Raw genomic sequence first — 139,569 nt, 5'->3', positions numbered from 1 at the left:
ATGTCAAATCCATTTCGAAAGCTTGACTTGATTCATCGAATTGAAACAGAGTAAAAAGAAGCATTCCAAGTGAAAATCATTTAGATTGAATAACAGTAGGTTATGAAGCATTTGAATTTTTGTTCTCCCAAACCCGTGTTCTCCAAACCCAATAAATCCTGCGAAAAGGACAACAAATTATGCGTGGTAAGTGTGGTAAGTCTAATTTTTGAGTGGTAGATATCATTTTGGAGTTTTACCTTTCTTCTTTGCATTTCTGATTAGTTTATACTTCCCTGCAAAGATATCTATATATTTTTGCATTTCTTAATTAAGATTGAGAAATACCAGTGAGAATGACAATGAGAAAATAGAGAAAAGAATTATGGCCAAAATTCAATATAGAAAAATGCACCCAAATTTTGTGTGGTAAGGTTTAATTTTTGAGTGGTAGATATCGGTGTATTTTTTAGGGAGAAGGGGACACATGAAAAGGAAAAAGCTTGAGAAAGGAAGAAAGAAAAAAACACTTAGAAAGGAAAAGAGAGAAGACCATCGGATGAAAGGAAAGTATAATAAAAATAGTGTATTTTAACTTTAAGGCCCTGTTTGGATCAAGAAACCATCTCAACTCATCTCATCTCATCTCATCATTATAAATTTTTTAAATTTTCACACAAAATACAATAAATAATTAAATTTTTTTAAAATTATAATTCAATTTTTTAAAATCTCAAAACAATAATAATATTAAAAAATAATATTTTATTTAATTTTTAACATTTATCTAAAATCATCTCATCTCATCTCACTATCTAAACAAGATTTAAATGAAACACACGTTTAATTAAAGGAAAAGACCATCGCGTCCTTCATCTCATCGCCTGCTGTTCAATTAAAACATACCATTTTATTTAAATGATGTGAACATTACCCCACGGGAATGGTATAAGAAAAAAATACTACATGACATAATTATTGTTCACTATTTGTGTTAATGAAAAATTATATTCAACAGTTGGTCTAATTTTTCTACACCGTACACTATGATGTGGCGAATCCGTTTTGGACGTCACATCCCAATTCGCAACCCCCAGCTTTCTTCTGGTTGCGCTCCTCTCTCTATGGAAAAGAAAAAAAAAGGAAAAAAAAAAAAAAAAACTTCACCCAACTTGAATATCAAGGGGAGAGAGAGAGAGAGAGATAGAGAGGGAGAGATAGCCCCGATTAGATTAAGAGATGAGATGAGTTAAAATAGTTTGTGAATAATAGTAAGATTTGTGAATTGAAATTTATGAATAGTAGATCAAAGATAACTCATCTTTCAATCCAAACCGGCTAAGAGAGTGGAGAGCTTTCAAGGATAGAGAGACATGGATGGAGAAATGGAATTCTCGAGAAATGAGAAAATGACCAAAGAAAAGAAATAGGAGTGCAATGTAGGGCTGCTGCATAGCAGTACTCCTGTGTTTATAGTGTACAATGCATAAACAATAACTCTCTATTTCTTATATTTATATATATATATATATATAAATATTCTATAATAAAAAGCATCTATCGCTTATCTGATGACCAATAATTCTTGTTCATCCATTTTTTTCCTTTTTTTTTTTGTTATGTCGTTTTTATCCTTTTCTTAAGTGCTTATCGTGTATTTCATCTGTGTATTATAAGGACATAATGGTCTTTTTGTTTGAATCTTGGAAAAAGGAATTGGTTGATGGATTTATTTGTGTGAATGTGCTGAGTGTTTGAAAATGGATGGTTTGAGTTTCTATCAGTCCGTTTCAATAAACGTTATACCTAGGTAAATTTCAGACCACACACACAGATCCTTTGTTTTATTCCCTTGTTCTCTCTCTCAACTCAAACCCTCTCTCTTTTCTCTCTTCCCCCCCCCCCCCCCCCCCTCTCTCTCTCTCGATCCAAAACACCGCCCCACATCTCCCCTCCAACTTGCGCCATCATCCAGCTTCGGTAAAGGTAGGGGTGTCAAATCATGTTACAAGGTCATGTTTGTGTCATGTCAAGAACTGTAAATTATACTTAATGGGTCAACCCGAACACGACCCGTTAAGGATTTCGTGTCAAAACCTCAAACCCTAATATGACTCATTAAGATAACGGGTGGACACGACACGACCCGTTTTGACCCATTACTCAATACGAAATAAATTGACACGATACGACTCAACCCGACCCGTTTCAACCCATATACGTTAATGGGTTGAACAGACCCGTTTCAAACTATTTGACCTGATTGATTTTATATAAATATTAAAATATAAACAATATCTATAAAAAATAAAAACTAACTACAATATTAAAGTTACAATCCCAAATATGATAACACATATTATAAATCATTAATGTTACAATCTTAAGTCTAAGGGTATAAATGTAAATTCAACTTTCTTAATCGGTTATAACTGGTTGACCCGTTAGTGACCCGTTAAACAATCATGTCTTAACAGGTCAACTCGTTTTGACTCGAACCCGTTAAGGCTAAACTCAAATCCGCTTTATCGTGTCGTGTTTGTTTTCGGCTAACGGATCATGTCACATATTGCCACCCCTAGTTAGGGGTAGATCTCTCTCCCCCCTTCTCTCCCTGTTGTCTTCTTACCCTCCATTCTCCCCATCGCCGTTTGCACTTTTGTTTTGTTTTGCTCCATCACGCGGTGCACGACCACCGCAACCCCCCTTATCATCACCTTGGAAGCGCTAAACCCTTGTCGTAGTCAAGCCGACCCAAGCACGGTTGTCGCACGATGACCTGCACCACCAAGCCGATTGGCCACCGTTTTGGCCCTTCAGTTCCTCCATCAATCACGCCCAGCCCCGTTGCACTTCTCACGGCAACACCACCGTGAGCCTCACCACTAGAACAACCCCAACGTTGAGAAATACCACCACAGCCACTGATTTCGGCTCAACCACCCCTTAAGCAAAAAATTTGGTTTTTCCTGTCTCTCTCTCATTGCTTTTGAAGAAAAGGCCTTTTTTTTTTTTTTTTTTGCATGCTTGTTTTCTGAAAAAAAAATGTATGGATTTCTTTTTCCTTTTTGGGTAGCCTATTGTAGAAAAAAAGTTACAAGTTTTAAAGGAAGAGACATTTTGAACTATTGAGCATATTCTGAAGTTCTGCTGAAGGAGATCTTATGAGCATATTATGAAGTTGTTTCAGTTGTTTGACATTTGGTCCTGTATTTAATATTGTCATTGTGATCAGCAGGCTAAAGGCAACGAGAATTAGGTGTCTAGTTCTTTTGAGACTTCATGTTCTGGTCATGGAATTCATAGGTATTGTGGAGGTCTGTCCATATCTTTTTAGTCCTTGTGCTTATGCGGGAAAAGTAGCTTAGGCTGCATCTCGTCTTAAGGATGTTGTTTTATCTCCTGACAAGTTACGTGAAGTTTATGTGGAGATGCGTCCATATCTTTTTAGTCCTTCTTTGAGAATTCTTAATTGTGTGAAGTGAATTTTTTGTGGTTCCTTTTCACTTGCCAAAAGAAAGTCATAATAGAAGCATTTGCTCAATCATCCCATACTGCTATTGTTAGGATACTTTTGTTGTAAGGGGATTTTCCTCACTGGGATTCGACCTAAAAATCCAGTCCAAAGGTTTCCAGACCCGCGTAGGGAATAGAGGGTCTATCTTGAAGGGGTGCCGAATGGATGACAAGACCGATCAGCCTAACAACCCACAGTCTTCTTCAAAACCCAGGGACCTGCATAGAGCACAACGAAAAATATGGAGGGCACTCGATCTATCGGCACCAGACCATCTATGGCTCATATGGTCTAGACGTAAAGTCAGGGAACTACACCACATTAATGACACTACTGCTAAGTTACACACCATATTTATGGAGCCGACGCAGAGCCACACTGCATTAAAAAGGGTATGACAACGGATACAGAAAATAAGGCACAGACTTTGTGGAGAAAAAGACTATTTGCACCCTCCCCAGACCACGGTATAAATAGCCAGCCCTAGGTACCGAAATGGCTTTCTAATCCCTAGACTCTTTAACTTATTTACAAACTTCCAAGAATATTTACTAACTTTGGCATTGTAAGTTACTCAACCCCTGAGCCGCCCTTTCCAAGTTGCACTTCTTTCCATCTTTTGTAGGCCCGTTATTAAAGACCTGAGTTTTCGAAACTTGGCTCAAATGCGTGTGAAACGCAACGTTAACAATGGCGTTGTTTGTGGGATCCATTATAGATCTTGCGTGTCTTTTGTGCACCCGAGATAACCCGTTCCAGGCAACTCAGAGACTTGCCGAAGCTACCAGAGCCATGGAAATAGGCCAGTAGAGAACCAAGTACGAGGGTGTAGGAAGGTCGTAGTGGAAGAAAACCTTACATACGAAGATAGAGCGATGCATCCAACGGAGGATACCGACGCTCAACCGCCAGCTCCAGATCGGACGGAGGTCATAAGAGAAGTTCAAAATTAGCAGGAGCTCTGGAAGGCTAAACTAATCGAACCACTGGAGCTTGTTATTCTTCACCCGGATCGACCAAAAGCTACAGTGACAATTAGCAATGAAATGATGTCTGAAGCTCAAGATGCCATGCGGTAACTTCTCACCAAGCATCTAGATGTGTTCGCATAGAGCCATAGGGATATGCCTGAGATAGCGCTTGAAATCATATAGCATTGTTGGAGTATGGCCCCGAAAGCCAACAGAGTGTGGCAGAAGCAGCAAAGCATCAGTGTAGAGAAGAATGCCGCCATAGCCTAGGAGGTGGACTAATTGCTGGGTGTGGGGTTTATTCGAGAAACTCACTACCTAGGGTGGTTGTCTAAAGTAGTGCTCGTGAAGAAGCCGAGCGGCAAATGGAGGATGTGCGTCGACTTCACTGACCTCAACAAAACTTGCCCAAAAGACAACTTCCCGTTTCCTCACATCGACCTCATTGTCAACTCGACGGTGGGTCATCGCATGCTCAGCTGCATGGATGTCTACTCTAGGTATAACCAGATCTGTATGAACCTCGAAGAAGAAGAGAAAACTTGGTTCATCACGGACCGAGGCCTGTACTTCTATACGGCGATGCCCTTCGGTCTTAAGAATGCGAGGGCCACCTACTTACGGCTGGTTAACCGTATGTTCAAAAACCATATAGGAAGGAACATGGAGGTCTACATGGACAACCTATGACCTCCATGTTCCTTCCTATTGGTCAAAATTAGAACCTTAGATCAACACTTAGATGACTTAAAGGAGGCTTTTGAGATACTACGTCAATACCAAATGAAGCTGAATCCGGCAAAATGCACTTTTGGTGTCGGATTAGGGAAGTTCTTGATGTTCATGGTGTTCGAGAAGGGTATCGAGGCCAATCGTGAGAAGGTGGAGGCCATCCTCGACATGGCTCCTAATAAACGAGCAATTATGTTGTTATTAATACTCTCAGTACACTGGTTAAGTAAGCTTTATTTGTTAAAAAGAGTATTAATCAAACACAATATAGTACCGGGACCAAGGGCATGTGAAATGACTATTTACTCCTTAAAGGAATGAACATGGGCTCATGTTATTGGGCTTGAATAAAATCTAAACTAAGGGTATACACTGCAGGAGTAAGGCCCATGTAAGTTGACCCAAGAAAAAGAAAATGAAAAAGAAAAAGAAAGCTTCGGACAGAACCAATGAGAAGAAAGAAAGAAAGGAAATGGGTGAAACAGTTACGGGAGCATGCTGGAGGAAGGAGAATTGGTGGCACAGAGAGAGAAAGAGAAGCTGGAAATGGTATAAAAAGGGGCAGAAATACCAAAGAGGGTGGTGTGTCGATTTGGAGCAAAAATTTGTTTCTCTGTTTTTACATTCCGTAGCAAATCATCAAAATATTTTAGGGTTTTCCTCAATATTTTGAATACTGTACTGGTGACCGTTTCGATTGAGGCATTGAAACGAAATATTTCGGTACCAGTATCATTTCAGAATAGTCTATATATAAATAAATTATATATATAAATTATATTTCAAAACAATAGTATATATAAAAATTATAAATAGTCTAGTCTGAATTGAGGGATCAAAAAATGAGGTCGAATATCGACCGTTACGGGCTGAAAGACCGGCTAATCTGAAGCTTGGGTTGCGATAAAAACTTCATTTTGTCCTCAATTTTTTCTAGATTTTTGTAAACATTCTATGATTCCTATTGTTGAAAATCAGATTCTAAAAATTAAGAGTTTGAAAGATTTGCTTGCTTTTGTTTTGTTGTTGACATAGGGTACAACAGAACCTTGAATTAATCAAGGTTTCTTTCAACCGAATGTTAAAGTGAAATCTGGTTGTAACTAAAGTGAGGAATTTTCTAAGTTTTTGTATAAAGAACTCTAAACGTGTATTTCCAAATTTTCAAGTTATTAACATCTTGATTGAGTTAGTAATTGATGAGTGTACCCAGAATTCTTGTGAAATGTCGAATCAGAGAAAGGTAATACCCCGCAACCCAAGTGTTTGTTAAATTGTTTCTATATTAATTGTTTTTTAAATCTCCAATATTTTTCTGACCTGAAGTCGATAAAATAAGAATTACAATTCTTTTATTTTAATTGCTTTACTTTCTTGAGCACTGATTTTTACTAGTTACTTCAATTTCCCAATGATTGTGAAATTGAAATCCTCCATGCTCAACCAAACATTCCATTGACAGTAAATAGTTCATTGTGTAATAACCACTTTCATATCAAAACAAATTCTCCACTTGTCTTATTTTAACCTTTTATTTTTCTATACTTTGATTAATAAATTCACCAGGCATTGAAATGTTTGAAACACCATTGTCCCTGTGGAAATGACCTTCGGATTTTCCTATTATTACAATTGATCCACTTCTAAACTTGTGAGTGATAATTTAGAGTCCATCAGCTCCACCACGAAGTATAAACGAAGTACAAAAGCTGGTTGGGCGAGTAGCCGCCCTCAACAGATTCGTCTCGAGATCAACCAATAAATGCCTATCTTTCTTCAAAGTCTTGCGGAGAGCGAAGACATGAGATGACGAGTGCGACCAGGCGTTCGAAGCCCTTAAGAAATACCTCACGAGCCCACCGCTCCTCAGACAAAACATTGTCCCTGTACTTGGCTATCTCCCCCCAGGCAGCTTCTTCAGCATTGGTATGTGAGGAGGGGGGTCCAAAAGCCGGTTTACTACACATATCAGACATATCGGGGAGCCGAGGCCCGATACCCCCGTATAGAGAAGTTAGCTTTTGCATTAGTGGTAATTACGTGAAAGTTACGCTCATACTTTCAAGCTCACCCAGTACGAGTCCTCACAGAGACTCCTCTAAAGAAAATATTGCAACGACCAAATGCCTCAGGCTGACTTATGAATTGGGCAGTGGAGCTGACCGAGTTCGATATTGATTACACACCATAGAACACCATAAAGGGGCAGGTATTAGCGGATTTTGTTGCTGAATTCAATGGTTTCCAAACAGAGAATGATAATGCATGTCCTGTAAAGCCTTGGCAAGTATTGATAGCTCGCCTTGCCTAGCTGGAGGAGGAGTGGGAGTGCATATTGTGGCATTCGAGAGAGAGGAGCACAATTATGCCATTAAGTTGGCATTCAAAACAACGAAAAACAAAGTAGGGTATGAAGCGCTACTTCCAGGATTACAGGTGGCCAGACCTCCAGGAGCCAACGAAATCGAAGTTCGGGCTGATTCTCAAGTGGTGGTAAATCAAGTGCGAGGAGAGTTTGTTGCAAAGAGCGAGAAGTTGAAGAGATATCTGGCATTGGTAGAAGTTGAGCGCCCTCACTTCAAATAATTCCAGATTCAGTAAGTGTCGAGAACAGAATATCAAAAAGCGGACAAGTTGGTACGAGTCGAGTTCGGACAAGAGAACTCCCCCTGCCAAAAATTACTGTGACTGGGATAGTGGAAGTACCCACTGTCGGAATCGAAGTAATTGAGATACGACCCGGAGCCCCAGATTGGGCAGGGAACATAATTAGGTACTTGGGAACCAACAAGGTATCCGAAGACTAACAAGAGGTGAGGAAGATCAGAAATATTGTGGCATGCTACTCAAAGATCGAGGAAGTCCTATACCGGCGAGGTCACTCGACGCCTCTTTTAAGGTGCATCTCCCTAGAAGAAGCGCAGTACGTGTTAGCAAAAATACATGAGGGAATTTGCGGGAATCATTCGGGTGGACAAGCGCTAGCCGAAAAGGTGATGAGAGCAGGTTATTACTGGCCTCAAGCCCTGTGAGACGCCAAGGATTATGCGCGGAAGTGTCGGAAGTCCCAGGAATACACCAGAATTCCCCATTGCCAACCTGAGAAGCTGATGTCGATCACATCGTCTTGGCCGTTTGCCCAGTGGGAAATCGATTTGGTTGGACCACTTCCCTCGGGCAAAAGGGGAGTCAAGTTCGTGGTAGTAGTTATGGACTACTTCACCAAGTAGGTCGAAGCTCAGGCCCTAGCTACTATCACCACGAGCAATATCACGTGATTCTTGTGGAGGTCAGTAGTTTGCAAGTTCAGCATCCCACACACCATTAGCTCGAAAGTTCAATTCTGACCATTACTGAAATTGGTGCCTCTTTTATGGTGCATCTCCCCAGAAGAAGCGCAGTATGTGTTAGCAGAAACACACGAGGGAATTTTCAGGAATCATTCAGGTGGACAAGCACTAGTCAAAAAGGTGATGAGATAAGGACAGCAACCAACAAAAGAAGGGTCGAGAGGTGCTTTAACAAGCATGGGCGGCCGAGAACATTCAAAGTCGTAAACCTGGTACTCAAAGAAACAGGAACTACAACGCACAACGAAGGAAAGCTAGGCCCCCAGGCTCCTATCACCTCAAAGACTCCCAAGGGAACGAGCTGCTACACCCATGGAATGCCAAGCACCTATGGAAATATTATTACTATGACTCTCCTCCGTCAATAGAAATGTCTTAGTAATATTATTTCCATAGGTGCTTGGCATTCACCCAAGCTAGAAACCTTGCCCGAAGAAACCTCACTCGGATGCACCTTTACCCAGGCTCACACGATCCCGAGCCTCAACTTCTCCTCAAAGGTCGATTCGAGGCGACTGCTTGTGTTGCCGTCTACAGTACCCTAATTGGCGCACATACAAAACAGGCGTTTAAGGGTCTGCCTGGCTGGGAACTCCAATCCATCACCCGACAAGAAGAAGAATCTGCGGGTATATCCCTTCACAACCGTATGTCGCGCCTCCACTCATGCCAGTTCTTGAACGGTCTGGAAACTATAAATGTACCAGCCCTTCCGCACATTGTTGTGAGTAATGAAGAACTCATGGGCCGTGAGATCAGGGAAGTCTAACACGGCCTCTTCCAAAGCGCCGCGCCAGATGACGCAGCAAGATACTAAAATCCTCCATGCAAGATGAGGAAGCTGAGCGGGCACCAACTCAAAGACGCCCAGCACTTGTCACACTGGCCAGCAAAAGGGCAACCTAAGGCCGCAAGAAAACATGGTGGGTACACTACCACCTTGGTGCCGTAGCCTTCAGAATCCACTGCTCCATCAGTGGGGGAAGGCACCACGAGCTCCACCTTCAAGGGGATCCTGTAAGTCATCCTCAACTCATCCAGTTCGGCAGAGGTCACCACCAATCGCCACGAATACCCAACCAAATCATCTAGGATGGAATTGCCACAACCAACAGCATCACAAGCACCGTCAAAAGACCCCACTCGTCCCGCAGAACGTGAAGATTTCTTCGAAGCCATAAAAGATGGAAGGAAATGCAAAGGAACTGCAAAATAAAAGCGAAGAAAGGACTACAAATTCAAGGAGCAAGAGTCACGAAATAACAGAAGAAAGAACAAAGAAAGGCAGAGTGATTGTAATGGGTTTTTTGACATGGAAAATGGTCCTTATATAGACAAGGTTGACATTTGACCTCCCAAGGTGCCATAACTCCACATATCACCAAGTTTCCATCCCAAGTACCAGAATCCCTCGATTATTGCTACCGTTGTAAAGTATATCTGCTAATATAATGTGTAAAATTAATGGCTGCATAAAACGAGGTCATGGTGTAGAAATTGAAGGGGGGCCATTCAATGCAAAAACGTAACTTACGCCGTATTGCCACGTGGGTGAAATGCGGATGGTCGCACAGCACGCGGCAAAGAGGACTAGGGGATTTAGCATAATAAAGGGTTAAAAGAATAAAAAGAAATTCCCCTCTAACACGTCCGAGAGGAATTGGCGGTGTAACTGTAAGGGAATTTTCCCCACTGGGCTATTATATGTTTAATTCACGGCTCTTTACATGGTGAGTCCAAACTGGGGGCAGCTCAATATAAATTGAGGCTTAAGGCAAAATTTAAGTGAGTCACACCGCATTAAAAAGGGTCTAACAGCGGATACAGAATAAAAGGCACAGACTTTATGGAGAAAAAGACTATTTGCACCCTTCCCAGACCAAGGTATAAATAGCCAGCCCCAAGTATCGAAAAGGCTCTCTGATCCCTAGACTCATTTACTTATTTACAAACTTTCAAAAATATTTACTAACTTTGGCATCGGAGGTTACTCGGCTCCTAGGCTGCCCTCTCCAAGTTGCACTTCTCTCCATCTTTTGTAGGCCCATTATTGAAGACCTGAGTTGTCAGAATTTGGCTCACAAACATGCAAAACACGACATTAACACTTGTGATATCCGAAATTTGTGTTTTGGAAACATTAATCATGTCTTGACTACCTAAACAACCAGACACTTATGCCTGATATTTTATGAAAGTAATCATTTAACTATTTTTGTGGGCAGCCCTCCATATTATGTAAAGTTAACTTCTTCGCATTGATTTTTGTGTGTGCACTGCAAATTCTAAATGTACCGTCACTAAATTTGGACTTCTTTCCCCTTTTTTTCATTTTGCTGGATGAACAATTTTTTCAGTTGTTTTTTTGGCATTGACAATCAGGGATCCATCATTGAAGCAGTACTTCTCGTTTGATCTCAAAACGGGTATTTCTTACGTCTTGTTTAAAACAAGGGTATCCTCTTTTAATCTCAAAACGTATTGGTTAATTAGAAGAAATCAATGTGCTTTATTGGTTGGTGCTTATTGAGCCTTCAAACGTCTAAAACCAAGGTAATGAGGACTTAGATGGAATTTGCACATTATTCTTTGATTGAAGTTGAGCTACTCTTAAATTGAGCTACTCTATCTTAGTTGATAAGATTGTTGGAAGAGTCAAGAACTGGACTTCTAAAGCCCTTTCCTATGTTGGCAGGCTTCAACTGGTAAACTCTATCCTATCTTCTATCCAAGTTTATTGGTCTTCTCTCTTCGTTCTTCCTATAGGGGTTATCAGGCAAGTGATACATGATTTTGGAGGGTGGGGTCGTGCATTCGAGCTTCACTCGCTAAGCGTGAGTCTGAAAGGCCTTGCCTTGGTGATATTTCACATCATCAAAAAAATCTCTATATGGATTGAAGAAAGTGCAAAACTATACATGGGGTTTTTTAATAGTGAACTTTTGCAACATTTTCCTTACCACTAGAGTTGTTGAAGTAATTTCTACTGGCTATTTCTAAGTATATATTAACAGTATGTTGTGTCATTAGCTGTTTGTGCACATCTTCTAAGGCTGAACATCCATAAAAAAATGCTTTAGAGTCTTTCAATATAATGTTATTTAGAGTCTCTGGACAAAGCTGGATTAAATTTATCCCTCTCTCATAGCATATTTAGTGATGATTACAATGCAAGCATTCTGTGTTTCTAGGTACGTAATTTGAGCTTCTCATTATTTATGGACATATGTATACGCAAAGTCTTTTTTTATTATTATTTTTGTGCTTTAGGGTTTCTGTTTGATTTTGTGTTTTTGCTCATTTTGTGTTGCAGGTATTTAGGCCTATTCTGAATATCTCCGTGGAATTCTCTACGGAGGAGTTTGATGAGACGGCTTTGATTACACTGAATGATACTTTGAGTGACATGTATATACCTTTTTTTTCAGAGTTTAAACTTCTCCAAAGCTTTTTTTTTTAGGCTTTTCTGTTAATAAATGTGCACTTCAGTTTAAATGTATTCTCATGGTGCTTGTACATTGTGCAATGCTTGGCTATTAAAATCCCAGTTATGCATTCTTTGAGTGTGGTGGTAGTATTTATATATTGTGGTGCCAATGATGCTATTTTAATTTGTCTATGTTATTTTAATGTATCTTGACTTTAATTTTGAATTAATCTTTTTATTTTCTACTTCACTGACCAATCATTATCTAAAGATATTTTCTAGAATTTGTTTTTTTTATATTTGCTAAAGTTTGCTTTTTTGTCTCTATGTATTAAATTATTCATTAATCAAGTTTTGTAAAAAAAAAACGATATTATTTTTGTGAAAAACCTTGTTAACCCAACTAGGTAAACGTGCTCCTGATCTAGTATGTGTATATAACTCTATGTTTCCTTTTTGTTGTGTTTTGTGCACTATTATATGTTTAATTCACGGCTCTTTATATGGTGAGTCCAAATAAACAGCTGAAAAAAGCCAATAAATAAATTCAACTATTTTCAAAATATATAAACTATGCAGCTAAAATATATTATTTTAAAGTATGACTCACACTTTTTATCCTTACGAGTTGGCTTAACTTAACTAGTAGGATTTTTTTTTTATCTTGATAGTATGCTCATTTCAGTTATATGATTCGAATTATTTTTAGTGGAGTCATCAGATTAGAGAATTTTCTTAAATTATTTAAAGGCACTTACAAAAAAATAAAAAATAAACTCTTTACCAATGAGTACCGCACCCTTAGAATTAATGGAGATTTTCTTTCTAAATATCTAGTTCTATTAAAAAAAAAAAAAAAGTAGGACTCACACTTTGGGGTGAAGAAGTTTCCCTCCGAATTGGACCAGATCGAAACTATGAGTTGTCAATTTCGATCCTACAGATGGGGGACCGATTCGGTTTGGGTCCGGTCTCGAGGTATATGATTTTTGCATCAGACTAAACCGAAACCGACCGAATGGTATATAAATTTTTAAAATATTTAGATATTTTATTTTATTTTATATAGTAGTTGTATAAGTTAACTATGTAATTTTCATCTAATTTATTATCATTGACCATATAAAATGTTAAATAATCTATGTTATCAATTAATAATATATCATAAATCATATGATAATATATGTAGATACATAATATATTCATACATACTTTACTATTTACACCGTCTTGTTTGGATTGAGAGATGAGATTTGTGAATAGTAGTGAGATTTGTGAGTTGAAATTTGTGAATAGTAATGAGGTGAGTAATCTCTCAAACCAAAACGGCTAAATTAAAGTAATTAGGTATTTATTTTTAAATATTTAAGTTGCAAGCAAGTAAGAATAATTTATATACAATAAAATTATTGAATATTCATTAACCATATATAAAATGTAGGCCATTGTTAATAAGTTTTATTTGCAAAATACATCTAGTTTTAGTTTTAAATTGGGGCCCCGAATGGAGTGCCCTTGTCCCTCTCCCCGCCCTCACATGGGGGAGGGATAGTTTGGGCCCCATCCATTAGCGCCCCCCACCCCCACCCTGGGCGGTCAGGTGCCCCCTTCAGAATGTTGGGGAGTGGATTGATCCCCACGATCGTTTGCCTTATCTTGTCCACCCATGGTGAAAAACAAATAGAAAAAGTCAAGTGGTTTAGATTCAGAGATAAGTTGAGATGGATTGAGATGGTTTGTGAATAGTAAAATAAAATTTGAATTATTTATTATATTTTGTGTGAGAATTTAGAAAAGTTGTTTTGGAATTTGAAAAAATTTGAATTCTTTATTATATTTTGTTTGAGAATTTGAAAAAATTGTAATGATAAGATGAGATGAATTGAGTTGAGGTGAGTTTTGAATACAAACGAGGCCTAAAAGCATTCAACAAAATTCAAAACATCAACAAATCCACAAACCATCCCTAAAATCAACAGATTTATCATCCAATAACAAATCCAAAGAATTACAAACAGTCAAACACACACTAAGACCGAGGCACAATCAAAAGGAGATGAGAGAGAGGAAAATTAGGATTTTTTTATTTAAATACACTCATTCGTGAGTATAAAATGACGTTATTTTATACTTATGAATTTGGGCCAGGCGAATGGAGTAAACTCAGGGTGGGTTTGCCCAGCCCGAGCCTTGTATCCTGACAACTAAAAGCGTCGGGTATCCATTCGCACACCCCCGTAAGTACATGTTTGAAATGATGGTAAGAAATGACGTTTTTTTATGTTAGAGCTTTTTTTTAATATATATTAGAGCTTTTAATAGTATAACTTTATTAAAAAATTATATTATTTAAAAACTATTTGTTATTTTATAAACATATGTTTAAAGAAAAATGATGGTATGATTATTAAATATGCTCACCAAATATACACACTCATATTTTTTTATTTTTTCTTAATGGTTAAGAATATAACTATTAGTAAATTTCTATTTATTTTTTTATTTATTTTAACTGTTAAGGATGTTTAAAAAATACTTAAAAGAGTTTCTTTTTTTAAAAATAAGAAACTCATTTGTACTGGTGTACACTTTTGGTAGGCACACTTGATAGTCACCTTACATTGTCCATGTTTAAAACCCTTTTAAACTTTATTACTATAGTTTAAAATATATATATATATATATATATATATATAATGTTATCTCTTTTTTTATACAGGTAAAAAAGATAGCGTTAACACAAACTTTAATTTGGTATTTTTTAAAAAATAAAATTTAATTTTTTAAGTGTATAAATTACATCTTATATATTTATCAAACATATTATTTTTTAAGAAATATTTTAATTATTTAAAACACCTTAAAAAGTTATAAACTCAAATCGAGAGATTCGATGCGGCCTCTTTTGGGAATCCATATTATTTCATTCTATCTCATCTCATTTTTAAATATCACTTAAATACAAACACTTTTTAATTTCAAATTTTTAACTTTTTAATCTAATCATTACATAATCATTACAATTTTTTCAAAATTTCATATAAAATATAAAAGCTAATTCAACTTTTTCAAATTTTAAAACAAAAATAATATTATAACTTTATAATATTTTATTCAACTATTTCTCTCTCTTTTCCACAATCAAATAAAATATCGTAATTCAAACAATTTTATTATTATTCATAAATTATATTATTTTTATTGACGAATTTTTCATATCTATCTTTGTCACCTAATGAGGATTTCATTTGGATGCTAAGAATATCTCTTATAATTTGTAAATAATAGCAATAATAGTAATAAAGTAGTAGTAAATTATTTATGAATATTAATAAATAATTTATAAATAATAATAAAACAATTTAAAAATATCTAAAAACAATTATACTACAAGAATATTGACAATGGTGTAGCCAAATGCAAATGCAAAATCACATGTTTTGGAGGTTGTCTTTGCCATTTAAGAAAGACTCACACATTAGATTATGTATTTTTTAGCAAAACTAATAATAAATTTATATTTTTATTATTATTAATTTTTTCCTAAAATTAATTTTTTATTTATTTTACAATTAAAACCCACTATTAATTTTTTTATATATATTTTGCAATTAAAATCGTTGGGTGAGAGAGAGAGCAAGTGGCAAGAGAGAGAAAAAAGTAATAAAATAAAGGAAGGGTGAACAATATATCTGTAAATATGCAGAAATACTGTTCATATTAAGAAAAATTTTGCATATGATTAATCCAATGCAATAGAAAAAATGAGATTGTTAACTAAATATGTATTTACATTGAGAGAAACTCAGAATTCGTCGGGTGACAAGTAGAATTTCAACATATATGAGTTATATGTCTACTGAAAGTTTTTTTTTTTTTTTTTTTTTTTTTTTTTTTTTTTTTTTTTTTTTTTTTTTTTTTTTTATTATGCATTCTCTTCTGCATATCAAGTATTAAGGGCATATATGATCTGGTTTGCAATTTTTACATGTTCGATTTCCTTTCTTCCTTCCAGGGTCCCGAAATTATAATTTTCTTATCTAAATACAGATTTTTCTGTAGTTCTTTGCACGTTTATAATTGTAGGTAATAAAAGTTAAAAGAACCAAGAATATGGGTTTTTACTTTTCCATTGATTTTATATATATGTATGTTTTTTTCCTTCAAACGATATTCCAATCCCTTTCAAGCTTGCTTTTGAGCATAACAAGTTGATTTTTAGGTAAAACCATGGTCATTGTCACTCCATTTGCAACTGCACCAAGATGACCACCTTCCCCTTTGCCATTTGTTGGTCCTGGAAGCATCAAAACAACACCTACATCTCCAACCTCATCGATGGTATAATTGGCAAAGACAGGCCAATGTCCCTTCAACTCCAATCCATAAATATTAGTTTCTTCCAAATTCACAAATGTCAAGTTGGCTACAAATATTATTATTATTGATATCCACTATTTTTTAAGATATTAGTTCTACCACTGCAGAAACATCCACAAGAACTAAATCCACAAGAAGTCTAGAAGTCCAAACTTCAAATGCGTAAAACCATTCCAAACACAAAGTACGCAGTCAACCAAAAATAGTTTAAAACCAGATCATTAGCAAATCTAGCCAAAAACATCAAGTTTAAAACCAAGGAATAATATAATACACCATAGTAATAAACTGAATGTTCCAATTCTTCTGGCAACAAAACCGAGTTTTCTTTTTGTTCCATAGTGATAAACTGAATGTTCTAAAAATGTTTAGTGAGGGTCAAGTTCCAATTAATGATCTTGTGACATATGAAAATTTCACGATGTTCCGAAATTTTCATTTTGTGACATGTTGGGTCTTGCATATTCCTGCAAACAAACAAACAAACAAACAAATAAAATAAAAACCTTATCACTTCTTTTAGACTAACAAAACCTATTCGGATTTACATAAGTCTTATCGCTTGGTTCAATCAAGCAAAAATAAATAAATAAATAAACTCATTCAATAACACTGCAGCTCACACCGTGGGATATATGTACATTCCATTAAATATTATTCACATTCAAGGTGACTCAGGTTGAGCCACATTGTAGATAAAAATCATGACAGACATGAACCTCCTCTGACTAAGTAATATTCCTGTTAATGTTCAAATGTAAAGAGCTAAAAACATTTTGATAGAAAGTGTTTGATGCTTCTTGTTAGTATAAAACTATGACCAAGGATTCAAACCAAAAGCAATGAGAGAAATATTTTCCAAAAGTTTTTCTATCATTCCACAAATTTCTGTTAGGTTGAAGAAGGAAAGTTGAACTATACTAAAATCTTCATTAATAATCCAGCAAAGTAGGCTTTTGCAAGTTAACAACAGAAGATTTACCTTCACTTTAAAAATATGTCCACAATGGCCAAACAGGTACCTCGCAGGATTGCAATCAGAAATTGCAATAAGTTTCAACTGAGTTACATGTCACTAGGTCATTAATTACATATGTATATAATTTTGCAAGCCAAAAATCCACATCAAATACATTTTTATGAAAAACCAAAAAGCAAAAGAGCAAAACTGTAATTTGGAGCTTCTTGATAAACTTGATAAAGTATAATCACTAATGAATTTTAGTATAGTTTCTTGGGCAAACATGGGCTTTTATCAAACTCAAACTAATATAAGGGGAGGCACCACTACTAGCCTTTTCTCAATAGAAATTGAACTCAAACAGCATGTCAAACTCAAACAGCCTTGATCAAACTCAAACTAATATAAGGGGAGGCGCCACATCAAACCTAAATAAAAATCGATCCCACATTTTCTTAGCAGCCAAGCAGAAATCCCTCCCACATTTTCTTAGCATCCAAACAGAAATTAAAACGTAACAAAATCAGAGTAAAAAAGGTCAAGTTTTAACCTCAAAGAGAGCTAAATGTTCATGGTTAAAGACGAAAATGTAGCTCTTAGCGTCAACAAATCTCTTGGAGATGTCCTCCTTGAGGTTGAGGGGGGCAACAATCGGAAGAGAGGAAGGAGGGTTCAAATGAGAGATTATTTGCTTGGAGAGAGAGAGAGAGCGCAACAGGTAGAACTATTCATTCGGGCCGGGTTTTTTCCCGGCCCAATCTGGAACCTGGAAAACAGGATTCCCACTCCGAGTTCTGGCCAGAAAGGTCTGGGTACTGGTTTTAAACCCAGTATTCGATTTTTTTTTTCCATTCCAAACACAAAGTACGCAATCAACCAAAAATAGTTTAAAACCAAATCATTAAAACCAGATCATTAGCAAATCTAGCCAAAAACATCAAGTTTAAAACCAAGTAATAATATAATACACCATAGTGATAAACTGAATGTTCCAATTCTTCTGGCAACAAAACCGAGTTTTCTTTTTTTCCATAGTGATAAACTGAATGTTCTAAAAATGTTTAATGAGGGTCAAGTTCCAATTAATGATCTTGTGACATATGAAAATTCCACGATGTTCCGAAATTTTCATTTTGTGACATGTTGGGTCTTGCATATTCCTACAAACAAACAAACAAATAAAATAAAAACCTTATCACTTCTTTTAGACTAACAAACCTATTCGGATTTACATAAGTCTTATCATTTGGTTCAATCAAGCCAAAAAAAAATCAACTCATTCAATAACACTGCAGTTCACACCGTGGGATATATGTACATTCCATTAAATATTATTCACATTCAAGGTGACTCAGGTTGAGCCACATTGTAGATAAAAATCATGACAGACATGAACCTCCTCTGACTAAGTAATATTCCTGTTAATGTTCTAATGTAAAGAGCTAAAAACATTTTGATAGAAAGTGTTTGATGCTTCTTGTTAGTATAAAACTATGACCAAGGATTCAAACCAAAAGCAATGAGAGAAATATTTTCCAAAAGTTTTTCTATCATTCCACAAATTTCTGTTAGGTTGAAGAAGGAAAGTTGAACTATACTAAAATCTTCATCATTAATCCAGCAAAGTAGGTTTTTGAAAGTTAACAACAGAAGATTTACCTCCACTTTAAAAATATGTCCACAATGGCCAAACAGGTACCTCGCAGGATTGCAATCAGAAATTGCAATAAGCTTCAACTGAGTTACATGTCACTAGGTCATTAATTACATATGTATATAATTTTGCAAGCCAAAAATTCACATCAAATACATTTTTGTGAAAACTCAAAAAGCAAAAGAGCAAAACTGTAATTTGGAGCTTCTTGATAAAGTATAATCACTAATGAATTTTATTATAGTTTCTTGGGCAAACAGGGGCCTTTATCAAACTCAAACTAATATAAGGGGAGGCACCACTACTGGCCTTTTCTCAATAGAAATTAAACTCAAATAGCATGTCAAACTCAAACAGCCTTGATCAAACTCAAACTAATATAAGGGCAGGTGCCACATCAAACCCAAATAAAAATCGATCCCACATTTTCTTAGCAGCCAAACAGAAATTCCTCCCACATTTTCTTAGCATCCAAACAGAAATTAAAACGTAACAAAATCAGAGTAAAAAAAGTCGAGTTTTAACCTCAAAGAGAGCTAAATGTTCATGGTTGAAGACGAAAATGTAGCTCTCGGCATCCACAAATCTCTCGGAGATGTCCTCCTTGAGGTTGAGGGGGGCAACAATCGGAGGAGAGGAAGGAGGGTTCAAATGAGAGATTATTTGCTTGGAGAGAGAGAGTGCAACGGGTAGAACTATTCATTCGGGCCGGGTTTTTTCCCGGCCCAATCTGGAACCTGGAAAACAGGATTCCCACTCCAAGTTCTGGCCAAAAAGGTCTGGGTACTGGTTTTAAACCCAGTATTCGATTTTTTTTTCCTTTCTTTGTGGGGCATTGTCGGCTTATCTATCTTCACATAACAGAATAGATCTCTCATTACTATCCACATATACTTTAATACTTGTCATCATCTCTGAAATACATGTCTACCTGAAGAACAGGAGTCTCTATGCTCTTAGGAGATGTCAACTTTGGCGGAGTGCCATCAAATAAACGAGAGCAGTCCATGTATGCAGATCCAAAAAACTTGTTATCATAAAGAGAATTGTTATCAATGAAATCGGACTTTGCAAACTCAAAAGTAAGAATACCTTCTATCTTCATTAGAAAAAACTTGGGGGAGGCCCAACTTTTTACTGCTTTAGTGAAAGAGACCATAGTTCCATAGGCTCTAAACAAAGCTATTACAGGCAATTTGTAAGTTTGAACCCAAATGCCCTAATTGGCAATGCTATGCACCAAAAGCAACAAATGCCCAGCGAGTAACAGGAGTCCTTACAAATCAGAATATGAATTGAAAGGAACAAAAATAAATAAATAAATAAGGTTCAACCCGGAATCCGGGTTTTAAAAAAGCAAATTTTATCCGGGTTCTAGCCCGGGTTTAAACTGGGGTTTCAGTTCGGGTATACTTGGGTTCCAGTCCAAGTTTGAACCAGGGTTCCCGTCCGGGTATACCCGGATTCTCGAGTCAGAACCTTGATAAATAGTCCTAATAATAGGGGAGCAGCCGACGAGAGTAGGGGGAAGGGGAGGGGGAGGGGGAGAGAGATCACAAAAAGTAAAAAAAAAAAAAAAAGTAATCACCTACGCGTGCAGCTATAAACTCTATTTTACTGCAACGACTACAAACTCCCCAATCGCAAGTGTAAAAGAAGATTACACAACCAACCTCCTGAAAGCCTCGTCCATTTACATTTGAATTTGGGTACACCAATGCCATGCTCAAAAGGAGAGGTTAAATTTGGATAATGAGTTTGGATGAAATGAATTGAGATAAAAAATAAAAAATAAATAAAATCTTGTTAAAAAATATTTTTTTAATATTATTATTATTTTGAGATTTGAAAAAGTTGAATTTTTATTGTATTTTATGTGAAAATTATAATGATGAAATGAGAAGGGTTGATAATGTTTCTCAATCTACACTAGGTTAGTTTGGATACTGAGAATTATTCTCATAATAGTTCACTACTATTTATTAATTTTTTATTATTATTTTTCTACTTTTCAGTATTATTATTTAATATTATATTATTAATTATTATTATTATTTATAAAATATTTGAGAATATTTTATTATCTAAATATAATAATAATATAATAAAAAGTAGAGAGATATTATGAGAAAATATGTATCCAATCCTGCCCTTAGATCAGCAAGCAAACAGCTCACAAACGTGGACGGTGGGGCATTGTCTTGGATTGGATTTCGGATCTAGTGCAGGCTTCTTCTCGTACTTAACAAAGCAGTAAAGGGTCAAACTCAAGACTGCTCTTGAGCAGTGCTACTGCTACACTCGGGGGTGTACGAGACGGGTTCCGATTAGAGTGAAAACAAAACAAAAAAAAAAAATTATTTTTTTATATTTTTATAAAAAAACTCATAATATTATTAAAAAATATTTTTTTAATTATTAAATTAAAAAAAATATTAGTCGAGATCCGATAGGACCCAACTGTCGGTCACCAGCATTTTTGCGTGCATTTAAGATCATATCCCACCCGACGTCACTCTCGAGCAGAAACAAACACGTAGCATCAATTGGATTGAGCAGCAGATACTGAATGACATTGACGAGCCTTTCCAAGTTTCCTCCCGGGATTCCCACATCTAACTGACTGTCACTGACACACTCCCCCAATCTGCGGTGAACAATTTTCCCACCGAACAGTGCCACCGCCACCCTCCGTCACATCACATTCTCTCGTTTTCTTCTTTTGCAAAGGAGGCTTATCAGCGTTTTAACGACTCCTAACCAGCTTCAATGGCCGAGTCTCTTGTGGTTTCCTATCGTAGTCGGGCACCGGTTGGTCTTCAACGTCGCTTTTTGCACCAAAACAACTGCCATTCACTTCCATTGCCGAAGCCACTCCTCTCTTTGACCCTCAAAAGCCCTCTCTCTTTGAAATGCAACTCTGTTTCTACTTTGCTTCATCGCCGAGTCATCAGTTGCCCGGCTCCTGCCGCTCTTGACTCGGACGTCCCACATACTCTTCACGAGGTACTTCCACATCCGAGCTCTTTATGTTATGTTATTATTTATTGTTTACTACAAGTGTGACTGATCCTGTGTTTGCCAATTGAGAAAATAGACTGTCTTTACCCAAACAAGAAAGAAAACCCATGAACAGTTTCTGGGTCTGCCATTTTTCGTTCTCTAGTTCGTAATTTCAATGAAGATGAATAGCTAATAAGATTTTCTTTCCGATGGTTGTGAGGGATAGATAGGTTACAGAATACGGAACTTAACTAAGTTCAGCTGATAACCATCGCACACTTGGTTGACTTGGATCCACTTTTCCGAAAGGTTCGATTTCTTGTATTTTGGCCCTTTTATAGCTAATGGGGCGAAGCGCAAAAGCCATTTCTCGTTCTCTGATTGTTTATTTCAAGGATGGAATACCTTAGAAAATTTCTGATTAAGATTTTCTTTTTGATGGGTGAGGGAGAGAGAAGCGTCATCAAACTTGCTTATCTGAGCTAAATAATTGTTGGACACATAGTTGAGTTGGATCTCGCGTTTCCAAAAGGTTCAATTTCACGAATGGGTTCTAATGATAGAGCTATCGAGACGATAGCGAATAATTAAAGCTTTGGTTATAGGGATTTCGGTTCCTTGGGGCTTTGATAATTGAGATACAACTCTTTGGTTTGATTCTATGCTCTCCTCTCGGTAATATAAGTTGTTCAAGATGTCTCTGTAGCACTAATCATCAGTCCTGTCTTTTGTAGAAAATGATCTTGAGGCCTTACATGTGGACTCTTTTGTTCTCTGGCTCAAGAAACTCTCGACTTCTTATTAATATGTACATAAGCTCATTATTGGTCACATTTTTTAGAACCCAAAAATTTGCACTCGTATAATGTTGCAATATTTATTTTTTCCCTCTTACCTTGTATTATATATCTGAATTATAAGCCCTTGATCTGAATTCAATGTACTATGGATTCTGTTTGGGAGTTTTGAAAGGGATCAGTGAAACATGGGAGTAGTAAGAGCTTTGAGCAATGGGATTCATTAACAGCGAAGTTCTCGGGAGCAGCAAGTATCCCATTTCTGTTACTGCAACTTCCTCAGATCATCCTTAATGCAAGTAATCTTTTGGCAGGAAACAAAACGGCCCTTTTGGCGGTCCCATGGCTGGTAAAGCATTGCAGAAGTTCCTTGATTCTTTATAGTATTTTTTTCTTTACACTTTCGGTTAATATTAGTTAATCAAACCTTTCTTAGGTTCTTAGAGAACATTCAGAGAAAAGCCAAATTACTTAGTAGCATGGTCTTCTTATTTTGTTTTGTTTTCGTTTCGATACTCATTACTAGATATTTACGTAGTTTTGTCACTTTCATGACTTATCTGCATGATGTTTGAATCCTCTTCCATTACTATGTCATGAAGGATATAAGATTAAAAAACTTTCAACTAATTTTTTCACTAGTTTTTATTATCAACCAGATAGGGCATTGCCCTGGAACCTAAGGGACACAATGTTGCAAATGCAGGGGATGTGTACTGGTTTGCTTGGAAACCTTTCACTGCTCTCATACTTCACAAAAAAGAGGGAGAATGAAGTGATTATTGTGCAAACATTGGGCGTGTTATCACAATTTGTGGTATTTGCGCAGCTTGCACTGGCAGAAGCCATGCCTCTGCCTTATTTTGTGGCGACTTCAATTGTTGTTGCTGCTGGGCTTGTATTGAATTTCATGAATTATTTCCACTGCCTCAATTCTGCAATCTGGCGCCTTTGGGAAGATTTTATTACCGTTGGCGGGCTATCTGTACTTCCCCAAGTAATAGCCCCACTGTCTCTTTCTGCATGCCCAAACACACAGAAACATCTATATTCTAGTATTTACTTTGTTATTCAGATAATGGTGGTATTTCTTATTTTTAGGTTCAATCTTGATGAGTGAAAATATCTTTTAGTTCATTCTCTGATCCTTCTGAATATATTTGAATACAGATTATGTGGTCCACTTTTGTCCCTTATATACCAAATAGTATCTTTCCAGGGGCAGTAGCTTTTGTTATAGCTATGGTGGCCGTTATTATGGTAAGTTTCCACCATCTGTGAGCTGTTAGTTGCTTTTATTGAAGTTAGTCTGATGAGTTTTGAGTCATGAATACAAGAGGAAAGTGTTAGCATGCATCTCCATTTAACTCTAGGTGCATAAAGTTTCGTTTAGTTTCTTTGTGCTGTTGGTAAACTAATATCCTTACTCATTAAGGTTATTGAAAACATCGATAAGAAACAATGTATTTAGAGATGATAGGAGCAACTGTGCCAAGTTTTTAAATATGGTTAAAGTTTTTGTGCCGAGTGAATCTCTCCATTCAAAGAATCAGGACACTTGATAATTCTTTCTTATAAGATGCCTTTTGAATTAAGTAGTTTAGGGTCTGAAAGTCTACTTTGATTGTTGCATTGCTGAACCTAATTGAATAAATTTCCAAACTACAGTAACTCTCTCTCTCTCTCTCATTTTTGGATACTGTGCCCATACCACACATGCATATATAATCACTAGAAAATAGGTTTGTCTTGTTGTTCTCAAGTACTTATCTCATGGCAGAGATGACTCAAGGAAAATGCATAGCATGATTAAAAGAAAGTTGTTCAATGTCATTGGTCAAATTATATTACAAACAAGGAATTAATTAATACAATAATTGTAAAAATATTTTCATGTTCTTTTTAACTTTCCTTAGTGAGACTAATCAGCCCATGCTCATGTGACCTGACCTCATCCGGTGCAGCTGAGCATATCATGTAGGTGCATGATTTGATCTTAACATTTGTGTTTTGGTGCACTAAAAGTGATCTTTGGGGTCTTTCCCCCTGGTGTTTGACTGAGCCACCCAAAGGTTTCCATAACTGCTATGTGCCTATGTCTGAGTATTGTGGATCAAACAATGGAATTGCCATGCTCTCAAGCGATGTTATAATGGCAATGTGCTGATGTAAAGGACAGTTGACACTATATCCCTACAGTTGGAACATTTGGGTGGTACCGTAACACACTGATGCTTTTTTTTTAAATCATTGTCCTTTGTTTTGATGATTCTGCCTTGAAATTAACCTTGAACAGCAACATCAGTCATAGATATCAAACTTCATGTGTTTTATGTAACTCAGTGTGTTTGGATTGGGAGAAATGGAAGGAAGAGGAGTTAAGTGCATCCAAAATTTAATCACATTTAGATATTTAGGAGTGAAGTGAAGAGATATGGAGGGGAAATGCCCATCATATTTCTGTTCAAAGATTTGGTAAGAAGTGGAAGCAATGATGTAAACATTTTGAAAAATATATTGGTCTCATCAAGTGACAAGTGTAAAACACCTTTAGTTGACCCTATTTTTTACAGTTATTTTCGCTTATCTTCTTTCCATTAAAAGTTAATACCATAAACGCATCTTCTATAAATGTTCCTTTTTGTGACTTCTCTCTCAAAAATTTCCAAATGGAAGTCAAAGGGTTTGGTTTGGTTCCATTTTCATCCAGACAAATTCATCTTAAATTTATTGCAGGATTAGTTTATTGTCACTAAAATGAAAATGAATAGCTCAGGGTTTATCATCTGAATAAATGTTATTTTTTTATATGCTTTAACATCTTCTATTCTTTAAACTAAGATTCCCCTTTTTTAACATGTAGCTGCTAAGCTTTGCAGGCACGAACAGGCAAACTTTCTGAGAAAGGTGTGAAGTTTGTTGGAGCAATATCTGGGTGGACAGCTACCCTTCTCTTCATGTGGATGCCAGTTGCACAGATGGTAAAATAGGCTTGTCATGATATTCTATAATTGCAACATATTTAAGTGGGCAACTCTCTTTTTTATTTACACTGACAACTTTTACACCTGTTCAGTGGACAAATTTCCTAAATCCTGACAACATCAAAGGCTTATCAACTTTCTCAATGTTGCTTGCTATGATGGGAAATGGACTTATGATCCCGCGGGCTCTCTTTATGCGTGATTTTATGTGGTAACACTCTTGTACATCCTGGCTCTTTGTGATCTCAATTAGTCACAGATCTGTTTAACTTGCTAATGTTCTGAAGATTAACCCTCTTCACTTGAAATCTTTAAGCATACGTTTGTACTGCTTCCTTCAAACAGCTCGTTTCTAATTATGTCCGTCATCTACCTCGGTAATGCTTATGATAATGCCTACTATTATATATATATATATATATATATATATATAGGATAATGCTTAATATTATTGCAAAGACTATATCATCTACTTCAACACTTGGGTTGAGTTCTCTCTCTCACATTTTTGGGGAGAATGGAAGAGGGGTGTTGCAGTGGATTGCCTCTAATCTATGGTCCTTGTCAAAATTGCATTTCTTGTTTTATCATGTTTAGATAGAAATGGGAAGCATGACGGAATTCCTTTACTATATATATTGACATTTTCTGACAATGCCTGCACATTACCTAAAACAATAAATTTTTTGAGGACTGCTTCTCAACCTGGTTTGATATGCCTTTTATTGTTGAATCTATTCTTTGATGCTTTGGTCAATTGTGCATGTATACACTTGTAGAAATTTGTTTGTCTATGATTACAGGTTCCTTGGTTCAACTTGGGCTACTTTGTTTTATGGATATGGGAACATTTTATGCTTGTACTGGTAAGAAATCTCAAATTCTGTGGCCTGTCTCTACTAGTTTTTTTAATGCTGAGCAGCAATTTTGATCTCAACTGGAAACACTTTATTGTATTGTGATTACAGTTTCAACGCTATTAGTAGGGAATGCTTCTTCGCAGCAACAACTGGTTTGTTTTTGTGGATAGGTTGTCCCTCTTCCTCCGCAGTGCTGCGAGGCAATTACTTTGAGAGTTATTTATATAATATATACTAATAACCTTCACCTCCTGCTACCCTTCATATTTTTCGGGTGGGCGGGCAGGGAGGAGGAAAAAAATATGACTATCAAGTTTTTCTTGCTGGAAACTGGATTACGGTGGACATGGAAACATATCTGATATAATTCTAATTATAACAGGAATGGCTCTGTGGAAAGATACCGTAGTATATGGTTATGACTCACCTTTCACATCTCTAAAGGAGCTGGTTTTCGGTTCTTAACACAAGGTGATACTGCAAATGGAGCTCAATTAATGCAGAAGTGACATGGGCAAATACTTCCTGAGCTTGAAATTTTACAACTTCTCCTCTGCTGCCAAGTGCTTGATTAACAAATGTGACAGAAGTATGCCAAGAGTTAGATTATAATGCATGTCGTATCATAATTACTATTGGGTTTTATCTCCACAGTTTTGCTGGAATAATAACGTTGTAACTTCTAAAGAGATATATGCAAGGCTTGCTAATCAAATATCAAACCACACTGAACTTGTGAAAACATGAATAATTCTTCTCATTAGAAGCATTAGAAGCTCTTATACATTTTTCAGATGTTTTATGTAGTAAATCGGCCCATTCTTAAAACCATTAAATTACCAATTTACTGTGTTTTTAGCAATCTCCAAACTGAGTTCATACAAAAAAAAAAAAAAAAATTGGTTTAGTAGGCATGGTGCCTTGCTCCCGTGAATTGAGAGGCAGGGTATACTTAAACAACAGAGAATAAATTGAAAGTGCAACATGTGGTACACTGGAAAGAGTTTTGTTACAAATCAGCAACTGATTACATCACACCATATACCTATAGGTTTTCATAGGGTGTGGGGGTATTTTTTATGAGGTGTACGAGTGTTTTTTATAAGATGTGGGATGTGAGATAATGAATAGTGACTGATGAGAAGAATTTAAAATATTGCAAATATTTTAAATGAGTTCCAAACTAAACAAGAAAGCTCAAAACGTATTAACCAAGCAATCAGGAGCAAGAAATCTCAAAACTGAATTCAGGTAACTTTGATTGTTTATTGATTGGGATTGTAACAGTACCAAAAAAGAGGAATTGCTGAAAAGTGAAAAAAACAGTCTTACAAAACAAGTTATTTTTCTCCTTTTCAATACAGTACGATTAGAGAATTATTTTATCCACAAAGAGAATTATCATAATGTGGTGTGGTTTGATACGGTATGTTAGATTGTTAAGTATATTTTATTGGAAAGTAGATTTATCGTATCATATCAAATTACATTAGTTTGTGAATTTATTTTTATGAAATCTCTTTATAGATTTAGTACTTTTAATATAATTATGAACAAAACAAAACCGTCCAATTCGGTTACTTCTTACCCCGAGGGAAGGTTTTTTGTTCAGTTTCCATCTCATCTCTTGAAATTATTTGCTAGTTTGGATGTTCTAAAAGTTCTTTAAGCACTGCATTTTTTCATGCAGATGCTCGTGTTAAGTTTATATTAATGGAGTTCATACTTGGATCTGCTTCAGCTGCTATACCTTAGATGCTACACTTCTGTCTACTTTCTTAATTCTTTCACCAATTTCAATTGCTGCAGTTGAAATTCTCTCTCTTAGTTGCAACACAGTTGTCATTTGGTTAGTAATTCCATGTGCACAGTCGGCAACTTCTGTTTGGGAACATAACTGTTGTCTCGTATATTTTCAGACTATTTTATTATTATTTCACAAACTATTTCATTACTATTTATAAACTATTTTACTATTATTCACAAATTATATTCTCTTAAGCTATGTTTAGACAGTGAGGTAATATAAGATGATCTATAAATAGTAATAAAAAAATAATAAAAAATTAATGATAAAATATTAAATAATAGTAAACAATAGTAAAAAATAGTGAAATTGAGTGATCTCATATCACTTTATTACCCAAACACATCATATCCAAACAGAGCTTAGTCCACACTGCTGCTCATATGTTTTTTTGGAAGCTCCTTAATTTAAAAATGTTACATGTCCTTAAATTCTTGGAAGGGTTAGTTTTATCTAATCATTTTCTAATATAACAGTCATCATGCATTTAGCTGTCTTCTTTATCTAACTGCATTTACTGATAATTTTTATCTAACTCAAATCATTGTACAATTTAAAATAGAAAAATTATACACATCATTTCTATACTAGACACCTATTTTAATTTTTATCTTTTAATTTTTTATTTTTAGTAGCTATGTGATGTAAGAACAATGAGTAGAATTTTTTTTTAAAATATAATAACATTTGGAGAATTATTAGTATAATAATAATTTAAAATATTAGAAAACCAATATAATATTTTTTAGCTGAATGAACAGTATTTTATATATTTATTTGAGTACAGTAAATTCAACCATTATTTGATTAATTTATGCAAGAATATTTTCATCTAATTTGGCTGACTGAGGTGGCTTTTAAAAAAAAAAAAAAAAAAAAAAAGATAAGAAAAGAAGAAAAATCCTTAAACCCTAACCCCCTTAATTCAGAAGTCAGAATTCTCTTATTTTCAAATCTCAGGCATTTCTTTTCACTCCCAGTCCGATGAGCCAATAAAGACAGCAATGGCCTCCAAATCACAACCTTTCTCATGGTCGCGCCTCCTCCTCAACTACCAGGTACTGAAAAGACCTCTCAATTCCCCACTCCACTTTTCCCGCAAAATCTCCAGTTGCCCACAGTTTCCCACCTCCCAAACGCAGACTTTCTCGTTTTTAACTAAGACCCATTATTCCACTTCCACATCTAGGGTGGTTCAGGACCTTCTGGCCGAGGTTGAGAGAGAGAGGCAGAGAGAAAGGGATCAGAGGAAAAGGGCTGGCTTGGACACCAAAGATATTGACGCCGAGGATGAGGAGGACTACATGGGGGTTATGCCATTGATAGAGAAGCTTGAAAAGGAGAAGCTCAAGGAAACCGGGGACTTGAACCAGTACGAAGAGCCTACGGACTCCGATAGCGATGACGACGACGAGCGTTTTAGCGCTGAGGCCGTGAAGAAGAGGTGGGATCAATTCGAGAGGAAGTTCAAGCGGCACGAGGAGCTGCTTAAGTACTTCACTGAGGCGGGTATGAAATGCATCGGCCTTGATTCTTTTTGTTTGTTTAGGCTGTTTAGCTTTGCTTGTTCTTTGTTTTGGTTTGTATTGTTGAATGGAAAAGTTTAGGACGATGTGTTTGGGCGCTTGGAAAGTACGGGAGAAGTATAGAAAATGGAAATTGAATGGTGGGCGTGTGTGCTCTATTTCGATGATCCCCTTTCATAGTGTTTTATTTCCAGCTTGTTTTGACTGATACCTTGACTTTTATGTCTGTAATGTTGAGTGGATGTTGTACTTACCAAAATGTTGAGTAGATATCGTTGGTTTATGTGTTTGGTTACTTCGAAAGTGGAAAAAAGAAAGGAATGAAAATGAAAGTTGAATGTTTAAAACCTTTTTTTTTTTTTTATGAATAAATGTTTAAAACCTATTATATTAGATATATAGTGAGCACTGTGTTTTATATGCTAGCACTGGAGGTTGGAAATTTTAGGGAACAAAATAAGCCTGATCCTACAATTTCAATGGTGCAGTAAGCTGTTTCTTTGTAACTAGGTAAAAAAAAAAAAAATCTGAGAAACTAAATTGGATTTTATTTGAACCATTCTGAACGTTCGTAAATTATTTAAAATTTTCTGCTCTTTCATGATATGCATTTTCTCAACACTTAAACTAAAGTTAATATTCAATATTCAATTATGGTGGTTTACTTTTCTTTCACCTTTCTTTCATATGTTTAAGTAAATATAAACTTTGAAAATGTGAAAAAAAAAATCTTTGAATACTGGTATATGTGCCTATCAAAATATTGATATATGTGTTTTAAATATTTTCTTTTCCTTTTCCTCAGTTTTCCAAGCAGCACAAAGTACATGTTGCATATATTTTCTTTATTTGGTGTAATCAGTTGTTATGCCCTTTGGGCGAAACAGCAGTTCCACTCCCCCCATATGAATGGATAATGGATTAGGTTATGGGTTTGAGTTACATGGACTTCATGAGTACTTACCATAATTTGTGTATATCTATGCATAATTTGTTTGGTCTTTTATATGGACTGGTTTTTTATATTTTTGGTGTTCTTTAACAGAAACACTTGATGATGCCTTCAAATGGATGAGTAAAATAGACAAGTTTGAGCAAAAACATTTCCAACTCCGCCCTGAATATCGGGTGATTGGTGAGTTGATGAACCGTTTGAAAGTAGCTGAGGGAAAGGATAAATTCATTCTTCAGCAAAAACTGAATAGAGCTATGAGGCTGATAGAATGGAAGGAAGCTTATGATCCTAACAATCCTGCCAATTTTGGGGTTATTCAGCATGAACAAGTTGGGCCCTCTGCTGATCTTTTGGAGCATGCTGGATTTGAGAAGGAGAAGCAAATGATACTGGGTGATGATGATGATGAGGAAGAGTTTGATGACATGAAAGAGAGGGATGACATACTTTTGGAGAAGCTTAATGCCATTGACAAAAAACTTGAAGAGAAGCTAGCAGAGTTGGATCATACGTTTGGAAAGAAGGGTAAGATTCTAGAGGAAGAGATTAGAGATCTTGCCGAGGAGAGAAATGAGTTGACAGAGAAGAAAAGAAGACCTCTTTACAGGAAAGTAAGTCATGCATCATCCTGTTTGTTTTTTCTTGTTAATAGGAAAATTCATTTTAATACATGGTTAAGGATAAACTATGTACTTATAAACTGCAGAAATGTGTTGTGTCAATGTGATGTTCCTTTTTTCTTTTCTTCTCCATCTTGCTAATAGTATCATGCAATTACTTCCATCTTGTAATGGTATCATGCAATTACTGGATGAATTCTTTTGGTTGTAGCTTTTGTTCTCGTATTTTCACTCTCGCAATTTTTTGGGAGCTATAAGTATTGCACAATTTCATTTGGATGAAGTTTATTTAATCTTGCTTTCCTTGGTTGTTCATTCCACAGGATTAAATGTTACCGTACTTAGTTGCATTTGGAATGATGAAAAGTGATTTAATTAACAAGAACTATTAACATACTTGACGTGTACATATGATGTGTGTGGGGAAAAAATAAAAACGAGTTGCCAATTATATGGTCGTGCTTGCCATCTTGATTTTTGACAGTTCATTCTTTATATGTGTACAATTTGAATCACCTTGAGTCAAATTTGAATCTTTCGTTAGTTTTTTTCTTATAGATAGCTATAAATGCATAGCTGTCCCTATACTTGCTTTAATAGATTCTTTGAAACTTCATTATGTCCTTGAATCTGTAGCCTACAACAATTAGATTGATATTTTTAAAATGGACCATTACTTTTACTTTACTATAAAGAGATGAAAGAAGTTTTTAGTTGACTACATTGCCTCAATGTCAGTGTCTCATCCAAGTGAATAAACCATTGGTTGATGAGGAAATCAATGAGGGGTCGAATGGTAAAAAATTGTTTGAAACTCCTACACCGACCTGAAAATTAAAGTTATATGTATGTATAATATGCATAATGATTTCCTTGACCTGTAATTTCTATACTGATTTTCCTGGGAGTATTTTTTTCTGCATGTTACTAGGAACATATTTTTTTTACAGTTTGACTATGTTTACCATTGTCTTCATTGTAGATAGTGTGCATTGTTTTCTCTCCTTTCTTTTCAATTAGTTTTGAGCTTTCCCTCATCTAGATATTTTAATTACTTATGTTTTTTTTCTATATTTTTCTGCATAAGCTCAAGCGGTTACATTTAATGGCAGGGCTTTGATGTGAAATTGATTGATGTGAATCGAACCTGTAAAGTTACAAAGGTATTGAAGACCCCTTCAATGTCACTTTATTGACAATAATGTTTCTGTTATCATTGTTTATATCTTAATCTAAAATGTTCTAGGGTGGACAAGTGGTCAAATACACTGCTATTTTAGCTTGTGGAAACTATCATGGTGTTGTTGGCTTTGCTAAGGCCAAAGGCCCTGCAATTCCTGTTGCTCTTCAAAAGGTATCTATTTTGGTGCTATACTTTTTTAAATGAATTCTTTTGGATTCTGTTTGTTTTATCTGCTGTTTTATAACTTGTTTTTGTTTCAAGTTGCATAATTTGATTACCTTTTTATTATTAGATTCAATCTCTTTTTATTTCGAAGTAGGTGATCTTTTTCTATTTCCAGCTAGGTGTTTCTTTTGTATACGTCCTATCTAAGCTATGTCTTTTGAGTTCAATAAAATTCTCAGTTTCTTGTAAAAAAATATGACATAAAAAAAAATTACCTATAAAAATATATATTATCAGATTCAGAACTCAGATACAGGTTATAATGCAGACAATATGCAATTTTTGTTGTGCAATTCGTAACATGCTCAGGACCTCGTATCGTAGGTATGAGAAATATGATATATGTGAGCATAAGGATAATTTGACTTAAAAAACAATTGTGCATATGGAGTTTTTAGGAAATTATACATTCAAGTGTAAGGATGTTTAATTCTAGTTAGATTTGCATTCAAATTCTAACTTTTACAGGCTGCCAGGTTATGTAATTGGAAGCTGATTTGAATGAAGTTTGGGCAAACTAAAATCTTGACCGTCTAACTTTAGGATCATTTTCTATTTGGTCCTTGAACTTAAAAATTAGCATCATCAAGCCTGAACTTTATAAACTGTTTCAATATCATCAAAATTCTGTAAATTTTGCGAATGGTGTTGTTAACACATAACAAATGATGCGCTCAGTTTTATTCCATGTGGCTGATCCCATAGCACTTTCTATCTAAATTGGTTATTATTTGTACCAAAATGGACAACATAAGCTCTCCTTCCCCCTACCCATCCCTGTCTATCTCATTTAGGGGTGTAATCAGTCCTGTCTGGTCCGGTCCAAGGGAGGCCACAGACCAAAAATTTCGGTTCACCCTTTTTGCTGGACCGGACCGATTATCCCTATAGACCAGACCGGTCCGGTCGGTCCAATCAGTTTGATTTGGTCCTTGAACATTTTTTTCCTCTTTTATTCTTTTGGCAAATAAATTAATACAAAAAATTAATTAAATTAGTAAAATTAAAATTAAGTGAGATCTTTAATATTGATTATGCAACTAACTCATTAAAAAAATAATTAATTATAACTATATTTATGATGTTTATAGTACTTAGTACTTTAGTATTCATAATGGCCTATATTAAAATTGTAACATTTTATACATGGTTAATGAATATTAAATAATTTCATTGTCCATAGATTATTCATGCTTACTTGCAACTTAGGTATCTTAAAAAAAATTATCTAATTACTTTAATTTGATGAAATAGTAGAGTATGTATTTACATATAATAACATATATTATCATATTTATCATATGATATATTAGTTAATTGATAGCATATATTATTTTACATTTTATATGATCAATGAGTGATAGATTAGATGAAAATTTTTGGTCCAGTCCAAAAAAACCACACTTGGGACAGGACCGAAAATCGAGTTTTTCATACACTATGGACAAAGACCTACCAACATGATTTCTGGTCCGGAGCGAAAATCTTTCACCCCTAATCTCATTGCAATTCTGGGATTACGGATCCTCAAATGGAGGCACCAAACAAAGTCCAAACTCAAATTGCGCCCCCCCCCCCCCCCCCCCCCCCCCCCCCCCCCCCCCCCCCCCCCCCCCCCCCCCCAAAAAAAAAAAAAAGCAGAAAAGAACAACCACAAAAATCCTTTGGATCTGCACAATCTTATTTAAGCCCTAAAATGTAAGCCTCACCACGCTCACTAATTCAAATTTTCATACATCAAAAGCGTAGTCATTGGCATTGAAGCCAGAAGTGCCTAATCTGGTGTGCTTGCTCAATAAAGTCCAAGGCATGGCTGATACCCTCAATCATCCCATGGAATTTGCACCTGTTGAGCCCTAATCGCCATTCTCTGCATATTTCTCGCCGCCCTTCTGCTCACGCTCTTTTAATGTGGACCATAGATGCTTAATCCAAACATATGGCAGAGAAACAAAACTTGTGAAAAAGTAAGAGAATTTGAGAGACTGAGCTTACCCCTCAGTATAGTGAGCTAGGATGGCTGTGTTGTTTGAGTGGGAAGGATATACTCATGGACACTTTGGAAAAAGGCATCAGGTTATAGATCATGTGCTAACGTCATTTATTAAATATAAGAGGTTTGAGATGTAAGGTTGATATCAAAACTATTTGCAAAGCTCTTGCTACGTTTCATAGTTTAGTGATGAGACCGTAGAGCATTTGTCACTTTATTGTGCTATAGCAAGTTCTCTATAAAGTTTGATTGTTGGCATCTTTGGGCTAGCATGGGTTATGCCTTGTCAGGTGGTGGATTTATTTGTGTGTTGAAAAGGTAAGTTTAATAGTCTGCAGAGCAATATTTGTGGAAAATATTTTTTTTTTATAGGTAATCAAGAAGTTTTATTCATAGGCAAAGCCCAAGTACATAGTGAGTATACATGAGAATAACCTAATTAGAGTTTACAATCGAAAGTAGAAAATCATGGACATTTAGCCCATTAAAAACAATAGCCCCCGCCCATAGGAACAAAATTTTAAAAAATAAAACTTTAAGCTCATCCGTTGTTCTTTCATGATCTTCGAAGCTTCTATCCTTTCTTTCCCGCCAAATGCACCAACACATACATATAGGAACCATTCTCCAGATTGCTGCCACATGTGAGTTGCCTCGAAGGCCTCTCTAACTTGCAAGGAAATCCACCAGTCTAAGAGGCATGACCCATAACAATCAAATTCTAACGAAAAAATCATCCCACATGGTCCTGGTCACCTCGCAGTGTAAAAACAAATGATCCATTGATTCACCAGTTCAACACCATTATACGATGTTTCTGTAAATTATCTGTGGTGAGGATCTTGTCCAGAGATGCTGTCCATTCGAAAAAAGCTGCTTTTGAAGGAGCATTTGTCTGCCATATGCTCTTCCATGGAAACATGGTCATTCCAGGGCTCGTTAGATCTTGGTAAAACAATCTGATCGTGAATTTACCTTTCTTGGAGGGGCTCTAGCTCATCTTATCTATGGTACCCTCTGCCATGCTTATAAAATGCAATGCCTCATAGAACTCTGTGATAGTCTCCATCTCCCAGTCTTGGGTTGCCCTAATGATTCTACATTCTATTGAGGGCAGCCACTAGAAAAGACCAAGAGATCGGCTATCGCTGCATCCTTTTATAGTGTGATCCCAAAAATGGCAAGGAAGGTGTTTGGAGGCTACATTCAACCCCACCATTTGTCATACCAAAATCTGACACGAGAGTCATCACCCACCACAATATGTTCATGTCTTCAAAAGATATCTCAATGTCTCCTAATGTATTTCCACAAACCCACCCCATATGTGCCATGTACCTCATTCGAGATATTTGTGGAAAATGATTCCACCTTGTTTAATGTGGTATATTTGAAGAGAAAGGAACAACCACAGTTTCAAAGACAGTGAGAAGTCGATGTTGGATCTTAAGGTTTTCTGTTTTAATGCTTTTTGCCAGTGGATATGTGCCATCATTTCTCGTATACCCTTTTTGTACTTGGCTAATCACCTTTAGCTTGTTAATAAAAGTTTCCTTGTCAAAAAAAAAAAAAAAAAAAAAAATTCGGTGGACCATATATGGATATTCTGATCTGAAAAAATTACCAGGTCTAGGCTTTGGTAAACTATGGAATCGTTTATGTTGGTTTTATTCACCCCAAGTTCAATCAGTGCAATGTCTGGGTGGTTAAGTGTTTCTCTTGTATACTTCCAATGTACTTGGGTTGTGCTTTTTGTGCTTATTAATTAATATTTTTGACTTATCAAAAAAGAAAAAGGCTCTCTTTTGGTTCACTTGTATTGCATACAGCTCCCACAGTTTTACCATTTCAGCTATGTTCTTTCGTGTCCTCGGTTCTTCCTGCAAGACTTGAAATTATTGGGAAATGCATTAGTTTATAATATATTTCTTAAGTTGCCATTTGCATTCTTTGTTTCTATTCCTACTAAGTCCACTTCATCAGCATTGTGTCTTGACTGCCCCCTTTCTGTATGAAGTGCAGTTAGTTTCTTAGTCTCTTATTTAAGAAGGCAAAGCAACTAATCAATCCTGTGAGGATATTTGTTTTCGAAAAGTTTTAAATTTTCTTCTAGTGTGCAAAATCGGAGTTGACTGTTAGAACCTTAAAGTATATGAAGATTTTTTATTTCAATCCCATGAGGCAATATGGGTTGTAGGTCCCTTATGTTATTAAAATGATGTTACCAGGCATATGAGAAATGCTTTCAGAATCTCCACTATGTGGAACGGCATGAGGAGCATACAATTGCACATGCAATACAAACATCCTATAAAAAGACAAAGGTATTCACCTGCTTTCCATGCATTTATGTATTTGGAATGAATTTCTTTTCCTTCCCCTCATTTCTTGGATTCTTTGTGCAATTACGGCTTCTTTGATTCCTGCATATTGTTTTAGGTGTATCTCTGGCCTGCACCCACTAGGACAGGTATGAAAGCAGGGAAAACTGTCCAAACAATATTGCATTTAGCTGGTTTTAAAAATATCAAGTCTAAGGTAATTAACTACAAAACCGAATCCATGTTAGAAGGATGTTTTCCGCAATCTAGGTATTTGTTCTGACCACGATGACTCTTGATAGGTCATTGGCTCAAGAAATCCTCACAACACTGTGAAGGCTCTCTTCAAAGCTCTCAACGCGGTGAGTAGTCCAGCCCATCTTTATAATATTATGGATGCTCTTGAATTGATTTTTTCACTGAAGTTTTATGCTGAACTATTCATATCTGTGAACTTTTTCAGGTTGAAACTCCAAAGGATGTCCAAGAAAAGTTTGGGCGGACTGTTGTTGAGAAGTACTTGCTTTGACAGGTTTTAGATCCACTGCAATGGATCCAGTTACCTCCAAGTATATTTCCTTGAATGTGAAAGACCTTAACTTATTAGATGATGAGTATACAGGTTTTGGTATTCGTCTTATTGTTTTTTACCCATGTGATCTTTGATGATTCTCTTGACAATTTTGTCGTAAAGAGAGGGAAGAAATTAGAATCCTGAACTTAACAGGCTTTTAATATTGCCAAATGCCAATAAGTAATTGTGAGATTTATGGCTAGTTTGGGTAGTGTTGATTATTTTATTATTATTATTCACCTAGTTTTCGTTACTATTCAATATTCTATCTTTACTTTTTCATTATTTTTTTATTATTATTTACAGAATATTTGACATCACTTCACTATCCAAAAGCAACTTTAATCAGATGGGTACTCTTATCTCTTATGTGGGAAGGCATGGTGTCAGCTAATGTACAGGTGAGCCAATTGGAATCAACCATCTGTCCCCCTTTTCTTGAAGTTCTTTATTTGCTTCACATGGAAGAGAGAACAAAAAGAAAAAGAAAAAGAAAAAAGAAACTTGGGTGTGGTGTGGTGTAAAGGGTTATGCGATATAGCATTAAGTTAGAGCCATAATTAAATGTTGAAAATCACCAGGGATTGCCACCACTTTTGAAGGGGCACATTTCCTACGTTTTCGATGTATTTAACAGTATATTCTGATCCATACCATTTAGATCCCCCGCACATTCATATGTGGGTTTACTATCATTGAATCATTTCTGTAAAAGCATTCGCCCAAAACAAGAATCTTTGAAGAAATTTAAGACACCCCCCAAATCCTAGAAGTCTAGATAATATCGTTATTAAAAAAAAAAAAATGAAAAGCCTAGATAATATCATTGAAGAAAGAAAACAAAAAATTAAGACTAGAAGTTCATTTTTAATATAAAAGTTGCTTGTATAAGTAGTGTTACGTATAAGTTATTTATGCGTACTCTTTACGTATTTTATTAATATGATTAGTCAAAATAATTATTTTTTATTAAAAAAATAATGTAATTAATAACATTAGTGGAATACGTAAAGAATATGAAAAATGACTGCTCATAAAATTTTTTATTAGGCCTCATTTTGGATTTAAATATGAGTTGAAATGTGAATAAAATATTATTATAATATAATTTTTTAATATTATTATTATTATGAGATTTGAAAAAATTAAATTATCTATTATATTTTATGTAAAAATTTAAAAAAATTATAATAGTGGTTTGAGATAAATTTACAATCTAAAAATGGGCTAAACAAGTAAATAAATAGAAGCCACGTTCATAAAATAAAATAAAAAGTAAGCCCCGTCATCACGGGCACGTGTCATTCGATGACACCGCTGACATAAAAAAGTAAGCCACGTCATCGCTGGCACGTGTCATTCGATGACACTGCCGACACACATTCCCTTGCCTCCTGATATTATTATCACTACGTTTGAGAAAAAGAAAAGAAATAAAACAACAGAAAATACAGAGACTCTCTCTCTCTGCTCTTAGAAGAAGAAACGAATTGGACTCTTTGACGGAAAATGGTGTCGTCTTCAGAGGGTGGGGATCCGAACCCGATCCGAAAGCTTCTGGGGCTCGGGTTCTGGGTTCAGGGCTTCAGGTGCTTCCCATTGATGGCTTTGAACTTCTTTCTCAAGGACGGCCTCAATGTGGACTCCTCCGCGCTCCAGCTCCTCCTCAACTCCTCCAACTTCCCCATGGTCGCCAAGCCTCTCTACGGCATCGTTTCTGACGCTGTCTACATCAATGGCCAGCATCGCATTCCCTACATCGCCGTCGGAGGTAAGTGAACTCGCCGCCTTTGCCTTTCTTTGCCTTACTTTAGGTAATGCCTCTCTCTCTCTCTCTCTCTCTCTCTCTCTCTCTGTGGATTGTACTGATTGCTAAATCTTGATCGATGAGAGTACATAACGACTTCTGTTTTTATTTGGAAATGTTGAGAATTCAGTTTCTTTTGTAATCTGAATCGTCTGATATGACTATGAAAATTTGGTTCTGAAACCCAAAGCTAAAGGCTTTTTTTAAGAAAATGGAAGTAATGTTAATATTTTGGATTCAAAAGTGAATATTGATAGTCTGTGAAGTTTAATTTTCATGCCTTAAAGAGAGGGCTGTTTAAATTACAATACTAACAGGTAGTAGTATTGTAATACTAACAGGTTTTCTGTAAATAAATTTCATTTTCGGGAATATTTTTGTTTTTGATCAAGTTGATATTTACTGACCAAAGCCCCAATATAAAGTTTGTATATTCTGCTCTGAGCTAAAGCGAAAGTAGCGGAGATTCCATTCCTGAAACCCTTCTTCTTTCTTTTTAGAAAGCAAATTCTTCTTTTTCTTTCCTTTTTTAGCAGGTAAATTTCAAGCATTTATGTATATTGTTTACTACGCCTCTAACTTCATTTTTCTCCCCTAAAGTCCATTATCATATATTAATTATTCTAATCAATGTCTTATTTTTGCACCTTTTACCCTTATTAAGCACAGCCAAGAATATCTATTATTTTGGTTAATCCATTATGTTGACAAGGAAGATGCGGGGTTATTTGTAGGAGTTCATGAACTTGGTAAAATCGAAGGTTTTAGAAGCATGTATTTTCTTAATAATTTCCTATCAAAATGTTCTATATGTTATTACCTGTATATTTACCGAAGGTTGTTTAAGTGGAGCAAGGCTGACCACTGATCTTGTTTTTATAAGTATCTCGAAACACAAATCATCGCTTGAAGTTCAATCGTGTCTGTGGACCAACAAGTATGATAAAGTTGCTTCTGGAAGCTTAAACATATTTATTGATGATTATGGCTAGTATTCTCATCGGGAGCTGAAGCCACAATTTTTTACACCTTTAACTTTGAGTTCCCCCACTCCCCACTCCCCCCCCCCCCCCCCCCCCCCCCCAGTTATTAAGATAAGACATTTTTTGTTCACAAAGATTTGAAAGCAAAAGTTGCCCAAACCACTCCATGGTGCTGTTTTGACTGGGAAACATTCTAAGACTCTTAGGTATTGAAGGAGCTGATACAAAGTTACAAAGGTTGCAATGTTCATGATGTTTTGATATTAAATAATTTTCACGGTAATCACATTCAGATGAGCAACTCTGTTACTTCTTTCCATCGTGATCAGCATATACATCTGTGCATTATTCAGATCTTCGCACCAAGTCTTCAAGATAGTTTATCCTGTGCTATTTGCTCCAAAATTTATGTTCAATATCACTACGTCTCTAGGTTTCAGAAGTACTGGCTGACTAGAGTGAGACTCAGAAGTTATTTTGGAATTGAATGGCTGGAAATCTTTCTTTTTAAAGGAAGATGAGAACTGGGTTATTCTAGAGAGATCTCATTCAGTTAAATTCTGACCCACTCAAAGCTAGTTTGGACTTGAGCTTTGAGAAAATATGATTCTGCTCAGCTTGGAGCCGAACTTGGTGAGTTTGGAGCTGCTTTGCATCTTCATGAATTTTATTTACTGCTTGAAATTAGATATTGGGAGAAAGAGTTTTTGCAAGAGAAAAAGCTTGATACCTTGGAAAGTGATTATCTAAACTTAAAATTTTGTGCCCTTTTTCTTGTGCCTGTAGAAGAAAGGATTGATTTATACCGTGATTACTTATAATTCTGAAATAATGACTTCTAGACTTCTAGATGAAGGCCCCTTATATTTTTTTTGTTCTGCTTCTAGTATTTATAATTTTGTCTTAGCCATGCAATATAATATAATTTTATTTTTCTCTAATTAATCTCTCAAATTTATTGGTGCAGCTTTACTACAAGCACTGTCATGGCTAGCTATAGCAATAATCTCCCCGTCAAGCATCTCAATCTTCACCATTACTGTATATCTCCTCCTCAGTAACCTTGGCGCTTCAATAGCGGAAGTTGCGAATGACGCCATTGTTGCAGAGGTAGGAAAACAGCCAACTTCCTCTTCTAAAATTTCTCAACCGTCTTCCTCAGGAGAGCTCCAATCATATGTTTGGATGGCTTCCTCTGCTGGTGGAGTCCTTGGAAACCTCTTAGGTGGTATTGTGATTGATCGATTCTCTCCCCAAACTATGTTCCTGTTTTTTTGCCTGCTCCTTGCTCTCCAGTTTTTCATCACCGTTACTGTTCTCGAAAGCTCTCTTAACCTTCCCAAGAGCAAAGTCAATGCTGGGATTAGAAAACAACTTTCACAGCTCTCAGCCGCATTAAGAAAACCTGAGATTGCTTACTCAATAACATGGTTTGCAGCATCTTACGCCATAATTCCAGCACTAACTGGCACGATGTTCTTTTACCAGACACAATATTTGAAGATTGATTCATCAGTATTGGGTCTCTCTAAGGTGTTTGGTCAGGCAGCGATGCTTCTATGGAGCTTTGTCTATAATCGTCACTTGAAGACAGTCCCACCAAGGAAACTGATTTCAGCTATTCAGGCATTGATGGCCGTATTTATGATATCGGACGTGTTGTTCGTGAAGGGGTTCTACAAAATGATGGGTGTGCCGGATGCTGTCTATGTTGTGATTTTCTCAGGCTTATTGGAGGTTCTCTTCTTTTTCAAGATTCTGCCGTTCAGTGTTCTGATCGCACGGTTCTGTCCTCCAGGATGTGAAGGATCCCTAATGGCATTTGTCATGTCTGCTATAGCCCTCGCATTCATAGTGAGTGGATTCCTTGGCGTTGCACTTGCATCATATGTTGGCGTTACAGGAGATCAGTTTTCTGGGTTTCCTCTTGCCCTCATAATACAGGCAGTGTGCACGGTTTTGCCAATTTATTGGTTATCCTATGTACCTGATGACCTGAAATCCAAATCCAGGACTAAAAAGGAGTAACTTTTGACACAGGCAATTTCAAAAAGAGGGGCTCATCTTTGGTTTATCATTTCTTCCCTTACAATTTTCTCCTTTTCTTTTTCTTCTAGTGTACAATAATACTTTTATACAATACAATACAATATTCGAATATCAATTAACAAATCATCGTATTCTACTGTTTTGTTCAATCCTAGAATTCTCAAAGCCGGGGGTAATTTCCCTAGCAGTATTAAATTTTTAAGAAAAGTGGTGATTTTACATATTATCAAATATTCTAACTCCACACATTTAATAAGATATTCCAGACTTTTACAAATAATTAAAGTCTTCCTCTTCCCATCATAAGCTAGATTACTTAACAGCCAAAACCATCTTTAATTTGGTAACATTTGCTCCTATATCTGAGACGACAAAAACATAGGCATGTTTCCAAGTTACAAAGTTCATCAAAATCTGAGACACGATGCTTATGAATACCAAACACATAATGGAGCACACAACTTGTGCAGGAGACATGATTTGAGTGTGGATCCTGCATGAAAAATCATTTTTGTAAAGTTTGAAAAACAGCACACAAAAGTTAAAACCATCCTAGTAACATTGTAACACGTCTTGCAAAAAAGATGATTAGATAAGATAAAACACACGACTAAGAACAGATGAAGGAATTAAATTCTTCCATGATACTCCTCAATCTAAGTCTGAAAAGCTGATACATAATTGAAAACTATATTAAAGATATGGCATAACATCTATTACTTCTTATCTAGAAAGCAATAATGATCAAATTTAGAAATATTAATTAAGACATTATCATCTTCATCACCATCACTATTATCAAACAGAGTAACACCATCCTCTAAATTCAACGAGATATGGTTCTTCAATACTTCCATCAAGAAGTTCAGATCATTCACTTACTCTTTTTCAATCAAGCCAATGCTTTCAATGTTTTTGGGATCCAGAACATTTTTTACCCTTTTTTATGTTCCTACCAAAATAAAGCTCATACCTAAGTGAAAATGCTAAACACTTCTCATTATTTAAAATTTCAGCAACATTTTTAATAAAAAAAATATTTACTCCTCTCGAAGCTTCGAGTTATACTCAACAAAGACTAAATTATTTAAGCGTTTAAGATATAGTCTATTTCTTTTTTTAGAATGAATTCAACTCAAATTTACTTCAATTTCTTTCACAACTAGTTGTACTACAACATTAACTGAAATAGTTGTACTACAACATTAACTTAGTATGCATCCGTCCACATTCACAGGCTAGGGCACCACCTCAGTAGACACGAGGTGGCTCGAACAGGGCTATCCATGTGGTAACTGGCCACCACAAAGGTTGGTCAGTTCTGGCCACCTTGGTGGTGGCCACCATTGATGATGTCTTCTTCTTTTTTCTCAATAATACAAATTATTTTTTATTATTAAAATTAATTTTGTTTAAAAACTTTGATTTATTTATTTATTTATTTAAATCATAGATGTCATATTTCAGTTTTTGATTGGACTATGTGTTTCTTGTTAATATTGATGGATGGTAAAGTTGACGGAGGGACTTATTTCTAAAGAACTGGAATAACAATATGTTATTTCTGAAAAAAAAAAAAAAAAAACACATGGAGCTAAACCAAAGTCGGGGTATAACACAAGGGCTGTGTGACCATATTTTCCTACGAGGAAACAAACTTTGAGGACTTCACAATATTACAATATAGACCCCAACCTTATCTACTATGGAGTCTATCTATTCTGTTTATTTACAATATAGAATTATAGACCCCAACCTTATTTAGAATTATATACTGTCTTTTCTAAGAATTTTTTACTTTTCTATATATTCCCATTACACGTACAGAATCTTAGATTTATACAAGTGTAAAGTTGTAGCAATAATGCATTAGATATGTCAGCTAGTACTTTGCAAACAATATCATTTCAAAGAAGCAGAGGATGATGCTTGATTCTGACGCGCTCTCTTTTCCTCTAATCAAACTTGCATATTTATAAATAAAAAGTTTAAATTACTGAACAAGAAAATCTTTATCACTATCAATAAATATAATATTAGAAAATAAAAAAATAACTAATTATATTGTTAGTTGCGGCTCATTGTGCCACATAATACGTAAATCAATTTTGAGATCGATCTATTTTTTTAAAATATCATCTTTTATGAGAGAACATGGTAAGAGCAATATCCTCCGAGATTGTAAAAATTTGCCAAACTGATGATGACCCTTAAATTGCTAAGATTACAAGCAGATCACCTTCAATTGTGACATCTGGGAACTTTAAAAGTTTAGCCATATTTATTGCAAGTCTTGCCGTAATTACTTCTGCTCTTTCACTTAAGAGCATTAGACTAGTGGCCTCAATAAATTTTGGTTAAAATTTGTTTAAAAAATTTATTTTTATAAATTTAACTAGTCACTTTTTAACAATATCAAATAATAGACTTAACAAATCTATCATTATTATATTAAAATATTGATTTTAAAATTTTCATTTATTTTAATTCTAATTATAATTTAAATATTTATTCGTTATTAAAAAATTACACATTAATTTTCTAACGATCATAATCAAGAACTACTTCTGCTTTAAAATAAAAATGAAAAAACATAAAGTCAGTACACGAAATTCACCCAATTGCATAATCAATAACTACATTAATACATATCTAAACAATACATCACCAAGATTTCTAGGACCTCTCATCTTTTTCTATTTGTAAATATATTGTGTATTGTTAGAAAATATAATCAGGCCGAATTTCAAAAAATGCAATATTCCCTAACATATGTCTCTGTATGTGCATCGCTTGTGTGTGTGAGAGAGAAGCAGCAAGTAGCGGCGTGTGAGTAGAGGTAGCGGGAAGGAATTTTTTAGCCACAAAATAATATTTGGCCCAGTTTAGCCAGTGAATTAATCTTTGACTATAAATACTATTCATTTGTTGAGTCTATTACACTGAATTAATTGTGCACCATAGCTATTCTTTGGCTAAAATTTAGCTTTGTTGAGTCTATTACTAGTGTTTTTAGCCATTGTCAAGTTTAAAATTTGACTAGAATCTTAACTTTTGAATATAATATCAACTTCTGACTAGGCAAGTCCACATTGAACCAACTATCTTAAAGTTGAAATAATAATATAATATTATATATTTTAATATTATTTGACAATTTTTATTTTATTTTTTTTTGCAAATACACTTCATATATTTTAATAATATTTGACAAAAAAAATTTTTAGAGATAATTCGAAGAAGTAGATCATCAACTTAATTAGCATGTTCAAGCACCTGTGAAAAAAGAAAACTTCATGTTTACATTTTTTTCTTTTTTTCTTTTTAAAAAAAAAATTGCATTGTTTTGGTCCAAATTCACTTCATGTTTAATGTTCATACTCTGAATTCATATAATAGAATTCACAAGATTCCAGCACATTCAAGTCCAAATTTGTAACATCCTGCATTTTAGTGTATTTTTACTAAAGGATTATTTTTATTTATTTAAAAATTTATTCTCGTATTTTAAAATTGGTTGGATTTTTAGTGAGTTTATTTTTATGATTTTAAGTTGGTAAAAATTAATTTTTATGTGCTTTCTTATTATTTATTTATTGTTGTACATTTAAATTGCTTTTCATATTAAATTAATTACTGTGGGATTTAATTATTTCAATTTGACTTTACCATTATGTTTAAATTTTATTTAACTTGCTGTTTTAAAATCTTTTCCGTTGGATCATTTTTGTGACCCAAGTTATGAGGATTAGACCTCATTTCTTTCTCTACATTTTTCTTTTCTTCTTTTCTTTTCCTTTTCTTTTTCTTTTCTTCTTCTTTCCTTTTTCTTTCTTCTTCTTCCTTCCCCTCCCACGCGACCCAGCCTCCCTCTCTCCCGTGCATTTTTTCCTCCGCCCAGCCCACCGTCGTCGCGCCGCCGTGACCGTCACCGCCCACCCCATTTGGTTCCCCAGCCGCCGGCGACGCTACCCCTCCGATCTCAACTCCATTCGCGCTGCCATTAGCCACCACGAGCCCACTGAAGCTACGGTATTCTTTTCGCCGCTGCGCCGTCGTCGCACCACCATTGGCAACCATCTTCACACCACTTCATCCTCGACCTCTTGGCAACCCATTGGACCCAACCCCAGTTCCGATCTGCCACCGATGAAGCTCCACCATCTACATTTCCGATTTGGGTATTTTGGTCTTCTACCACCCATTGTGCCGCCACCCACGGCCAACCTTCACTACCACTAGCTTCACCGACCTCCTTAGGCTCTACCCTATCATTTTTGGGTCTTCGTTTGTCCCCGTTTGAAAGTGGGTATTTGTGACCCACGGCCACAGTGTATTTTGCACTGTTACGTTGCTCAGACGTCATTTCTTGCAGCTTCGTGATCCATCGGAAATTGCTATATAGCGCTGTAAGTATTTTCCAAAGAATTCTTGTGAATTTAATGTATTTTTGCACTAACACATTTCATTGTATTTAACTGCTGATTGGATTTGCAGGACTAAGTCCGAGGAGTACGGGGGTCGGATGGTTTGGTGAATGGAGTTGTTTAGTTGGATTTGATTGGATTGCTAATTGTTGGTTTGGATATTGTGTTGGTTCATGTACATTGCATTTGGCACGCATGATCATGTTTGGAAAGGAAAACTGGGTTTTCGTGTATTGCATTCATGTTCATGTGTTTATGAAAACTGGATTTTCATGTGAGTATGAAATTTGGGTGCGTGTGTATCACGACCCCAAGCCGAGATGGGGCATTATCTCGGTGGAGCTCCTCTGGTTACTCGAGAGCGAAATATACTGAGTAACGTCCCCTGGATTGTCGCCGGGCGACAATGGGATCGGACGAGAGATTCGTGCAGACTCCGTGGTCCTTCTGCTGGCGGGGACTAGAGGATGTCTGGCCACGTACGCTCTGGGCGCGGAACTGGGCATCGCTCGTTGCGTAGTGTGGGTGCTTGGCCATGTACTCGCCGGGCACGGAACTAAGCACCGCTACGAAGCCAGGACGTGCGGATGGTCCATAGGAGAGGCCATGGTGCATAGGGTAATAACAGATTAATTGGCTATTTTCTGGGAAAATAGTGTGTGTTGGATTTTGTGTAAATCATTTTCTGGGAAAATGTTTTACGGATTATTTTTGGGCCAAATGGGATTTTGGCATGTGTTGGAAAATTATCATTTTCGGGGAAAATGATGTTTTGAGGAAAAATGCATATTTCATCATATGCATGCATGTTGGTTGCATTAAATGCATTTTATTCTTGAGGATTATTTGGGTTATACTTACCTGCGATACCATTTTGTGGTAACGCAGATTTTGATGCAGATGAGGAGGAGGATGGCGAGCCGGAGGAGACGGCTCCACCCGAGGAGTGATCTGGGATCACTCGTTTGTTTATTTGAAAACTATTGTAATATATTTTTATGGATGACTGTATAACTGCTATTCAAATTTTTACTGATGTTTGATTGTAAATAAATTCTGGTACTTAGTTGACTATCCGCTACGTTATTTTATTTGTATACTGTTGCATGTACACACACTGGCACTTCGTTGGGATGTGTGACCGTGTTGTCACTATCCTGGCATCTCGATCCTTATGTATTTATATAAGGGGGATTGGGGGCGCCACAGGTGGTATCAGAGCAGTTTGGCTCTGGGTAAAACCACATGTCCCTTAGGATAGTACCAGAAAATTATTTTTATTATTATTTTAAAATAATAAAATTTTTGTTTAAGTGGTGTAAGTTAAGTTATTTATTTTATATTATGAGTTTATTGCTATTTTATTTTATGTTAATTGATGTTATTTGATTTATTTTATTTTATTGCTTTAATTAGTGTTTACCTTTGGTTGAGTATGGTTTTATTGGCTTTATTTATTTTATTGTATAATAATTTAGTTGTTTAGTTATTTATTGTATAATAATTTTGTTGTTTATTTATTTTATTGTATGTCATTTTAATTTAATTGTTTTATTTTATGGCGGATTATTTTATTGTTTTATTTATTTTATTGTGAACTACTTCATTGGTTTTATGCATTTTGTCGTATGTATTTTATTTATGGAATTTTATTTTCTTTTTGTTTTGTTCGAAATTGAAAGGCGGGTTAAGGGCTATGTTATGACAGGAAGATGGTACGACTGAGAAGGCCATTGTTAGGCTTAAACATTGGTGTAGTAGGTCTGAACTCTTGGTGATTGGTTGTTTTAATATCAAGGCTCGAACATTAGGGTCTGGGTGAACTCTTTGGATTAGGTACTCAAGTTGCTGCTAGGGAGGGGAATAGTTTTTAATTGCTTAGAATAATGGAGGTTTTAGGTTCTGTAGAATTTATGTAGTGAGTCTGTGGATAGGAGGTTGTAAGTTCAACGAATGTCAATGTTAGATTTATGAGAAGTTCATCTAAGGTTTGTGGCCCCATAGTTTTTAGGAAATAAGTTAAAGGGATTTAAGCTGGTAGGTTCAACAAGCAATTAAGGGATTACTTAGATTAAAAGTTTTTGATCTTGCTGACCTCGATAAGCAATTTGATAACATTTGGGGTTTTAGAATTTACAAGTTTTATAAGGCGAATGTTTTAGATTTAAGATCATCGATCTTGAGGATTTCAGGAAATGATTTATATCTGGGTTAAGGTTTTAGAGTTGCAGAGTTGAAGGGCTAAATAGGATTGATGAGAGTTGAGTTACTGATATGAGAATATTTTTTTTCAGGTGAGAATTTTCTTAGAGATGGAAGGTAATGATCTAGTTTGTTTATTTTCTGAGGATTGAAGATGTTGATCTAATTTGGTTAAATAATTATTTTTAGCTTGGTGTTACAGTGACAGGTTAATGATTTAATCCATATTAAATTTTAAGGAAAATAGATGGTTCGGATTTAGGAAATGATTTTTGCTGATTTCGAGGATATAGGTCTAGTAATGGAAATGATAAGGATGATCACTTGCACGTTTGGAGGATTATTGGTTTTGGCTGAGGTGCATGAGATTGATGCGTAGAAATGGTGTGTGTACGCATTTCGGAGGGTATAGGTTCTAGTCTTAATTTGGTTTGGAGAAAGTAACTTTGGTAAGTGTTGAAGATGAGTCGACACAATAGTATTAAATTCAAGAGTTTTGGTTAGTAGGAATGGAGCCACCTTGTACTCGATGGTGTTAGTTTCATGAGGACGTAAGTTTTATGCATGTGGCGAATATCAGAGTGCGCAGCAGAAGCGTGGTATTTTTCTTGTAGTCAGGAGTTCAAATTGTGCTGATTTGAAGAATTAATGGTGACTTGAATTTTGAGAAAATACTTGTGATTGGAGATTAATCATTTGGTTGTGCAAAATCTGTTACTGATGGTTAACATTGGAAGTGGCTATTAGTTTTCCAATAGTAGAATTCAATGAAGGTTTAGAAGTTGGAGCATAGGAGTTGATTGCAGTTGGCACATATTATTGTAAGGGTTTTTGATCATTAGAATTTTTTGGATGTGGTATTAAGGTTCTCGAGGAAATGAGATTTTGGATAGTATAGTCACCATGGGAATACTGGTTGTGATGTGCCACTGGGAGACTAATACGAGTATATTGGATATCGCCATGTTTATTGAGAAATGTGCCACGTGCTGTCAAGTTAAGGCTGAGCATCAAAAGACCTACTAGTAGACTTCAACCTCTCCCCATTCCAGAGTGGAAGTGAGATGATATTTCTATAGATTTTGTTGTGGGTTTGCTGAGGACTCCTAGTGGGAAGAACTCTATTTGGGCGATTGTTGATTGGTTGATCAAGAGTGCTTATTTCTTGCCTATTATTAATACTGACTCTTTGGGTAAGTTGACTCGGTTATATGTCAAGGAGATAGTGCGTTTGCATGGAGTACCCAAGAGTATCGTGTCAGATCGGGACCCGCGGTTCACCTCCCATTTTGGAAGAGCTTGCAGGCAGCTTTAGGCACTAAGTTGAAGTTTAGTACTGCATATCACCCTCAAACAGACGGTCAATCAGAGCGTACTATTCAGACTCTGGAGGATGTGTTGCGATCTTGTGTCATGGAATTTCAAGAAAGTTGGGAGAATCATCTGCCGCTTATCGAGTTCTCTTATAATAACAGTTTTCATTCCTCCATTCAGATGGCCCCGTATGAAGCTTTGTATGGAAGGAAGTGTAGATCGCCCTTGTGTTGGGATGAAGTTGGCAAGAGCAAATTGTTTGGGCCTGAGATAATTCAAGAAATGAAGGATCAAGTTCAGTTTATAAGGACTAAAATGGCGGAAGTGCAAAGTCGCCAGAAGAGTTACACAGATACAAGAAGAAGAGACTTATCCTTTGATGTTGGTGATTGGGTTTATCTTAAAGTCTCTCCTATGAAAGGCGTTAAGCGCTTTGGTAAGAAATGAAAGCTTAATCCAAGATATGTTGGCCATTTTCAGATCGTAGAGAAAGTTAGGTTTGTTGCTTATAGAGTGGCCGTGCGGGACTATTTTGGTGGTATGTTCTTAGTCTGCTCTTAGTTGAATCTTATTCCTGTCTTAGTCTTAATGTTGACCTTGCCAATTTCGAGGAGAAAATTTTATTTAACGGGAGGAGGATGTAACACCCCGCATTTTAGTGTATTTTTACTAAAGGATTATTTTTATTTATTTAAAAATTTATTCTCGTATTTTAAAATTGGTTGGATTTTTAGTGAGTTTATTTTTATGATTTTAATTTGGTGAAAATTAATTTTTATGTGCTTTCTTATTATTTATTTATTGCTGTACATTTAAATTGCTTTTCATATTAAATTAATTACTGTAGGATTTAATTATTTCAATTTGACTTTACCATTATGTTTAAATTATTTTATTTAACTTTTTGTTTTAAAATCTTTTCCGTTGGATCATTTTTGTGACCCAAGTTATGAGGATTAGACCTCATTTCTTTCTCTGCATTTTTCTTTTCCTCTTTTCTTTTCCTTTTCTTTTTCTTTTTTTCTTCTTTCCTTTTTCTTTCTTCTTCTTCCTTCCCCTCCCGCGCGACCCAGCCTCCCTTTCCCCCATGCATTTTTTCCTCAGCCCAGCCCACTGTCGTCGCGCCGCCGTGACCGTCACTGCCCACCCCATTTGGTTCCCCAGCCGCCGGCGACGCTACCCCTCCGATCTCAACTCCATTCGCACTGCCGTTAGCCACCACGAACCCACTGAAGCCGCGGCATTCTTTTCGCCGCTGCGCCGTCGTCGCACCACCATTGGCAACCATCTTCACACCACTTCATCCTCGACCTCTTGGCAACCCATTGGACCCAACCCCAGCTCCGATCCACCACCGGTGAAGCTCCACCATCTACATTTCCGATTTGGGTATTTTGGTCTTCTACCGCCCATTGCGCCGCCACCCACGGCCAACCTTCACTACCACTAGCTTCACCGACCTCCTTAGGCCCTACCCTATCATTTTTGGGTCTTCATTTGTCTTCATTTGAAAGTGGGTATTTGTGACCTACGGCCACAGTGTATTTTGCACTGTACGTTGCTCAGACGTCATTTCTTGCAGCTTCGTGATCCATCGGAAATTGCTATATAGCGCTGTAAGTATTTTCTAAAGAATTCTTGTAAATTTAATGTATTTTTGCACTAACACATTTCATTGTATTTAACTGTTGATTGGATTTGCAGACTGAGTCCGAGGAGTATGGGGGTCGGATGGTTTGGTGAATGGAGTTGTTTAGTTGGATTTGATTGGATTGGTAATTGTTGGTTTGGATATTGTGTTGGTTCATGTAGATTGCATTTGGCACGCATGATCATGTTTGTAAAGGAAAACTGGGTTTTCGTGTATTGCATTCATGTTCATGTGTTTATGAAAACTGGGTTTTCATGTGAGTATGAAATTTGGGTGCGTGTGTATCACGACCCCAAACCGAGATTGGGCATTATCTCGGTGGAGCTCCTCTGGTTACTCGGGAGCGGAATATACTGAGTAACGTCCCCTGGATTGTCGCCGGGCGACAATGGGATCGGACGAGAGATTCGTGCAGACTCCGTGGTCCTTCTGCTGGCGGGGACTAGAGGATGTCTGGCCACGTACGCTCTGGGCGCGGAACTGGGCATTGCTCGTTGCGTAGTGTGGGTGTTTGTCCCTGTACGCGCCGGGCGCGGAACTAAGCACCGCTACGAAGCCAGGACGTGCGGATGGTCCATAGGTGAGGCCATGGTGCATAGGGTAATAACGGATTAATTGGCTATTTTCTGGAAAAATAGTGTGTGTTGGATTTTGTGTAAATCATTTTTTGGGAAAATATTTTATGGATTATTTTTGGGCCAAATGGGATTTTGGCATGTGTTGGAAAATTATCATTTTCGGAGAAAATGATGTTTTGAGGAAAAATGCATATTTCATCATATGCATGCATGTTGGTTGCATTAAATGCATTTTATTCTTGAGGATTATTTGGGTTATACTTACTTGCGAGACCATTTTGTGGTAACGCAGATTTTGATGTAGATGAGGAGGAGGATGGCGAGCCTGAGGAGACGGCTCCGCCCGAGGAGTGATCTGGGATCACTCGTTTGTTTATTTGAAAACTATTGTAATATATTTTTATGGATGACTGTATAACTGCTATTCAAATTTTTACTGATGTTTGATTGTAAATAAATTCTGGTACTTAGTTGACTATCCGCTGCGTTATTTTATTTGTACACTATTGCATGTACACACACCGGCACTTCGTTGGGATGTGTGATCGTGTTGTCACCATCCTGGCGTCTCGATCCCTGTATATTTATATAAGGGGGATTGGGGGCGCCACAAAATTCACAAGACACAATCCACACAATCCACAAAGCACTTGGAAAATCATTTAACACATATAAAGGAATAATTAAATCATACTTAAAGTAGTTCTCACATGCATAAATCATACCAGGAAACTTAGGAAAATGATTTATTATGTTTACTGTTTTAGGAAAAAATATGTGTAGATTGATTCCACTGGAGTAGGATGTCTCATACTTCTTAGCAGTGTGGGGGCTTGAAGATGAAGAAAAACAGTTACTGCCCTTGTTGGCAGAGGGTGGTTCAGTTGGCCCTGGGTTAGATCCCTCAGGGAATTTCATACCCGAGGCTAAGGAAGAAGACCCAAAGACTTCCTTGATTTGCTCGGATGTAAAAGAGCATCTGCTCTTGAAAATGCTCTGCAAATCCTCTCTTACTTTTTCAATAGAGATCTTTCCTAAGTAACCAGTTTGAAACCACTTGTGTAAGACCTCAGATAACCGAGCTGAAAACCACATGATTACGCACTTAAGCAATCCAAGTGGCATTATTATATTAAGGCTCTCATTTATAGAAGTCTCTGCTGCAATTCATGGCTGCAGTTGTTGCTAATAATGAGAAATACCTGTTAGAAACTGGACAAAGGGTCAAATGATGGCAATATGAAAAACATTCATAAATAACTTCTTGATGACAAGTATTGAGAGGAAACTTTTGGAATTCATTCTTCAATTTCTTGAAAGGCAAACTGTTTGTTCACTTCCAACAAGAAAGACTCAAGTTCCTTGCAAAGATTCTCCAGAAATATGCACAATGATATACCATTTTGAGAAGGGAATTTTATCCGGATATATTTTCTAAATTTGAAAAACAGCTTAAATCTGAATCTGAAGGAGAAACAGAGGGAATGAGAAAATGAATACAAAAAGGAAAAAAAATCTCACCAAAAAAAAAAAGAAAAAAACTGCATTCTTTTAGTCTACATTCACTTCATGTTTAATGTTCAAGAACTGAACATAAAAGTAAAAGAAAAGAGAGACCTAAACTATAAGTTTTCTTTTCCCAATATGGAAATTGAAAGAGAATGATCGTGCAATCTCCAAAGCTAGATGAAAAAATAATGAGCTATCAACAAGCACGATTCTTTTCCCTTGAATTTTTTCCAGGAGCTGCTTTAAAAAAAAAAAACACAAACATAGACCCCCAATAATACGGTTGTTTCATAAAATTCCATAGCAAATATTTTCTTAGGAAACAAATGAAGCTTGAGGAAACCCAATAGATAAATGTGATGCTTTCCGGTTTTCTGCAACTTAATTTCGTTTTCATGGCACTAATTTGACTTTATCATGAAAAATTCGGGTTGGCCATTTCTAAGTTCCAATAGATCAGGAAAACTTAGAAAGAGAAAAAATCGAAAGATTTATATGGTAATCACAATATTACTTGAAGAAATAACGTTAAACAATTTTGGAAGGAGACAGAGCTTACGCTGAATCTTCATTCTAGACTCACCAAGACAGAAGTACTGATTCTATTATCAGATTTTGAACAGACTGTATCCTGTTACGACCCAAGGACAGTGTGAGAGCATTAGCATTGGCAATGGGATGAAAGACGATGGCAACATGGACTATTGACGGAGAGAGGGTGCTTGCGGGCTAAAAAAGACAAAAGATCAAATGCTGGGAGCTTTCGGGAGAAGAAAGAAAAAATGAGGGAAATGGGCGACTTCGGGTAGGACTAAGCTCCAACTCTGACGGAGTCGGAATAGTCATTTCCAACCTCCGACTCCGATTGGGGTCGGAGGCCAAAATGTGCTCTGACTTTGAATCCAAAGGGAGTCGGAGTTCGACTTCGATCGGTGGTCGGACCTCAGAGCCCAACTCAAAGCAGCTCATAGGATTCGGTGATTATAGTTTACTTCCATATTCAAAAATCAAACAAAAACATGCAAAAAAAATCCAAGCAGAAATAGAAAATGTATCTCATGTTATAAAAGGAAAAAAAATGTATGGATTAAAGGAGAGAGGGGGAGAGAGAGAGAGGGGATCAAAATGTTAGAAAAATAAAACTTCCCAAGGCTTGGCAGCCTTGGCCTCAGACTCGAAGTGGTGCTCCTCGTCTGTGGCGCCCTCGACCCCCACGTGTTATTTTTATGGAGTTTGTGACACCGGGATGATGACCACACGGATCACGCACCCCAATAACTCTGATGCTCAAAGTGTACAACATACATAAAATGTACAGTAATTTTTGCAGCGGTGAAAATTAAAGGGTCTTTCTTTATTAAGTACCAGAATTGTTCATAAAACAGCAAAATAACTTTACAAATATTTTACAGTCTTCCGTCAGATAATTTAAAGAAAGCAAATAACATAATGGAAACAAGTCCCAAAACGCTGAACAACAAAACAGCGACTTAAGCTTCTGGCAGAGTCGGTCCTTCAGGTACATACTCGGGCTCTGCGTCAAATTCTACGGCACCATAAAACGGAACCGTAGGGTAAACACCACTATGAGATTATGACATCTCAGCAAGTAATTAACCAGAATAACACCCAAGAGATTTAAAACATATCTATACAACACGTGTTTCCATGCGGACAAATAACAAATTACATTTCTTTCCCAAAAATATCATTTGTATTACTATACCTCGAAAATCCCATTTTTGTGTCCCATTCATATTTATTAAAAATTTACGCATGCACCACTGTCTCCCCTATGGACCGTCCGCACATCCTGGCTCTCTTCGTCACATCACGGGTAACGTCCGTGCATGAGACTTCGTAATGAGCGATGCTCAGTTCCGCGCCCAGCGCGTACATGGCCAAGCATCCTCTAACCTCGCCAGCCAAAGGTCACGGAGTCGGTACGAGAGTGTTACCGTCTCGTCCGTTCCCGTCGTCGCCCTGCGACAACTCAGGGGATGTCACGTCAGTCTGTTACGCTTCCGAGTGACCAGAGAAGCTCCACCGAGATAATGCCCCATCTCGGCTTGGGGTCGTGAAACATACGCACTCACGCAACAGTAACAATATGCAACAGACTTTGTGACGTTACCACATAATTTTAACAAAATGATAATTTATGCTTTTCAACAGTTTATTAGAATACACATTTAAATAATTCATTTTACAAGTTCTCAATAAATGCCGAAAACATAATTTCATAAATACATGCATAGTCCCATCCGCTAATCCGGCCTAAGGCCCATTTTTTTCACAATACCATTTAAGGCCCAACACTTCAACAAATACAATACATTTCCAACAACCAACAATGTACAATTTAAACAACAGTTTATAAAAGCCAATAAATACAACAATTTATTTATAAAATTGAGAAATTACAAATAATATTTAAATAAATAGAAAATTACATACACACGATGAAATTGATAAAAATTTGGAAGATCACGCGAAAGGAAGTGCAGCCAACAGTGGCGACGGCGTCACACGGCTGAAACCGTTTCTCTCAACTCACGGTTTTGAACAACACCGATGAAAAACTTAACAACAAATCCCAACCAAAATACAAGATTTGGAAGCACAAGAGTTCGGCAACCTCACAACAACTCACGGATTCAAAACCCAGAAATTTTCCGAGAAATTGTTCTCGGATCACACCAAAAATCCCGATTAATTTAACACAAACAACACCAAACACACACCCATGGAGATCCCTAAACCAAGAGAAGCCGTGACCTATTTATAGGCCAAAAATGGCGGTTCGTATGGCGTGCGTGTCGCACGGTGGAGGAAGGAAATAACGGCAGCATGCCGTGGAGGAAAAGAGATCCTCTTGCGGACGCGTGGCACGGCGGCACTCACGGAAGCCATGCCCGACGCCACCGAGGAGCTTGCGGAAATGGTAGCGACCGTGCGATGCCACGGGTTTGATGGCAACCTTCGGGGTGCATGCCGAACGACACGAGTAGGTGGAGGTGGCTCACGGCTGGGATTTACTCCGGTAGTAGCTGCGTGGAGATCGGCAGCAGCTGCGAGGAGAAGAAACCGCAGAAGAAAGGAGAAGGAAGGAGAAGAATCGGGAAGGAGAAGATGCAGAGTGCGGCGCGAGAAGGAAATAAGATGGAGCTAGGGCTCCATCCAAAACGACGCCGTTTCTGCAATGAGTGGCTGAGCACTCACGGGCCGCACGGCTGGGCCGTGTTCCGCACAGGCCTGGGCCCCCCCCTTTTGCTGGGCTGGGCCGGTTTTCGGGTCACACATACACACACACACACCCACGGCCCACAGAGAAAAACACACACAAAGCCCAATAAAAATCAAGCAAAGCCTAAATAAACACAAGTCCAAAAATAAAAAGCAATAAAAATAAAATTCTCTAAATTAAAATAAAATACTAAAATAAATAACATATTTAATTAATACAATAAAATAACACTTAGAATAATAAGGATAAAATCAAGTGAAACTAGAGATCTCACATCGTCAGACTCGAAGAAGTGAAGAACGGCGTGAGAGTCTGAGACCAAAGGAAGAAGTGAGAAACAGAGAAAGAGGTCTCGTAGGGTATGGGGAAAATAAATTAGGGATGTATTATTAAATGTATTATATATGAGTCGGAGTCGGAATCGGCAGTTCGGAGTCTTGTTCAACTCCGAACTCCGACTATTTTTACCCTCTAATTCCGACTCCGACGGAGTCAGAATTGGAGTGGATGTTTGCCAGAGTCAGAGTCAGAGTCAGAGTCAGAGTCTTCGGAGTTTTTGCCCACCCCTAATTTGGGGTAGTAGAAAGAGAAAAAAAAATGAGGGAAAAAGAGAGATGAAGGTAGATGAAATAATAAAATATATATTTTTAGTGTGAACAATAACTCGCTATATTTGGAGAGGGTCTAAGATTTACTGTAGCTAAATTGTTGAGTTTTGGACTTTTGGCTAGTCCAATGTGAAGGTTTTTTCTTATATATAGTTAAAATTTAGACTTGCAATGGCATTTGGCTAGGCCATTGTCAACGCTCTTAAAAACCTCCAAACTATCTGCTTTTTGTGTGGACAGGAGGGAGATGCTCCTCCTTCTCCCTCTCATTCTCTTCTTTTTCTATCTATACACTTTATTTAAAAAGTTAGTTCTCTTTTCCTAATTGTTTTATTTTCTCCAAGGTCGAAAAAAGTAGACTTGTAGTTTTCCAACATTTGAGATATGTGCGGCACGAGAAGGCTTCTAGGCCGTAAATCATTCGGAGAGAAGTGATAGTTTTGCAAACACACACCGCATGGGCCTAACGCACTGCCAACAGCCACACATGGGCCTCATGCACCACTCCTTCCGAGAGCTTTTCTCACCACACGTGTTGAATCAATGGACTCGCCACCTTCAAATCCTTTAGATTTGACTGTTCTGGCTGCAAAGAGACAGGCGCGTGGCACCACGCAGTATCAAAGATTTTGAAGTCTACTTGAGTGGGTCCAAACTATAATCCGTCCATTTTTGTCTCTATCTTACTATTTTTCTTATTGATTTCCTTACTGCTTTTATCAAATTTTGCTAGGATACTCTTATATGTAAAGAGTTTAGTAAAATATTTGAACTATTGGCACCTAAAGATCACCATCTCCTCTTTAGTCCCTTGGCAGTCTCTCTCCGCCACAACCCACAAGCCCCACTTTTTTTTACTTTTGCTCCCGGTGCGAGAATCACATGTACTTCTTTAGGATAGTATGGAGTTTTGCGACAACGTATAACACAATAGAGTTTGGATAGTGTTGTCCTATTTGGCCACATGATCGTGAAGATGAGACAATAGACTTCCCCAACAACCACTTCAAAATTAAATGTAGTCACTACAATCACTATAGCTTACGGCTATGGAACTACAATTCCAGTCTCGAATTGTTTAAAAATCGTCACTTTGTACAGTTTCCTCCTAGCAGGAAAGGGTAGGAAATATTTATTTGTTTCTTGGACCTATTTCCTTTTCTTTTTATATAGTGATGCATTAGTTAAGAAATGGTATTTATCGGGATCTTTATATCCTTTATTCATGTATTTCTATATCCCTTAATTATAATATATCATATATCGAGCTAGCAAAAAAAAAAAAAAAGTAAAAAAAAAAAAAGAAGAAGAAGAAGAAAGAACGATGCTTGATCCTTGGTGCTTATTGTCGATTATTCTGAGGTGTTGACTTGAGGTGAATTCCGCGATATCTGTTGTTTGGTTTACGCTATTACATTTACTGCCAATATTGCATTATTTCGAAAATATCAGATTGATATATTCCATCACGAACATGTGGAGTTGGAGAAATTAATGAATGATGAATCTCCTCGCGGCCATGACAAATTGACAAGTAGTAATTATGGACTCTGGTTCTATAGGTACTTGTAATCCTTTTAAAATTAGTCCCATTTGAGAGACATGTACTGCATCGATGAACACAATGCTTGTGGTAGACGTAAATGCCATCACCCGCTTTAATCCAATCTAACAGGGGGGCTTAAGATACGATCAAAGTGGGTGGTCATGAATCTTAGGGGTTGGTTCATGTGGTATTAGCTTTGATATTGGTGGCATGTTTTCTCTAAGTTTATAAAATAATAAACGAGTAATGTTAGATAGAGTTATTGAATTTACAAATTTTGCACACTGCATTTAAAAAAAATAGAATCTACTATTAAAAAAAGAGTAATACTACTTATCATCTCTTTAACCATAATTCTCCTACTATTTCATAACGTGATATTAAATGATTAAAAACTATTTATTATGTCTTTCTTGTAAATCAATTATTTAATGTCATATTAAGAAATGTTGAGAGGACGATAATAACAAGAATGATAAATATATATATATATATTTTTTAAAATATTTTTTATATAGATTTTATATTTATTTACTTTTATTTTAATAAGAGAACATAACAGTTACATGCTTATATTGCATTTAGCATTTTTCGTAACAAAAACACTCTTGACAATGTCAAGATCAGTCTGTGTACATAACTCTTGGTCTTTATATAACATTTCTGCCAAGGAAATTAAATCCATAGATGTTCTTTCAGCCACTGACAACGGAGGGCTGTCAACATCAATTTGGTCATAGCACAAAATTACTCCAAAGTTTCACATTGTTTGACTTTACCCATCATATTAATTTAGAAAAAAAGAGCAATCAGACAGATAATAAAGAATAATTCTACCGTATTAAGTTATTAACAGTAATGTGGCTGCGTTGTGTATTTTCTTTCACCAAAGTCTCTCCTCTTTAAAGGTCGTTTTACACCAACAGTAACTACGACCTCGCTCAAATTTTTAAAGACCATGGCTCTTCACATAAATCATATGCTCATGATCAGTGCTCACCTTTATATTCGATCCATTCCTTCCTCCACATATTTGACCTAAAAATGGAGACCTGGTTCATCATCATCCTCATCTCCTTCTTTTCGGCTCTTCTCTGCCATCTAATCTTCAAGAAAATCTCTGAAAACGGCCAGCAGCAGCTTCCTCCAGGACCCCTCACCATCCCTGTCTTTGGCAACTTGTTATGGCTCCGCAAGTCCTTCTCTGACCTCGAGCCCATCCTTCGCAACCTCCACGCCCAGTATGGCCCCATAGTCACACTCCGTATCGGCTTCCGACCCAACATCTTTGTCGCCGACCGTTCGATTGCCCACCAAGCCCTCGTTCAGAAAGGCGCAGTCTTCGCTGACCGCCCCCCCGCTTTCCCCACCACCAAGATCTTCTCCAGCAACCAGCAGAGCATCAACACCGCCTTCTATGGCCAGATATGGCGCCTCCTCCGCCGCAATCTTACCTCCGAGATCCTCCACCCTACGCGCGTCAAGTCATACACTCGTGCACGCTCGTGGGTCTTGGACATCCTCCTGGACAACCTTATGCGTGAGGCGGACCTTGTCTTCGTGGTCGACCATTTTCAATACGCCATGTTTTGCCTGTTGGTTCTGATGTGTTTCGGGGACAAGCTCAGCGAGACCCAGATTAAAGAAATCGAAGTTGTCCAGCGTCGCCAGCTTTTGGCACTCTACAGCTATAAACTACTCAACATCTTTCCAAGGATTGGAATGATATTGTTCCGTAAGCATTGGGACGAGTTGTTCAACCTTCGTAGAGATCAGGAGGCCATACTAGTGCCTTTGATAGAAGTGAGGAAGAGAGTGAAGCAAGAAAGACTAAGCAGGGCAAAAGTTCAGGCCGACGTCCTCTTGGAAGACAAAGATGATGAGGAGTCCGTGGTATCGTACGTGGAAACGTTGCTGGATTTGGAGTTGCCGGAGGAAAAAAGAAAGCTTGACATGGGCGAAATAGTCAGTTTGTGCTCGGAGTTTCTCAACGCGGGCACGGATACTACGTCCACGGCGTTGCAGTGGATTATGGCAAATATTGTGAAATATCCGCATGTCCAAGAGAGGCTTTACGAAGAGATTAAAGGTGTTGTTGGTGTCCTTGATGGTGAGATCAAGAAGGTGAAGGAGGAGGATTTGCATAAGATGTCGTATTTGAAGGCTGTGGTTTTGGAGGGTTTAAGGCGGCACCCACCTGCACATGGTGTGTTGCCGCATGCGGTGACAGAGGATGTAGTTTTGGAGGGCTACTTGGTGCCCAAGAATGCCAATTTGAATTTCATGGTTGCCGAGATGGGTTGGGACCCCAAGGTTTGGGAGGATCCCATGGCGTTCAAGCCGGAGAGATTCTTGAGCGGCAATGATGGCGGAGTGGGGGAAGTACCGTTTGATATAACGGGAAGTAGAGAGATTAAGATGATGCCGTTTGGGGCAGGGAGGAGGATTTGTCCAGCTTTTGGTTTGGCAATGCTTCATTTGGAGTATTTTGTGGCCAATTTGGTATGGAAATTTGAGTGGAAAGCCGTGGATGGAGACGAGGTTGATTTGTCAGAGAAAGAAGAGTTCACTACAGTGATGAAACATCCATTGAAAGCCCATCTATCTCCTCGGGTTTTGATTGGATAGACTGATTATCTTATATTATCGTGTAGGGCTTCATAAATCTTTTGGTAAGATGTGACGATCAATTGCCGACTAGACATGGTTTGAATTTGGGTAATGAGATATTTTTAAGTATTTTGTGAACAGTAATAAAAATTTAATAAAAAAATAATTATAAAATATTAAATAGTAATTAAAAGTAGATTAAAAATAATAAAATATTCTGAAATAATAGTATTTATTAATGAATGGATGCCTAAGTGTTTGTAATTTCTGTCTCTTTGTTTGTATCATTATTGGATGAACTCGTGATAATTTACTATATATAAGTACCTATCTCTGTCAGTACTACGCATTTCTAGTTGGAAACAACAATTTTTTATTTTCATGTCCTTTTTATATTCTCTTTTTTTAAACACACTTTGTTTTGAAAAAGAAAAAAAAAATAGTAAACACAAAGCATATTACGATCGAAGCGATATGCTAAGATTTAGGGAGCTAAGGGAACATCCAATAACAATAAGTTGCTTCTTGCAAGAGGCTACAAGGATGACGATAATCAATCCAAGGCTCGAAAAGTCAGAATCAAATTCAGAATAAAAAAAAAATGACAGATCGGATAATTCAATAAATTAAATCAATCATTCATGACAATTTTGAATAGGATATTTTAATATTAATAAAAGTATTCGAAATCATATTTGATTTAGATTCATGACAATTTTGAATTGGATATTTTAACATTAACAAAGGTATTCAAAATCATATTTGATTTCGATTCATGACAATTTTGAATCGAATATTTTAATATTAATAAAAAGTATTCAAAATCATATTTAAGGTAATTCAAACATTTTATATAATGTATAAAAGAGTAAAATAAAAGTTTATTTACTAGCTTCAATAAAAATATAATATGAATCTAAATAATTTTAATATGTAATTTATGAATTTAACATATGGCAAATGTAATATTTTATGCACAACCATGAATTTAATATAAAATACTAATTCATCTCCTTTATTTTTTGTTCAACTAAAAAGAAATAAAGAACTACATGTTTTATTTTTTAAGTTTTTATTGAATACAATAATGAAGAAGTTAATATATGCTTAATTCTATCATATTTTTGTAGAAAAAATAAAAATAAAAAATTCAATTGTTAGACAACTTAAGATAAATATAGTTTTGAATCGGTTGGAATCAAGTCAAATCAATCTAAAATCGGCTTGAATATGTCTAAATCAATCAATTAAAGCGGTTTAGTGAACGATTTAAAATCTTCACTAAAATCGGTTCAGTTTCTTACCGATTCAATTTGAATTGGCTTGAATCAAATCATTTTTTCAAGTTTTGTATAAAATTATTGTAAGAGTTATTTAATTCTCAAATCTAAATATAGAATATATTATTTATATATAAGATTTATTTGTAAAAAAATTATTATAATATTTAGTTTATAAAATTTAAAATTTACCGTATAAATTAAATTAAATAAACTGATCATGCTCTAAAGTTTAGACATTTGCTAAAGGTCTGTGACCTAATTGGCATGACTTCAACCTCTAAAAGGAAGGTTTAGAGTTCAAAACTCCCCTCCTCACTTAAAAAAAAAAAAAAAAAAAAGTTTAGACACCCACTCGATAATGGTAATGCTTTAAATTAGAATATTGCTATTTATAAACTCTACACACCACACACTATGCATTACAAATTTTTTTATTTTTTATTTTATTTTATTGTTTTTAAAATAATTAAATTTTTTTACTCATTATTTATATAACACACAATTGATGAGAGAGAGAAAAAAAAATTGGTGCTTGATGTGTGAGGTTTATTAATAGAAGTTTTCTTTAAATTAACGATCACTTCGATTAATCGAAATTCAAACGGGAGGCAATGTTGAGGTGTGATCTTGGGTGGATTGCTCCACGTAGTGCCAAAAAGAGAGATGCACACGTCATCATCTTCACAGACTGTGTGACCCTGACCTCCTCCCAAGCACATCTCTATACATGAGCTTGTTTTGTATACAGATAGAGAGAGAGAGAAAGAGACAGAAAGCCACAGATCTTAGATTCTACGGACACAGAAAAGGTTTGCAAATTTTGTTGGTAGATAGAGAAGGAAAAAGTCAGGTTTTGTAAAGGGAGATTTAGGCAAAGACTGCACGATTTATTACTATTGTTATTGTTTGTCTGAGACTAGAAGAGATGGAGGAGGCAAAGGCGTTGGCTCAACAACACCAACAGCAGCAGCAACAGCAACAACAACAAATGATATTGCAACACCAGCAACAGCAGCAGCAGCAGCAGCAGCAGCAGCAACAGCAACAGAAATTCCTGCTTTACCAACAGCTTCAAAAACAGCAGCAACAACAGCAACAGCAGCAACAACAAGCGGCGGCCATTTCTCGTTTCCCATCAAACATCGACGCGCACCTGCGTCCGATCCGACCCACGAATCTCGCACCAAACCCCAACAATCCTAACGTCCCCATCAACAATATCCCTAATTTGCAACAAAACCCTAACAATCCGGCCACTCAGCAGCAACAATCGCAGCAGCAACAACAGCAGCAGCAGCAGCAGCAAAATAGGGCGATCAGGCCACCATTAAACCAGACGGAGTTCCAAATGGCGTACCAGGACGCCTGGAGAGTGTGCCACCCGGACTTCAAGCGCCCCTTCGCTTCACTCGAAGACGCCTGCGAAAGGTTCTTTTTTTTTTTTTAAGGGTTTATGTGCTTTCGGTTAATTGGTTTTGTGAAATGTGAAATTGTGCGACTTTCTTTGTGTTGCTTTGAATTTGGTGAGAATGAGTTAACTGGATTTTGCATTTACTTGCAGAGAATTTTAATTGCTCCATATTCTTTGTTTCAGTGTGATAATATATTTTGCCACAATTGGCTGCTTTTGTTGTATACTCTCATTCCGATTGGTGGAAGAGAATTTCTAATGAACGAGTACAAATCCCATCCCAGAACCATACAAAGATACTACTAATTACATCAATTCAGAATCTATAAGCACCCTATTAGAAACAAAATCCGGATAAGAATGCCACCATTGACATGTATCTTCTATCCATTTAGCATGTTGAGCTAGTAGGTGTGCTGCCTCATTCCCTTGCCTTCCCACATGAATGACATCAACCATCTGAAAACAGTGTAATAAACGCTGAACCTCCATTATCAAAGGCCCCTGAGATGTAAAATTTCTGCTTTGAGAATTTATGGCTTCAGCAATCGTCAGAGTCCCCTTCCAGTTGTAACTTTGTAAATCCCATGTGTAAAGTCATCTGTAACCCTCTTAATGCTGCTAAAGCTTCAATATCATCCACTGAATAATCCCCAACTTCCTTCCTACTTGAAGCAAACAAAACAGTCCCTTTTTCATCTCTAAGTATTATCCCCACTCCAGCATTACCCATCTCCCTAAAGAGAGCTCCATCAAAATTCAGTTTTACATAGTCAACAGTTGGCAATTTCCATGAAAAAATCTTTTCTTTTCTCACCACTGCTCCAGCATGCTTTATAAAATTAAAGCTAGCTACATACTCAACACAATGATCAACACATACTTCTATGGAGCCATTTGTTGTCTCAAATAAGCTTTGGTTTCTAAACTTCCACACACCCCAAGCAATTGTAATAAATAATGGAACCAAATTTATTTTCCATAAGATTCCACACTAATCCATCAAAGCATGTTGCAGTAGAGAAAAAAGAAAACAATTGGCTACAATGAGATCGCCAAATCTGAGTTACCTTTGAGCATAAACAAAAAGCATGAAGCTGATCCTCAAATTCAGCATTGCAAATTCCACATAAACCTTCTGTCAAAACACCCCTCTTCAACAGGATTAGCTTTGTGGGTAGACTATTTCAGCTAGCCCTCCATGCAAAATTCTTGACCTTTGGAGGAAGATCCAAATGCCACAATTTTTTCCAGAAAGTTGAACACCTTCCAGATTCCAAACTATCCCTCTGATTTGATTGTGAATGAAGGCCCAAACCAAAATGATAACCAGATTTGACAGTGTATTTTCCACTCTTATTTTCTCCCCAAACAAATTTATCCACAGCCCAAAAATGCAAGGGAGTTTTTAAAATGGAAACTGGCACATCAGGTGAAAAAACTGTTTGTATCAAATCACCATGCCACTGCTTAGCTTGTGCATCAAATAACGAACTCACTGAAGCATCTGAAGGCGGTAAATTAGAGCATGGAACCCCAAGAGGCATAAATCCATCGATCAGACCACACATTAATACTTTCCCCACACCCTATTCTCCAATAACACCCTTTTTTTAAAATTTCCTTTGCAGTACATAAACTCCTCCAAACATAAGAGGAATTAACACGAATATCAGATTGTAAAAAAGAAGTCTGGGAAATACCTTGCTTTCAATGCCTTTGCCACCAATGAATCTGGATTGGTCACGATTCTCCATCCTTGCTTTGCAAGAAGTGCTTGATTAAATAATTCCAAATCCCGAAATCCCATACCTCCATGCATTTTAGAAGTGCACAATTTATTCCAACTAAGCCAATGCATTTTACATTCTGATTCTCTGTCCCCACCAAAAACGAGCAAACGAATGTTCCAATTCTTTACACAACACTTTGGGCAGCTTGAAACAACTCATAGTAAAAGCAGGAAGAGCTTGGGCCACATCTTTAATCAATATCTCTCTGTCTGCTTGTGATAACAATTTTTCTTTCCACCCCTGTAGTTTATTCCATATACGATACTTAAGTCTTGAAAAGTTGCTGTTTTGGAGCGCCCCACAAAAGATGGTAGTCCCAAATAACGATTATGTGCTTGAATAGAGGCCACATGCCATATATCCTTTATAGCTTCCACTTCTGCAAAATTCACATTTCTGCTTAGCAGTAGTTCAGTTTTTCCCAGATTTAATTGCTGTCCTGAAGCCCCTTCATAAATTTGTAACAACCTCATAAGAGCTTTGCAAAACAATAAACTATCATCAGCGAAGAACAGATGGCTAATAACAGGTGCAGCATTACAAATTTTAATCCTCGTTATAACCTTCCTCTCCTCTGCACGGCATCCTGTATAAGAGCAGATAATCCTTCCGCACACAAGACAAACAAGTTGGGTGATAAAGGATCTCCTTGTCGTATACCCTGTGAGGGAACAATTGATGAAGAAGGCACACCATTTATTAAAATCTGATAAGAAACTGAAGAGATACATGACAAAACCAACGCTATCCATTTTGAATCAAACCCCAATTTGACCAACACCCTTTCAAGGAACTTCCACTCCACCCTATCGTAAGCCTTACTCATGTCCAATTTAATTGACATAACACCTGATTTCCCCCTCCTTCGCCGTTTTATGGGATGTACAGCCTCATGCAAGTACAATATTATCAGTAATAATTCTTCCTGGTACAAAAGCTGATTGGCTAGAGGAGATAATACTTGCAAAAAAATTTTCAACCTATTAGCAATCATCTTAGAAATTATCTTATAGACCACATTGCATAAACCAATAGGTCGAAAATCTTTTAACTTTTTTAGGCTTGTTTTTCTTTGGAATAAGCACAATAAAAGTATCATTCATCTCTTTCGGAATTATCCCATGATGCAAAATAGAGAAAACTGTATTGCTAACCTTTCTTCCCACTATGTGCCAATATTTCTGAAAAAAGATCGGCGACATCCCATCGGGGCCTGGTGCTTTCATAGGTTGCATTTGGAATGAGGCTTCTTTAACTTCCTCAACAGAATAGGGCTACCTACGTACAAACTTAATTATTTTGTGAAGTGATGTGTGCGAATTTTTCGGACTGCTCTCTTGTTTTAGATTCCTGGTACTGACTAATTATTAGATAGCCCCAAATTACGGACACATGGTACTTCCTTCTATCACAAAATGCAATGTCAATTAAAATTGGTGCTTATGTAAGGAATTTAGTTATCACGTCATCCATGCTCTGAAGGTACCAAATGGTACTTTGTGCTTATCTTGACATGTGAGCATTGGGTCTGCTGAATGTTTTGCCTGGCATGATTTAAATGGGTTACTGGAGATTTCAATGTATCTTGCAGCTAGGGAATTCACTCTGTTGTTGGATTTTCTATATCGTGAATAGCTGGAAATATGTTGCTTCCATTCTTTTCTGATAAGTAGATCTGTTGTTTCCATAATAGAGACAGAAACAGAGTAGTTGCATTTTGTGTAAAGTAGCCAAGATATTATGTTTCCCATTTTTGGGTCGGTGAGTACAACAATTTACATATATGAGGAAGAAACAAAATTCGTATCATCTGACATAGGCCACTTTAATATGAATAAAGAGTGAGTGTGGTTTGCTTCCATTTCATGTTGATACATGTGACAGAGTGAGAATTGGAAAGCTTTGTGAACTTGGTTGTCCCAAATATGTGAGGAAAATTTAGATACAAACTGAATTATAATTTTGGTGCTTGGAGAAATGTGCCATATGATGTTGAACTGTTTGTTTTGTTTTGGACTGCACAACCATGTCATCTATACTCCTATAGGATATGTGTTGGTTTGATTTGTAACTATGATTAAGCAAAAAGAAAAAACACAAAGAAAAAGTAAAGCAGAAAATGCAAAAAGCAATTGCCATTTTGTTGCTTGAATGGAAGGTGGGATTAGTTTTCTTAAGTTTTTATTTGGAACACTTGGTGGTGCAGCTGGAATTAATAGTTAACAGCTAACATGTGCACATTGGTGTGACAAACTTTTGCCAAAGAATGCGTGTAACAATGTCAACAACGGCATTGATTTCCTATTATAAAGTGAACTGAAGAATGTTTCTTGTTTCTTTTCCTCCAAAGAATGGGCATGAATGTTTGTGTTTTCTCTTGGTATTTCAGTCTATATCACTCTGTGAGATTTGGGGATTTTTCTTTCTTCAATTTTGAATGGACTAAAGGTAGTACCTTTTGTCCTAATTTTTCTCTACATGATGTTGTGCTTGTGAAGCTGGCTGAATGACATGAAAATTATGTGGTAACACATTTGAAAGATTGTAAATGCTGTACAATTAATGTGTTTAGTTCTGAAGTAGCATGTCAAGTGCCCTGCTCGATATGGTTTTCCCTCTAACTCAATTCAGGGGCCTGGTTTTCCCCCTTTGAGCATATTTCGTTTGATTTTATTGGGAAGAGTTTATGTACCCTTTGCATGGTTGTTATATATTATATATATATATATATATTCTCTCTCAATGAGACTACCACACTATTTTTTGCAATTATAGATGCATCTAGTGTAAAGGCTCATGTTTGAATTGCACCATTTTCTTCGTGGGTGTAAGAATTTTTTGTTTTAATTAGGTTTAATCATGGATTTTGGAATTGTAAGATTGTTCATGATTATTTCTCATGTCGTGCTATATACTTCCAGAATACAAATAGAGGATTCATGACATACTAATGTGAATTTTATAATTTCATGCATATAAACTTTCGAAAGGCTTTCTACCGTCAAAAGCTGACATCTCTGGGGCAATTTTATTTTAATTTATTCTAAATTGAAGCTATGTTTGTTTATTAGTTGAACACTGATAGTAAGTAGAAGTATAGATGAGACTAGAGATATCTGTAATTGTTAGTCCGAACTTCCATATATTAGCAATTTGTGCTGGAAAAAAAAAAAAAAAACCTGTGGGTGCTTCATTGGTCAATTAAATATTTCCTTCTTCATCTTCCATTGCTACCCTTGGTGTTTCTAGTTGCTCTACTGAAACTGGCAATGATCATTCTGTGGCCTTGGTTTTTTATGACGAATTAGGTACCTTGAGGTAGATACTTAAGGAGAAACCAATGTATGGAAAAATATATCTTTGTTGCAACAAACATAGAAAGCTATATGGCAAAGCTAATGCGCTACAAGACCGCTGTCCTTGTTGACATATCATATAAATAATTTGAGTGGTTTTCTTTTTGAAATGCAAGTTATCCAGAGTAAGTTATCCAGACTCATTTGGTGCTATTTTAGTCATATTTTGTTCTGTTAATGGAAAAGAACATCTTATCAGATGCCTATATATATAGTATTTCCACCACATAAATACTGCATCAAACATCATAAGCATGCTCTCATTTTATTAATAGTTATGAGTGAGATTGGAAAATAAAAAACATTGCCTGCTTAAAGTCCATTGTGTAGATTTATGTATTTAGGTGCTCTTTGATAGATGGTGTTAAAACTGCACATCATATATGTAACTTAGACGGCCACATATTTTGTTTTCTGGACATATATCTGCTTGCCTAAAGAACACAATCACCTCCTCTACAATCTTATTATATATATATTCCATTTCTTCCTTTTGGTTTCTCATGACAGGTTGCGGTCATGTCTCAAGAAGATACTTTCTTAAAACTATTTTGTTTTGGATGGGCATATAAATGAACTTTAAGGGGCAATAACTTAGTCTCTTTTTTGGCAAAGCTGAAGAGATGCAGGATTAAGATACACGGAGAGATCCACTTAATGTTTTCATTCGGTTGAAAGTCTATTTCAGTCTTGTAATTGAAGCTCTTGTTTTTGTCATCGTTCATGTTCCATACTCACCTGGCCCAAAACTCCAAACCACCCCCCGCCCCGCGGTTAAAGTTGGCATACTCCAAAAAGATGGGGCATGCTTCTCATATGAATCATTCCAAATGAGCAAGTTATAACTGGATATCGAGGGGTTTTTTTTCATTATTTGAACAATGATCATTTGAATTTGTTTAACTCCACAGGATATCTTATTCTCAGCTTTCTTAAAATCTATGCAGATTGCTGCCTTATCATGTGGTGGCAGACTATGAAGCAGAAGAGGATGATAAGATCCTCGATTCTGACACCACAGGCCAGATGCCCTCTCGATCCCAACAGTGGGATCATAACATTGCTGCCAAAGTTGCAGAGTTCACAGCAACATTTGAGAAGCAGGCCCTTGCCTTCAACATAATATCCCGTAAACGAGCTCTGGGGGAATTTCGATCTGAAGAGAGATTGATGATTGAGCAGGCTCTTCTCCAAGAGGAGAAGCGAGCCATCCTGGAAGTAAAAGCAGAGATAGAATCCAGAGAGAAGGCTGGTCGTGAGGCTCATGAAGCTAAATTGCGAATGGCAGCCATGGTTCAGGCAGAGCAAGCTCGAGCTGAATCACAGGCTCATGCAGAAATGATGGCTCGAGGTGCAATACGAGCAAGTGCACTTGGGTCCCAGGGCAATGACGTCGCAATTGGTCATGACATGGGGGAGCATGAGCAAGGTGGTAATGTAGATGAGATGATAAATGGATGGGGAAACAATAATCAGAGGGATGAGAAGGAACCATCTGAAGATTTCTTGAACGATGAAGAGACTGAAAATGGAGAAGCAGGCATGCAGGATGGGTGGAGAGAAGTTGGGGAATTTGATTTGAATACTAGATGAACCTTGACTGGGTAGTAGTGGAAATCACTGCAACATGCATTAAACTTTGAAGGTGAAGTGTATCAGCTATATGCAACATTACTTGGGGTTGAAGTCTTTGCTCAATCATGGTAGTTGATATATGGTGATATATTCAGAGGAATGCAACATTGAAATCTTCTGCTCACAGAAAGGAGAAAGGAGGGTGGGGGGCGCAGAGAAAGGTTGCTATGTGAGATGATGTTTATCTGAGTAGGTTGGAAGATGATCGCATTTATGGCTTGGTCTATCTAGTAAAGCTAAATCATAGTGCCACACTTTGGTACTATGAGAATAATGTTTTTTTATTTTTATTTTATGTCCTTTTTTTTATCATCTGTTGACAAAACTGGTTGCAGGTTGCAATTAAACATGGAGTTGAGATTTGTTCAGCAAAAGCATCCATTTCTAAAATTCATTACTGAAACGATCTGTATGCAGGTAAAGAGTATTTCTTTCCTTTTGTGGGATTCCCTCAGCACATACATTTCCAGAATGCAAAACCAAACCACAATCAATTTCCATGGTACAATTAATGAATTGAGTATGGACTAACCTTTAGCCAAAGTCTTGGAGGTCTTGATGGAGATTTGATGATCTTGGTGTGGGATATTCATTAGCTCTGCCAATCTCTCCCGTTTTCGGAAAAGTTATAAACAGTCGTTTGTTTCCCTTTGATGTACATGTTATATGCTATACTCCTAGTTCATTTAAGGGCCTGTTTGGGGTTGCATTAAAACATTCTCAATTGATCTTTTAAAATGCATATAAATCTAAATATGTAAATTTTTGTCCAAAAATCAGACCAAATGGATCATGTGAAACTCCTCTATTTTACATTCATCTGTAGTAAATCCGCTACATATAGCAGATACTGTTCATCCTATAAACAATTTTTATTATTTATATGTCATCATTTCCTTTTACTTTGATTTTCACCATCTAAGAGCATCCCCATCCGGTTCCTTAAAATTTTTCCTAAATTTTAGCTAAAAAGGACACTTTTTATAATTTTATCTTAAATTTTACTCATCTTTATAAAACTTTCTACATCTCATTTTCTCTATTCTATTAAAATAATATTCTTCTATTCTTTCTTTATTACTTTTTTCTCACTTTTATTTCCATTTTTAACTACTAACTATTTTGTCTTATTCTCTTATTTTCAAATATCACATTTTATAAATACTTATACGATTTTTTTTCTAGATACAGTCTTATTTTTCAATTCAATATCGATATTAAAAATAATAATTTTTTAAATATGTGCATTTTTCGCTTATTGATGGTAAATATTTTGCAGAATAGTATAACGGTAACATTTTGAATTCGCTATGATTAGTACACATGCTTTGTCATTTATCTAACGGTAACTTTTTTTGTCTCTTCTCCAACGGTAACTTTTTTTGTCTTTTTTTCAACGTTAACATTTTGTGTCTTATATGTAACGGTAACTTTTTTCTCTATAAATACGCATTTTGCTTGCATTCACATTCTCAAAAATCCAAGTCTCATCTCTAACTCCTTTCATCAAATGGCTCGTTCTTTGTTTCGTAAATTACTTACATACTTGTCATCTGATGATGAGCTGGATGCTGTTATTAATGCCGAGGCTGATGAAGAGTCATCGAGACATCATGGCAATCGCCAACGTCGTAAGTTTATTCGGCGTGATCATATTCAAGGGCATGAGCGCCTTTTTTGTGACTATTTCGCAGAAAATCCAGTATATCCCTCCAATCTATTTCGAAGGAGATTTCGGATGAGTCGTCCCTTATTTCTCCGTATCCTAAATGAGGTAGAGGCTTACGAGCCCTACTTCGTCTAGAGAAGAGATAATGCCGGAAGACTTGGTTTATCTTCTATGCAAAAGATAACCGCAGCACTTAGAATGCTGGCCTATGGGGTTACTGGAGATTTTATAGATGAATACATACGTATTGGAGAAAGCACCGCAATGGAGAGCTTCAAAAAATTTTGCAAGACAATCGTAATTGTTTTTTCAGATGAATATTTGTGATCTCCAAATGCCAATGATATTGCTCGCTTGCTTGTTGGTGAACAACGGGGATTCCCAGGAATGTTAGGAAGTATTGATTGCATGCATTGGAAGTGGAAAAATTGTCCCGCTGCCTAGAAAGGTATGTACTCTGGCCACATCTGTGAACCAACTATTATTTTAGAAGCAGTTGTTTCATATGATCTCTGGATATGGCATGCATTTTTTGGTATGTCCGGTTCACATAACGATATTAATGTGCTAGAGAGATCTTTTATTTTCACGGAACTTGCCCAAGGGCGTGCTCCACTAGTCAATTACACAATCAATGGCAACGACTTCACTATGGGGTACTACCTTGCCGATGGTATTTATCCCAAGTGGTCAACGTTTGTCAAGACGATTCCATCACCCCAAGGGAATAAGAAAAAAAACTTTGCCACAGCACAAGAATCTGCAAGAAAAGATGTCGAGCGTGCCTTCGGGGTACTTCAACAACGATTTGCAATCGTTCGTGGACCTTCTCGATTATTCAAAGTCAATGACCTAACAAATATAATGAAAGCATGTGTTATTCTACATAAAATGATCATTGAGGACGGACGTGATGATAGTCAGGGTTTGAACATGGAGTATGATCAACTTGATGATGATCTTCCAGAATTGTCGCGCAATCCAACTAACGAGTTTATCAACTTCATTCAGCGCCATCATGAAATTAGAGACAGCTCGGCACATCATCAACTACAAGCAGATTTAATTGAACATCACTGGCAATTATATTCCCAACAATAGAAGAAAAGGTTGTATTAGATTCTCTATTTTATTATTAGTAACGACGGTGTATGAAAGTTTCTAAAATTTCCATTCCAAAAAACATGTTTGGTTCAAGAACATGCTCAAAAGTTATTGTAATATTTTCATTATCTGTAATAGTTTAAGGATTTGTAATGTCAAGTTTCAATCAAGCAACTTCGTTCCATGTTAGACTAAAACTCAACGACCACGTTTTCCATTTTCTTAATAAAACTTTACAAATATACAAATTATATAATACAATAAATGCAGAAAAGTGCCACAAGCGAGTGGTACATAATATACATAGTAGGATTAATACTGAATAAAGGTTTAGTTACAAACAATAACAAATGCCTCAATCTGAGGATGCATTGCGTCGCGCCAATATCTCTCTTTGAAGTTGCTGGAAATATACTTGCTGAACTTCATTTAACGTACTGACATCGAGCAACATTATGCGCTCCTCTCTCTCCAACCGGGCGATTTCCAGTTTCTCCGCCTCCAACCTTAATCTCTCGTCCTCTTGTCTAGATTTATTTCCCTCCATTTCTCGTTCATATGCCATCTTCTCAGCCTTGAGTCGGAAAAATTCTTTCTCTTGAGCACGTGACTCCTCTAGGAGACTATATCTTTTCTTGCTGAGCTCCACAAGCTCATCTGAGGCCCTGCCTTGGGCCTTACGTTTTCCTTTCTCAGCTTTTCTCCTTATTGGCCTATCCAATTCGATGACATCATTACTTTCCAGATTCTCGCCCTCTGTACCACCCACTGAATCAATGGGTGAATTAGTTGCCACTGCTGATGTACGCGAATATGTAGGGGACATCGTCGACCTTCGCTTTGTCCCGTCCTTTGTGCAACGCTGATTCCATTTCGGCTGGTCCTTCAATAGCTACCAACAATGCTCAAACTGAAAAGTCGTTTTCTCAAGCGATTGGTACATGACCTTCGCTTTCTCAAACTTCAAATTCAAAATGAAAATCAAATAGTTAACCACCCTATTAAAGATAAAGGAAACATAATACTAGCTTTATAATGATATTTAAGTGTTGTCAATAGTAAATAAGTGGATGCTTATACCTTGTCTTGCTCAGTCATGCCACTTTGATTCAGGCCTTCAACTTGAGTGAGTTTAGCACAAAATTTGTTCGTCGCCTTTTGAATGGTAGACCACCGATGTATTAAGGACCCAACACTCCGCTCATTTGTACTTTCTTTATAATCATTGAAGTATTGACTAACTTTTTCCCAAAGTTGGGCATGTTTTTGGTTCGTTCCTTGGATGGCATCAATGCTAGTATTCAGCCATGCGGAGACAAGTAACTTGTCTTCTTCGAGGGTGAAGTTTGCACCCCTAGCTGATTTTCTTTGAGAGGGAGGCTGTACTTGGGCAGGGGTGGAGAGTCATCCAAAGTCATGGGATGTTTACCTTGACCAATATAAATGTGGTCAAGTTCAGGCTCCTGAGTCAGGAGGCTGGTGAAGAACATATTTCCATGCTCTTCTGAGTCCATATCTAAAAATTTTTAAACATGGAAATGTGGTACACATATTAGAAAATTTTTAACTACATTTACAAGTGATTTTGGTAGCTGGCTCAGGAATCCTATGGCAACGTATGACCACACTTGGCACCCTCCCTCGCATGGCTGCAACAATCGGTTGCCACTATTTATTGGCCATTCGGGTTACCATGCCATGGAGGTGTGTGCGAAAGTGTTCCATCACCATTTTTAGATTTTTTCATCATCACAGCCGAGAGGTTAAGACAACTCAAATCCAATAACATAATTAGTTTGCAAACGTTTTTATTAGAGCATTCTCATCCACTTTCCTAAACACTTGTGTGTTTTAAATATGGCTCAGAATGGTTTACAGAATTTACCTCATGTGTGAGACATGAGCCCAACATCAAATGACTACAAAACCTTACCCAAACCCCACGTGCTTTTTGTGAAAAATATTACAAACTGCAAAATGATCATTCGGGTGAGGATTATCTTGCCATCACAATGGGGCCCACTAACACTTATGAATTACCCCACTAAACACCATCATCATAGCCTAATAGTAGACATGCAGCCCCCTCCCTCCCCCACAAGTAATAATTATTCATCAGTACCAAACACTGCAAAGGTCCCAATAGCACAGACCAATTCACAGCCGAGGAGTTAGAGAAGGAAAATCCAATACTAAGCAGCAAGCAAAATGCAAAAGAACATAAAAACAGATACGCATTTTGTCAAACCAACAGAGCTCAGTCCATGAGAACAATAATTAAAGAAACCACATTGGCTCAAACCAACCAACACAAGGCACAAACAAGTCCAAACTGGTTGACTTGAATAACTTATTTTACTGCTTCAAACAAGTCCAAACACAGACTACATTGATAATAACTTCTCACGTTATTACCAAACTGCTTCAAAACCAAAAAGGCCTCATAATAAGCTTTATATCATCAACTGAACATATAGATCAACCAACTCAGAAAAGTTAAGCTCTCTATACGTTAGTCCAAATCAAAATACTTCACATTTAGAAATGAAGTTAAAAATGAAGTTCCTCTTAGTCCGAATCAAAATACTTCACAAACATGCTCAAAAATTCTGATGAATACAACATCAAACATGTTCTTAACTTTACATCATTTGAATTGCACAAAAAATATGTTTTCACCCAATAATTTCAACTTCGTTCAACTATACGAGAATGCTGCAAACAGAGTATTCCATTTGAAAACTAAAAGCCAACAAAACCAAGCAAGACTCGTCAAACTCAAAGAAATCTAATCTGGACAGATCTGAAGAGAATCGCAAAAGGAAATAAAGCAAAAAATTATCATAAGAAAAAACAAATTCCATGGAAACAACGAGTGAAAATAGAAATTAGAGAGGATATTACTTGAAGAACTGAAACCCAGATGGGGAAATGGGTTTCAGAGAATGTAATCAACCTATTAAAAATCCTCAGCCAAACAAGAAAAACTACATCAAGAGGAGATAATGATTCATGATTTCGCACAGCTTTTGAGCTCAATGGGTTTTGACAAAACCTCTCGCAAACGATATGTGCGACCCGCTTCTGCGAAAACAAAAATAGAAAAGTTGCTTGAGATTGGAAGATGAACAGATGGAATCTTACCTATGAACGAAGGTAGGCGCGAACGATTTTGGTAGTTGCTGTGAATTGAGAGGAAGAGAGGAACGCGGGACCAACGGCAACAGATTTAGGGTTCGTGCGATTGGGGATGTACAGTGGTTCCCCAAATATGGGGAATGACTGTGGATCCCCTAAAACAAATCCCTATTTAGGGAATGGGATGGGAGCCTCGTTTTGAATTTCCCCTAAATTTGATCTTCAAATTTTGGGAATAAAAGCACTTTACGTATCCGGATGGGAATGCTCTAAGCAAATTATTTTTATTATTTGTCATCTAAAACACTTCTATTTCATTCTCTTCCACAAAATATATTGAAAATATTTTTGCAATATGTTCCGATTTTTTCATATTTTTTATTTTATTTTTAATTCTTATTTGACTTATATATTTTTATTTTGAAAAGATACAAGGATGTTGCAAATTTATTGATAGTTAAAGGAAATATTAAAAAATAATAAAAAAATATTATTTGAATGATATGAAGAAAAAATAGATAAATTGATGTATAGTATATTGTAAAAGTCATTAGCTAAAATAGAAAATGAAATCTTGACGATGTATTATAGAAAATAAGATAGAAAAACCACTAGGAGTGCTCTTAGGTATCATAAAAAGTACTTAAACAGCCTCAAAAGAAAATTGGATTTTTTGGTTGTTACATATTAAAGTATTTTTCAATCTAAAAAAAATGCTACAAGGTACATTTCGGGAAATATTGTGTTTTTTCAGATAATGCAAAACATAATTCAAACTTTAAATAAGACTATTAATGTGCAAAAATATCCATACAACATTAAGATAATTGCAGCTTTATCCTATGAATATTGAGCATAATTGTATTGCTATTTCACTTATGCATCATTGAAAGAGGTTTCTTTTCATTATACTTAATGAAAATCCTATTAGACTATTTTCATTATTTTCTGATTATAAAATTTGATTTCTATCAAGAATATAGATAATATTTCATCATCAGTCTTTTTTTATATTGTTTCCAAATAAATATAACATATTTGAAAGTATTTAGATTAATTACCAAACATTAAATAATTTTTTAATAATAGAGTTTCATAAGCCCAAGACTAAAAACTATATTACCTTCCGCAATCCAAAACATACACTTACCCAACCATATATAGATGTGACATTATCTATAGGGTAAAAACCCATTAACTTGCTATTTTTCAAAAATTAAGAATTGATTTAATAATTGATAGATAGTGTTATATAGACACTGTATTATGAGTGTAGATATAGATAAGCACAACTCTTTAGATCCACCAAAAGAAAACAAAAAACATAGCTCTTTAGCATTCTCCACAATGCAGATAAGCTCATCTACCATACCAGAAACTAAGCCTACATTCTTCCTGGAGACCCGCACGTGTTCGCAGGTCCTACCTCCTATATCTTTCTGTCCTCAACGTCACCAACCATTGCCCATTGTAATGATGGGAAATCTCAATCCCCAATCAACGTATGATTTCTTATTGGTAATTTGAAACAAGCAAGCAAAATACAGTTTGCACCCTCCTAGATACAAACATACTACACATCAAACAACCAATTTTTTTTAAAAATCATTCTTATTGTCAAACTTGAATGAATGAATGAATGATGCCATGTTTTTATGATGAAAAAATCTTGAAGACCATGCAAATGCAGCATTTCTTTTACCCAATTGAGCCCTGAAAGCGTAATGCCGCCTCCCATTTCACGAATCAAGTAAATAATCAACTTTTTATCAATAGGCCGTGTCTTCAAAAATTGTTTACACCCAAGGGTTTTGAATCTTAAACTATGGAAGGAGCATTACCATCAAGACCATGAATGAATGATGTTATTTAGCAGCTGGTAGTCGATTCTGACAGTTTATGAGATGCATTATAAAATGTGAATCGGTAAGATGGAAAATGTTGTTTTTTTGCTTTTAACAAAGATGACACAACTCCTCGAGGAAAATAATTACGTGTTATCTACATAGAGAGCAAACATTTCTCAAGAAACAGATGGTCCACTCTCGATCATCCACTTGCACACGTGCACCACCAGAAATACAAAACCAAAAAATTTAGCTAAACTCTAGATTTGGTGAGAGTGAGAGAGAGAGAGAGAGAGAGAGAGAGAGAAATCGAAGCTTTCAAATTTTTGGAGCCTGAAATGATGAAGGTTAAAAAGGCAAGAATAGACAAACTAAGTACCTACAAAATATTGGGAACCTGAGAATCCAATCTCTGCTGCAACTCCTTCATCTTCATGGAAAGCTCGGCCTTCTGCTCCTTGTAGCTCTGAAGTAAATATTCCTTTCCTTCAATCACTTCCTTCAACTCTCCCACTTCCCTCTTGAGCATCTCAATCCTCTCCCCACCTCCTCTTCCTTTTTCTGGCTTGTCAAAATTGCTCTCCCTATCAATAAAATACCCATTTGCATGGCCATTTATTGTCTCAGATGGCCAAGCTGTTACTGTGGAGGGCTTGTCATTGGGGCCCACATGTGCCACACAATGATCTGCGATAGCCTTCCTCAGCCTCTGGATTTCTCTCTCAGAATCAAACAAGTCTCCGTTTGTGGCATCAAGCTGTGACTGCAAATGTGTAGAATGTGCTAGCTGAGCATTCAGTGAATTCTTCAACTCCATAATCTGGTCCTGCATCTCCAGTATCATATCATCTCTTCTCTTCAACTGCTGTCTCAATTTATGTATTACTTCCCGCTTGCTAAAGATATCAGAGCCAGATTCCGAGACGCATGGAGAGTCTGAGCAGTTTGAATGGTGAAAAGGCTTCGGAGGCATTTCTAGACGATCAGGAGAAGATGACCAAATAACACCATTATCCTTGTTAAATTCGGGAGTAGGAAGTGTGACCAAAGGAAGCGCTCCATCAGATTCACTCAGCATCTGGCCATTGGGCGGGCACTTTATCTTTATCATGCCTTCAGTTCCTGTCAAATAAACGAGATTCTAAGCTTAGAATTTTACAAATTCCATTAGAATGTGTGACTTACTCTCAAACTGTCCAGATAAGTGAAACTTGGCAATGTAGGGCTAGAAGAAGGGTAACAGACTAAGAGAAAAAAGGTGTTGTCGTCCTCCACTCCAACTCATGGCATCAATTGGGCCAAACAACATTGACTGATACTGGAAGGAAATTTGAGCAATGAAGTTGGCAGGTCACATAGAAATTAAACCAGAGACGTATTGAGAGGAAGACACGATGAATTCTACAGGAGTCTCATGACCACTCCCTTTCTTCATGTGCTTTCCAGCTCTTATTTTCTCAGGTTTCTCCGGGGTTTTGTTTTCTTCCTCTTTAACTCATGCAAATAATTTGATAGAAAAAACAAACAACAAAAATTACAATACAAGATTGCACGTCTCTGTATATTAACAATTCCAGAAAAGGAGACCCACCTTTTTACATCCATTTTCTAATTTTCATGCAAAACATACACATGGTGAAAAGCTACAAACTCTTTCATTTGTTGGCTACTCAAAGAAAAAGACAGCTGCTCTCATGGGTGGGGATTTGGCAACCAGCCAAAAAGTCTATCAACAGTGCAGAGCCATAGTTATCCATTCATTTCTAATCATTTTCTCCTCTAAATTAAATGGTTCTATCTTTATCAGTCTTCCCACACATCCAAAATGAAAAAAGATCACACCCGGTAAGCTATCACCATTATTCTAAATGCAGATACCAGGACATTATAATAAGACCTTATCAAGCTGCAAATCAAAATGCAGGCAATTAGCAGATTATGACCACTAACAGAAGTTTGATGTCAAACTTAAAACTTATCTTTAATCTTCGTAAAGTTGAAAATATAACTAAATCACAAATCACACCTGAAATGCAATTGAAGCAGTCATCATCTTCTCGTGTAAAGGAATACACATTTGAGTGCAGATGGGAACCAGGCTTCCTTCGGTTGGAGGGTTTCCCATTTTCTGAACGGTAAACAATTTACTTTCACAGTCAGGAGCAAGCATATCTCAAAGGACAATTTGCAATTGCTATATATATATATATATATATATATATACACACGACCTTTTGAACTAATTCTAGCATTTTCTTGCTGCTTTGTGTTGAGTGCCTGCTTCAGCTTGTAACCAAAGCGAAATGACAATGTACTTAACAAGGCACCGGCAGCAATGAGAATCCAATTTGGCCTTTCACCCTGGAAATTTCTTGACTTCTGAGCTCTAGATACCCCATCTGGCTTTGGTTTCATTTGGAGGGAAGAATTCAGAATCGACAAAAGATGACCTACATTGACAATGCACCAAAATTCTAAATCATCAAAGTATGAGCTCATTTCTTCTTTATATATATTGAGAGCAAAGCTTATTTACACACATATTTAGTGTAAATGCAAATTTGGTCTCACGCATATATTTAATTCATCATAGTTATCTCACCTCTTCAACTATACATTGTTTCATTCATCTAAAGAAATATATCCTCACGCAGACATACATATCTACAATTATGTGTCCTATTGAAGAGGAATGAATCCACATTAAGCATGGCAGATTTTTTTTTGGCACTTCATTGAACGAAAACCAACGAATCATATTCTACATTTGAACTAAATCTCATACTCCCTGCACAAAGAAAAACAAAAGAGAAAACAGAGAAAATCGCACGCAATCCAATCAATTAAAAGAAAAAAAGAAGAGAAAAGTTCCACGATTCACGTGCTTCCATCAAAACCTAAAACCAAAAAAGTAATAGTAATAATAATAAAATTAAAATTAAAGATGAAGGAGAAGGAGAAATCAGAAACTGCATCAATCATTGGCACGCAAAAACACGAAGAGATTAAAAAATTAAAAATAAAAGTCCAGAGGGTTTATAAAAGCACGGAAAGAAACGGACCTCATTCAATGATAGATTAGGGTTTGTGATTCTCTCTGTCTGTCCGACTTTTTCTCTACAAAGAAACTCCGTCGTCTTCACCCCTTCTATCTCTCCCCGAATTACAAAGTAAACAAGCAGAGGGGAGAGGGTGGGCTTGCGAGTGAGGGAGGGTTTTCACGTTATGAAATGGCGGCTTTTGGTTGCCACTTGCCACAAAATCGGATTTTCCGTTACGAGAAAAATCCTTTATCATTGCCACCTCCTTCTCCTAAAATTTTATTTTATATCTCACTGAAAAAATAATCTGACCTGGGAAGTGGAATGGGAGTGAATTTTTAACTAAATAGTAAATATTGATTTTTTTATTATTTTAAGAAAATGAATCCTTTACGCTATAAAAGAAATAGAAAAGATATTATGCCGCTTATACTTGACTGTATCGCTTAGCAAATTTTTTTTTTTAATTTATTTATTTAGAGATTAAAAAAGTAATTTTAAATGTATTGATGTATTTTTTATTTTTTTAAAAATATTTAAAAATATTAAAAAATGTGAAAAAAAAAGTAATTGTATGAAGGAGCGGTGCTACTTAGGCGGCAAAGTAGCACCGCGAGTAGCACCGCTCGAAAAGAAAAGAGTTGTTTTACATGTACTTATAGTTTTACTTATATTTTTACTTACAAGACTCATTTTGTTAGTTTTTTTTCTAAAATTCAAATTTTAAATTTTAAATTTTATGATTTTCAGCACATCAATAATTGACACGTGAAGAATTAAGTTTTTTACAAGTTTTTCTTAACTATATTTATTATTTTTCAAAAGAAAAATGATATTTACAATTTTTGGATGGGAAAGTATGCATTTATGAACTATAAAAAGAAGTTACAAACTTTTTTTTTTTTACATCAGAATTTACAAACATTTAATATAATAATCTACTTTGTCAAAACTTTTTACTAACAAGCTCCAACTTGCTTAAAAATAAATAAACTACTCTCTGAAAACAAAATTTAACTTATTAATAGGCTTAAACGCAATTCATATTTGAATAAAAATTAAACTAAAACTTGATCTCCGGTCATTTATTCAATCAAAGCTGCTTCTAAGCGGTCGGTCTAATTTTGAAGGAATAACAACCCTCCACTTAGAAGCTGCCACCTCAGAAATCACACCACAATCACGCTAGACTCGTGCACATGAGATAGAAATTGATTCACACTTTAGTTGAGAGAACTTCATTCAACTTCAGCTTAGTATGACCTTAACCTCGACCCTGTGCGTCCAGAACCAAAGCCGAGCATACCTCCACCGCTAGCATCCACAGCCAACAGTCCACCACCACCAATCCGTCATTGTCCTCCTTGGCCAATTTCACCTAGATCGATTACTCCAGATTTCGCCCAAGCCGTACCGATTTTCTCAAATATTTTTGTCATTTTCATCGCCCACTACGCAAGCGCAGTCCACTGCCATTGGTCCGTCCGTCGCCCACCATAGTTCGTTACCAACAGACGATTGTTCATGGCTTGGCTCCAGTGGCCTTGGTGTTGCTCAAGTATTTCTCCACTTTTACATTATATGCTTGGACACTATTAACGTTTGACAAAATGTCTTAGACACACATCGGATGAAACATTACGAAATTGATATTTATTTCACCATCTTTTGAGCGAGCCAGATAATCCACATAGTTATTATCACGTCCAATTTAAAAGAATGGATTCGTATCCTTCAGTCTCTAAAAACAAGAATAAAGAGAGTACAACAAGTGTTAATAAATATCAATAAGTGTTAATAAAGAGAGTACAATAAGAAAACCACTTCTACTACAACTTACATTTGCAATTAGTCGATTACCACAGCTGTTCGATATTGACAAGCAATGATGATATATGCCCATGTAACAACCAGTAATAATTGATATCTATGCATTAACGGCTAATAACGGCCCTTATCAACTGACTAATCAAAGCTGCCTTGTGCATAGAGCAACTTTTCCACCATTGATACCATATCCAAAAGTACTTTAGTCATGTTTGAGCACAATATACGACAAACCAACATAATCAATATAAGAGGGAAAAAAATGGAAAGATACTTCATGCCTGGCTAAAGAAAGTTAAAAAGAGAGTAAAGAAGCAGAAAAGAAAAGGCTTGAATATAATCATGCCCCTAATAATTGACAAGCAGGACACCGATCAATGCAAAGGCATCATTAACTACAGTTAGTTTAATATTCAAACAAACAGATTCCCAATATCTTTAATGTTATTTGGATTCATAGTTCAAATTTTCTTATATCTTGTATGTTATTTATTCTCTCTTTGCTTTAGCTAAATTACAAATGTCAATCTTACTCTTTAATGCGGTTGGTCATGCCAGGAAGGTTTTTGAGAACGGCGAAGAGAAGCTAAGGGTGCGACGACATGCTAGGACATGCCAATCTTACTTGAAGAAAGCTATTGGAACCATATTGTTAATTGTAACTATATTATTTAGGAGAGTAATTATTATCCCTCTCAATGATTGGAACCATATTGTTATCAGGTTGTGCAAATACTTTTGCTTGCCTCGTTTGCATTCAAAATTCATCTCAATTCTTCTCAACTCATCTCATTTCATGATTACAAGTTTATTAAATTTTCACACAAAATATAATTAATAATTCAACTTTTTTAAATCTCAAAATAACTTTCTCAAATTCTCACACAAAATATAATAAATAATTTAACTTTTATTCTACTATTCACAAACCATCTCAACTCATCTCTAAATCCAAACCACTCCTAGTCTTTGAACCATATGGCTAATTTTTTTTCAGGCATATTGTATTTCTATTGGAACCATCATGTATTTCTTTGGTGATGTGCAATAGTCAACTGTTAGGATATGAGTAAGTCTCTTGTCTTGTAAAGATCAAGGTAGCTGATTGTGCCTTTTAATGTACATCTCTTGTGTACACCGTGTGACAGGATTGTGCCTTGTAATGTAGTTTTATTACTTCGAAAAAAAAAAAAAAAACTGCATGAGTAAGTCTGATTTCTAATGCTCCTTCAGTAATTTGGGGTATATGAGCTATAACCACTGGCATTAACATTGGCCAATTTCGAAGATATTGTACAGGTTGGTGATGCCTATCGTATTAACTTTCTAGAATTTGCAGAAGTCCAACAGTTTTGATTCTATGCCACTTCTAAAATTCTTCCACATTTTTAAATGAAAATCTATTTTATGTTGGACTACAAAGTTTTTTCGTCAACCTTGATTTTTTTAAGATATAGAATTTATGTTAGAGCCTAGATAGAAAAGAGAAGATAGCAGCAGTCACAAACTATCATAAATTAAAAGAGTCATCACATTGAAGTATTAAAAAAAGTACAATGAGTTACACGAGTCGTTGCACTAACAGAGATACATTCACCACAAATTATTACAAAAAAAAAAAAAACATAACAAGATTAACACTTTTAAGACTCCATTGTACTTCTTCTCCATTGTTGTAGCATTTCGATTCTTTGATGCGTAGCTGCTCATGAAGTACCATGTCGTTTCTTCGTTCAGCTAACTCTAATGTCATCTTACAACAATTGTTTTGCTTAATTTGAAGATCAATTCACAAAAAAAATCTACATTGTTTATTCATCATATAGTTTGGACAATTGTAAAATCTTCTACCAAAAGTATTAGATTTTCTAGAAATCCGTAGCTTCGCTTGGCAGCTACAATAGCAAAGTGGTCTCCCCAAACTAGTTTTGTCTTTCCCTCTTACAGTCCAAGAACTTGAATCAGAATTAGAATCCGAATTTCTCATTTGCTGTCATCATATTGAAAAACCATCCATTTTAACAATGCTAACAGAAGATAGTGAAAAAAAAAAAAAAAAAAAAACATATTTTGCAGCCGTAAAAAAAACATGTACAGATTCTACAACCAAAAAATAGATATCTATCACTTTAAATGGTGCATATTGGCAGCTTAGACCATATGTGTTTATGTTTGTATGTGTGTATATATACTGTAGGCATGTTTGTATAGATACTGCAACCATATGTGTATAGATACTGCAGGCATGTTTGTATAGATATTGCAACCATATGTGTTTGGCAGCTTAGACCATATGTGTTTGTGTTTTTTTATGTTTGTCTTTGTATAGATACTGCAGGATTTGCAATGACTACTTCCTATCATCTTTATTGCTCATTTGTGGAGTGTACTGGCTGGTAGATGATGGGGAGTACCCAGGTTGGCTTGGTGGGTTATTTCAGGAACTATGGACAGGACCAGAATGACAATAAACAACCAGAATGACAATAGACAAATAATGAACTAGAAACAGAGTATAGACACATTTGTGGAGTATACGGATTCACTCCAGAGTTGTATGGACTAGAAACAGAGAAAAATAAATTAAACATATAGAATGACAATAAATAGGACCAATTTTGATAATTTAACTATTCCATACTCAAAGATCAACTTCTCATTGAAACTATTCCATTCTCGAAGATCAACTTCACAACATTAACACTAGAATATTCTCTCTGGGCATTTAAAACCAACTTTTTTTTATCATAACTTCTCACTGAAATTGATCTTGGAACAAGCCAAAACATATAAAACTAAAGAGAACATACAGAAAAGCAAGCAACAGATGGTACTAGAAGAAAGTTAAGAATAAACACCAAGAACGCTATTTACAGAACCGAATTCCTACAACATTGCCCAACCAATCATTTATGGCACACAACATCGCAAACTGAGAGTTCACATAAATTAGGGTTTTCTATTTAAATGGTGAAAGGACATGATAGGTCCCAAACTCAGAAAGTATAAATGCTAAGATAAATTGTTTTTCTTCGGGTGTGAAAGTACCGCATGATTTGGATAACAATTGATTTCTTTTCCATGCCTTCATTGACAATTCTTTGGCTGCTTAAATAAGCACGGCCGTGTACAAGAATGTCGAAATAAATGACAACATGCAACTGCTAGTAGCTAGTAACCGAAACCCATTACAAACACAAAGACACGTAACAATAGAAAATAGATCACATGAAAATAATATGCAGAAAACAAAGTACACGACTAAAGGAATAAATATGCCGAAAGCAACTAATTGCTAATGACCCAGTCTTCACGCTGCACCACGTTGCCTGCATGCAGTATGCAACGTCTTCCACGTCCAACCTCATCCCATTAAGTGGCCTAACAATACTCCCCCATTAAGTGGATCCTTGTCCTCAAGGTCCATAGATGGGAATAACTGCAGTAGGTTTTTCGTCTAGCCATTTTCTGGTGGACCCGGACCCGTTTGAAGGTCGTTTGCTGCTTGTATGGGTGCAGCTTCACAGATAATGTTGCCGCTGCCATCATGTCCTTCTAGCATGACTAGCCGTGACCTTTGACACCGGTGACCTGCAGTAAAATGCTCATTACAATTAAAACATAGACCTTGAGCTCGCCTCCGCTGCATTTCATCCCAAGTCAGTCACCAAACAGGAGCTGCAGGTACTGCTGGTGCTGCCCGAGTTGCTGGCGGAAGAGCTAACGGGGCTCTCACTGGTGGTGGAGGATGTACACACGTCCCTTGTCTCAATAGTTGATCATCTTTCATTTGCGCGAAGCTGATAGCCTCCTTTAATGTTTGAGGCTTAAACATTCGGATACCATCCGAGATGTTCGTTTTTAAGCCACCCATAAATGTTCCTCAAAGAGCTCTTTGTGTCTAGCCTCTTACTCGATTGTCCAAGCGCTCGAATTCTCGCTGGTAATCAAGCAGAGAACCATCCTACCTTATCCTTGAAAGGGCTTCATCAAAATCTTCACACTCTGACGACCCAAAGCGAGCCCAAAGTTTGTCTTCAAAATTTGTCCATGAGAGAACACGTCCTTCTTCCTGGAACGTCCTGCAAATCCACTGCCACCATTGGTTGGCCTGATCTCCTTCCAAGTGGTAGGAAGCCAAATAAAATTTCTGGGCTTCGTAAGTATTTTGAAACTCAAAAAATTGGTTCACACTATTGAACCACCCCGTTGGATCATCTCCTGAAAATCGAGGAAATTCAAGCTTTGCTGTTTTGGAAGATACCACTAGCCGTCCCCTGTCGTTGCCTTCTCGGTGAGGGTTGTCGTGGTTGGGGTTCTCCTGGTTTGCAAGCAAGACATCGGAGAGGCGGTTGAGAGTTTCTTCCACCTGACGAAGCTTGTCGGCCATGACGAGCTCCATCCTGTGTAACCCATACTGCACTCCACCAAGCCCAGCCTCCAACTGCTCAATACGCTCTTTATTAGTTCCCATAAATAACCTTGCTCTGATGCCAATGATAGGTCCCAAACTCAGAGAATATAAATGCTAAGATAAATTGTTTCTCTTCGGGTGAGAAAGTACCGCACGATTTGCATAACAATGTATTTCTTTTCCATGCCTTCATTGATAATTCTTTGGCTGCTTAAATAAGCAAGGCCACGTACAAGATTGCTGAAATAAATGACAACATGCAACTGCTAGTAGCTAGTAACTGAAACCCATTACAAACACAAAGACACGTAACAATAGAAAACAGATCACACGAAAATAACATGTAGAAAATAGAGTACATGACTAACGGAATAAATATGCTGAAAACAACAATCTGCTAATGACCCAGTCTTCACGCTGAACCACGTTGCCTGCATGCAGTATGCAACGTCCTCCATGTCCAACCTCATCCCATTAAGTGGCCTAACAGGGCATACCAGAGAGAGTTACGCCTTCTTCAGTGGTGGTTGCGTCCTCTTCGGCCATGGCTAGTACTTTGAGAAGGGAATGCGAGCTACGAAGCTGCTTTCGAAGGGGTCTTCGTCTCGATTTGAAGGGGTTGGTGTTGATTCGAAGGTGGACGAAGGGGAGGGGGTTGTGTCTCTTGCAAAAGGGAAGGGCCTGCGTAGGGGTTGTGTCTCTTTTGCAGTAGCCGAGTATTCCATGTGGTGTTGGTTCACAATAATTGTGGTGGAATATTTAAGTGTCCCTCCAATATTGGCAGGTTGTTATATGAGATCCTTGGACGGACCGGCTTGTAGGAATTCTCTTTTAATAACAAAATGAACTTTTGTTTCTTCAGTCGATGTGGATAGATAAAAGATATTTACAATCGTGAATTATGTAATTGTCGCGTAATCGTTTTGAAAAAAGTGAATAAAATATGAGATCTATATGAAAAAAATAAATTTTTTAATAATGAACCTCACTCTTTTTTAAAGTGATTATGCAGTATTTATGTACTTCACAATTGTATATAGAATTACTGATATCTTCTACTATCTCTTCTCTAATTCCTTTAAAATACCTGATTGCATTGTATTATAGCTCCTAGCCATCCTTCTTGAGCTATTCCTTTGCTAGCGTTTTTTAGGTCTCTCTTGATGGGCTCGTCACCTGTCGATACGCCTACGATGCTACAACCAGTACACGCACAAGGGGTTGGCAATGCACAAACTCTCTTTCAACACGTTGTTGCCCATTGCTGGCAAAAGAAGGCGTCGACGATAGTCTCTAGTGACTCCCACTACAACCCCACAACTGCTAGTGCCTCCATTGTTATTGCTACTTTATGACAAATAGGCGAGAGGAAAAACTAGTTTGTCGTCCCACACTTATCGCTCTATTTGACTGCGGGTCAATTTTTTTTTTTTTAATTTAGTGATTAAGGAAGTGATTTTAAGTATATTGATATATTTTTTTATTTTTTTAAAAATGTTTAAATGTATTAAAAAAAATGAAAAAAAAACCACTAAATAGTACACCCAGCGATAAGAGTGGGGTGGCCACTCATAGGCGGGATGCTGGTGGGCTGATCATCGTGGGTAGAGACAAGAACGGTGAGAGATATGGTAACTACAATGGAAATATGACGTGTCTCCCTCCAATTTGTGGGTGTAAAACTCACATTCACACATCCGGTTCGAAGGATCTCTATTCTCTCCTATTAAAAATGAAGGTGAAAACCCAATACCAAATGCTAACATGGTAGCATCACTCTTTTTGAAAAGTTTAAGCTGCTAACGTGTCCTTACCGTATTGGTAGGCGTAAAGATAGGAAAACCACCCATCCGGTTTGAAGGTTTTCCAAATGATAATTAGACACAAATGTAATAAAAGGATTGGAGTGATGCATAAGAGAAAATTGGATTTGCAATAAAGTCACAAATATCTTAAAAATAATTCTTTATTGATGATCAACCGATAATTTAAATGTCAAAAGTTTGATGACCTAATAGTCTATAATCCGGTTTTCTAAATAAAAATTTGAATTTGAAACCCCATCCCTTGCATTAAAAAAAAAAAAAAAAAAAAAAAAAAAAAAAACTGATAATTGAAATATATGGAATGGTATCATATCCCAGTGAGCTATGACGTTTGACCAACAAATGATTCCCCGACCTAGATTCGAACCTGCATGTGACAAGGCTGCATCATACAAACCACTCATTTTAAAGTGGTCCTCTTATTCAATATTTTATTTATTTATTATTTATTATTTTTGTTTTTTGACAAAAAAAAATTTGACCGAACACTCATTTATCAGGTAAGAACCAATCATCACGTGATCAGAAGTCGACAAGTTTTTGGAAAAAAGAAAAAAAGAAATACAGTAATTATCTAACTCATGCCGTCATGTGATTAGTATGAGTGCCGTACCAACATTTTTCATTCTAGAGTCAATGATATTCGACAGATGAACCATTAACTTTTTATTTTTTATTTTTTCTCTCTATATTGGCATCATTTTCGAAAAAACTGATATTTGAAGTTTTAAAATAGACAATTCTGCATACGCCTTTAAAAAAAAAATAGATAAATTTGAGATTTTATTTTTTTTCAAATAGAATGTACAGGACTTCCACCCCTAGAATCAGTCGATGAGCTTGCTCCAAAATAAAACTTGGCTTAAAACTCTAATTATCGAACCCAGTAAACGACTTATAACAGGAAGGGACTCCAAAGACCAGAAGGACCAGCACCAGACTTCTTCCGTAGCCATGATCCGAGTCCCTCCTAAAACCCTACCTCTTTCTTCTTTTTTTTTTTTTTTTTTTTTAATGTCAGGAACATCTCCAAGACAGGCTCTTTGACCCACCCCTATAAAATAAATCTCGTCTCTATCCACCGCATCCTCAAAAATTTTTCTATACAAAACTAATTAAATCGCTGATTTTTTACAGGAGATGTGATTCCAAATGATTGTTTGCACTCATGACATATTAAACCTTAGCCCTTAAAGAGAGTGATACCCCAAGACCAAAGTCTTCACCACTTGGAGTTTCCTAACACCATGCCAACCTGTCTAGCAACAATCAAATGCAGAGCTGGCATTACATGCGAGCATGCGTGTGAAGCAATTCAATTAAAATTAACATATCGACTTTCGCGGAAAATTATGTTCAAATCATCCACTCTTATGGCATTTGAAGGATTCAAGGTAAGCAAAAGGATAAAGAGTAGGCAACATTTGCTTGCTGAGATAATTAAGTTGATTCTTGATTTTCTTAAAAGAACCACTCTGTCCAACTTCCATTTCAGCATGAACTATGAATTAAGAAAGGGGCAGCAGAAGTCATCATTCAGAATGGTTGGCCAGTGTAAGTCATTCTTCACTGTAGCTGTCTGTCAAAAACAAAAGCTGGGACAGCTATACAGACAGCAACTACAACATATAGATCTAAGACCAAAAGTTGGTTCAAAACAGCTAGCAGTGAAGTGTAAAATGCTTTCGATCATAAATAATGATAATAATGGCAGACATGGCTGAAAAGAAAAACCCATTGCAAAGGTACTGAAAATTTCATTAAAAGAATTAATTCTATTGCATAAGTATCTGAAAATTACATCTGAATGGATAGTTAAACAAGTAAGCATCCAACACATATCAAGTGTATTGTGTATATATGCCTGCAGTATCTATTGTAGAGAATGGTGGAAAGAATGCCACAAAGCATTACATATATGCCTGCAATGCTCTCCAAGAAATCTTTATCAACTTTAGGACTGACATAACACATACAATATAAAGAATACAACATGACACAGGTCTGATTCATTCTACTCTTCAATTTTCTTCTTGGCTTCCTTCATATACTCCTCCATTTCATTCAACCACAGGTCTGCAAACTCACAATTCTTCCAAGCCTCAAACCATGGTCCTCCACGAGTATAGTGTATTGCCTTGGGCAAAGTGGTGGAATCATTCTCAACAACCTTGTTATGGCCCTCAAGAAAATTCCAAACAAATGGTATGGAGCCAATTTCGTCATCCTCAAGCCACTGAAACCTATGAAGAAAAGCACCGGTTTGTGTATTCACTACCTCGGGGGTCAAAACCCGGTTCTTGGGATGCCCGCAATTGTACAGCACCATAGAAGACCAATTCTTCCTTGGATACACTGTTTGTACTGCCCCGTCCATTTTGGTCGACTCTTTTGGGGCATAGTCATGCTGAACACACATAATTGCATATTTGTCATCGATCAAATCCGTCAATTGCTTAATGTCTGACAAGTACAGAAAATCACAGTCCACAAACATTGCCCAACCCTCATAATTGGCCAAGTATGGAGTCAAGAATCGAGAAAATGAAAACTCAGTGCTCTCAAACTTGCCTCGTTCTCGCCAATATAAACTGCTCTTTCTTAGATCCGATTGTATTATTGGTAGGATCTGAACGGGGATTGAGGACCGCTTCAAGATCGAATGCCGACACACCTCATAGGCAAGATCCTCGCGTGGATCATAACCCACGAAGATCTTGAAGGGCTTGTTCACATCTCCTCCATTACAAATCACGGAGTGAATGTTCCCGTTACTCAAACTCATCTCAGCAGAAAAATGAAAAATGTTACCCCACTGTTCAGAATAACAAAAAAATTCAACGTTTCGGGAAAACAATGAAGCGACAAAATATTATGGAAATTTCAAGCAACAATAAATTCGAAGATAGGTACTCTTTTCTTTGGTTTCCCAGAAATTGGAGGAAGATAAGAGAAAGGAAAATGCGGACACTATATTCCTTGATTTGGCTTAAAAATGGCAAATTGAACAGATCCCAATTATCGATTCCGTGTCAATTGCATTCAACCTTAATTTTTCGAGTTCCAATTAACAAGAAATCAATGAATTTTCAGAAGTATTTTCTTTCGTTTTCCTCCAGTTAATAGGTAACCAGACAGAACAAACTGCAAGAATTGGTGCACATGAGCATAAAATTATTCGGTGATTTGCATTGCAAAAAATTGAACATGTAAATATCGAATCTAACCACGGAAGCCAATCATGGAGAACACCAGACATATAATTAACCAACTGCTAATAGAGAAAATGTAGCAAAACTAAAACCTAAACACAATGGATACGCAAAGAACAACACAACTTAAGGAGAGAGTACCTAAATATCGAAAATCCGAGATCTTGAAGAAGAAAAATAACCCGAATCTGTTTCTAGTTCTTCCTTGGACTTTCTAGGAAAATGTGGTCCAAGAAAATTCTAGCCTCTTCTATTTATGGGGCATCGAGAGAGGGACGAGTGTCAAAGCGAGGATTGAGCTGTGACGCGCTGAGACACGGTTTTACATAAATTTGTAGTAAAATAATCAGCTAAAGCCCATGCCCATGGTTTGCTCGTGAATTTACCATTAAGCTGCCCACCAATTTCTAGCTCAGAAAACAGCCACCTGAATTCAAGGGATTATTATAATAATCTATAATAATTATTATAGATTTTTTTTTTTATAGATTTTTTTAATACTGCATTCTAAACTTTAAATTTTAAAATTGGAGTGATGCTATATACAGTCGTGAAGTGCGTAAGCATTATACAATCATTTTGAAAAAGAGTAGAATCTACTGTTAAAAATTTAATTTTTTTTTACGTGGATTCCGTATTTATTCAATTATGCAACGCTTACATATTTACAACTACAACTATCATTTATCTTAAAATTAACACATTATATATATATATATATATATATATATATATTGTTAACTATCAAAACACATGGAATATGCATTCTCTATTCAAATCTTTCTAAAGAGATTGCATTAAGTTATCCATTTTTAATCTATCTTAACAATTATAATTGGACAATAGTGCTATTTGCCTTTTGTGATAGTATATAAACAATACTACTCAATACGCAGCTTGAGTTCAGCTCAATTCGTTTATTAAATAAGTTATTCTTAAACACAAAACTATGATCATTATTAAACGATACCATCATACCACTCATACAAAGCTAAACTCGACTTGTGAAAGTTCATATAAACTCCAATAACTTTGTATTTATTGTTTGTTACAATATTATCTCTATATATAATGAGAATATTTAAAATATTCAAAGAGATTATAGTAAATCATAGCTATAAAATACAATATAGATAAAATATTCGTAAATGAAAAATCCAACTTGATAAAAGTTCAAGCTCAACTTGTATCATAATAAGAATTAAACAAATGAGGTTTGACCACTCACTACTCATTCAAACTCCACTCGTTTATATCTCTCATTGTAATACTTTAAAATGTAAAAAGCAAACAATGTGATTAAGTTATTGCTTATAAACGTTTTATATGAGAAATACAAATAAAGATTTATAATTTTTGTAATTTTTTTTTATAACAAACTTTCCATTAACCAGATCAAACATTACAAACAGTGTTTATCAACCCAAATAACAGGACTTATAAAATCAGGATATAACCCCTTAGATCATCAACATTCCAAGCATGCTTTGTCAATTTGCATGCCCCTTCATTTCCCATACGTCCTACATGTTGTATGCTGCATTGGTGGAAGGTCTTCATCTTCTCTTGAATCTGTTTAATCACATTGCCAAGAAGAGACATAGAAACTCCATTGTCTGGAAAGTGTTGTGGAAACTCCTTCTTACTAGCTGCAAACAGAACTTCTCCCTTCTCATCTCTAAGGATTACACCCACCCCTACTCTCTGTTGATCATGGAATATGACACCATCAACATTAAGCTTCAGGGATCCTTGTGGAGGAGGTGTTCAAATTCATTTGCTCTTATTTTCCACACACTTAACCTCTTTATGATCAGACCATAAGGATAGTGTTTTGTGTACTGCTGCAATATGCTGAATCTCTTTACTCTCATACATTTTCTGATTTAGTCTATACCAGAATCCCTAGGCAATGAGAAAAAATTTCTTCAGTTCCTCTTTACTGCCTCTAGCTTGGACTTGCCTAGCTAGATCACCAAAATCAATAAATCTTGATATAATGCATGCAAAACATCTTTTGCACCATCACCACAGAATATACATGTGTCTTCCATCAGGACCTGCCTTTTCTTCAAGTTTGCTTTTGTTGGTAGACAATTCTTACAATCCTTCAAAGCAAAAACTTTAATCTTGTTAGATATTTGTAACTTCTACAACACTTTCCAAATCTGATTTTGTTCTTCTGCATTAGAAGATTCACCTTGTCTGTCTTCTTTTTCCATTGATCGAAACAGTTTGTAAGCACTTTTCACACTATACATACCATTCTGCTCAGGTTCCCAAATTAACTTATCCATGTTTCACCTGGACTTAGTAAAATTTTGAACACCTCTACTGCAACTTGAGCTGGAAGAAGCTAGTTCACTTTCTCTACATCCCACCAATGTGTATTATTATCAATGGGGTATTCCACATTTTGATTTACATCCAAACCAACCTCATTAACACTTTGTTTCAACTGTCTATGGTTAGGAATCTAGAAATCTATCCAGAGTTTTATATCACTTCCTATGAGGGGAGGCCCTCCATAGAAGGGCTCAAGGCTAGGAAAGCCCAACCACGAAACCCGGGCCAGAGTAGGAAAGCCAAAAACCCAAGGCGAGAGTATCGGGAAGTAAGCGCAGGCCTGGTCAAGGTGGGCCTGTCGACTCAAGGCTTGGGAGGATTGAGAGGAACGCTTCGGGGGTCTGTAAATTAGCAAGTCTAATCACTAGGTCGGACGAGCACACCATCAGCATGCATCCGGTCCCAGAGTCACAGATCCTAGGCACGAGCCAACCCATGTTGATATCAGGAAATCCGGCCCGCGATGGAGCATCCCACGAGCCAAGGACGGCTTGCCCGCGATCTAACATCTCCTGGCATGACAAAAAAGTGGCGGCCACACAGACATAGGACGACAGGCACGACGTGATCTCCTGCTAGGCCGCAGACTGACCCCCCCACTAAGGCGACAGAGAATGGGTGGTGGCAGGCCTAACGTCTGACATGCCACGATCTCCCTCAACTGAAGGACCCGAATCAGGTATAAATAAGGGATAACCCTCCTACGGGAGACTCTCGATTCAAGCTGCATTACTGTTTTGCTTTGCTTTGTATTTTCCTTCTCCATCACTAGATAACAAACCACTGACTTAGGCATCAGAGTGACCTCGGAGGCTACGGGAGCCTCTCGTTCTTCTTAGTTGCAGGCACCAAGGAGCTTGGGCTTTGTGGAATTGTTCGGTGAAACACGACATTAACAGTGGCGCAGTCTGTAGGATAAGTTTTTTCATAAAAACGTGTACTTCACATGCCAGTAGTGAAGCAATCCCAGGCTCCGAGGAGGGAAGACCGGGAGGAAGAAACAATGGAAGCACAACTTGTAAGCATGGAGGAGACCATCAGGAAACTGGCACAGGAAACCGGGACGCTCCGCCAGTAAAACACAGCCCTCAAGTTTGCGAATGAGGATATGGCGGGAGGGGTGGAGCCAAGCGGCAACGAGCATGAGGGTTCGCAAAAGATTCCGGCGGACACTACAGCGGAAGAAGAGAGGCGCGAAATGCACCTAAAAATCTGAGAGTTGGGAGACAAATGTGCAGAAATGGAGAAGAAGATGGATACCCCTTCAATCGTAGACCAGCTGCTGATCAGCTTCGTCCTCCCTTATAGTGAGGAAATCTTGGCTATGCCCATTCCTCCCAAATTCAAAGTTCCCCAGATGGAAGCATACGACGGGTCCAAAGATCTGTTGGATCACTTGAAAACTTTCAAGACCTACATGACTTTACACGGCTTCCCGGGAGAGGTCGCCTATCGGGCCTTCCCACTAACACTGAAAGGAGCGGCCCGAAACTGGATTGAGGGGTTGTCATCAGGAACAATAGGAAGCTTTGAGGAGCTTGCTCATCTCTTCATGACACAATTTCTAGCCAACTGTAAAAGGAGACGCCTCGCAGCCTACCTCCTGACGGTCAAGAAGTGGGATGGCGAGAATCTGAAGTCGTACCTCTCGCGATTCAATCGGGAACACATGACCACAAACGATCAGGATGAGAAGATCACGTTAGCTGCGCTCCTGGGGGGTATCTAGCCGCTGAATCCGTTTATGACTGAAATAGCACGGAAGACCCTCACCACGCTGAAAGAGTTCATGGACCGGGCAGACGAGTTCATTAATGCAGAAGAAACTTTGGAGGCCCCGACGCCCCTCGACGGTCTGAGCTAAAGCGGGCCGGTAAAAAGGCATCAGGGCAATGCCCCAACTGCGATAACTACGGAGGAGAGAGACGGGGAGCATCAGATGTGAAGAGGAAGAGAGAAGCACCAGCTCAAACCCAGGGAGTGAGCAGCGCCCACACCAACTTGGCAGTGGAAGGAAACCATCGTGTGGGTCCCAAAGGAGAATGCCCCCGTGAGGTGGAGAGCCGCCCGTTTTGTGAGTATCACATGAACAACTGACACAGCACGCGTGACTGCTATGTCCTAAAGAAAATTAAAGAAAAAGAACAAAAGAACCTGACGTGTCGGCCGGGGAATGAAACAGATAGGTACGGAGATAGACGCCCAAACTTCTGGCAGGGAGAAGTCCCAAGAATACGGGAGGTCAGGGACGGCAGGCGAAAAAGCCCTATCGTGGAGGATGGGCCACTTAGAGAAATTAGCACTATCACAAGAGGAGGAGCTACCTCATCGGCCTGAAGGGCGCACGCCCGAAAGGCATGTTACAAAGAAGTTTCAGTGCAATAAAGGGTGTAAGCAGACCGCAACGGCGTACTAGAGGTGTTGCGATAACCTTCGATGAAAGAGATGTAGAAAGCATCCTCCACCCGCATGATGATGCACTAGTGGTGATGATGCAGGTGGCAAACTTCCGGACCTGAAGAATTCTAATCGACAACGGCAGTTCGGCCGATATCTTGTTTTAGGATGCTTTTATCAAAATGGGCATCAATCCGGATCGGCTACGCCCAGCCCCAATGCCCCTTAAGGGTTTCACGGCGGACGTTGTTCATCCAGTAGGGGTCATTGCTTTCTCGATCTTGGCTGGAACAACGCCCAGAACCGCAACCACTATGACCGATTTCTTAGTTGTGAAGGCCCCATCCTCATACAATGCCATACTAGGACACCCAACTCTGAAGGTGACGTCTACCTTTCACCTTAAGGTGAAGTTTCCCACCGACTTGGGAGTCAGCGAAATTCGCGTAAACAAGTCCTAGTCCGAAAATGCTATGACAAAGAGATGAGACATGTGACATGAGTCGTGGCGGCCATTGAAGCACCAGAAGAAACGCCCATGCCCGGATCACCCCCAATCCTAACCGAGTAGGACGGGGAAGTCCGTGACGAGCAGGCCCTCCGATAGGCCACTCCCAATGAACCGTTAGAACTCGTGATAGTAGACCAGCAAGAGCCCGGATGGCAGGTCCAGATCGACACTAGACTAGACCCAGATATGAGAGTAGTGCTGATATCTCTCCTTATCGAACACCGAGATGTATTCGCTTGGAGCCATGAAGACATGCCCGGGATTGAAAACTCCATTATTAAGCATCGGCTCTGCGTCGACTCGACAACACGGAAAGTAAAGCAGAAATGACGTAGTTTTAGCGTTGAGAAGTACAGGGTGATAGTCGAAGAAGTGGATCGACTCCTTGCTGCGGGGTTCATCCGGGAAGTCCAACATCTGGAATGGCTCTCAAATGTGGTTTGGTAAAAAAGCCTACTGGCAAGTGGCGAATGTGTGTAGACTTCACCGACCTGAACAAGGCCTGCCCAAAAGACAGTTTCCCTCCCTCTATTGAGCATCGATCTGATAGTGGATTCAACAGCAGGACATCCCCTCCTCAATTTTATGGACGCTTACTCCGGGTACAATCAGATAAGGATGAGTCCGAACGACAAAGAGAAAACGGCGTTCATCATCGATCGAGGGCTTTACTGCTACAAGTCAATGCCCTTCGGATTGAAAAACTCGGGGGCCACCTACCAACAACTAGTCAATCGAATGTTTAAACAACATATTAGCCTCAACATGGAAGTATACGTGGACGAACTGTTGGTAAAGAGCAAAGAAACTCAAAAGCATTTGACAGACCTACGAGAAGCATTCTCCTTCCTCCGATAGTACTGGATGAAGCTTAACCCATTGAAATGTGCGTTTGGGGTAGAGATAGGTAAATTTCTGGGATACATGGTTTCAGAGAGAGGGATCGAAGTGGATCCTGAAAAGATAGAAGCAGTGATGACAATGCCTTCCCCGCGTAATGTCCATGAAGACCAGAAACTAGCCGGAAGGGTGGCAGCCCTAAACAGGTTCATCGCCCAATCCACCGACTGATGCCTACTATTCTTCAAAGTCCTAAGGAAGGCACAAAACTGGGATGAGGCATGTGAGAAAGCCTTCACGGACCTAAAGTTGTATTTCAGCCACCCCCCGCTGCTGAGCCAGACAAGCCAAACCGAGATGTCCCCACACATAGTATTAGCGGCGCTAGTCCGTGAAACGGGAGAAGGGCAACGTCCCGTGTACTATATTAGCCTAGCCCAGGGGTGCGGAAGCAAGATACCCCCGAACGGAAATGCTGGTATTCTCCCTCATTGTTGCGGACTGGAGACTGAGATCATACTTCCAAGCACACTCGATCAAAGTGCTTATCGACCACCCCCTCAAGCAGGTACTCCAAAAACCAGACACCTTGGGGCGGCTAGCCAAATGGGCAATCGAGCTCAGCGAGTTCGACATAGAGTACCAGCCCAGAATCGCGACCAAAGGACAAATACTGACGGATTTTATCATCGAGTTCACCAACTTCCCAGAAGAAGTATTAGCTGCACCCCAAGGAAAACCTTGGCCAGGGAGCAGGGGTGTACATCATCACCGAGCAGGGAAAGAAGCACGGTTATGCAATCAGTCTGGCCTTCAAAGTAACGAATAATAAGGCCAAATATGAAGCGCTTCTGACATGGATGATGATTGCGCAACTACTTGGAGCAGAAGAGATAGAAGTGAGAGCTGATTCTCAAGTCTTGGTCAGCCAGGTTCTAAGGCAGTTTGCTACGGGGAAAGGTTGAAGAAGTACCTCTAGTTAGTCTACAACGAGCGGGATCGTTTTCGCTACTTTAACCTCCGGCAGGTTCCAAGAACCGAGAATCAGAAAGTAGACCGTCTGGCCAGGGCTGCATCTGGGCAAGAGGAACTCCAACTTCCAGAACACACCGTGACCAGGACGGTCGAAGCCCCATTCATCGGGAAGGAAGTATCTGTTACAGCCCCAGCCCCTCCTGAATGGGTAATGGACATCCAAAGGTTCTTGCAAGAAGGACAACTGCCCAGCAACCAGGAGGAAGCACGAAAGGTCAAGAACAGGGCGGCCCGATTCACGCTGCTTGAAGGGGTACTTACAGAAGGGGTTTTTCCGAGCCGCTCCTTAGATGCATCTCACCGGATGAAACCCAGTATATATTGGTCGAAATCCACGAAGGAATTTGTGGAAGCCATTCAGGAGGGAGGGCGCTAGCTGCCAGAGTAACTTGAGTCGGATACTACTTGCCCCGTACCCTCAGAGATGCCGAGAAATTCGCCAGAAAATGCATAAAGTGCCAGGAGCACGGACCAGTCCCCCACTGTCCAGCAGAGGAACTAACCTCAATTATGGCCCCGTGGTCATTCGCGCAATGGGGGTTGGACTTGATTGGCCCCTTTCCAGTAGCAAGAGAGGGATCCAGGTTTTTCATAGTCGCGGTCGACTACTTCACCAAATGGGTCGAGGCGGAAGCGCTCGCGAACATCACCTCTCGGACCATAACGAAGTTCTTGTGGAAATTGGTAGTCTGTCGATTTGGTATACTGCAGAGTTTTGTCTCGGACAACGGGAAGCAGTTCAATTGCGTACACTACCGAGAATGGTGTACAGAGCTTGGGATTAAGGTAAAGTACTCCTCACCGGGCCACCCCCAGACCAACGGACAAGCTGAGGCAACCAATAAGACTTTCCTCTTCACCCTCAAGAAAAGGATTGGGGCACACAAAGGAGCATGGGCTGAAGAGCTCCCGAGCGTGCTTTGGGCATACCGAACTACCATTCGAACCTCCACTGGTGAAACACCCTTCGCTCTCACTTACAGGAGTGAAACTATAATTCCTGTGGAGGTCGGAATGCCCACCTTCTGTGTCCAGCACTTTGACCCAGACAAAACATTAAGAGGCTAGCAGAGAACCTGGATGCCTTGGAAGAGAGAAGGGAGGAAGCAACCATCCGAACAACGAATAACAAGCTAAAGGCGGGGCAATATTTCAACAAACGAGTCAGGCCACGGTCTTTTAAAGTGGGCAACATGGTGTTACGAGAAGCAGGAGTAACCACCTCGGAAGAAGGAAAGTTTGGAGCATGATGGGAGAGGCCTTACGTAGTCACCGCGAGCAACGGACCTGGATCCTACCACCTCAAAGACAGCCAAGGGGGCAATCTGCCTCACCCCTAGAACGCTGAACACTTGAAAAAGTTTTATGTATAGAGATAAACGGAGGGAACTTTACCACGCCCCATATGTGGCAGCAGCATGTATGAACAATTACGAATGAATGAGAATGATGAAATGTTCATTTACAAATCTCCTATTGTACAAAAAAAAACTGAGTCGACTCCTTACACTCACAAGAAGACGGGTCCCTTGACTCGATAAAAGTCGAGTCTCTACACTCGCAAGAAGACGGGTCCCTTGACTCGTTACGGGGTGCCTTCCTTGTCTCAGGACTCGGAACTGGACCCCGCCCAACTAAGTCGAGTCCCTACACTCGCAAGAAGACGGGTCCATTGACTCGCTGCGGGGTGCCTTCTTTGTCCCAGGACTCGAAACCAGACCCCGCCCCAACTAAGTCGAGTCCCTACACTGGTAAGAAGACGGCTCCCTTGACTTGCTATGGGGTGCCGGGTGCCTTCCTTATCCCAGGACTTGGAACGGGACCCCGCCCCAACTAAGTTGAGTCCCTACACTGGCAAGAAGACGGGTCCCTTGACTTGATAAAAGTCGAGTCCTTACACTGGCAAGAAGACGGGTCCTTTGACTCGATAAAAGTCTAGTCCTTACACTCGCAAGAAGATGGGTCCCTTGACTCGCTGCGGGGTGCCTCTTTGTCCCCGTCCCAACTAAGCCGAGTCCCTACACTGGCAAGATGCAGGGTCTCTCGAGTCGATAAAAGTCAAGTCCTTACACTCTTGACTTGCTGCGGGGTGCCTTCCTTGTCCAAGGACTCGAAACTGGACCCCGCCCCTACTAAGTCGAGTATCTCGAAGCCCGGCACGAGCACTGTCGAGAAAGTATAGGAAACAAAGGAAAGGAAGTACAAGGAAAAGGGTAAGAGAAAGGATCCAAGAGCACAAAGTCATTTACATTATCAAAGTATACAGAGTACAAAGGGCTATGCCCGCCAAACAAAAAAATATATGTAACTATTACAAAAGGTGCACGAAAAGCCTATCGCTAGGATGGAGGAGCTAAATAAGCGGCCGGGAGGAACAGGGGATATTCGAGCTTCCCGAAATTTATAACAAAGGCATGCTCCTCAAGACCGGGAGGCAGAGACCGTAAGGACAAGGCACGCAGGTCTAGCTCGGGATGCTGTAGCAGGTGTTGCTGCATTCTCTTCAGGCCGTCGTTGTAGCCGTAGGACTAAGCGACGTCTCAGATGGCATTAGTATTCGTGATCCGGGACCAGATCTCTTGGGCAAACTGATCAACATTGCCCAATTAGGACTTCAAGTTGGCAATCTCCCGGTCACGCGACAGAAGATCGAGATTCTTCTGGATCCCCGACTGTGCGAGCTCACAGACCCGAGCTGTCGCCCATCATAACTGATCTCTAAAGTGTCGGGCTTCATGAGAATGCCTAAAGGTCTCAAGCAGCAACTTCAAACGCTGCCCTACCGCAGAGGCCCGACCTTGGAGAAACTCTTCAACCTCCTTCCGGAGGGATTCCGTCTCCTCCCGGGACCTCAGCAACTCCTCTCGGGCTGACTCTAATTGCGCCTGGGAAGCATTCAGCTCAACCTCCCAGGTGATCAGGCTCAACTCAGAGGAAATGCGGGCCTCCTCGAGCCCCTTCTTCTCTGAGGCCAGGCGAGACAGTTCCAGCTCGACATCGTGAATGATGCCTTTGAACCTCTTCTTTTTCTCCTTTTGCCTCTCGACGACAACCTCCAGGTCCCAGTTCTGGTCCTTAAGGAGCATTATTTCCTTTACTAGCTCATTCCGCTTGGTTTTCAGTTCCTTTATCTGCCGAGCCGTCTGCTTTAGCTTAAAGTAACCGAAGCGACCCAAGGAACTGAGCCCCCGGTGGGTCTCTTCCAGCTCCCCCAACTCGTTCCCAATCGTACCGGCCAGTTGGTCTATGACCTATAGAGACAGGAAGCAAGAAAAAAAATGGGGGGAGAGGTTCAGTTACGAATGATATAAGTCGCAATCAAGAATGAAACAAGTCTGGAAAGAGTAAGCATACCTGGGCGAATAGGGGCCTCAACATGCGGCAGACGCGCTCGAAAGCATCGGCCCAGGCTTGGTCCAGAGCTAAGGTCGGAGGCAGCGAAGCCTCTGCTCCCGAAGAGGATGAGGGACCGGCAGTCACCAGCTGCCAAGAAAAATTAGGAAGAGACTCCCAAGTCTGGTCACATGGCTCGGGCGCCACAGGAATCGAAGCCCAGGAATCGTTGTCGTCGCTCAAATCGAGAACTGGGGGAGGAACGTTTGGCATGATCCGAACTGAGGCTGGAGAAGCGTCGGGAACCAGATCCTCACCATTGTCGCCCCCAACACTCCATCCTTCTTCGTCCTGAAAGGAAAACCCACTTGGCCCCCTTCAGGGTTTCCGGTTCTATAGGGGCCAGGCCCACTCAGCTATCTCCCCCATCTGAAAAGGATAATTACTATGTTACATTACACAAAAAGTAAGGTTTGAAAAAAGGGTCTTTCTTTTATACCTCTTCTTTTATTATATTATTTTTATTCTATTATTAGTTTATTTAGTTTATTATATAGATATATAATTATCTAGACATATAAAAATATACAAAATATAGAAAAAAAAGTAATTCCATTGATATAAAATCATGGGATCCTTTTCTATCAGATAGGAAGGGCTGTTGCACAAAACGTACTTCTAAGTACTTGCTCCATTGATCCTATATCTCTCTATATGAAGAAGAAATCATGTAACGAAGGGGATTCTTATTTGTACAAATGGTACTTCAAACTTGGAACGAGCATGAAGAAATTAACGATACTTCTTTATTGGAATTTGGTTATTCACCATGTACGAGGATCCCCAGGTACAAATATTAAATCCAGGTATCTATTTTATGACAACTTTCAATAACTTACCCTCTATTTTGGTGCCTTTAGTGGGCCTAGTATTTCCGGCAATTGCGATGGCTTCTTTATTTCTTCATGTTCAAAAAAACAAGATTTTTTAGATATAGATATGATAGGGCCAAATCTTATCTATTTTTTTTTTTCAAGACTTAGACCATAATACAGATATTGATTTCTTAGAATAAAATATGTGATGCAGTTTCCCGCATGATATTTGGGAATCTCATTGCTATTACTCAAATAAGCATGAAACGTATGCTTGCGTATTCGTCCATAGGTCAAATTGGATATGTAATTATTGGAATAATTGTTGGAGACTCAAATGGTGGATATGCAAGCATGATAACTTATATGCTGTTCTATATCTCCATGAATCTAGGAACTTTTGCTTGCATTGTATCATTTGGTCTACGTACCGAAACTGATAACATTCGAGATTATGCAGGATTATACACGAAATGAGAACGGAAATGGAAATTGATGGCTAGGTCAACAATATTATACAAAATACTTAAATGAAAGTAGTTAGAAATTCTTCTATTACTTATTTAATTATATTACTATCTTGATTCAACGAAATCTTTCAGAATTTTATTTCGAGTTAGCAACTTCTATTTTTTTTTTTGTTCCTTTCTTCTTTTTGGATTGGAAAATGGAATAGTTGGTTAAATAACAAATCCAAAGGAGGTTCATGGCCAAGGGTAAAGATGTTCGAGTAACAGTTATTTTGGAATGTGCCAAATGTACTCGAAATGGTGCTAACATGTCTCCTACGATCCAGGTTCGCGCATGAAGTCACCGTCATTGCCCACTTCACCTCTGGGAACATTCGGTTCAACAAGGATTCGGAAGGGGCTCGGCGCAGGGGCTGACTCGCTGCCCCCAGAACCGGAGGCGAGCGAATAACTTCGCACCCCCTCATGAGGCCTGGATCCAGGGAACGTCTCGTCCCTCTTGTCTTCAGTTCCCCTGAGGGCTAGATCTTCGAAGGGAGGTAGCTATGCCATTCATAGCCCTGTTGGTGAATTCTCTCGAAGAGACCCGGCGACAGTCTCCTCCTAAAAAGTATCCTCGAAGGAGGAGAATGTTGTAAATGAGCTGGGCTCATGGGGAAAGGGGTGCTCCAGGGAGGCGAAGAAGGCCGCCTGGAGGTCGCAAGCCTCCAAGTCTTCTTCAAAGCAAGGCAACGGTCTTTGAGAGGGCTCGGCGGCATGGGAGCTGGTTGAGGCAGAAAGGCCATCAGCAGGAACTGGACCCCTCAGGAAGGATGTGGTCCCCCATGACGAGGGGCTAGAGCATCCGCGCAGGCAGACCCCTGCCGCTGAGACGAGAGGGCGCGCACTCCGGACTCTCCAACTCGGCTTCTGGATGGGGTAGAACCCCTAGCAACGCTGCTCAGCGGGGGAGAGTCATGGCGCATCCTCGACCATTTGGCCTGGCCACCGGAAGGGCATGTGGCTCTCTTTCGACGAGGGGGGGATGCTGCCCAGGAAATTTCTTCCCACGGCGTACAAGAGATCGGGAGTCGTCAAGCAGCCACGAATGTTTTCGTCGGAGATTACCACGTCGGTATTAGACTCTCCAAGGTGAGCCCTCACCTAGGCCGTAACCAATTCATACCAGGCCTCTGGGTGAGCTCTAGGCTCTCGGCTGATGGGGATACCCCCAACATGCCTGAATGGGGAACTCTTGGTGAGGGGCTTCCCCTTCAGGGTACTCCCAGCCCTGACCGAACACAAAAAAGAACTTGCGCGACCATTCTTTGATACTCGAGTGACGCTGCTCGAGCGAGGCTATCTTACGAGCAGAGGATCGGGCTTGGAAGCTGACAATGTTGCCTGGGCAGTAGACGAGCCGATATGCATAAAAGAATTCCCGCAGCGTCAGGTCGGGATATTCCTCAAGAGTCTTACTCAGCACCATCCTATAGATGATGCAATTGGAAATCAAGAGGCGCCACGCATTCGAATGCAGCTGTGTCCGGGCCAACCCAAGGAAGTTCAAGACTTCCCGAACAGGACGGCAGAACGGGAGGTGGAGGCCGTTGGCGAACATTAATTGAAACAGAGAGACCCCCATCGTAGTGCCGTCGGAGCTCACTACATGTTCACTCTGTGGCATCTCCAGAACCACGGAGAAGGGAATAAGGTCAGCGCCAGTAACGGAGGAAACCCAGCCTTTTCCCCCAAAGAATGGAGCAACAACATCAGCGGAAGCCATCGAAAGTGCAAGGTGAGGGTTGTTGAATGAAAGGAAGGGAAGAAAAAGAGAACGACTGGGAAACTGGGAGCGAAAGAAATAAGACAAAGTAGTACGAAGGTAGAAGAAAGAAAGATTGGGGGTGAACGGCTGAAATTGCAGAGAAAAATGGCAGGAGGAGGCTCGGGAAGCGAAACGACACTAGGGTCAGTAACGTCATAAAGCGCCACGCAGCATGGGTAGTAGCCGAAGGGGCGAAGGAGTGCGCGACACGCACTAGTAAGATGTCAGAGCGGTCAGAGGTGCAGTCCGCACATCTCGTCAGCCCTCGAGAAGTGGTACGGTCGCCAGGAGTGAAAAGACGCATTTACTAACACTCGGGAACGAGGAGCAGCCCACACGTCTTTTCAGCCCTCGGGAAGCCAAACCAATAGGCACCGAGTCGTCACCGAGAAGCGGCGAGAGAAGGGTTTTGGGAGACCTGAAACGATGGAAGCCAAATGAGCTGACCGAGATGAGGAAGGATGGAATTCCCACCCTGTGTCCGTGGTAGGAATTCATGGGGTACTATGAGGGGAGGTCCACCATAGAAGGGCCCAAGCCTAGGAAAGCCCAACCACGAAGCCCGGGCTAGAGTAGGGAAGTAAAAAACCCGAGGTGAAAGGATCGGGAAGTAAGCGCAAGCCCAGTCCGGTCAAGGTGGGCCTGTTGACTCAAGGCCTGGGAGGATCGAGAGGAACACTTCGGGGGTCTGCAAATTAGCTAGTCTAATCACCAGGCCAGACGAGCACACCATCATCATGCTCCCTGTCCCAGAGTCACGGATCCCAAGCACGAGCCAACCCAGGTCGGTGTCAGGAAATTTGGGGTGCGATGGAGCATCCCACGAGCCAAGGACGGCTCGCTTGCGATCTGACATCTCCTGGCATGACAGAGAAGTGGCGGCCACACAAATGTAGGACGACAGGCAAGGCGTGATCTCCCGCTAGGCCGCAAACTGACCAGCCACTAAGGCGACAGAGAATGGGTGGTGGCAAGCCTGACTTCTGATATGCCATGATCTCCTTCAATTGAAGGACCCGAATCAGGTATAAATAAGAGATAACCCTTCTACGGGAGACTCTCGATTCAAGCTGCATTACTGTTTTGCTTTGCTCTGTATTTTCCTTCTCCATCACCAGAGAACAAATCACTGACTTAGGCATCGGAGTGACCTCGGAGGTCACGGGAGCCTTTCCTTCTTCGTAGTTGCAGGCAGCAAGGAGCTTGGGCTTTGTGGAACTGTTCGGGTTGCGAAACACGACATCAACACTTCCATTTCCTATCCTACTTCTACATCCAAATTTTAAACTTTTCTTAGCTTCCCAAATACCCCTACATGCATACGATGGGGAACAAATCAATTTTGGTTCCAAAAAATCTGTGTTGGGGAAATATTTTACTTTATAAATCTTATGCAATAGAGTGGACTCCTCAAACATAATCTTCTAACCTTATTTAGCAAGACACATTAAACACTTTGAGATCTTTAAACCCCATTCCTCCATCTTTCTTAGATTCACACATTTTCCTCCAACTAACCCAATGAATTTTGTTCTCCTTATTCTTCTATCTCCACCAAAATTTTGACATCATTCTTTCTAGATTCTTGTAATTAGACCTTGTTTAATGAGTATATTTATAGCCAATATATAGCCTTATGACCTAAGACAAATGCCAACACTTGACATATAACAAGGAATTTATTGTATAGAAATTCTGTAAAAGCAAAGTAGTGATTAATGATATGCAAGAACCTACTCTGCTAATATGCAATCAACAATTTGAATATGCAGTTAAAGAATTTAATTCAAAAACTCCTTCGTTTTAGATTAAACTTTAAATTGGCCTCAGTTATCCATCCTAAGAGAAACGACCATAGGGATCTTTTTTTCTTATAACTAGAAAAATTACGTGCTCTCTATACATTTTTTCTGCCATTTACGGGAAATGGAATGGACTTTAATCTAACGGATTACATTAAAATCACATTGATTTATAAGCTGCATTATGTAAAATCTTTTTTTTTTCTTTTTTTTTTTTATAAATCAGCACTTCTCTTCATATAATATATTTCAATCCAAAAGATATGAAGTTTGTTAGAAATACTGATCAGAATACATCGAGGAAACCTTGTTACCTCGAGTGGTAAATCTTGGATTTTGTATGGTTGTTTTACGAATTTTTTCATGATTGTTGTTCGTTCAAAATCATCATCGTTGATGGTGGAATGTGTTATGTGGTAAGACTAGATAAATATTAACGTACTTCACAGCCTAAATATCATAATTAAAGAGAACTATATGTCATAGAGATATTTTCTAATTTATGCTAAGAATACATCTACCCGATAGGGTGAGGGGCTATATAAATAGGCCATATAATTGTAACCTCCGACTGGCCTTAAAAGCCAGGCATCAAGGCCCATGAAGTGGTTATTAAGCCACTTCATATGCCAATTGTAACAGATGGGCACATGAAGAGCTATGGATGCTCATTTATTACATTTTTCACTCGCACATAGTGGACAAAGCCCTAAGTCTGCATCTCTCAATATGTTATCAATCTTATTTATACTGGCAAATAAGTTGTGTGACCACCGAGCACACCTGTAAAAAAAGGGAGCATTATACCAAATCTTTTTAAAAGAAGATCAACGTAGCAACATCCTGAAAAAAAGTGTCTCGTTATACCCTGACTCATTTGGTCACATTAAATTAATCATTCCTATTCCCTCTTGAGTTTACATGACTCAGAGCAATGCTTCATCTCCATTAAACTAAATGTATCGATCCACATTTATGTCGACATTCAAAAAGCAACACAACTTGCCGACAATGAGTACAAACACAATATTGATGTGCTACCAAATAGTCTTCATTCACCCTCATGTCATTCAATTTTAGTCCAATCACTTTTCCAGTAATGTCTCTTTAGACTGAATCATTTATGGTCATAGACAACATGCCAAAGTAACAGACACTAAAACCTGAACCTCGTGATATGGTCAAAGGTCTTCTACATACATAAATAAATTAAGGTCATCAATTATGACTTACAAGACTCACACAGTGAGGAAGCAGTGATCCATTCACTCACATATACTATTGGTCGTAAAAGTACATCTAGTATGAAATATATACTATGGTGGAATTTTCTTTCCAAAATAGCGTATGTCTAGTCTAAATACACCATATAGATCTTAGTCTAGTTGTTTTCTAAGCACCTAACTTGAACCCCTCCATTTGCTCGCTATCCAAGCACCAAATAGTATGGGTGAAAAAAAAAACCGGTAAATTGGTCCGAAACCGGTCCAGTTCCGGTTTTCCTTTTTCTAGCACCGGACCGAATCAAACTAGACTGGTTCGTGTATATATATATATATTAATTTTTTATATTATATATAATTTTTATATATAATATATAATTATATATAAAATAATTTTATATTATATACTAAATCTCTAATTAACCTAAGATTAAATTTTAAAATCCTATTACTCATAATAATCAAATAACATAAAATTAATATAACATTAAAAGTTTTAATTTTATAACATAAAATTAATATAATATAAAATTTTTAATCTTAAAAATGAACATTTGTTTGATGTTATGTTATTAATATAAACTATATATATCAAGGATAAATATATTTTATGGCATAATAAATTATAATATATATTTCTTTTGATAAATATATTTATATACATTTGATCATATACACTTATATAAAAAGTGTATGTAACCATCATATAATATATTATCACTAGCATATATGTAACCGCTAGCATATTAATTATTATCACTAACATATACAATTAAATATATAAATAAGTTAGACATTAACATATTATCACTATCATATTATCACCAACATACATAAATTATAATCAAATACTATATCACTATATGATACTATAATATATATATATATATATATCTAAACTAATACTAATACTATTAGTAATCTACTATATATAAATAACTATATAAATCTGATTAACTATATATACTATATAGTATTAGTATATATATAATATATATAGTAGATATATATTGTGTGTATATATATATATATACGAATCATGTATATATACTATACATGAACATCTGTGCTCTTAAGAGGCGGCGAATTTGTCTTACTACAGATACATGGACATCTGTGTAAAATTTTAATTACATGTGTCTTACTGCATATTTTATTGATGAAGATTGAAAAATGCACGAACGAATTATCAACTATTGCAAGGTGGAAAACCATAGGGGTGAAAACTTGGTAAGAAAATTGAAATGTGTTTACTTGAATGGAGGAGACAAAAAATATTTACAATTACACTCGATAATGCAAATTCAAATAATGGGGCAATTTCATATAGAAAATAAATACGAAGAATATAAATTATACGATTTTGAAACATGAGTTCTTGCATATGAGATGTTCTGCTCATATCTTGAACTTGATTGTTCAGGATGGGTTGATGGAATTAGATCAAATCAATTGCAAGAATTAGAAGGTCTGTGAAGTATGTGAAATCTTGTTGACAAAGGAAGAGCATGTTTAAGCAATGTTGTGAAAATGAAGATATTACGTGTAAAAGTCACGTATACTTAGATGTAACAACTCGTTGAAACTCCACCTATATGATGTTGGATAGGGTCGAAAAGTTTCAAATAGCATTTCAACGGCTGGAGAAGGAAAATTCGGGATATGTTGAGAGTATTAGAGATAAGGATAATGAGGATAATGATGACAATATTAGTAAGTTGAGTAAGGGAGTGGTATCCAAGTTAGAGCCTCCAAATAAGGACGATTGGGCTAATAGTAGGTTGTTTGTAAAGTTTCTTAAATTTTTTTATGATGCAACCTTGCATTTCCCGGGCACCAATTATGTCACTTGCAATTTTTCTCTTCCTAGAGCTAACGACAATTCAAGATGTAATTTATATGGAATGTGTGGAAGGACCGCATATTTTGAGGTCAATGGCATGTAATATGAGGTCTAAATTTGAAAAGTATTGGGGTAATCTTGAAAAAATAAATCCCTTGTTATATGTTGGGTTGGTTCTTGATCCTCTATATAAATTGCAATATCTTGAATTTTGTTTAAAAAAAATGTATGTTGATAATAGTTTGATTGTTGTTATGTTGGTGGACCGGGTTAAAGATGCATTGATTCATTTATACAATAGTTATTGTGAAAATGACTGAGATGATGTTGGAGCACAATTTCAAACCATAAGCCAATCAAGCAAGGGAGGGACTAGTATTACAAGTTCAACTAGTCGGGTAGAAGATATGGGATCATTTAAGTTGGCTCAATCTAAGAAGCGTTTGGAGTCAGAAAACTCTTTGAAAAGTAAATCCGAAGTGTAGAGGTATTTTTCTGAAAAATGTGAAGAAGACGATGTTAAATTCGACTTATTAGTTTGGTAGAAAGTTAACTTCATCAGATACCGCATGCTTTCAAAAATTACGCGAGATGTTCTTGTAGTTGCAGTATCTACAGCGGCTTTCGAGTCTGCTTTGAGCACAACAAGTCAAGTACTTAGTTCTTTCTGCAATAACTTATCTTCAATTATGTTAGAAGCCTTTGTGTACAAAAATGACTTCGTTATTCTGCCGCCCCGATTAGCATTTGCTTTAATAGATGATGTTGAGGATTTTGAGAACTTTTATATATGTATATAGCCTCCTGCACCTTCTTTTAGTTTCTCTATCTTGCATATAATATTTTGAAATTGTTTTATTATACTTCAAGTTTCATTTTTTTCTCTTTTGTGTAAAACTCTTGGAAAAAGTTGGAAGTTCTTCAAAACCTGTTCAAGTTGCTAGAGATGATTAAGGTGAGTCATCTTTTTACAGTTTTTTCCTCTCAAAATTTTTATAGTAAATTCATGTAATTAATAACTTTTAATCTAAATTAACGATTCTTTGATTTATTTGAATAAAATTACAATGTTTGTTTGAATGTACTATTAGAGTTGGCGTGTATGGTCTAGTCGTATTTTTGTAATCGTTGTTTACTTTAGACTCTTGGTAATATATGTTTGTTTTGTGTAATCTAGACTCTTGGTAATGTATTTTTATTTTTATTTTTACTTTTTAATTTGGATACTTGAGGAGATTTACTACTGTATTTTCGGATTTATTTTGTAATTTGTTGGTGAAAGTGCAGTCCTTTAATTATATTGAATTTATTTTGTTAGAAGAACCTTTATTTTGCTAATTGATTTTGCTAGAAAAACCTTTATTTTGCTTAATCATAGGAACTGAATTGAGTGAGATGATGATTATATCCTAGGGTAGCACAAAAATGCCATATGAGGCATGCACTTTGAATGCCATATGAGGCTCTGTGGGTCCTTTAATGGGTAGCACGTGGACCATACATGCACTTTGAAAAGGCTCATAAAAGCTAACCATCCAATTCTGCTACGAATCAACTATTTAACTCATTCTAAAAAGTTCCAGTAAAAATATGAAGAAAAGTTATCTAAAAATAGCTCAATTAGTGCCCAATCAACTCCATTTTTCATTTGTCAATTAGATCAACAACCCAATATTGAATCATATAAGTAAAGTGAATCTAAAATCCTATGTTAGGACTCCTACTATGTGAACTCAATACATTTGGTAGAGCCATATTACAAATATTATCTTCTAGTTTTTAAATGACAAGAGAATATTGTTATATTACTACCGCACTAAGTATGAGGATCTTATATTCTAGTAAATTTTAAGAGTCACTATCACTAATGATACACCCTCATTCATAGGTATACTCCCACTATATTTAGTGATCTTTAATAAAAAAAAAATTAGAAAATATTAATATTAAGATAGTGTGAGATAAAACATTTGTTTTTCCAAAAAACAAGTGTTAATAAAATCTATAATACCCCACCCTCACCAAAAATATGAGTAATTTTTTTAACTCGACCAAAAAGTATTCAAGCTTAAATCCTCTATATTTCCATCTTGAGTTGAACTTACATTTGCACAAAATAATCACACAATCACTCAGCTTTACTAAAAGACAAATGAACTTATGGGAGGTTTGGATAACGAATTAAGATAAGATAAAAGTTAAAAGTTGAATAAAATATTATTAGAATATTATTTTTTAATATTATTTTTGTTTTAAAATTTAAAAAAGTTGAATTATTTATTATATTTTATTTAGAAATTTGAAAAAATTATAATGATTAGATAAAATGAGATGAGAAGAGAAGTTGAGATGCTTTATGAATCCAAACAAGACTTAATCTAAGGACAACATATTTGAATTAAAGCTGCAAACTCATATTACATCAATTCAAGTGTGATGTATCAATACTTGTGCCATAATTCAATTATAACTCTATTATCAGCAAGTTATAACACTGCAAGATAATTGCTTTCATCATATAACTCATACAATTGACTGTAGGAGTGAGGAAATTGCACTTTTTTTTTATTATTCTTCAATTCACTATAGGAGAGAGAAAATTTTACAATAAGTTATCTTAACTTAAAACCTATGTTGCATCAGTACAACCACAAGCAAGCTTTTGTTAGGCACAATTCAGTCGTACCTAATTATTTAGACTTTTTTGTAATTACCATGCAAACTTTCAAGGTGCTTGGCATTACATTACTCTCAAAGGGTGCTCAAAATTTCATATGTTTGCAAGCATCTAGTTGTCCTCACGAGAAAGAAAGAAAACTTGAGCAAGATTATCACCACTAATACCACAAAAAGATTCACTAAAAAAACTTTTAAATAAATGTGTCAATCGGAAATGTACTTAACACTTTTACTGTACATTCATATTTAATGACCTCAATAGCCAGATATACTTGCAAGTTTTAGAAAATATATGCTTATATGTGAGTTCATCTAAATTGTTTTAACATTATAATGATCAACCTCAAATATAAGAATAATTAATTTTTGTGTGCTTTTGCTATTACCCACATAATCCTCAAAAGCAAAATAGCGGTTTAGTTCTATGTTTTAGGTTATCCCTTCAACTACTATGAAAATTGTAGTGCATGCTTCACACTTATAATTTTACTCAAAGATTTTTAGAGGTTTTTATAATAATGATGGTATAAGGTTATCTGACATTTATAAGAATTATCATTTGTTTCCAACTATTGCTCATGGAGGATATTAATGCGCCATATAAGCCACATACCCAATCTCTAGACTTTCTTCTCGGTTAACTCAAAGTTACTTTCCTATGTAGATTTAATTGAACACACATCTAAGAAATTTTTCATGTCAATCTAAATTGGAATAAAAATCATTAATACGCGTCACAAGAATAAAAAATCACTAAACTTCCTAATCATCTTTTGTACCATAATGCCTAATTACTAATTTCTAAGTTTATTTTTACGCAAATTTATATCGTTCATGAGATTAATTCCAAATCAACCTAAATTATACTCCCACTATGTTAAATTAAGTTTATTGAGATAGTAATATGTAAAAAAATAATAATTTCTTCTAGATTGAATAAATTCGTTTGGCCCAATCATAAGCATGGACTATGCATACTCAGACTACTTGCTCGTCTATTTTATCACATTCCAAAAGATCTGAAGACTGATTCCTAAAATCGGCCTAACAAATACTAGTGATGAAATAAGCTCATACAATTATATGCAAGCATAATACATGTACAAAAAAATGGTTACATTTCTCTCAAATATTTAATATTCACCAAAAATAATAATTTAAGCAATTTATAACATAAAGGAAAACAAAATGCCTAACAAAAGTGACAAAAATGATCTCTTAATATCATGACATGTATGTCTTCGGTAACCATAATCACATGCAAAAAAATATTTACAAAATTAAAAAAATATATATGTGGCATAACTATTAGGTGAATATATGAAAAATATAAAAAAGTTGAAACAAAACATTCTAACTAAAAACTAAGCCCAATGGTTGAGCTCATGGACATGGTATATGAAGTCTTCGGCTCAAAACACTATCCAGGTCTTTTGCCCCAATTAGACCCAAAGAGAACACAAAGTTTGGATGGGTTGTGCGCCCGGCACACTAGGCTACGACCATTTAACCCAAACATGCACGCTAACAAGTCCATTGCCAATAAGTGTATCATGGGCCCTCTTTTGGACCACAAAAAATGGTCCAACCTTTAACAAAAATTTGAATCTATTTTTTTTTTTTAATATAGCGTACTTGACCAAGACAAAAAGCTCGTGGGCTGCCCTCCTAGGCGCTTAGCTCACGGGCCACTATCCTTACGGTGTAGGCCACCTCGACTCAGATGTTGAGCCCCAAAACTAGACCTTTTTTTGTTAATACATGAATACAGGCCAAGCCAAAAATAAATTTAAACATGGCCTAACTCATTTTCCAGCCCACAATCCAAATTTGTTTTGATCGCAAACACAAGTTGTAATCTTTCATCTTCTTCCTCCCTCAATTCGGTTACTATTCAATGTAATAGAAGGAAAAAGATTTGCACGTTACTACGCCTGAGGTGTTGCGCCGCCCTTCAAGGCAGCCCTACATGATGGAGAACCGTGGAGCTTGGAATGCTCCTCTACACGTAGTAGAGGACAGTGCATGTGTCAAGGTGCGCATAGATTTGCCTTCAATAGAGCCAACTGCTCTCCATGGTGGGCGCATCCCTGCACTAAACACAATGCAATGCACTGTGTCTTCAGCATGGGTGAGCACCTCAATGCTTCATGTGCAAGTTGATACTTTTAGCCTATGTTGCCCCTTGTGGTAATGTGCAGCTTATGGCCGTGTCACCCTAAAATGGAGCCTTGGCCTTCACCCTTCAAGGTTGTTGTGTGCCCTTGCCATGAGCATATGGCATTGCGTGCTAGGGGTGACAATTCGTATTCGCGAATCATGTTCGTGTCACGTCAAGACATCAGCATTCGACTATATAGGTCAACCCGAACACGACCCGTTAAACTAAACGTGTTAGATCTTCAAACCCTAACATGACTCATTTAAATAATGAGTGACATGATAAGACCCATTTTGACCTATTATAAATGGATCAACATGACACGATTTATTTTAGCCATTTTTATGTAAATGAGTTGAATTGACCCACATAATCCATTGACCTTATTAACATAATCTCACATAGAAGTTAAAGTTTATATTTATTAGTAGCCACAATATTTTAAAAAAACAATAAGACTACCTACTAATCAAAAACGATATGTCCAAAATTACAATTTCAACAATAAAAATATAAGCATAATAAGAAATATCAATATTACAACTCAACAATAATAAAATTGTAGTTTTGGAATAAAATTTAAATGGGTTATTGTAGGTTGATCCCAGGTTAACCGGTTTATTAATCATGACTTAAAGGATCAACCTATTTTTACTCGAACTCATTTATACAAAATTCAAACTCGCTAATTTCGTATTGTGTTCGTGTTGAATTCATGAGTTGTGTTACATATTTCCACCTCTACTACGTGCGGTGCTTGCTGTAGTGTCGTTGCATTCTCTAGGGTGTGCGTTATAAAGTGCATAGCACCCTTTCTGCACCACATCGCTCTGTGGCATTATAGTAATGGTGAGCGACTTTGCATCACGTGGCACTAGTGATTGACAAATAAATAATGAAACACCGTTGGCCAATCCCACCGTGCAGCACCCTCGATGAAGCAACACCATAGACAACGATCCAATTGGATGGTGCTCACAGTGCCGTGGCAGAACAATATTGCCTCTCATTTGCTCTGTCAAGCAACCCTTTATAGATGTTGGATAGTGCTAGTCATCAAGCGGCGACGCTCCATTCGATAGAATTATGCTGCCTCAAGCACATAGGAAGAAGACAAAATTTTAGCATACACCAATGGAGCATCAAGAGAAATTGGTCAACAAAAGATTACAACAAAAAATGAAATCTGGAACAATCGACTTAAGCTCTGATACCATTGTTAGAAATACTAATCAAAACACATAGCGGAAGTGTTGTTAGCTCAAGTGGTAAATCTTGAATCTAGTATGGTTGTTCCAATGATTTTTTTTACAGGTGTTGTTCGTCCAAAATCATCATTGTCGATGGTGAAGTGTGGTAAGACTAAAGCAACACTCACATACTTTGCATTCTAAATGTCAAAACTACAGAGAACTATACCTGAGAGAGATTTTTTAATTTATGCCAAGAATAACTCTCTAACTGTAACCTCTCACTGACCATAAAAGCCAGCCATCAAGGTCCAAAAAGTGGCTATTAATCCACTTCATATGCCAACCGTAATGGCTGGGCACATGAAGAGCAAGGGTGCCTATTATGGGCATACCTTTATGACAAAGTTGAATTAAACTATTGTATCCTCTTGGTAAGTTTTATAAAGTTTTTTTGAAGTTTTAAGTTTGAATGGATGGATAGGTAGTAATCCGATCAAAATCTTTAAACGTGTTTGATCTAAAGTGGAAGATAGACACATATGTCCCATCCAAGAGGACAGTAGATTGGCTCTCAAGTTCCAATTGGATTTGGAATTCGTAGATTGGCTCTCAAGTTCCAATTGGATTTGGAATTCTTAGGTGCCGTCTAGATAGTGAATTGAGATGAGATGAAAGTTAAATAAAATATTATTTTTTAAGATTATTATTATTATTTTAAAATTTGAAAAAAATTAAATTATTTATTATATTTTATGTAAAAATTTAAAAAAATTGTAATAATGAGATGAGATGCAATAAGATAAAATACTTCTTATATCCGAGCGGAGCCTTAAAATTCTTAAGTTAGAGCGAGTGATAAACACATAAAAGAATATCATAATATTTATTGAACATTTTTAATGTCGTCTTAGAAACTCATATGGATAATTGTGAATATCTCCCTCTCTTTTTAAGTCTTAAAAGTTATTATAAGGAGATTTGGATGATCATCTGCAACTTCAGAGTGATCCTCGTCAAACACCCGGAAATTGCTGAAACTACTGTATCCACGTCAATTGCTCCCTCTCTTGTAGGATAAATTGCTGAAAAATAAACAGACACAATTGCCTTGTGTCTTCCTTTCTTTTTTCTTTCGGGGTTGTGAAGTGATGTGACCCAAGGTGATGTTTAAGAAGCCCATGCGTTGGTGGGCTTTGCTTTCACAAATGAAGGCTGGATCTTGTTGAGAGGTGTCTTTTGAAAGCAATTGGAACATTTGAGCTTTACTCTGGATAAACTATTCAATATGGCTCTCATGCAACAGTAAGTTAAACAGATACCATGTTGTGAAATTTATATACTAGGAATAAATATTATGTTTTGAGTGTTAAATTACAAACTATTGGAAAAAAGCTCTGACTAAAAAAACTATGTTCTAAATTTGGTTTAGTCACTCTGTTATCATATTAAATGACCAATTGTTCTTGTTAATTTATAAAGGCCTATGGCTACAGATTGTTTGAGGGCGAGATTCATTATGTTTGGTGATTTTACAATCTCTCAAGGCCTAACTTTGCTCTAAATACAATAAAGAAAATAGAATATTTGATGAGAGGTTAAAGAAGATATTGTCCTTATAGAAATTTGGAGAGAGAAAGACTCACGAGTGTAGAGATTATACTCCCATGTTTGTAGAAGTCACCTCCTATTATAGAAGTCTTATTCCTTCTTTCGAGCAACTAAGTTCTACTTGCTTTATGCCACTTTCACAATTTTGTATGTTAATCTACCATTTTTTTACTTTATCTATTCCTTTTTTCTATCTCTGACAATGGGCTTCTAACGGATTGGACCTTAGTTCATTTTATAACCAACCGTTCTAAAAATTTAAATTGATTAAAAAAAATTAATCATTTGACTAATATTTTACCATCGTAATGGGTCGAATTGTTCTATCTCATAGGCCTTGCTAAGATTTGCTAGTAATGTGCAATGCTCTCACAGAAGTTCACCTTATCATAAGCAATATCTATTAAAACTTCATCACTTAATTCCAACCCTTCTCATTTCAGAGTTCCATTGAACATCTTTTCTAAACCACTCATTAACTGAGAAACATGACCCAACTAGATTGGTTCTTATGCTTCAAATTGTACTATCTATTTCCTGATTCTATACAAAACTTTTAAATCTGGTCTTAGGAATGGTTGCAAGCTAGCAATGATGGTTGGTTTAAGAGGATGGATTGTTGTGGTTTAGGCAGACATGATTGGGTTCAGTTTTTTTTTTTTTTTTTTTTTTTTTTTTTGGGTAATACAGCTAAATAGGTTAATGAGTGTGAAAAGGGTAGGAGTGAGAAGTGAGAAACAGCTAAGCCAACCTCATGACCATACTCATTCATTCTTCCTCAATTATGTCATCCTCTCATCCCCCATTTTCTTGCTTTCTTCACGTGAGAATGTGGAAAATTAGATTGAAGAGAGGATTTTATGAAATGATATCAGAGAGATGTGACTAACTTCAATGCCATTGCTGTATGTTGGCCCAAAGACCTACCAATAAAGGTCATCTTTTTATATGACCTTCAATTGAAAGTGGGTAGTCTTCCAACATCTAAAACAGGACAACTTGCATTATTGAGAAAGCCTTGAAAGATCTGTCTCCTCTACTGTAGTAGGGCTATTGATAGATCCTTTAATTTCTTGGTTGCTATTGAGATATTAAAACAATAAACATGAAATGAGTGGTTTGGCTATGTAAATCAAATCTCTGGATTAGGATTCAAATTTCTAAGTAAGGATAATAATCAAATCAAACTCTTAACTTTATATGAAAATTCATAAAACATACATATGTATATATACAACCCAACATCACTAGATATCGGATATGATGACGTACAAATTGTCCTATAGAGTGGTCCATAAGATCTTTTGTTTATTTAGTTTTTGTGTGCGGTTGGTCCATAAGATAGAGTTTTAATGCATATCCTTTTAAAATGCTTCATTGAAGATATCCGAAAATATTGTATGGACCCAAATAGCGCTTCGAAATGGAAGAACTCATAAACCTATGTCTGTGTTTTTTTATTAATTGTACGATCCTATTCATTATAAGAATATTTTCTTTTCCCATCATATTGAGTTTCGAGTTTCAAATTGTAAAGTTACTTTTATTTTAAAATAGATCTAACGTAACACATGAAACTATGTTAATTTTTGAGTTTATTTTTCTAAAATCTCTTTATAGTTATATCACTTCTAAAATTAATCTTCTGAAAACCAGAAAAGAAACCATCATTTTCTAAGCAGTGATCAAATAAACCCGAGTAGTTAGATGGGCAATTTCCCATGTCTCCATGCATGCAGTTCTCCCCCCAGCTGGACAGCTTTGTCCCCATTTCACAGATGCATTTCTCTTCCTCATCGCCACACCGCCAAGAACATGTGATACTGGGTCCACTTACTCTTGCACATGGACATGGACTGTTAATGTCACTATTCTGCCTTGTATTCCATGATCTTAAATAAAGCAGAGCTAGCTTGATCATTTATTGCTCAAACACTGCTTTATGGAAATAGTGTTTTGTCCATTCTACCAAAATAAAAAGGGGAAAAACCATCTTCTGCTAATTTGTCCATTCTACCAAAATAAAAAGGGGAAAAACCATCTTCTGCTAATTTGATGATCAGTCCTTGAGTCTGTATATACATGTTCTAACTCGTAGCATGCATTTTATTATTTGTATTTATTTATTTTTCTCTCAAATTTTCAAAAGTGGGTTTCATTTTTCACTTTAGCCAGCTGTACTAGTTTTGGGTGGTGGCTAATGGGCCACTACTCATGGTTGGTGAAAGGTCAGTTCACTCTTTCCTTAAGACTGTCTTACTCTTCCCCCCACACAACTTGGCCGAGTTGGAAAGAACATGTCATTTTGCAGATTTTGAAGATAGAATAGAAGAAGTTCTTCATGGTGAAATGGTGGAGAATCTGTGCGTTTATGCGTGCGGGCCGGTTTCAGGAGGTAAAATCTTAAAGATTGGAAACTCTTTTGTGCTCTCAGGAGGTTGTACTCAAAAGATAAACCCATATGAGATCGGAAGAATAACTGACAGATTTGGCTTTTCATTACTGTCTGGGTTACGATTTTTATTGTTTAGGATTTGAGGGCTTTATAGGGGTTCTCAGTTGCCAGCTTGTATATGACATATATGTGTGTGTGTAGTGTTTGATGCTGTACTGATCTAAAAGACAAATCCAATCTTGTACCTACAATTACAAACACCATCATTTGTGGCATAACTTGCACCACATAGTTTGTCTCCCATGACATTTACAGATCATACCAAAACTTCCCAAATTTTTAAGTACATCTACTCCACTAAGATGCCAAAAGATGCATCACACCATTTAGGACTACTTTTAGGGTTCAGTTCTTCCCATGGCACTGATATTTGGCCAAAATAACTCACATTCTTTTTTAGAGCAAACCATCTTCTTTGTACCTTTTACAGGAAAATAGTATATTAATAATTAACTTATTGTTAAAGATATGTGGCCTGATTGACATAAACCCTCAACTTTTAAAATGAAGGTCTTGGGTTCGATAAGGCTTATGCATAGTTCTTATCAAAACTATACCCTTTAGATGTGGGACATGTGTCTGCTAAAGCTCTTTTTTTAAAAAAAAAAAAAAACTCAAAAAATTGCAAGAAGTTATGAATAAACGTAGGAATAGAGGTGGTGCTTAATTCAAGATTTGTGGTCCTAAGGGATTATGAATGAATGGCCATAGCCCTAATATACAGTCCCACAAATACAATGATAGAGACACCCGAAAGTGGTGATAGTTTTGGACCCCACTTTTTACCTTTGGCCTTTTTCTTTATTTTCTTCCCCACTCTGCCTGCCAATCTGTGAGCCCCCCATCTCAGATGTCACCTGCATTCCGGCAGGCAACCGGTTGGTTTCATTTTGGTGTACCGGCTATTGGCGGTATTGGGCCTTTGGGTATGGTCTCAATCCAGCCCATCATGAGTGGTTGCTGTCAGGTAAAGAGGTAGCAGTGGGTGGGTGAGGGGACAAATAATTAGGGTTTGAGAGGTTCTGCGAAGGCTACTTGATGTTGCATCGGATTGAATGATGGGCATCCTAGGTGGAGCCAGGATGATGGTTTTTCAGCAGTTTGTTTGTTCTTTTTTTTGGCTTCATGTCTGTGTTGACATGCCTCAGTAATTATGAAAGTTATTTCAAAAAAAAAATAATGAATTTTAAGTTCATTGAAATATTTTCAAATATTCTACGAATAATAAATAAAAAAATAATAAATAATAGTAAATAATAATAAAAAATATATAAAAATTAATAATAAAATAATAAATAATAATGAAGTATTCTGAGAATACATGAATATCTAAACTAGGCTTAATTTCAGACAAAATTATATGCTCAAACTATTGCTCTCTTTGTTCATATATACTATTTTTAGAAAAAAAATTCTACTCATTTTCCTTACTTAATTATCTAAGCAAGTGTGTGATATAAAGATGATGATTACGAGAACTCATTCTAGAAACCCCCAATAATAAAAAGGAAAATTAAACCAAGCACCCAATTTTAAGTCAAAAGCCAAATGAAAGTTCAAAGCTAAAAATAAAAAACTGAATTTTTCTTTTTTTTTTATTTTTATTTTTTTTATGTATGATTATCAAATTTAATTGTCAAATAATGTTCTCCTTAGCATGATAGTTAGATATATGGGATGAGTGTAATATAATTATTTGATTGCATGTATAGACTAGTTAAAATATTTACAAAAGATCAAAGATTGTTAATTGGTGAAATTTGTAGATAATATTATAAGATATACTAAAAAGAATTAATTTTATAAAAATTGAGTAGTTCGTAAATAATCTCGAACTTGGATACAATAAATAAATAAATAAATTATTAATATAATAAAATATAATTACTTGCTTGATAAATTGAAGTTTGACTCATATTTAAATAAGAATTAAATAAAAGAAATTTGACAATGGTAGAACTTGAATATCGAATTATATTTATTGCATATCAAGGCGAAATCTTGACTTCTATGGCTAATTCCCCCACTGTCAGTCCAAACGACAGTGGGGTCAGCTTCATTTCTAACGATTATCTGTTGAAAGAATATTGAGATCAATGAGTATTTTTATTTTTATTTTTTATTTTTATTTTATTTTACATTCAAACTTGAAACTTCCTACATACTTATGCACACTTTTTAAGTAATTTTAATTTTTGTTATATACAAACTTGTATATATCTTACCACCCTCTACATAAATTCTGGCTTTGTCTCTGAAACTGAGGTCTATCATTATTATTTTTTTCATATAAATTTTATATTTATTCATTTTTTTTAAAGAAAATATACAAAACTTATATATTTTAAAACTGTAAATATCATTTATTAATATGATATATGACATTTAACTCATATGGGTTTATAAATATTTTTTATAAGATCTCTTTAGAGATATAATACTTATCTTTTTTAAATGAATCTATTAAGAGATTGGACACAATCCCATCTTTAATGAGTTGTTAAAATTTGAACTCGATATTACGTGCTCCTAAATTCAAGTATCTTTGTCATTTCCCATCTTCATTAAATGGATGTATCAACTTTGGCTGGAAATTTTATGTGATATTATAGGCTATAGATCTACTTTACAATAAAAGTAACTTTACGATCTAATATACCATATCAAGTCGTGTCAATTTGTATGTTTACTTTTGTAAAAAAAATTTATGACTAAAACATTTCTTTTATGTTATAAGAAACCCTTAAATTTAGAGGATGATTATACCCAAGTTAAAATTTAGAAGAATAACCCATAATAAGATGATAATATGAGGCATGAAAATGTAATCAACTCATGTTTATGTGTCAGATGCCTTTCTGCATACGCAAACCTTCTTTTTATAGAACAAGTTCATGATCTGGCTAACTAACAGATTCAAACTTGACTAACTAACTTCTGTTACAACAAAGAAAGGAAACGACGTCACCCTATTAACTAGAACACACCGTTTAACTAAAGCAGTATTCTTTAACATGAATTCAAAACGCATCGTTCCATTAATTTCTTAAACACCCCATTTCGATCTAGTAGTTAATTCTGTTGCTCACACATTTTGATCTCCATACATCTACTTCTCATTTCTTGCACACTCATTTCTTCAACTAGAATCACACTTCACATTATGTTGGATAATGATTGAATATGTGAATAATGATTGAGTATGTGTAAAAAATTTGAAAATCATATATTACTAAAACTTATGGTTTCTTCCTAATTAGGGACAATGAAAAATATGATCACTAAGCTCATCTATGTCTCTCCTTTAACTACAAAATCATTTATTGGAATACACACGTGTATTCATACACCTACATATGTATGGACGGACGGACATACCGACAGATGGACGGGCGGATGGACGTACATACAGACATACATACCATAAATAAATCACGTGTCATGCTCACTCAAGTTTACAAAACATTTTAGAATAAGTGAACTAAGGGGAGTGGAGACATTGCTTCATTAAAAATGGGAATTAGAGATCTTAATTAGCCCTAAAAAGAGTGATCTAATTACTTATAACTGTTTTTTTTTTTTTTTTGGGTTTAATTAGAGTTTCCTTTAGAATTAGTCTATATATAGTCTTTAAATGGAAACTAATCATACAAGTCTATATAGTTATATTTAAAAAATTTTAAAATTAAATTAATATTTTTTTTAAATTAATATTTTTTTCTTTTTATTTTTATTCATTAATAAAATTACACACATAATTTTATACTTAAGACTGTAAATAAATTCTCTTTCCTTTATTTTCCTTTATAATGTATCTACTCACCGCCACTTACAATCATAAACTTTGACCAAGTACAAGTGCGAGACCTTTTCTTTTGAAGCTTTTATTTTGGGTTGTCTTATTCATTAATTAGGATGTAGATATATGCGTATAAAAGACAAAAAACACACTTTACATGGAGTTAAGCATTTAAACACTACACGAAGAACTACAGTTAATCTTGGTTTTTTTTAATGGAATTCAGAAATTTCACATTCTTGTTTAAGTTGTGCATATTAACAATAAGGTAAAATAATTCATGAAGAAAAGTATAGTTATTGTCGAGATAGTGAAGTATTTTTTACACTATTTATTAAGTTTTTAATGTTGGTTAGTTTACATAGATAATAAGAAGATGATTGCTATATTTATAAATAAATTATATAAAAATAATCTCACAAATTGACGTGACTTCATTTGATAGTTAGATCTACTTTATAATAAAAGTAATTTTATAATCTGACAACTCATATCAAGTCACTTCAGTTTATAAGATTGTTTTTATGTAATCATTTTGTGGTTAGAATATTTTTCTAACAAGAAATGTTATATAATATTTTTATCGAGAAATAATTTGTATAATTTTAGATTATACAAATCTCGTATATCTATTTAAAGAAAAAAGAAATAAATTTAAAATCTATTTTATTTCAACGAAATGTGTGCACTCTAAGACTATCCATCTGACATTACTCATGTCTATCTATCTCCAATTTGTAGCACTTAAATGAAATTGAGGAATGTGACTTTTGCAGGAAGAAATAAAGGGAAGGAAAAAAAAAAAAAAAAAAAAAGAGAGACCTTCACTTCAAATAATTCCCTGCTTTGGAAAATATTAAATGTATGCAGATTTTTGTTTCGAACGAAATCTGCTTTCAGTTCATTTAATAGAAATGCTATATTTTATTCTCATCAACAATAATTAAATGCCCTTCATTTTCATTTTTAACTAGACATAAAAATAGTGTGAAATTTTTTCGCTACCATAAAATTTCATAATTTGTTCTTAAATTTTACTCGAAAAAATCATAATAACCCACAAACTCTTTGAATCCCACAATTTTTTTTTCTATAAAAAGTACAAATTAAACTCATATATTAAAAAATCAATGTTAGTTATATGGTGTGGACGGTAGAAGATACAATTTCCATGTTATTAACATGTCATAATTTGATTTGTAAAAAAATTTTAAATTTTTTTACAAATCAAACTATGATATGTTAAGGAGGATATTTCTTCAAAGCCGACTTGTAAATATAATTTTTCATATTAAAAATATAACATAAATGGATCCAAAGGAAAATAAAATTATAAATATAATATTAAAAAAATTTATAATATTATAGAATGTTTATCCGATCATGGAAGAAAGAATGTAAATAAATGATATTAGATTACTTTAATTAATTATAATTAAATAAAAAATGATATTTACAGTCGTAGAATAGGTAAATATCGTATAATGTGTTTAAAAAAAATAAATAATTAAATATCGTATAATGTGTTTAAAAAAAATAAATAATTACAAAATTTATATAAAAAAAATTATTACTTTAATTATAAATTTTATTTATTTTTTAAATAATTATGTGAGATTTATATATTTTAAAATTATATCAAACATTACTTAAATGCAAAGTAGAAAGAGAGTAAATGCCTCAACCAATAAAATGAGACCGAACCTTTATCCCTTGGGGTTCTTCCACATAGTCACTGCCCCCCTTTCCCAGCACACGATTTCAGACACACAAACTTAGCAGCAGAGTGCGACACACTGAGAGAGCAAATCCAAATGGTTGACACAGGGGCTGATCCCTGTACCATGCTTTTCACTGCCTCAAGGGACCATTTTTGAGCTTTGTGGGTCTGGAGGGGAAGGTGTTTTTATAGGGGTTAGTGCTAGTTAGTTGTGGTGGAGATGAACAGTGGTGGTGGTGGTGGTGGCGGTGGAGGTGGCGGTGGGAATGGTGGGGCTGGGACTGTGGTGGGGACAGGAATGGTGGCAGGGATGAGGTCACCTTTTACAGTGTCACAATGGCAGGAGCTGGAGCACCAGGCTTTGATCTTCAAGTATATGATGGCTGGTTTGCCTGTGCCACCTGATCTTGTGTTCCCTATTCAGAAAAGCTTTGAGTCCGTTTCTCATAGGTTCTTCCACCACCCCACCAGTAAAACTCTCTCTCTCCTCTCTCTTTCCCGATTTATTGGTTTGATTTGGTTACCAGGTGTGTGCTTTAAATTGAGGAATCTTTTTTCCCTTTTAACCTTAAAAACAGGTGCTTTGCGATGTTTTCATTCCTTTTCTTTGCCTGTGTTGTGAGAAGCATAGAGAATAGTTTCAGACGGATTTTTTTTTTCTCGAATAAAAAAGAAGAAGTTGTTTCTGAGAGTTCAGAGGTTGAAGTGATCATTGATGTGCAGGGTATTGTTGTGTTTCTTAAAGGTTTTACAATCTATTTTACTTCCCTTTTTGAAGTATAAATACCCGAAAATGGATATTTTCGTTAGTTTTCATTCCCATGTGGCAGATGAGGAAAAACCTGTGAAACCATGAAATTCATTGACTTTAAATTTAAGTTAGCGCTCTTCGACTATGTCTTGATCAATCAACTCATGGGTGGAAGCTTTCCTTCTATTTCATTTATTTTTTTTTTTTGAAAAAAAAATGTTGTTTCGTTTCATATGGTTTTGTAGTTAAATCATCAGAAGAAAAGATATCTAGCTGAGGTCATTGTAAATTGTTTCCAGAGGTTTCTTAGTTTGATTTCAATATTTCACTGTTAATTTTAATTTTTTCTGGTGCTTTTGGTTATGTGATTGTCGCTACCAAAATATATTATTCCCGAGTTCATTAATTTGTCCTACTTTCTCTATCATGTTCTTTTGCTTTTTTTTTTTTTTTTTTTGTATTCCACCTTGTATATCTGGGCTTGGCCTATTCTTATTTATACTACCGTTTACTTATCAAAAAAAAAAAAAAATGTTCTTTTGCTTTTAAAGTTGTTTATATCAGAAGATTTTTTTGGCTAATGCCATCCTGGTATGGTAATGATGTGTTATGTCACTTTAGCATAATGTGTTATTGTAAGCCGATATTTTATACATTTTTTTTTTAATGAATTTTCAGAATCTGGATAATGCTATTGATAGATAGCATATATAACGCTCGAGTATATTTTTTCAGTGGGTTATTGCTCCTTCCATGGGAAGAAAGTGGATCCGGAGCCGGGACGATGCAGGAGGACTGATGGCAAGAAGTGGAGGTGCTCCAAAGATGCCTACCTGGACTCTAAGTACTGTGAGCGCCACATGCACCGTGGCCGCAACCGTTCAAGAAAGCCTGTGGAATCACAAACATTGACACAGTCATCATCGTCTACTGTGACATCACCGACTGTTACTGGAAGCAACAGTGGAAACGGGAGCTTCCAGAGCGTACCATTGAGTGCCTTTGGTAATCCCCAAGGTGCCAGTTCTGGAACCAACCAGTCCCAGTATCATCTGGACTCCATCCCATATGGAATCCCAAACAAAGATTTCAGGTATCATATTCTCTGCAATTCTACTTTTTCTTTGGTTGCTTAGAAATGTAAGAAAAGAAAATAAATTAAGAGTTTTCAATTCATTAATTACATGAGAAAGGAAGTTCTAAGGCTTTATGCATATGAAATTGAGATTTTAGTGGTTTGAAAGCACCAAAAAAAGGACAAACTGTTTCGTCGTTCTAATATTTTTTTTTTCCTTCTCTACCTGTTGAAAAAATATTTTTGTCTGTTTCTCTTAATTTAAGTTCTAGTGCAACTAATTGTAGTTGTTTCTGCCTTATGTTGAAATATCTGTATTGGTAGACTCTTTGTTGGTCTTTGGACCAATTACTTTGGGCTAAGAATTGTGGAATTGCTTAGCTGTTAGATCAATCACATGATCTTAGTGTTATTTGGGTCCATATTGTTGAAACTGAGTGGTGGGAATAAAACTGGGGACTCCTGCCATCTGGGGTAATGAAGATGTTACAGACACTTCTGAATTTGCTGTCAGATCCAGGGTTCTGGGCCCAGATGTTTATAAGGATATATCTCTAGCTGGTTTTTATGTTTTTACAGAGGGAGATGGTGCTTGACAGTGTTTTTTTGGTCTGGGTCTTTGTTTTCTGTTTTTTTCTGTAAAATTTATTCTAGAGGTCAGACAACCATTTGAAATGGTTCTCAGCATTCCTATGTCTGGAAAGATTTCTGCTATCTTCAGTTGCTTCATAAAGAAAATGACGGAAATGATAGGCCTGCTGGTTTTGCAGAATTGTTATGTCGGAATATTGCCTCATATATGTTGAAGGAATGTTTTGAGTCCTTTCCTGAATTTTGGTGGTTTAAGGATGGTTATAGAGAGTTTAGAACTTTTGAGCATGATTACATGTAAAAAAAAAAGTTTTTTGAGGTGTGCTTTGCTTTTGAGAGAGTGGTGTGTTTTTTGTGTTTTTGAAAGTGGTGGGTGTCCACTTAAAGTGTTCAATTTATTTACTTTTTGTTAAAAGTGGTTCTAGTTTTTTTTTAGGTTCTTGTGAAAGTGGTGGGGGTCCACTGATGATTAAATGAATTTTTTCTGGGAGATAAAAAAAAAAAAAAAGTATTTTGGGTGTTAAACATGTTTGCTTTGTAAATTGAAGAAAAGTGAACATTTTTCCGATTTGTAAAAGTAGTCTCCCTTTCAATTTAGTGCCTGCCATATATCAGTCAGCCTATATCTTCATAGTCCAAGCTTATGTTGTTTTTTAATTCTACCTGCTGTTGCCTATCTTCCTTCTTTGATACACAAAAATATCACTTTGGGAGAGCTTTTACTATTAAAATTGCTGTTGGGTCTTGTGTTTGTTGGCCCCCATTCATGAAGTTGTGTGGCAGGAGTAAGATCGAAATCTTTCTGCCATCTGGTATGGATATGTTGCATTAACTTCTGCGAGGCTCAGGCTTCTGGGCCCTGATGTCCATGTCCATAAGGATGCTCTCTTGAAATCGATTTTTTTTTTTTTTTTTTGTGTTTGTTTTTCAGCAGTAATCCTTTTGGTCTGCTTTCTTGCTTACTGTTTTTCTCTGTTAGCTTAATTGCAGAAATCTGACAAGCATTCTGAAATTGTCCTGTGCCTGCCAATTAGTGGCATCTTATTGACTCTCTGCAGTCTCCATCCAAAAAGAAATATGGGAAGGGTGGGCTCAGGGGTTTTGCAGAGATTTTATGTTAAAAGGATAAATGGCTTCCAGTTGAAAAGGGGAAGTGACTCTTTCATCCTTTTGGTCATAAACTTTGCCATACTGTTTTCAGAACTTTGGCCTCTGTACCTACAAAAATTACTTTCAGACCTAATCCATATTCCTTTTGACCTTGTAAAAGCTTTTTTTGGTTAAATCATTTTTCCTTCTCATTTGGTTGATAAAAAAATATTATTTGGTTTATATTTAGTGGAAATGTATAATATTTTTTTAAGAACCTGTATACCGTATTATGGCAATATGTTCTCAGTTTACGGAGAAGTTATGCAATACAAAATGGAACTTCTCTCTTCCCTCATGTGTGGAACTCGTTTGAGACCATTCTTCCATAAGATTGTATTTTCAAAGGGCCACAAATATTACCCTTTGCACACCTTCTGATAGTTCCAGTGCTGCAGTGCCTTCTCCTCCTTTCTGCCATCTGAGCCTTTTGATCTATGTTGTCATGCTTTCTATCAATTCTTAGCTTGAGAACTCATCACAGTCACTGATGCAGTAATGCAGAGAGGAATCTAATTACCATGAGTCCTCATTTCTTATCTTGGACCTAATGTAAGGATGCGTTTATAGATTCAATGTTGAATAAAAGAACCTGGTATGGATCCCACAAGGTTAAATTTCATTGCCACCTTAAATCGTAGGTACTTGATCTAGGAGTATTTTCACTCTTTTTCTGATTTTCTACTGCTCCCTCAGAATGTATTGCTTTTTACTTTCTAGGTTTCCTATTAATTTTCAAGAAATTATTTTTTGAAATATAATTTCTATGAAAATTTATTAGATCAATAATCTGTCTGTTTATAAATGGGAACGTAAAGGTACCTTCAGGGACTTAAACCTGAGGTGGGCAGTGAGCATAGTTTTTTCTCTGATGCATCGGGAAGTAATAGGAATCTCCAGATGGACTCGCCTTTAGACAATACATGGCCTCTGTTGCCATCCAGAGTCGCCTCATTTCCCATATCAAAATCGAGTGACAATTCCATGTTGCAGAATGATTATCCCGAGCACTCTTTTTTCAATAGTGGTTTTGCCTCCGGAGAGCCTGTGAAACAGGAGGGTCAGTCTCTTCGACCTTTCTTTGATGAGTGGCCTAAAGCCAGGGACTCTTGGTCTGGTCTTGAGGATGAGAGATCCAACCAGACTTCATTCTCCACGACAAAGCTCTCGATATCCATTCCAATGACCACTTCTGACTTCTCTGGAACGAGTTCTCAATCCCCACATGGTGAGTTTCAATTGAGGAGAATGTTTCCTGCATATTTCCATCTATTCTGAACTCTATCTTGAAATTGTGTTTCAGATAACTGAGAGGATCATGGTTTGGAATCTTCTGCAGCTGTACCATTCAAGGCCAGACAAGTTGTAGCCAGTTGACCCGAGCAATGCTCAAAGACTCCCTTGAAAATTTTCATTCTCCTTGGTAGCTCTATGGTTGTGGGTTTTCTGCAAGGCTGTTTGTGTTAAACTACGTTTACAAGCTCAAGCTATGAATAAGAAAGAACTGCCCGGTAGTTGGGAAATCCAGAACATTGTGGTTGTGTTGAATGAAACAGCAACAATTCTTGTCTTGCCTTTGATCACTCACTTCCCATTTTTTTCTAAATGATGATGTTTGATTTTCATCCAGTACTGTTCTTATGATCTTAATTCCCTTTTCACCATAAGTTTGGAAACTGAGAGGCTCATCAGGAGAGAAAAATGTTAGTATCAGAATGTTTGGTTTAATACAATTTTGAGAAAACTTGCATTAACCATTGCAAAGCATTGCTCGATGTTAATATATATATCATCCTAACCAATAAAAGGAATGATGTTATCATATATCATCCTTACAAAAATACCTTCCATTTAAAGCAGACTTGTAGAAAGTTGTAGAGGAGTTATATCTCTATTATTATTTTAACAAAAATTCTACTCAACCTCCGGTCTTCAAATCATACCATACACACTTGACGTGGCAAATTTGGTTTTGAAAGTCACGTCACGGTTTTGACTCTCTCACCCAAACCGCAAAGGAAGCCTTCAAATCATACCATACATACCTGACGTGGCAAACCTGGTTTTGAAAGCCACGTCACGGTTTTGACTCTCTCACCCAAACCGCAAACGAAGCCTTTCTCCCTCTCTGCAAGGAAACCCTTCTCCCTAACCCAGACGAAGCCCAACCCCTCATTCTCCCTCTATGTTTGCATTTCTCCCTCACCCAAACGAAACCCCTCACCAAAATTACTCACCCTCTCTACGAAGAAATATTTCTCCCTCACTCAGATGAAAGCCCACCACCTTCACTCTCTCTTCTCTGCCTAGCCCGCCCCCTACACAATCCCTTCTATGCGAAGCACCCTCGCCCTCGTCCAATCCCTTCATTCTCTAACCTTGAAACCCTAGAAACCTTCAATCTCCCAGATGAAGCCCCCCTCCCTCCACCCCCAAAACCTTCAATCTCAATCTTTGTCACCCTCTTCAGTGCTTTGAGCCCCTTCCTCACTCCCTTTGAAGCCACCATGTGTTTTTCTGTTGTTGAGCCTTGATCCCCAATTATCAATGAGAACAAATACATTAAGTATTGAATTGGTTGATATTTTGATTTATTAGATGTTTGACTTCTATATTAGTATGTGCACAAAGATGTACTTGGGTTTTTTCTTTATGACTTGTGAACTATTTCCCAGTAACATGCATATATATATATGGAGGTTTGAAGCCTTAAAGTCCTAGAGGTGCATTGGTATCTTTTTTGCAAGCAATGCACGAATATCTGGTTTTTGTTTATTTAGGGCTAGGATCTTTACTTGAACAGAAATATTTTTATATTTTCTCTGGTTCGTTGCTTTTGTTCAACTTTTTCTGTTTTGGTTGTGTGCACTTCAGTTTTGTCTCTTTCTACAGATTTCGTCAAGCTCTAAAGCTTGGTGGAAGAGAAATATGGATTCGAAGTTCATAAGTAGATGCCTTGTCTGGTTATTTGGGATGGATAGAAATAAGATCATCTGTTGTTTTGTATCCCTTTCGTTCTATCAGAGTTTTGGTTGGTATCTATTATATTGGATTGTATCTATTGTAATAGTTTTGGTTGGTTCAGACTACAGTTGTAACATGTTAGTCTTAAATTTGGTGTAGAGTGTTCAGACTATAACTATATGCTATATTATCTATGACTATAATAAGGACAGCTTACCCAGGATATTAAAAAATGTGACCCTCTTTTCTAACTTCCATTACTTATTTTAATAAAATGATCAATTCCTCATGTTATAAAACCCACAAGTCTAAATTCTGAATGTGTTGCTATTTTAAAGTTTTCAATCCAAACCTCTTTACACTTGAAGAAAATATTACACATCCATTCTCGTTTATTCCCTTTACAAATTCAATGCTGAAATTACTTTAAAAAAACAAACACAAGTCACAGGAACACCAAGTCAGCTGATTTCACAAACACATATACACATAATGCGCGCCCAATCTTCCTTTATGTATGTTGAAAGCATCAATCCTCTGCATGCCCATATCTGATTTGACAAACACATACACATAATGCACGTTTATGTGGTTTATACCTGTACCAACAATTCAAACTTCTAATAACTAAACATAACACTAACTAATAGCTTGAAAAAATCAAATAAAATATTGGTATTTATAACTGTATGAACAAATTAAAAATAAAATGCTAACTGAACATAAATCTAACTAACTAACAGCTATGTAAATGCATATTGCTTTAATAGTTGAATCATTTAATACATAAAATTAACTAACCATTTCTTTGAAAACAACAATTAATAACAGCAACAAACCCACTCATACGTGCAGGAGTACACAATTAATGTCGCATTCAACAAAAGATTCAAATTAGATCTCAATCATAGTGTATAAAAAAAATGAATGAAAAAAAAATAGCAACTAGTTCAACTAATGATTTGGAAATTAACTAGTATATCATTCAGCTCATTTGGGATTGAAAACTTCACTTCAACTACACGCTCAAACAGTCCAAAGAGAAATATTCAAAGATGATTAGCTTTGATTACAAAGTAGGTCCAGTCCTGTTTTGATAACTTTTCATCATGACGATCTAGATTCATTACAACTGAACTTAGTTAGTATAAACACTATTTTTTTTTCCCATGGCATGGATCCTTCCCATCTGAACTTGTCCAGAATTTGCCTATTGCCCATCAAACAGTCCAAAGAATTTTCATGCAGATTTTACAATTCAAAAGTCATCCACATTCTAAAGTTTCTGATACATCTTGAATTTAGTTACTCGAAACACCGTTAGATCAAAATTCTTGTTACTATTTTGATGTTTGCAAAACCAAAATAAAAGATAAAATTCATAGGACATGGGTTTTACATGTCAATAGAAGAAGCTGCAAGTTCTTCAACAAATCTATTGCAGAGTATACTATAAATGAGACGAAAAAGTGTTTTCCATTCCCATTCGCTTGGGAAAGCATCAAATGATGATCTTCAATAAAAAAAAAAAAAAAAACAGCAATAGAAAAGATAAAGAAGAGAAATATGTCTAAAACAAACCCACTCCCTCAAAATATGACAGATCTTAGACTTGATCGACTTTAAACAAACCCAACAAGTTAACAGATAAAGTGAAAGAAAAATAAAAGGAGCACTACCACCAACAACACAATAGATTTAAAAAGTGGCAGAGATTCTCGATTTTCAATCAACAGGAACCCTAGAAATCGGAAAAATAGAGAAAAAGTGAAAGATAAAATAGTACATTTCAGCCTGCGGAAATAGAAGGTGGCCAGTGATATGTCGGAAGCACAGCCAATCGGACGGAGGGGCGAAGCCGTGGAGAATAACAACGAGCTAGGAGGGGGGTGAGGGGGAGAGAGAATGCAAATGGGAGGGGGGGAGAACGCGGGGGGAGATTTTGTATCCCAAATGGCCAAATTCAAAATGCATGTTTCTATTAAGAAAAAAAAACACAAATGGTACGTCAGCTGGTGTGCGGAGGTTGCAGAACAAGAGGTGGTTGTATAGAAGAACTCTTATTTTAAAAAACAAGTTAGATCTCTACAAGCATTCTAAACCCATGATATAGGGTGGGTAGCGAGGCGGGGCCCCGTCCCTCAACCGCCCCGCCCCCATGAGGCGGGGCGGATTACCCCGTTTGCCGCTGCGGGGTGCGAGGGAACCCTGCCCCGTATGTACCCCATCCCGCTCCGCCCGTTTGTAATATATATATATATATATATATTAATTATATATATTATATAAAAAAATACCTAGGGTATTTTTAATACCCTTTCCCATAATCAAAACGACGACATTTTGATTATGGGTTAATACCCAGTTAAAGACCCCCCAGCCCTGTTTCTCTTCTTCCTAGCAATTCCTCTTCTCTCTCTCTCTCTCTCTCTCTCTCTCTGATTCTCGGTTCTCTCCAATTCGTCGTTTGCCTCACCAATCACCATCGTCATCTCGAGTCGTCGTCGTCGTCGCCGTTGCAGATTGCTATCGTCGTCTCAGCCTCAGCGCCAGGCGAATGTAAGTAGGGCTTAATGGCTCACTCCCGAATCTCTTCGTGAATCGCCCCATATTTTTTAATTTTTTTTTTATTATTTGTGGTTGGAGATTGGAGGATGGGATTAAAGGAGGATAAGATTGTGAATTGTAGAGGATTTGATTGTGCACGTAGTTTTGTGAATTGCTTGATTGTGCTCAGGGGGTGGACAGTTGGAGGTCCACCCCCACACCCCCATCATAGGACGGGGTACCCCGCCACCACATGGACGGGGGCAAAGCCTGGAGGAAAAATTTCAACCGCCACCCATGCAGGGGCGGGGGGTGGGATAGGGGTGGCCCCGCCCCATAGGGGGTGGGTAGCACCCCTACCATGATATAGTGCAAGAAAATGAAGAAAATAAGAAATTATGTGAGTAATTTTTTACAATCTCATAGTATTCTCAACCCATCACTCGATGTCATAGTGTTTGAGTGATATTAGTTAGGAATTTAATCCATTTAGTCATGTTTGGGAAGTGAGATAAGTTGAAAACATTTCATCTCATTTTATCTTAAAACTTGTTATAATTTCCTTCCCAATATCACTCAAACACAAAACGCTTTCCAGTTTTAAATTTTTTGCCTTTTCATATAATCATTACTATTTTTCCAAACTTTCAAACAAAATACAAAAATTAATACAATTTTTTCAAATTTCAATCAACTTAATAATATTTTTATTCAATTTTTCCTCTCTCATATCTCAAAACTCAATAAAATATCTTACTCAAACCATTTCACTATTAATCACAAACTATTTTATTATTATTCACAATATATCTTATCTTATTACCTAAACATAAGAACCAACTCAAACCCAAAATATGGCCCAAAATTTTATAATTATTATTAAAATTTTCAATTATTATATGACGAGTAGGGCTGTGCATCCGGATACGGACCTAGATATTTGAAAATATCTAGACTTGTACTCGGATTTTAAAATCGGGCGGATACGTGCCAGTATCTGGTTTTAACTCCACTTTTTTAACTCTATTTTTTTAACATTAATTTTTGTGCATACAAAACGACGTCATTTTGCATGTACAAAAACGAATTCGTATGCAAAACAACATCATTTTGAAACAAAAAACACTCGATTATGGATAACCTGTTAAATAACATCCATAATCGGATCTGTGTGGATAACTCTCGGATTTTCAAGTTCTGGACCATAATGGAAAAAAAATTGGTTTGGATGTACACCCCTAATCACGAGGGTAAGCACAATTCCATTTACATAAAATTTCTAGTGAAAACATTCAAATATTTATAGATTAAAGTGGACAAGTTGAAGTTGAATCTACAATGAGCATCGATACTAAATTCCCATGACAACAAAATAAATGAAGATCTTACTTTTCATATCCAACTTAAGTTTTTTAAAACAATTGTGTAATCCCTTCAAACTATAGTACATGTTGCACTCATCTCCTAAGTATATCAATATCAACTATCACTCCCCAAAAGTATCAAAAAAATTCAATATACCTCTATATAAAAACTTGACATAAATACATACCCTTCATTTAAGATTTAAATAATAAAATAAATAATTATAAAAAAAATGATATTTTTGCTCTTTTGAGTAACGTTTTGTTTTTTTTTTTTTTTTCCCGTCGTAATATTTTTTAATTATAGAATCATATTGTCTTTTCAAAAATTGTTAGGGATAATTTGGAAAAAGGGGATTCATTGCGACTTTTTTGGTAATTTGGGAGGGCGATTGTCAAAATTGATAATTTAGACTATGATCCTAAATTGTACAATGCTTTGAGGGCTTTTATATGTATTTTTTTCTAAATTTTTTAAATGTAAAAAATAGAAAATAGAGGCATTATTAGAATAGTGCTTGTCAATTGTCATGTAAATGTCAAAATAATTATGAAAGCACTTGGAGGGACAGAGATCTCCCCATTCGGACGAGGCCCGATCCATCTTACAAAGGCCCATGAACGCAATACAATACCTCAAGCCTAGCAAATGAGGAATAATGGGCCGCATCGTATAAACCCACGAAGATATCATTGATAAATTCGAACCTTATTAACCGTGGATTAATGATGCAACCGTCGAGAAAATTCCAGACCTTCCTAGAAAGGATAGACATCCGAGATACTCGCCGATGGTGATGTTTCCTTCTATGGTTACTGCCTATCTAAGACATGATATTCAGAACATCCAAAATCAATGGGAAAGATCATACAGTTATATGATTCTTATTAGTAAAGTAAGTGTAGGGTTGTAATTGAGCTAAGCTGAACCGAGCCGGCCTTTGGCTTGCTTAGCTCGACTCGATTCAAAATACTCATGCTCGAGTTTGAGATTTTTTTTTTTATTTTTTGTTTGAGTTCGACTCGATAAGTTAAACTTTCAATTTGAACTCGAGCTCGGGCTTGTTCCACAAACGAGTTCGAGTCGAGTTGAGTCAAGCCGAGCTCGAGCTTGAATTATTTATT

General features: G+C 36.9%; 9 protein-coding genes, 2 long non-coding RNA genes and 1 pseudogene across 17 annotated transcripts; 9 read left to right on the top strand and 3 right to left on the bottom strand.

Annotated features, from left to right (window-relative positions):
* The first annotated feature begins 21,495 nt into the window (after positions 1-21,495).
* Positions 21,496-27,357, top strand: LOC121258631 (maltose excess protein 1, chloroplastic-like). Of its 3 annotated transcripts, none has more exons than XM_041160174.1 (9): positions 21,497-21,977; positions 22,947-23,120; positions 23,478-23,768; positions 23,942-24,031; positions 25,651-25,752; positions 25,848-25,966; positions 26,559-26,621; positions 26,724-26,785; positions 26,998-27,357. In XM_041160174.1, the coding sequence occupies exons 1-9, from the start codon at positions 21,741-21,743 to the stop codon at positions 27,078-27,080; spliced, it is 1,221 nt and encodes a 406-aa protein (XP_041016108.1). In that variant the 5' UTR covers positions 21,497-21,740; the 3' UTR covers positions 27,081-27,357. The 3 variants fall into 3 exon arrangements, with proteins under 3 accessions (XP_041016109.1, XP_041016108.1, XP_041016110.1); XM_041160176.1 differs by having other exon boundaries at positions 21,839-21,977; positions 22,938-23,120; positions 23,431-23,768; XM_041160175.1 differs by lacking the exon at positions 23,942-24,031 and having other exon boundaries at positions 21,496-21,977.
* A 1,948-nt stretch (positions 27,358-29,305) lies between these two features.
* On the top strand, positions 29,306-38,018 carry LOC121258629. Its single transcript, XM_041160171.1, has 8 exons — positions 29,306-29,931; positions 30,994-31,514; positions 32,636-32,686; positions 32,770-32,877; positions 37,153-37,248; positions 37,364-37,462; positions 37,548-37,607; positions 37,709-38,018. Exons 1-8 carry the CDS (start codon positions 29,427-29,429, stop codon positions 37,772-37,774), a joined length of 1,506 nt encoding a protein of 501 aa, XP_041016105.1. The 5' UTR covers positions 29,306-29,426; the 3' UTR covers positions 37,775-38,018.
* A 1,218-nt stretch (positions 38,019-39,236) lies between these two features.
* LOC121258630 (probable folate-biopterin transporter 7) lies at positions 39,237-42,887 on the top strand. The gene is made up of 2 exons (XM_041160172.1): positions 39,237-39,590; positions 41,577-42,887. Exons 1-2 carry the CDS (start codon positions 39,329-39,331, stop codon positions 42,635-42,637), a joined length of 1,323 nt encoding a protein of 440 aa, XP_041016106.1. The 5' UTR covers positions 39,237-39,328; the 3' UTR covers positions 42,638-42,887.
* Positions 42,888-60,321: 17,434 nt separating this feature from the next.
* On the top strand, positions 60,322-62,440 carry LOC121257921 (cytochrome P450 89A2-like). Its single transcript, XM_041159192.1, has one exon. It carries the CDS (start codon positions 60,785-60,787, stop codon positions 62,366-62,368), a length of 1,584 nt encoding a protein of 527 aa, XP_041015126.1. The 5' UTR covers positions 60,322-60,784; the 3' UTR covers positions 62,369-62,440.
* A 1,799-nt stretch (positions 62,441-64,239) lies between these two features.
* On the top strand, positions 64,240-72,021 carry LOC121257787 (vacuolar protein-sorting-associated protein 36-like). The gene is made up of 2 exons (XM_041159022.1): positions 64,240-65,061; positions 71,141-72,021. Exons 1-2 carry the CDS (start codon positions 64,559-64,561, stop codon positions 71,784-71,786), a joined length of 1,149 nt encoding a protein of 382 aa, XP_041014956.1. The 5' UTR covers positions 64,240-64,558; the 3' UTR covers positions 71,787-72,021.
* A 980-nt stretch (positions 72,022-73,001) lies between these two features.
* Positions 73,002-74,598, top strand: LOC121258638 (annotated as a pseudogene).
* Positions 74,599-74,845: 247 nt separating this feature from the next.
* LOC121257048 lies at positions 74,846-75,968 on the bottom strand. 5 transcript variants are annotated; one of them, XM_041157916.1, is made up of 2 exons: positions 75,682-75,968; positions 74,846-75,511 (listed from the first exon to the last, which is right to left on the bottom strand). In XM_041157916.1, the coding sequence occupies exon 2, from the start codon at positions 75,425-75,427 to the stop codon at positions 74,957-74,959; it is 471 nt and encodes a 156-aa protein (XP_041013850.1). In that variant the 5' UTR covers positions 75,428-75,511; positions 75,682-75,968; the 3' UTR covers positions 74,846-74,956. The 5 variants fall into 5 exon arrangements, with proteins under 5 accessions (XP_041013850.1, XP_041013847.1, XP_041013846.1 ...); XM_041157913.1 differs by having other exon boundaries at positions 74,846-75,562; positions 75,682-75,967; XM_041157912.1 differs by having other exon boundaries at positions 74,846-75,556; positions 75,682-75,967.
* Positions 75,969-79,716: 3,748 nt separating this feature from the next.
* LOC121258177 lies at positions 79,717-82,906 on the bottom strand. The gene is made up of 4 exons (XM_041159562.1): positions 82,649-82,906; positions 81,818-82,036; positions 81,613-81,714; positions 79,717-80,708 (listed from the first exon to the last, which is right to left on the bottom strand). The coding sequence occupies exons 2-4, from the start codon at positions 81,999-82,001 to the stop codon at positions 79,966-79,968; spliced, it is 1,029 nt and encodes a 342-aa protein (XP_041015496.1). The 5' UTR covers positions 82,002-82,036; positions 82,649-82,906; the 3' UTR covers positions 79,717-79,965.
* A 3,414-nt stretch (positions 82,907-86,320) lies between these two features.
* LOC121257953 lies at positions 86,321-105,640 on the top strand. The gene is made up of 3 exons (XR_005939298.1): positions 86,321-86,332; positions 87,623-87,628; positions 105,458-105,640. It is a non-coding gene; the product is annotated as an uncharacterized LOC121257953 (long non-coding RNA).
* On the bottom strand, positions 92,450-94,279 carry LOC121257952 (protein CDI-like). The gene is made up of 2 exons (XM_041159245.1): positions 94,048-94,279; positions 92,450-93,509 (listed from the first exon to the last, which is right to left on the bottom strand). The coding sequence occupies exon 2, from the start codon at positions 93,477-93,479 to the stop codon at positions 92,709-92,711; it is 771 nt and encodes a 256-aa protein (XP_041015179.1). The 5' UTR covers positions 93,480-93,509; positions 94,048-94,279; the 3' UTR covers positions 92,450-92,708.
* A 139-nt stretch (positions 105,641-105,779) lies between the features above and the next one.
* On the top strand, positions 105,780-124,589 carry LOC121257954. The gene is made up of 3 exons (XR_005939299.1): positions 105,780-106,023; positions 112,273-112,275; positions 124,577-124,589. It is a non-coding gene; the product is annotated as an uncharacterized LOC121257954 (long non-coding RNA).
* A 3,408-nt stretch (positions 124,590-127,997) lies between these two features.
* On the top strand, positions 127,998-133,139 carry LOC121258241 (growth-regulating factor 4-like). The gene is made up of 4 exons (XM_041159672.1): positions 127,998-128,473; positions 129,490-129,847; positions 132,388-132,797; positions 132,873-133,139. Exons 1-4 carry the CDS (start codon positions 128,224-128,226, stop codon positions 132,878-132,880), a joined length of 1,026 nt encoding a protein of 341 aa, XP_041015606.1. The 5' UTR covers positions 127,998-128,223; the 3' UTR covers positions 132,881-133,139.
* The last annotated feature ends 6,430 nt before the right edge of the window (positions 133,140-139,569 follow it).

The sequence above is a fragment of the Juglans microcarpa x Juglans regia genome, chromosome 3S (assembly GCF_004785595.1).
Source record: "Juglans microcarpa x Juglans regia isolate MS1-56 chromosome 3S, Jm3101_v1.0, whole genome shotgun sequence".
In the NCBI taxonomy this organism is placed as follows: Eukaryota; Viridiplantae; Streptophyta; class Magnoliopsida; order Fagales; family Juglandaceae; genus Juglans; species Juglans microcarpa x Juglans regia.
The sequence above is the reverse complement of the archived record's forward strand: the minus strand, read 5'-3'. Positions and strand labels throughout refer to the sequence as shown.

Coding starts and splice junctions, on each gene's coding strand:
- LOC121258631 (XM_041160174.1), top strand. CDS start 21,741: ATGGCCGAGTCTCTTGTGGTTTCCTATCGTAGTCGGGCACCGGTTGGT. Junction 23,121..23,477: donor TTTTGGCGGTCCCATGGCTG/GTAAAGCATTGC, acceptor TTGCAAATGCAG/GGGATGTGTACTGGTTTGCT. Junction 23,769..23,941: donor GGCTATCTGTACTTCCCCAA/GTAATAGCCCCA, acceptor ATTTGAATACAG/ATTATGTGGTCCACTTTTGT.
- LOC121258629 (XM_041160171.1), top strand. CDS start 29,427: ATGGCCTCCAAATCACAACCTTTCTCATGGTCGCGCCTCCTCCTCAAC. Junction 37,249..37,363: donor CATCCTATAAAAAGACAAAG/GTATTCACCTGC, acceptor ATATTGTTTTAG/GTGTATCTCTGGCCTGCACC. Junction 37,608..37,708: donor TCTTCAAAGCTCTCAACGCG/GTGAGTAGTCCA, acceptor GAACTTTTTCAG/GTTGAAACTCCAAAGGATGT.
- LOC121258630 (XM_041160172.1), top strand. CDS start 39,329: ATGGTGTCGTCTTCAGAGGGTGGGGATCCGAACCCGATCCGAAAGCTT. Junction 39,591..41,576: donor TCCCTACATCGCCGTCGGAG/GTAAGTGAACTC, acceptor TTATTGGTGCAG/CTTTACTACAAGCACTGTCA.
- LOC121257921 (XM_041159192.1), top strand. CDS start 60,785: ATGGAGACCTGGTTCATCATCATCCTCATCTCCTTCTTTTCGGCTCTT.
- LOC121257787 (XM_041159022.1), top strand. CDS start 64,559: ATGGAGGAGGCAAAGGCGTTGGCTCAACAACACCAACAGCAGCAGCAA. Junction 65,062..71,140: donor CTCGAAGACGCCTGCGAAAG/GTTCTTTTTTTT, acceptor AAATCTATGCAG/ATTGCTGCCTTATCATGTGG.
- LOC121257048 (XM_041157916.1), bottom strand. CDS start 75,427: ATGTCCCCTACATATTCGCGTACATCAGCAGTGGCAACTAATTCACCC.
- LOC121258177 (XM_041159562.1), bottom strand. CDS start 82,001: ATGAAACCAAAGCCAGATGGGGTATCTAGAGCTCAGAAGTCAAGAAAT. Junction 81,715..81,817: donor TGCTAGAATTAGTTCAAAAG/GTCGTGTGTATA, acceptor TTTACCGTTCAG/AAAATGGGAAACCCTCCAAC. Junction 80,709..81,612: donor CTGCTTCAATTGCATTTCAG/GTGTGATTTGTG, acceptor TTTATTTGACAG/GAACTGAAGGCATGATAAAG.
- LOC121257952 (XM_041159245.1), bottom strand. CDS start 93,479: ATGAGTTTGAGTAACGGGAACATTCACTCCGTGATTTGTAATGGAGGA.
- LOC121258241 (XM_041159672.1), top strand. CDS start 128,224: ATGAACAGTGGTGGTGGTGGTGGTGGCGGTGGAGGTGGCGGTGGGAAT. Junction 128,474..129,489: donor GTTCTTCCACCACCCCACCA/GTAAAACTCTCT, acceptor ATATTTTTTCAG/TGGGTTATTGCTCCTTCCAT. Junction 129,848..132,387: donor ATCCCAAACAAAGATTTCAG/GTATCATATTCT, acceptor GGGAACGTAAAG/GTACCTTCAGGGACTTAAAC.